General features: G+C 33.8%; 1 protein-coding gene across 1 annotated transcript; it reads left to right on the forward strand.

The window, feature by feature from the left end:
* Nucleotides 1–6,473: 6,473 nt before the first annotated feature.
* LOC129225038 (ADAMTS-like protein 5) lies at nt 6,474–83,270 on the forward strand. The gene is made up of 12 exons (XM_054859584.1): nt 6,474–6,545; nt 25,735–25,910; nt 29,000–29,075; nt 33,989–34,094; nt 41,093–41,214; nt 44,329–44,459; nt 46,134–46,219; nt 47,491–47,657; nt 64,286–65,135; nt 70,309–70,347; nt 73,837–73,899; nt 82,754–83,270. Exons 1-12 carry the CDS (start codon nt 6,474–6,476, stop codon nt 83,071–83,073), a joined length of 2,208 nt encoding a protein of 735 aa, XP_054715559.1. The 3' UTR covers nt 83,074–83,270.
* Nucleotides 83,271–144,179: the final 60,909 nt, after the last annotated feature.

Consider the following 144,179-nt stretch of genomic DNA (forward strand, 5'->3'; position numbering starts at 1 on the left):
GTCACTACTTGTGAAAAATTTCTAAGTTTAAAAATATCGGAAAAAAAAAAAAACGATAAAGTAAAAACAAGCGAGAAAATGATCAAACTCTAAAATATACTAAAAAAATCGAAATCACGAAAAAATAATCTAAGTCTGAAATGCTTGAAATTAGTTAAAGACTAAAAAGCTAAGAAAATAGTTAAAGACTGAAAATAATTGAAAAACGCTAAAATAGTGAAAAAAATCAAAGTGCTAAATGACAGGAAAAAACGTTAAAGTTCAAAATGTATGAAAGAATATTTAAGTTAATTATTTCTTAGAAAATTTAAAATAGGAAAAAATATTTTGTTGTATGAAAGTCAAAAAAAAAAAATTAGTTAAGAAAATTATTTCTTCGAAATTTTTACAAGTTAGAAAAATTATTTGTAAATTTGACAAAGAAAAAAGAAATTAGTTAAGAAAATTTAACAAGTTAGAAAAAATAAAAAGGATAAAGTTTGAAATGCATGAAAAAGAAAATCAAAGTTTAAAATATATTTCAAGTCCACAAAGCATTGAAATAAATCTAAAATCTCGAATGGGTTGTATTTAAATAAATCTTTACTTAAGTGAAAACTTTGTTATTATGAAAAATAATAATAATAATAATGATGATAGTTTCAATTATGAGCTGAAATTCAGTTAATGATATGCCATGATTAGTACTAAAGAGTAAATTAACTGATGGTTTTAAAATTAATTTAATTGTAATATTCGTTGTCATGGTACAGATTCACATTAAGACTGAAAGAGTAATGAAAAATATAGCATAGTGGTTAGCATACGTTTTTGCTAACTCAAAGTTTGGGTGTTCGATTCCCAACTTCAACACTCTGTAAAAATAAAAATAATTAAATTCGTAGAAATAAAAAAAATAAAAATAAACCTCTCAATAGATGGCGCCACGAACGTTAAACACCGCATAAGTTAAAGCATAGCAACAGGTGTTGCCAACCGAAAACTAAAAACTCTGGTTGTCATGACAACAAGTTCAAAATATTCTAAGTCCGAAAACGCGGGAAAATATCTAAAAACGCGCGAAAAACCCCCGTAACCTTCTTCAAGATTCATGCGCAACCCCAAGGTCAACCCCAAGGTCGGAGGAAGTGGAGGAAGTGGGAGGCGGTGGGGAGGAAGTGGTTCCACTTCACACTTCCTCCTGGCGTTGAACTGTCAATATTTACCTACTGATGGTTACGTTAGTCACGTTACGTTAGTCACACACAGTTTTTAGTAAAAGTACCATTAAGGGCCAAAAAAGATTCATCTGTAACAAATCTGTAGTATTTTAAAAATAGATTGTTTACCTCTTACAAATATATCGGCCAATTTTAAATGCCTGCGTAAGTTTCAGAAAAATTTGTCTCGTAACATAAGCATTGTTTCTCAGGGTTGCAAAAATGTTACGTTAGTCACGATGCCATTTTTGGTGAAAAAACACCTGCCAGCGCTTATTTTGCTTCAAATTCTTGGTAGAAATGAAAAATAGTCACCTTGTACATATTAAACCAAAACACATTTATTTTTTACTTCCGGTGTAAGTAAAAAGAGTTTGAAAATCAGCTGAGAATGTTACGTTAGTCACTATGGATTGACCCTAGACATACATAGTTATGTTCGCTTAAGTGCAAAGAGACCAGAGTTCCGCCATGGAGCGGAACAAATCTTTTAGCTGATCAGCTGTGATGCTGCTGTCTGCTTCTATAATCCTTGCACACAGCTGATGCATACTTATAACTTTAAACCTGTACCAAAGGGATTTGATGTACCCAAGCGAAAGATTCAAAGGGAGTTAGATGAGGTGAATTCATTAGATTTGTGGTTGTTTTCCAAATTTTCGTTGATACAGTTGACGCACCTTTTTATAAGTCGGTCAAGTAATTATTTCGAGCACACATGAATGCAGGTCCTTGATCAGAAATCGACTCGATGACTGTTCATGGTCAATTACTCGATATCGAGTAATTGACTCGATGTTATGCTTCAATTATACATCCATCTGTAAGAAATGTTTAAAAGATTCGCTATATCGCGGGAATATAAGCTGAAGCTCTGCTTCTACTTATGCCACATGTTATCTTACGTTAATATTTGAGTCTAATCCAGGAATACTTTAAAGGCTGCATGTAATTGTTTTTTAAACTTGTTCAATAAGTTGAACATTTAAAAATAATCTCACATGCACTTTCTAACTTTAAATTCTGCTAAATTTAAAAAAAAAACATACACCCTGTTTTAAAAACACAGACAAAAAGCAATCTCAAGCTAAAATACCTATAGTGTACTAACATTAATAATTAATGTATATTTTTTGTGGATTTATTCAAGTTTATAGGAACACTTGCAAGAAATTGAATAAAGATCATGCAGATTTTTTTTTTTTTTTAGTTAAATGTTCCTGTCCTATAAATATGGACATCGTCTGAAATTATTTAGTTTTTTTTCATCAGATGGTTATTAAATGACCATTCGTAAAAGTATTTATCATCTGTTTCTCTTCCTACATAAATTTTCAGCTTTGTTTAGACTGACAAAACAAAGTTGATTTTACATGACACCCACAAAATACTAAGGGGTAGAGATTTCGAAAAACCAAACATTTAACTTTAATATCAATTACCTTTTCTAACATTTTTCTTTATTTCTAACAAACCTATTCCACTTACTACTACATAACATATTAGACATTGTAGACGCATCTTTTTAAACGGCAGAAACAGCATCTCCCCTTTTATTAATAACTAGTGGTACCCGCACAGCTTTGCCCGTAATAGAAAAGTTAAAAGGCTTTTGGGTCGCGTGTATATTTACAAATAATGTGTGGTGAATTTTCTCGCCAATTGGCTTGTACCTATGTTACGGTTCCACGTTATGATAATTTCGTATCTCGCCAATTGGCTTGTGCCCGTGTTACGGTTCCACGTTATGATAATTTCGTAATTTACTCGTCCATCTTATGATATTTTTGTTCTTAAAATTGGAATAGAAAAAGAACCACATCGAATTTTCGAAAAATCGCTTTGAGGTGCACACCCCCATGCTACAAACTAACTTTGTGCAAAATTTCATGAAAATCGGTCGAACGGTCTAGGCGCTATGCGCGTCACAGAGATCCAGGCATCCAGACATTCTCCGGACAGAGAGACTTTAAACTTTATTATTAGTAAAGAATACTTTCCAAATATAGAAATTGTCTGACATTATTAAGAGCTTTTTTTTCACCACATGATTATTTATTTCCATGATAATTTCATCAGATGATTGTTTATTGGCCATTCTTTAAAGTACTTATCGTCTGCTTTTCTGCCTTTCATTAGTTTAAAATACATTTTCAGCTTCTTTAAGACAAATCGATGTTGATTTTACATGAATTCTATAAAATGCTTAAGGGCAGAGATTTCTAAAGATCAAATGAGGGAGTGAGAAGCAAAGGGATGTAAGAGGACAATTTCAAGTTTCGAATAAAACGCGTTTAAAGATAACATCCTAGGGAGGCTTTCATTGATTTTTTTCCCTAAATCATGCTGTATAGCAGCAACTACCAGGGCTACTAGTACCATATCTTGCCCCTACGCATAGGTTAGGTTCATCTAACCGAGTTTGGTTTGCTCCAAATTTTTAATTTAGCCACTTACATCCTTTTGCTTCTCACTGACTCAGATATCTAACGTTGAAATCAATTACTTTTTCTAACATTTTTCTTTATTTGTCGCGACCTATTCCACTTACTATACTACAAAACATGTTAACCGTTGTAGACGCATCTTTTTAAACGGCAGAAACAGCATCTCCCCTTTTATTAATACCTATACTTTCCTTTAGGGCAGACCATTTCGCCGCCCAGCGATTCAGTGTAAACGTAGAAACCAGATAGCTGCATAACATCATCCTTTACTTTTCACTAAGCCGTACATCATCCTAATGAACTGTTTCATTCACGTAAATGTGCTTTTTACGTGACACTCGTCATTTATGGGGAAGAGTCATTAATTCGGAGCTTGTAAGGAATAGCCCGCGATGAAGGAAGTTCAGGACGTTTGATTTGATTTCTAACATGTATATTTCTGGATTCGGAAGACGTGTCAGGTCTCGGAGGTATCACTCTTGGACAAAAGTTCGACCGTTCCGTTAGATTATTCATGGGATTATGTTAATATTAATTGTTGGATAGGCTGAAATCATCTGATATCTGGTCTGAGTTTTTTTATGGTTCAGTAGTTCTTCTTACATTTGTAGTTCTTGTACCTAGAGTTTTCTTGAATTATATATAAGGGTAATGAATTAAATATTTTCAACGTAAGTTGCTGTGTTTTTGTAAGTATTACACTTAACTTTCGTGTTCGTGTTAGATAGAGGGTGCTTCAAAAATCAGGGCTGCGTAGTCGGACTGATTTTGAGGTAAACGAGTCGGAGTTGAAGGTTTAAAGTTCAATGAGTCGGAGTTGGTCATTTTCCTTCAAAACTAACAACTCTGCCAGTGCTTGCGGAGTCCGTGTCAGAGTCGGAGTCGAACAACAAATAAAAATAAATACATAAATATACTTTAAAAAATGTATCACTAACTATATGTTCATTTCAAGGATTAGTTTTTATCATAAAAAATAAATAAAACAAATAGCTTTTTATGTAAACAAGTCCTTTATGGCAAAACATAAAGGACTCCGAATTTTCTTTATTTGCCTTTGTCAAAAATAGAATACATAAATTAAAACTTTAGAGTGAAAATGAAACTAATCATAGAGAAACGATTATTTCATAGCAAAAACCAGGGCTGCGGAGTCGCAGAGTCAGACTCAGATTGATTTTGGCGTAAAGGAGTTGAATTTGGAGTGAGAATCGAAGTTTCTAAAATTGTTGGAGTCGGTCATTTTCCCTCCGATTTCGCAGCTCTGCCAAAAATAACGATCTATTTCTATTTTCATGATCAGCATGCTTAAGGAAGGAAACGAATACATTCGTAAACAAAGAAACATACATACATATGAATTAAATAAAGTTCATCGTGTCAACCCTGCATATCAACGAACAGAGACCAGCGTTACGTCATGGAAGAGAACACATTCTTCAGCTCATCAGCTGTGATGCTGCCGACTGCTTCCTCAATCCTTGCACGCATCTGACCCACACTAGTTAGACACTGAGAACAAGATATTTGACGTAATCCCAAGCGAAGAAGTCAATGGAAGTTGGATCAGGTGGATTCGTTTAGATTGGTGGCTGTTTACTGTATGTTTGCAGGTACAACTAACGCACCTCTTCAAATGTTTAGCACACAGTTCCACAGAAACGATGGTTCTCTTTTCTAAGGAGAGCATTTCTTGAAACACTTGTGAAAGAAATCAATACATTAATGATATCATAGAACTGTATCGTTATTTTTGGAACGCTCAAGTATTGTTTTTCACGAAAGAAAATTATATAATTTCAAAGATGTAGTATAGAACGTGATGTATATGAAAATTTAATAGAATGGTTGCACGATTGGGTGGTCTACAAACATACTCGTTCAGCTCCGTTACTAAAAATTTATGTAATATGTATTATTTGCATGTACATTTAAAATGCACATTTTGAATAACAGAGTTGTATAAAAATCAAAGTATTTTAGTACAGTTAAAGCTCTTTCTGGAATGCATACCTTTTTGTGTGATCATCTTGTGCCATTGAAATGTGGTATTCTTGAAATGAATCTGCGATATAAATCTCACGTAATAGTCCGGCGCTCCAAGCGGCAAAACACAAGGACTCGAAGAAATTTTGTACCAAGTTAGAAGGCTGTAAGTGCTTTGGGGTCACCTTGACGCAGGCCCGCCCCAGACATCCTCTAACAATTTCTTTAACTGTATTTTTTTAAATACATATAGATATACCTTGAATTAAACCATGAGTAGAACTGTGTATTAGAGATAAAAGGAACTAATGTCACCAAGTGTTAAAACAGCTGAAAAGTTCCTTTGATTAGATTTTTTTTTTTTTTTTTGCTTTTTTCTAATTTTTTTAAAGAATGATATAATTCCTTTTACTATATTCATATTACTATTTTTAAATATGTCTGGTGAATATGCATTCCATTGTGCTGTTAAAACACAAGACAACGTTGAGAATATCTTTAAACCCATGTATAAATGCATAAACTTGTGAAAAATTACAACGTCATATTTTTGCATTACATAAGTGATTTATGATTTTCTAACAAGAGCTCAAAAAACGAGCTGACCACTCTTAAATGCCACTAAATAGTTGCGTCGGTTGAGTAGCGTTGAAGTGTTAATATCTGACGTCCTCGAATATTTCCCCCACCCTCTTCAGCGCTATCCAGCACTTGCACATCCTTGCTGCTATGTAAAGCAGACGTCTTTCAAGAGGGTCATCTCCAGAAATAGCGCATCGTTTCTTCTCAATGGGTTTTAGTCATCCGGGTCCATGTTTCAAGGGTCCATTGACATTTACGAATGTGTCGAGTGAAGGAAGATCCTTACGACAAAATAGTAGACATGATCCAACAAGAGGCTGTAAATATTTCGGTAAATATTTCAGGTCCCTCGAGCAAGGGAAGGATGGCTCTGAAGACGTGGCTTGTTTATGGGTTTTAGGTAGCAGATTTTCCTAGTTCGGATGGAATCGTTATGTCTCTGGTAAATGATTGATGCAAATTTAGAAATTTTGGAACATTACACTTTGAGCTGTAATTGTTTTTTCAAGCAAACTTTTACTTCACAAAAGCCGGATGGAAATACACGCGAGGCCACCGTGACTTCCCAAAAATTTTCTTATTTGGCAAAATTTGTCCGACGATTCGGAAAAAATATCATTACTTGCTAACATTTGGAGTCCGATTCGGCAAATTGAGAACTTCCGGCCTCCCAAAAAAATGAGTTCGTGGGGCCCCAGTTTTAAAGTGGCCCTCAACTTAACAAATCATTCTGTTACACTTACAGAATTCATGTCTCATGTTGTTCTGTTAGCCATTTTGACCGATAGAGACCTAAAATTCGTCGTCGCATGTATGTATGAGATAGGTAGATAGTTGAGTTTGAACAGCTTGCTACAAAGTAAAAATGACGCAACATAATAAATGCTGTAATTAGGGCAGGCCTAACCCGGCAGATTAGGATCTGCGTTGCCTTCACAATGGTGCCAGGTTAGGTTTGTCCCGACTATAGAACGTAGTAAGGAAGCAAAAACTTAAAACTGCAAGAGATAAATTGTAGCATGGCCCCACTTGATTCTTATAGGCCGTGACAATCGCTGAAACTCATGGCGACAAAGAGGGCGCTACTGGAAACCCCTGTTTATATTTCGCTGCAATTGATTGGTGAATGCAGGGGTTCTCTGTGGCGTCTCTTGCGGTCAAAATGGGCGACGTCCAAACTGTGAAACGTTGACATTAATTGGTGGATGCATGAACTGCATCGGTTTAACACTGAAAAGTAATAAATTGCCAAGGCCCGTTAAGCGCCAGCACCATCTAGTGGGACCATGGTTGTAGTAAAGCAGCACACATGTGACAAATCATCTATTATTCCGAAAAATAAATAAAAATAAATCAATAAAAAGGACGGAGTAAAGTTCTCCTATAATAACATTACCTGCAAGATTTCTTACAGTAAAAATTTAACGGAAGGAATCTGAGAATTTCTAATCAAAACTCAACACTAAGGACATAGAAAGTATTTTTTCTGTGAAGTAGTGGTTGGGAAAACCTTTGATTTTTTTAAAAATTTTCAAGACAGTTTTACTTTTTAACACATTCTTTTGCGCCCCCACCCCTCCAAAGAAGAAACCGAGATGACCCCCTGGTTCAGTAATTTTTCACGATTATTTATTTTTCTCTTCAAATTGACGTATTGCGTTTAAAACGCTTGCAGCACCACAGGTATCATCTAATTATGTGAATATTCAACGAAAATTGGTTGCTTGTCTGTCCTGAACTTAAATTTTTGGGAAGATGGAAATTCTTAATTTGCTAAATGGAACTCAAATTTCACCGAATGATGATAATTTTGTCGAATATAACTTCAAATTTTTTGCCGAATCATTATAATTTTGCTGAATCGTCAGACAAAATTTTTCGAAAAAGAAAATTTTTGGAAGGTCACTGTGACCTCCCATCAGGGTGCCTATGTCTGTTTTATGCATTATTAATGCTTTTAAAACCGAGTTGGTATTTCATAAGAAATCTGATTGTTCCTTGAGTCCACCAGAAATCCTCAGAATCTTTCCGTGTTCAAAACTTTTCTTTTGAAATCAATTAACTCTAAAATGTTCAGAAACTCTAGCACCAGTTACGGAAACAAATTTTAATGCATTTCGTTTGTCAACTATTAATTGTTTCTCTGACTATTGTTTTTTTATCATGCCGAACTCCTTCTTAGTACATAATTTAAATAAACAGTAATTTTAGCAATTTAATGACTGGAACTTTCACTCATAGATATAATGCGAATCATATGTGGAACAGAAAAAATAATGCTCAATAAAAGGTTAAGGAAGAAAAGAATTTTGACTAACCGATTGAATAAATAAATAAATAAAATGATGAATTTCTACACTGAAGAAAAGGGATAAAACATGATTGGGTGCATACCTGAACATGTATTTTTATTTTTATAAAAATGACAACTTTTTCCAGATTGTAAAAAAAAAAAAAAAACAGCTGTATCGTTGTAATTTTTGATTTTGATCAATTCCATGCTTAAATTTTCATTGTTATTGTTTTCGTGCTCCAGAAAGAGCTCAAGGTCTGAACATTTTCCTTTTTAACTAGACAGTCAGAATTTATTTCACCCAGGACAACTAATGTTACCGTTATTCCCAATGCAGCAGCTGCCTTTGAAAGATTTTGCATTTCACCGCCGAGATCTATGGAAGCATTTAAAACTTTCAAGTAAATACACCATCAAAGGCACATGCTGCTAGCATTTCTTTCCTCTTCTTGAATGTTTTCGAACCCTCCCCCCCCCCCCCCCTCCCGACGAGACGTCTCGGCTGCAGTAGATCTAATCTGGGCAACCAATCTTCCCAGGCAAGAATTTATTACTCTTTATATGACGGTAACTCGTGACTGGTTTGAAAGTTGGAACTTGTGTTTTGCTTGGAACAAAACGCGGGAAAGATACTTTTTCTGGATTGGGTGAAAAGTGCTTAGTTATCAGACGATTCTTACGATGGCGGTAAATAACTTTGATAGTTAGAACATTTGTTCATACTTCATTATTGCTATTTTTTTTTTTAACGGAAGGAACGGAAGTGTTTAATATCACTTAAATTCATCCAAGGGAATTAAGGGGTTCCGCGACACATTTTGAAATTTTTTTTATCAAACAGTTTAGAATTTTGAAATTTTTTGCACTGATTCATCATCTATTTAATAGGCAAAATCATAACATTAATATATACTTTTTTTAAATTTTTTAATTTAAATTTTGTTAAAAAAATGGGGTTGTTTTAAATTGTTATAACTCAAAATATTATTGGTCAATTTTCATTTTTTTATTCAAAACATTATGCACAAATATCTAAGCTTTAATTTCTATTCGGCGTTTTTTAAAATATTAATTCAATAAAAATAAAAAATATTTCGAAAAATTCGATAATTTCGAAAAATTCAAAGATACTACTTAAAAAAATCATATTTTTTGCAGTAAACGTTTTTATTTATTTTTTTTTAATTTTAATTCGCCGAAAAAACTAAAGTAAACTGTTTGAAAAAGATGTACTCCAAATTTCATTACTTTATCTTTATCGGTTTTGACATATAAGAGTTTGAATGCAAGAAATGAGGGAAAAATTGCATCATGGAGAAAAACGCGTTTAAAGTTTTTAAGTTAAATATAATATTAGTTAAATGCATTCAACGAAAGTATTTATATCTTTCGTTCTAATTTTGATAGAAACAAGATTCAAACATCATTTTAAGCAGAAAAAAAACGGAGAAGTTTTTAAAAGGATTTTTAAAAAAAATGTGTCCCGGACCCCCCTAAATTAATTTATTTCTCGGATACATTCTGACTAAAGAGAGAGCTCTTTCCTGATGTAAACTCACACAATTCAGAACTCACTGGAAGAGGATCTTTTAGGAGTGACAAAGGATGCTAAAACCAACGAGGATACCGACGTCGGTGACGCACAACCAAAAACGTTCACATTGAAAATTTTTAGCCATTCCTAGACAATAGAAATGATCTTTCTTATTTGTTAGTGAAAGAAGATCTTATCATGAAAATGACGCAAGTGATCATGGATGTGTTAATGCTCTGCAAAGAATTACAGAGAAAAATTCTTAATGACTGCCAAAAGACTATCATATAGCCAGCTCCTCTTTATAAACAGAACACAAAATTAAGTTATGTTTTCTTCATACATCTTGTGCATAAAAGTCGATATAAGTACACATTAAATTATTATACAATTAGTCATCACTAGAATGAAGTATTTTTTTACCTACGGAACCAAACCCCTATTTTAACTCCAGTATTAGGTCTCAATTTACGTGGTTTCAATTTACGCAGCATTTCCGTGGAATGTAACCCCCGCGAAAAGCAAGGGTCTACTGTAAAGAATTTCCTTGCTAAACGTTTATATTTTTTTCTTGAAAATCCAAAAAAAAAAAATCGATCAGAACACAATCAGGAAAAAGGATTTCCCAAGAGCAACGATTCTCAACCGGTGGTTCGGCGAACCTGCCCCGATCCGTTGAAAAACTTGACAGAGGTTGTCCCTGAAACCCGGAGGGATTTTTGCTCATCCACGTTAAAAATGACCTTTAGTAAAAAAAAAAAAAAAAAACACACACACACATACACACACACACACACACACAAGAAAACATCATTAATAATAACAATAAAAACTAATACGGGACATCCTTTACCTGAGTTTTGTGATTTATTTTCGTAGATTTCTCTGATATTTTAACGATGTTTATTGCGTATGTGTTTCTATTACAACAAATACTTATCTTTTTCGATACATTTAAATGTATTTTTAATAGTTTTTTTCACACCAGTCAAGTTTTATTTGTATATTTGCTTTTTCTCTTATAATTATTATTATTATTTTTGCAAAGAAGGAAAAAGAAAGAAGCACTTTGCCGTTTGCGAAAAAAATTCACAAGTGTCTAACTGTCCTCTTATACGAGATTTTTTTTTTTTTTTGCAAAAAGAACAAAATGAAAAAAAAAAAAAAAAAAATAGAAACCTCACTTTTTCGTAAAACAATTCAATGATCTTAACGATCGGTGAAAAGGCGATATTTCCTTCTTTATTTTCTGCAACAAAAAAAAAAAAAAAAAAAAAAGAAAAATGAAAAGAAAAAAAAAGGAAAATAGAAAAATACACAGGCAAAGATTAAGACGGAGGAAAAACATTACCAGTCTGCGAATTTTGGGCAAAAGTTCTTGTCGGTCCGCGGGTCAAAAAAATGTTGAGAAACGCTACACTATAGCATACTTCTGAAGTTTCTTTATTTTTTAACTATTGGCACCCGCACGGCTTTGCCCGTAGTAGAAAATTAAAAGGTCTTTTGGTTCGCCTGTATATTTACCAATAATGTAAGATGAATTTCTCGCCAATTGGCTTGCCCATGTTACGGTTCCACATTATGATAACTTGGTAATTTACTCGTTCATCTTATGATAATTTTGCTCGGGAAAATGTTCTTAAAGTTGGAATATAAAAAGAACAAAATCGAATTTCCGAAAAATCGCTTCGAGGTGCACACCTCCATGCTACAAACTAATGCTGGGCCAAACTTCATGAAAATTGGCCGAACGGTCTAGGCGCTATGCGCATCACAGAGATCCTGAGAGACAGAGATTCGGACAGAGAGAGGTCCAGACAGAGGTACTTTCAGCTTTATTATTAGTAAAGATGAAACACACACACACAAAAAAAGGAAAAAAAGATATGTTTTTTCTCAAGGAAAAAGTTTGTGAAACAGTTTTAAACAGAGTTCTGTACCGATATCAAGTATGACTATTGAAAGGAATACATTAAAACTATATGCATTTCGTGATTAAAGGATATAATTAGTTTCCTTCGAGACAGGTTTATCATCTTCCCCGGTTTTCTATCTACATTTACAACTGAATTTTATCAAATACATTATCAGGGACATGGAGAAAATTAGAGAGACATCTGATATGCGTGTTTCTGAATTAACGCGCCAACAATTCTTCCATTTGTTTGAAAGTTAATGGCATTTCGGCAATTTTAACGAGACACTAGGATATTGAAAATGTGAAATGTAGTTAAATTTGTATCTAATTTTGTAACCGTTAGTATTTTAGATGTATACTTCCAATTGTAAAAATGTTCAAGAGTGAAGATATTAACACTTTGGAGTGGAAAAAAATTTTGATGGAAAAAGTAATAAGTCCATATTTTTTACTGAAATAATATCTATTGATAAATTTCGCCAACCCAAAAATTTTAAAGATTTGCTACCGAAATTCGAGGAGATATTAGAGTTAAAATTTGTAGGAACCGTGCTGAAGAAGAGATTTGAACCGATCGTCTATTCAGAGAAATGACATGTTGTCGAAGTAAAACTAGTATGTTGTGGCCATCAGGAAAGTTTCTTCTATATTTTTTTTTTTTCTGATCCCTCCCCATGCTTGACGAGGAAGCAATATTCCCAACAAAGACAAAATGACACATGCAAAAACTTGACGACTATCCCAATGTCTGAATTATTGCAAAAGCAAAGCAAAGAGCGAAAATTAAAAGTTCTTTTAAAAGCCTTGCTTGAATGAATTACAAATATTTTATTTGTTAACAAACATAAGATGGCAACAGTTAAAAATTTTAAATCATTGATATCATTTCCATACAATTAAAATCACGAGAAATACGCAGACGACAATCTATTACGATTTATCTTTCTTATTGTTGCATTAATAAAAATATTTTTATTCGCAAAAAAAAAAAAAAAAAAAAAAATCAACACCTCTTGGAGCGATCGGCGTTAAAATAGAACCAAAGCCTGTTTACATATGGATTCACATATATTCCAAATTTCAACCAGAACGTAGCATTACTTCTTGAGATAGGGCACTCAAAATGGAAAAAAAGAACGGGTGATTGCGCTACCCCCTTTTTAGCTGTTGACACAAAAATAAAATCAGTTCTTATACCCACTAAGGGCTACTTGCCGATAAATTTTTCTTTCATTCCGTTCATTATTTCTTGAGATACAGCAGTCACAATTGACGACAAAAAACGTTCTATAGCTCAACCCCCGTTTGAGTTATTGACACCAAAATTGAATCAGCACCTGTTCCTGTTAATACCAACATATGGACCAAATTTTGTTCGACTCCGCCAGTTACTTCCTGAGGAATAGCAAGCACGCGTAACTCAAAAAACGTCCCATTGCTCCACCCCCCTTGGAGGAATTCGCGCCAAAAACTAATGGGCACAAGTTCACATAGGGGCACATATGTGTACTAAATTTCGTTCGATTTCATGCGGTAGTTTTTGTTGTAGAGCGGCCACAAAAAACTGGTCACACACAGACGTGACACACATACATACACACACACATACAGACAGACAGACATTTTCCAAAAATGGTCGAAATGGACTCAGCACACCTCAAAACGTTCGAATCCGTCAAAATTCGAAATTCGAAAATTTGCACGAATCCAATACTTTCTTCTATATATTAGATATAGAAGAAAGTAAAAACAAAATACAGTAAAATCCCTCTAATGCGGACACTAACAGGACAATTTTTTTTGCCCGCAATAGAGAGGTGTCCGCAGGACAGGGGTTTAATAATGTTATTTGCATTGGAACTGGGGAATTAAAAATTGTCCGCATAAGAGGGGTGTCCGCCTTTGAGGGGTGTCCGTTATGAGGGGTTTCACTGTATTTGTTTGCTATTGAAAACAAATGCAAATTTAATGCTATGATTCGATGCACACTACAAAAGTTCATACAATTTGAATAAGAAAGAAAAACACCCCTCTGTGCACACATGTAATTTTAAACAAATGTTGGGAGCTATATGACCCCCTAAAAAGTATAATTGAAAGCGAGTGTAAAGTGGCGTAAGTCACAAAACGCTGCTTTTCGTATCTCTGTGCATATTGGTCGTACTAATGTCAAACCTTTTGTGTTCGAATTGTTTTTTCACGCTTATGATATCCCTAAATGCAATGTAGGGGACTAGGGGGGGGGGCATACAGGAAGTGAAATTTCGTTTTTTTCTATGAACGAATTTGTTTTTCTCTCCTAACTTTCAATATGTTAACTCTGCTCCTTATTTTGACCATTTTTTACAGTAGGAAGTTTGTATTTAGGACTAAGAGTGGTGAAAATAGGGTCTTATAGGTTAAACGGAGACACTCTGTATACATATAAATGTCACATCCGTGCCAATAGATTGAGAAGCCATTTTTACGGGTGTGACATTTGTAAGAAGCAGCAATACCCTTCTCCCTTCTTATAAACTAGAAAATCGCCCGTCAAGGCATGACGGGTGAAAATTGCTTGTACATTTGAACAAAGCCATTGCATGTTTGGTGATATTTTCATGGTTGAAATTGTAACCCTAACTTCAGTGGATTAACCCTTAATTTCAGTAGTTAGCGTTCATTGCAGACCATTTTTTCGTTTCTTCATTCTCCTAAAATGACACAAACTTACCAGTAAAACAGTTAAGTTACCGGATCGAGTTCAGCCTTCTCACAATATAGCTTTTTCCTGCATGTTAAACATTAGCAAAATACATTATCAAATTATCTGGAGTTTCATTGTTGAAACTCGCGTTACTAAACGTTCTCGCGTTACTCGAACGCTAACTACTGAAGTTAAGGGTTAATCCACTGAAGTTAGGGTTACAATTTCAACCATGAAAATATCACCAAACATGCAATGGCTTTGGATTACTCGATCATTGGCTATTATATATATAAGGATAGCCAATGTAAAAGACTGGTGGACCATACAAAAAGTTAGATTTCGTTTTTTTTTCTCTTTTTTTTCACCGATTTGTTTTTTGCCTCAAACTTTTCATATCTAAACTCTGCATCTTTTTTTGACCCTTTTCGCAACTGAAAGTATAATGTAGGACTAATGGTTGTGAAAATAAGAGGTTTTGCAGGTTAAACGGGGACACGCCGTATACGTACAGATGTCACACCCGTTCCAGTGGATTGAACAGCCATTTTGACGGGTGTGACATTTGCGAGTAACAGCCAGGCCCGGCTCTTGGGGTAGGCGACCTAGGCGGCTGCCTAGGGCGGCAGATTTTAGGGGCGGCAAATTTTGAAGTTGAAACTTTTTTTTTTGAAGTAAGAATGTCTGTTTTAGCTCCATAAGATTCACTTCTTCAAAGCTAAAAAAAATAAATAATAAATAAAATAAAAGTGCGTACCAGTGCTTGCATATGCAAAACATAGTTCGTAATTTAACTAGAAATTCAATTTAACTTTAGAGGCGGCAAATTGTGTGATTTAAAAGTCTTATGAAAATATTAATATCTGTTTCAGTGCCATAAAAAGCACTACTTTGATGTTAAAAAAGATAATTTAAAGTGTGTACCAGTGCTTGGATATGCAAAACTCAGTTTGGAATTTAACTAGAAACTAACTTTAATTTAAGCACTTGACTATTATTTTTAGTTTATTGATATATTATTATTTTATGTTATTATTATAATTTGTATTTAATGGGGGGAGGGTGGCATTTGTCAATACCACCTAGGGCGTGGCAAAACTGCTAGAGCCGGCCCGTTAACAGCAGTACCTTTCTTATAAATAGCTACGACTGAGCGCTGATCATTGGTGTTTTACACGGAGGAAAAATGTCTCTCGTCGAGTTTTATCACTTGATTTTCTCGTGTGAAAGAAAATACAAATAGCTCTTACAAGATATAAAAGATTTTATCATTTGTAAAAACTATTAAACAAATCGAATCATTAATTTTTTCTGTGAGATAAAATGTGCTAAGTTTCCTTTTTCGGAGGATAAAAAAATATTGAGTTAGATTTCAGATTTAATCTCTATGTTGCATCAGTTTTCCTTTTTTTCTTGAAGTGGGAATCGGATCAAATGTATTCTCGCAAATGAAAGCTTATCTACTATTTATTTATTTATTTTTGGCGTACAGTCTAGAGACACCTAAACATAATTATAAACACTTGTTTTTATGTGTTCATTAGCATCTAATGATGATAAATTTTGCTGAACTCAATATTATAAGAACTGTTATCTTCTTCTTAAACATTCACACTTGTAATCAACCTTATTTATTATTTATCGTTATTTTTAACATCAATAGTTATTTTTGGAAAATACTACTTTATCATAATCAATGAATCAGGCTTAGTATAACATAGATAATATATGCTCTTTGACGGTTAATCGGCATATATTCAAATTATTTTTGAATCTTCAAAGGGATAAAGGTGCGATTTTATCATCTTGAAATGATAAATTATGCAGCATTAGTTTTTTCTTTAAAAAATACTTTCTAAGATAAATAAACAGATTTAAGCTCTTCAAATTAAAGGGCACAGGAGAATATTCATTTATCAAAAAGAACAACTTTTTCTGAAGGAAAAAAAGGGTAAATTAAACGAATGAAAAATAGTATAATCACCTGCAGCAGTTAATTCAATCTATTCCTTCTTGTATGTTGATCACTTTTCGTCTTTTGCATTTAACAAAAATTTTTGCAGTAATACATTAAACTATCTTTAATTGAGGCAAAAATTAATAGCAGTTTAATTTTACTATTGATTTAAAATTGTGTTTTTTGATTTCATATGTAGTCTGTCTTGTCTAACTTTTAAAATTGTTCGCGAAGTTTGTTTCCTTTTACAATGACAAGATGAAAAACTACGTTAAAATTTTAATTAATCAAGATAGAAAACGAAATTGGGAGAAAAAATCGTCGCATTCGAGATTGTATACAGAATTTGCCGGGGGGGGGAGAGAACAACCGAGTACCTTTCTCAACCGAGTACGCTGTTCAACGATCAGTTGATGTTCCATTTAGATAAAAGGTCAAGTTCACCTGCAGTGCAATGTGAGAAATGCCCATGATACTGCAACAACGTCTTTTTCGAGCGGTCCATTTAAAATGCATAAAAGCCAAAATAAAACAAACTTTAACACCACCCAGTATAACAAAACATCAAATAATTTTTAGCTTGTCACGACCTCTAATTTAATTCTTTCCTTGCAAATTACCACCCTGGTGTGGTCTGGGCTATTTCTGCTCTCTACATCAGCTTCCTTACCCCAAAAGTGTAGACCTCCCCGCTTGGCCTGTCAGACTCTGATTTATCGTCACTATATTACCGTTGCCACTTGCTGTTTAATGGGGGGTGACATGCTTCCCAGGAGCGGGAAGATTCAATGAGCCGCCAAGCCAGAAATGAACCTAGCTTCCTATCTCTGACAATACTCAACATAATAGAAATATTTATTCTTGATGCTGATCTTTGTCCGACCAAAATGCTGCCAATGTGACTTCATGCAGAGATTGTGATAAATTTTCGCCTATTCATGTAGCTAGTAAACTTTTTGATAAAGATCGTGCTAAAGAAGACAGTGTGGTAATGTGGAGTGTTCATGATTCATTATATAAATAGAAAGCTACTTCAGGGCACCCAGTACGTATTTCTGCTGGTGAGGAAGGCGGGGGGTTGGTCTTACATTCTATGAAAGTATATATATTAGCCTCACTAAGATTGGTTTTATGGCTTAAAAACAAGGTTTCTAGGCGAGCTTTATGTTTTGAACCCCAAAATCCTGCTGCGTTCTTGTAGAGTTCCGTTTTCTGAAAATATCTGAATATGTCTTATAATACGTTAAAATTCTTTGTTCTTCTCAAATTGCGAAAACAATAGCTTTTAAACACAATAGAATTTTCTCTCTTTTGGTAGGCTCTCGCTCTTGGGGGGGGGGGGGGACACCCCTGGTTAAATTCTCGTCCTTCTTATACTGCTGCATTTTTAAGTTGTAAATAAGAAATTACAATTTATTGCAAATTAAAATAGATAAATCGTTTTTAGTTTTAGTTTCGTTTTCTTATTTAAACTTCAACATTTAAGCTTTTACTAATTTAACACGGTTTAATAAAGCTAAAACCTTTTTATGAGGTAATTATATTTCATGACACAAAGAAAAAAAAGAAAATGTGGGAAGTGATTGAAAAAACGCAACTCTAAAACATGTTTTCTCCAGCCCCCCCCCCCCCAAATCTTTCCGTCTATCCTAAAAAGAAATGAAAAACTTTCCTCCAAAATGTAATACGGTTGGTTATATCAAATAATGTTTAAAATTACGTCCCTCTTTTTTTTTTTTTTTTTTAATTTTTAGATGTAAATAAAAAATTAAAAGCAAATTAAAATAAATTTCTTGGTTTTTATATTAATATACGTATTGATACTTAATCTTCAACATTTTAGCTTTTACTAATTTAACACGTTTTAATAAATCTAAATAGCTTTTTTAAAGGACATTTGTGGTTCGTGATACTCTAAAACATCTTTTCTCCAGCCCCCTCCCCCCCCCCCAAATAAAAAAGCTCTCCGTCTCCCCTAAAAAGAAATAAAAAATGTTCTTCCCAAATATAATCCGGTTGATTACACCAAATGATGTTAAAATATCGTCTTTCCTATATATTTCCGCATTCCCTGCTTTTCAAGCTTTTATTTCATCACGAAAGCCAATTCCGTGTATGACTTGGAAGAGAAAAGCTATTACCCAAAGAGTTTTACGGTGTTTGTTTACCTAGAGGGCTGCGCTGCTGTGTTTATTTGTCTGCCTTTCATCAGAAACTCAATCAAATTCGTCACAGTAATGAGATTTCTCACGGGATTTTCGTGAAGCCGGAGCACTGATGGCTCACGAAAAGCTATCGTTCCCGGTATCATAATCTATGTTGCCGATCTGTCTGTAATTGGTCAATTTATCGATACTGTCTTTTTCGTTTTATTGCTTTGCTGAAAGCACGAGAGTGAAATTATTTTGCTTAGCTTAATAATTTTGTTCTTAGCAAAGGCAATTTGTCTGGTAGCACACTAAATAACATTCTTAGTAATTTGTGTTCAAAGTACCAAATATTGAATTTTATTTATTTACTAGTGGCACCCGCACGGCTTTGCCCGTATTAGAAAATTAAAAGGTTTTTTGATTCGCCTGTATATTTTCAAATAATGTATGATGGATTTCTCGCCAATTGGCTTGCCCATGTTACGGTTATGATAACTTGGTAATTTACTCGTCCATCTTATGATAATTTTGCCCGGGAAAATGTTCTTAAAATAGGAAAAGAAAAAGAACAAAATCGAATTTTCGAAAAATCACTTCGAGGTGCACACCCTCATGCTACAAACTAATTATGTGCCAAATTTCATGAAAATCGGCCGAACGGTCTAGGCGCTATGCGCGTCACAGAGATCCTGACAGACAGAGATCCAGACAGACTTTCAGCTTTATTATTCGTAAAGATTTATTTAGTAAGGGAAAGCGCGGCAAGTGAAATGGTGAAATATTTACTCTGTTTGTAGTGGCGCCTATCTGGTAATATTTTAACAATGTAGTACCTTTAGTATGTTAAACCTCGATTTTACGTCACCCAAGTCGACGTTTCCCCGCATTATGGAGCAGTGGCGTAGCTAGACCCGACTTTCGGGGGGGGGGTTACTTCTTTTATATATATATATATATATATATAATCGCTTGGAATTTTTTCCTTTTCTTTTCTTTCTCTTCTCTCTTCTTTTTCTCTTTTTTTTTTGAGACTAACGTTTCGGGGGGGGGGGGGGGTTTGTCCCCAAAACCCCCCCCTTAGCTACGCCCCTGTTATGGAGGTTTTTTTTCTATTAGATTTTTGCTTTCTATGAATTTTCCGTATTTTACGTCTTTCTCATTTTGTCCCTTGAAAAAGTAAAATTAGGGTTGCACTGTATGTTTCAAAAGTCTTGTAATCAATTCTATGGGTTTTTATTACAGAACATGCGTTTTTTTTTTTTTTTTTTTTTTGGTCGTAATGAACGGTAAGTCTGCTTATTTAAGAATTTGCTTTGTTTATCTCTTATACTACCGGGATTATCCGGGTTTTCGGTTATTCGGAATACCTTTAGTCCCTGTAAGTCCGTATCAACAAGGTTGTACTGTACTTGAAATAGTTTTCTTTTTTTTGAAAAGACAAATGATGAGGCACCTGAAACTAATGAAATTAATTACTTACAATGACGAGTCTTTTAAATATATGACGTTCAGATAGAATGCATGTCACTTAATGCATGAATTAAAATTTTTCTGGGAAAGAGATAAATGATACTGTAACAGTCCTTTTTTATGAACTTCATTATATTTAAAAGTAAGCTGGAAATGGTAATAATAAAAACGACTTAAATGTGGAAATGACAGATTGGATTAAGGCAGGCATTATTTTTCTGAAAACATTTAATGCTAAGAAAAATAACTTGTTACCTGTCGAAGCAAAAATTAGTTTTATTTTTAAAAAGATAGCTCCAAAGAAATGAAGTTGCAAATAAATAAAATTCGAGTTAAAGTAAAGTTATTTGGTTTATTTATTTATTTATGTATTTATTTTTGAATAAAGAAAGTCTTTTAATGTTTAAATAGAATATCTAGATCCTTTTCAAAGCAATAGCAAACTATTGCTTTTTGCTAACAAAGCAATTAGGAAACTTTAAATCCTAAGAAAAATGTTTCAAACATAAAAAGAAAAATCCAACTTTTTTTAGCGAAAATAAACAGATTACTGAAAAAGCCGTAATTAAGCAATAAATAACTTTTTGCCGAGAAAAAACTGGAAATATCCAACATTTCTTTCGGTAATGTGTTTATTTGCGCTAAATAACGTTGGATATTTCCTGTTATTTCTCGGCACAAAAGCATTTATTTATTTCTTGTTTCCAACATATTTTTTATAAAAATATTTTTTTTTTCAAAAATTGTTTTCAAATTATATCTCTATAGCACCCAGTAATTCTAGAGGCATTTTTAGTGAAGTAAATTGCTAAAGTTAAACGCCTAAGGCACTTCAGCATTAAGAAATTATAGTTGTAGGTAACGCTGACTTATAATACACATTAAAAATTACGCATCTCATAGACAATTTTTTTAAAAGATACAGTGGCTCCCAAAAGTGTTCGTACACCTACGACTTTCAATGAAATAGGACCCTATCTATTGATTAGAATAAATATTTCGGAACAGGTATTTTATTGTAAGAGCTATGATCAATTTTTAACAAAACTACATGATTTTTTTTTTAAATATTAAAACTTTTTATTAAGCTATTATTTAGTAGAATATCATGCAGTATCAACAACACTTTTTAAACGTCTGGGAATAGATTTCATTCTTTTTTCTTTATTTTTTTGCGTAATTTCTGAGCAAGTGTTCAACCACACTTCGAGTCTTACTGTTTCTAGCTTCATTTTCGTTTCAAAACCGTATTTTCGTAATCTAGCCTCCAGATATCTCTAAATATGTTACATTAAGTTCAAATCTGGAGATTGAAGGGGTATTTTCTAAACTTTAGGACAATTTTTGAGGCACTAGACGCAAACGTTGAAAACCATGTACTTCTTATCGTTATTTTGATAAAAAAAACAAAGTTGTTTCCGATAACCAAATTTTTGACTAAGAGTTTAAAATTGGTTTTTAAAATATTTAAATGAACAGCATGATTCATTATTTCATCAAAAAATTCCTAATTACAAAGTCCTGATGCTGATATGCACCCTCACACAAGAACACCTTCACCTTCCTGATTAACTGGTCCGACTAACTTCTTAAGATTAAGCTCCTATTTTTTATTTCTATGTAAAAATTTAACCAAAAATGTTACACTCATTTTTATCTGTAAGTAAGATGCAATTCCAAAACGTTTTGAGCTTATTTATTATTGATTTTGCGACGAAAAAAGTAAGCTTTCTGCTTTTCGCACGGCCAAGAAAATTTCTGCGGGAAGAGGTCTCCAGCTAATCAGAGAACTTGGCGATCAACTTTAGGTGAAAATTAAATGTAAAAATATTTATTTAACTCTGCAGAAACTTTTACAGCACTCAAATGTATATTTTTCATAATTTTTTTTAACTGTAAATCTCCGATCACGCTTTGTCAACTTTGCCGGTTGACCTTTTCTTACCTTATTTTCGGTCCGATTCTTTTGTTTTAAGCATTTTGTCAAGCACTTTACTATAGATTGGAATAAGTTGACTAGTTTAGAGACATTTCAAACCAGTTTACCGCTACTGTGAGGAAAATTTCGAATGGTGTTTGTTGTTTTTTACAAATAACAGCATTTTAAAGTTTTTAGCACAATATTAAGGAACACATAGACAAAAAATTAAAGCTAAATGACCTTTGAGGGTCAACACAATGCAAAAATAGTTAAAAAAACGTCATATCATAATTTTAATCATGAATTTATTCGAAAATATTTGAGTGTACAATGACTTTTGTGGCGTATTATTTCTCTGTCTCTTCATTTTTTTTGACCCAATTCAAAAGGAAAATCCGTCAATATTTTGAAAAAACTACAGGGTTTTATTTATGATGACATAGGAATGATGTGAAAAAATATTGGACTTCATATTCGCATGCAGTTTCGCGTTATTTTGGTTTTACTAAAAAATTTCAAGATGTACGAACACTTTTGGGAGCCACTGTATGTCGTTCAGATAGAATGCTAATGTCATTTAATGCATAAATTATATTTTTTCTGGGAAAGAGATAAATGATACTGAAATGGGGAAAATAAAACTTTTGTTTTCTAAGAAAATGTTTTGAAATCAAAAATATTCAGGTAGTTTGGAAAATATTTGAGAAGTAGCATCTTCTTCTGATTTTGTTGTGGAAATATCGGCGGAAATAGACGTATAACCTTTTTTTTTTTTTTTTTTTGAAAGAGGAAAATACTCAAAGCGACGTTTGAGAGGAAAAAAAGTATTCTGGTTCTGGAAGAGAGAAGTATACAAAACAGTGAAGGAAATGATTGTGATATATTCCAGAGAAAACGAAGTTTTATGGAAGAAAGCAAGGAAAAAAGAGATGCATTATTTGGATTCCTAGCATTTTGAATGTTGGACATTTGGAATTTAAGAAAATAGAAGTAAACATTCAAAAATAATATTTAGAGAAAAAATTCGGATTGCTACTCCCCCCCTTCCACTTCTTCCCGATATCCACAATGCTGAATTATTTACGAACACAGAGCTTGGAGATACGCTTGACTAAATGTTTGAAGCATTTTTCCAGTTCTCAAAGCGTGAAATCTGCTTGTAGGGTCGTAAAAATATTTTCAGACGTAACAATAGTTTTGAGATTCTGATATCAAAAAACATTTCAAATAAATAGCTTGAGTGTTTCATGCCAAAATAGCAACAAAGATAGGCCCGAACCTTTTTTCATTATAATGTTGTTTATTTAAACAAAACTAGTACTGAAAATAACACGGAAAAAAATAACTTCTTTTATAGTTTATAGCAACCACGGATGTCTATACTAGAATACAATATACATCAAAGTGAACGCAGGATGCTGTAAACCAAAAAAAAAAAAAATCTTCTTCTCTAAACTCTGACGAAAATGCTTTTTGAAGTTCAAATGGGGCGTTTGGAATCAAAACTACACGTTTTTTTTATCAATTTTGTTTTTTAAATTCTACAAGAGAGACAAAAATATTTTACCCTCTCTAAACTTATTTTTTTAGAAACGGTTTTTTAAAGCAACATTTGGTGCGCGATTTTATGTTTGCTTTTTAAATTAGCAATATTGTTTGTGATCCTTACTCAGATCACTATTTAAATTGTACAGAGGAGGCGAAAAATATTTTGCGTTCTGTCCTCTTAATTTGAACTGTGTTTCGGTCTATGTGTAACCTATAACTTCAAAATTTATTTGTTTATTGTAAAAAAAAGTTTCGATTTTGATCTATATAAATATATTTTACAGAGACCCACCCCAAACCGGTTAATCCAAGAAAATTGGCAGGTACGGGGGTCTGGAACGTTAATGCTAATGTCCTTTTAATTTTTTACAAAGTATTTTGTTTAATAACAGTTAGTGTGCGGCTTTATGTGTGCTTTCTTTTTTTAACTAGCAGTATTGTCTAATTCTGCTCAATCCACTTTTTAAATTCTACAGAGGAGGTAAAAAACATTTCAAGAGTTCTGTCCACTTACTTTTTTACAAATGTTTTTTCGCTTGAATGACATTTGGTGTTACACTTAATTTTTGCTTCCTTTTTTAAAATAGCAGTGCTGTCCAAACATTTACTGATACACATTATTTTGATTGGGCTTGTTTTTTAATGAATCGGTCTTAATTCAAAACAAAAAAACAATCCATTCAAAGTCTAGCTAAATTTATGCGGTATCTCAATTTTATACCATGTACTAGCCTGTGTGTACAATTAGAAATATGAGTTGATTGAGCAATTTATTTAGTGTTACTTATGTTACCCGCACATTTTGTCAGTAGTCGTTCGGTAGAGGCATGGATTGAGTTGGTTTTAAATGTAACGGAATGAAACGTACAATCAAAAATGCGAGTTGTTTACGCAATTTATTTAGCGCTATTTTTGTTACTGTACTCCAACCTTTTGTCAGCAGCCCTACGATAGAATCAAGGATTGAGTTAGTTTGAATTGAAACGTACAATCAGAGATGTGAGTTGATTAAGCAACTTATTTATGTTATTTTTGTTACCCTAAAGTTTTGTCAGTAGCCATAGGATAGAAGCATGGATTGAGTTGGCTTTAAATGATACGAAATGACACAATCAAAAATGTGAGTTGATTAAGCAATTTATTAAGTTTTATTTATATTACCTATACGTTTTTCAGTAGCCATATTGTAGAAGCACGGATTCAGTAAATTTGAAAATATATTTTTTTTTTTCAGCAGCGGTTTTGAACATGATTGAGCAGGATTCGTTACAAGTCGATTTGCAGAAAGATAATAGTGTCAAAAAAGTTTCGAATTACTGAGAAAAAAAAATATTTAGACTCCATGGATTGATATGGTTCAATTATTCAATCAATTATAAAAATTATCTACTTTCCCTTTAAACGTTTTCTGGCGTCTTTTGAAAGAACAGCCGACTGGATGTCTACAAATGAATCGTTTATTTCAAAAACCAGTCAAACACCAAAATTGCCCAACCTTAAGAAACCGTTTTTTTTTTTTACCTTATCAAATTATTCAATGATGATTATAACATTGTTTATTGAAAGAAATATATTTGAATATTTATCCTTTTTACTTTAGAACATTATGATCCTTATACAAAAACTTTAATACGAAGGTAAAAATGCTTTTTCGAAATTTTTGAGTTTTTCGCTTGACTGGTTTTTGAAATAAACGTTTCAAATGATGTCACGCTTTGAGTGAGGAAGGTGTATTTATGAAGTTGTGACAGTATGTTACCAGAAGGATTGAGTTGAAAGAAGTGTGACATCAAGCATTTTTTAAGAACATGCTCTTAGAAACAGCATGGCATGTGACAAATGGAGAATATTGTTGGGTTGAAGTGTGACACTTTATGACAATAGGGGAGGGGGGTCCAAAATGTTGAAAAAAAGTTACAAAATATTTTCTGTAACCTTCACTGAAATGTGTATATAGCAAATACTACCACTTTTCAGCTGAAACTAATTTTGTTTTCTTAGAATTTAAATTCTTTTTTACTTATTTTTGATTTCTTTCCCCAGGCGTTTCGTCAGTATCCTCGACTGATGGATGCACAATTCACAGTGCCAACTACAAATTCTAGTCAAGCCCACAATGGTATCAGCGATGTCCTGTATAGCTCCTGGTCTGCGTGGAACTCTTGCAGCGTCACCTGTGGAGTGGGAATTAGCAGCAGGAAGAGAAGCTGTTTAAAAAAGTAACCAAATTCTATGTACAGTCAACGCTCTTTAGAACGACCTCCCGTTACTGCGACCATTCCATTCTAACGACCGATGCATGAAGTCCCGTTTGAGATTCCATAAATGCAATGTTGTTTTAACGTGCGTTGGAAAAATTTCGACATTTCTTTTTCTTCTTTTTTTCTCTCGTAATTCTCGGGGCCGTCGATTCGAAAATTAATATTCAACACTTGCATCTTTCTAATATTTATATTGAAAGGCGTTATTTAATGGTGAAAGGTTGATCATAATCACGTGGCTAACGATAAAGAGTATGAAGTAATGTATCTCAAACAAGGCAGATGCATACCGTGCTCTAGAATTTAAAAAAAAAAATATTGATTTCAGTCAGTTTATTTTCAGTTTATAGTTCGCTATATGTATTCGTCAAAAAGTAAGTATTCAAGCGTAAAAATTAAAAAAATATATAATAATAATTGCAGTGGCGTACCTAGCATGGGTGATATCCGGGACGGTGATTTTCGGTGTCACCCCACCCCTCTACACAAAAGAAAAAAAAATAATTCATGCAATTTTCAGAGACAAATACATTTGTTATATTATGAAATTTTAAGTGGGCTAATGTACAAAAGACAAATGAAAACTATAAACACTTTTAAAATAACTTGTTCTTAGACGCATGTGCAGGCCGTCAAGAGGTCAAAAAAGTAAGGGCGTGTATGAAATTTATGTCGCCTTAATTATTTCGATAGATAACTTTTTGGAAAAAAAAAGTCACTACCAAGTCCAAATATTTACAATATGAACCTAACCCTGAGTACAGTGTTCACTCCATGATGTAGGGTGAGAGGGTCCCGGGGGTTCCCCTTGGAAAATTTTCAAATTTGTAGTCATAAAAATGCATATTTTTCAGAAACTTGCAATTCCACTTTGGGTGTCACCCCCTAGACAGGTGTAACCGGGGCGGACTGCCTCCTCGTCCCCCTCGTAGCGACGCCACTGATAATTGCAATCCTTTATTGTTCTGTTAGTTTCTTGGTTTTCTTAAAATTAAAGCATAACTTGTCAAAATTATTCCGGTCTTTTTATAACTAAGTAATATGTAATATCATGTATATTAACGATATCGTGACCTCTCGGTACAGCGAACGATTTTGTTTATAGGACACGGTCATTATGACGAACATAAAGACTGTAAGTTAAAAACATGATACACTATGTGATGAACAATTAAGTAACAATAGTAAACATCGTATATCAAGAACAAAAAAGCAAATCAATTGCCGACACGTGTTTCGGGCTTTCAAGGAACCGTTTTTTTAACGCAAAAAAGTGAGCTTTAGGATGAAAAGAATCATTTTATTCTATTAAGATTTCGAATGGTTTAAATCAGTAATGCCCAATCTTTTTCTGCCCGAGAGCCACATCGAATATTAAAATAATTTTCACGGGCCAGAACACATACTTAATTTCGAAACATTTAAAAATTTCTGAATAACATGGAAAAAAATATGGAAGAGGAAAGAAAATTAAAAACCAGTACATAATTGTTATCATAAATACACTTTTTTTATTAAATGTATCTGTTTTTTATTTAAATCAATTTCCGAGTTTTTGGCAACAAATTAAGGATACTGATATTAATTGGTATTTTTGGTTTGTAACAAACAAAACAAGAAACCACACGGATCAGCTTCGCCGGCTGGATGTAGCCTGTGGGCCGTAGCTTGGGCAGTACTGTGTTAGAGCCTTGTTTAGTTGCATGAATATTGGGAAGAACATGGAACTGTTTTTTATAAAGCTCATGCAAAGAAACAAGAATCTAACTTATTCTGAGCTTTTGTAGGATGTTTTGATGCTGTACCTTTATGTCTATCAAAATGGAATTTCCCATGTGTAGCATACAATTCCCTGGTTTTGAAGCAAGTCTTCTAAAACAGTGGTTCTTAACCTTTTCACTATTGAAGACCACTTGAAACCCTACCGAGGCTTAAGCGGACCACATACAATAGAAATTTTCACAACATATATATTAAGTGAAGTGAGAAGAATCTAAAAGTTTTTTTTAAATAAATTTATATGCAACTATAAAAATGAAATAGATCAATTTTCCTTAGCTAATCGCGGACCAGACGAAAATTGCTTGTGGACCACTAATGGTCCGCAACAGGTTCCCAACAGGTTGGGAAACACTGTTCTAAAGACTTAGTGGTTTGATACATGGTGGATTGTGGCAAGTTTATTACGATCATACAAAACTCCAATTCTATTCTTGCGTGTTGATTCAAATAATGGATGCAGTGTATAACAAGGGTGGGAAATTTTTTGAATAGAAACGCCTAACAACTTTTTAAATCTACATGCTAAAAATCTAACTGCAAATGTTAGCTTATATCATAAAAATGTAATAACTAACTTAATATACCATAATTACTATGTAACAACTAAACATACTTCTAATAATTGAGATTTATGTGCAGTATAAATAATAGATATGCAAGACAGGTGCAGTGAAACCTGTGTAAGTTGACCACTTGCGGTGCACTACTTTAGCGGTCAACTTAAACAGGTGGTCAACTTACAGAGGTTGGTTTATATGCTAAAGGGCAAACTCCGTGCCTGAAAAAAAGAGGTCAACTTAGACAGGTGGTCAACTTACAAGGGTGTCAACTTCACAGGTTTTACTGTACTATGCAAACTTGGTCACTTACTATTTTTAAGTACATATGTAGCAGAAAGTATCCCTAACTATAATTTAAGTAATACGTAAGTCGTATACACGTTAAACTAAAAAAAAATCAGTACTTTCCGTGCAAATACTCAATATTTGCAAATGTGGTTCGTTGTATCTTGACTTCCCCTGAAACTATAATTCATGATCAACGAAATGGTTCAATTAATTTGATAAAGGAATGCCTGCTTAAAAAAAATTACACATCATTGAATTGTTTTTAATCAAATTACTTAGTCCATTATAACGATCTTTAAAATATGTTTGATATATTTTAAGTATTCCGCCGAACTGCCTGTATTGTGTGTGATACATTTTCTTGTGCTATCTTAAACAGTGGAGTGTAAAATAATAAAATTTTACGTTTATTTTCAGTGTATATAATGCCAAAGGCGTATCTGTCCCGATCTGCCACGGGGAGTTAGCGGAACATAAAATTTGCAAACTACAAGTAAGTTATTTACCCCCATCACGATTAGCTGTTAATATACAGATTAATATGATCATGGCTTTTGGTGTGCAGTACCTTTAGATGGAGCAAACCTAACATGGCCGCATTTTGAAGGCTACGCAGATGCTAATCATGTCATTACAACACTGCTAGGTGAAGTTTTCTCGAACTAAAGAGAAATCAAAGCAACATAAAGAAAGCAGTTTTTATGAGACAATATTACCGAAAAAAAAGTTTTAAATATTTTTTGCACATAAAACAGTTTAGTATCCACTACTAGTCTGAACAGTTACTGTAGTTGAGTAAGAAATAAACAAGGTCAGAAAAGCACGAATTCGCAGATTACTGCTGACACGTGTTTCGGCATTACAGTGAACGTCTTTTTCAATGCAAAAAGTAATGAGCTTATGGATGAAAAGACATCCGACAAAAGCCAAGAGCAGATAAGCATACAGCTTAAAAGATAAAAATAGCGGATTATCCGAACACCAATGAGAAAATTATAAACAAGTAAGGAACCAATAGAATCCTTTCTTTCGGCGTTACTGTACCTCAGAGAGCGCTCCTAGCCTCTGTTTGCATTCCTATTGGTTCCTTACTTGTTTATAATTTTCTCATTGGTGTTTGGCTAATCCGCTATTTTTATCTTTTAAGCTGTATGCTTATCTGCTCTTGGCTTTTGTCGGATGTCTTTTCATCCATAAGCTCATTACTTTTTGCATTGAAAAAGGCGTTCCCTGTAACGCCGAAACACGTGTCTGCAGTAATCTGCGAATTCGTGCTTTTCTGACGTCGTTTATTTCTTACTCTATTGTTCATCACAAAAGAATTTATTTATCTTAGTTACTGTAGTTGCTCTCATTCATTATGTTTTTTGCGATGTTTTATATTTTGAAATCATGGAAATAGATTTCACCTTATAGACTGGTAACGAACAAAATTTATTAGTTTGCCTCGTGATTTTAAATTATTAATGATGACTGTTCTACAACTGTCTATGTAGTTTTTTTTTCTGTTTAATTAAGGTTTCTAAACTGAATTTGGTTACAAATATTTTCGATGTCAGTTTGTGTGTACTGAAAATTGTATATGATGTACGACATTTACAGTGCACTTGCGTAGATTAAATTCCAACGACATTACTTAAAGCAATTTTTTGTTTCGTAAAATTTTGTGCAAAAAAAAAAAAAAAAAAAATTAAAAGTTTTTAAAGAAGAAACTATAATCCGTTATTCGTCTTTTTACAATCCAACGCAACATTATATCATTTAAAATTAACTCCGAGAAACTTTGAAACACATTCAAATACCTAAAATAAATAAACCGTACTAATACAGAAACTATTTTTCCTTGCAGCTTTGATAACAAGTGCAGCTTTTTTTTTTCTTTTTCGGTCAAGATTAAGATCTTGTCCGAATAGGAAACACAATACATTTTCCAGCTACAACTTTGCAATAAATCATTCGCTGAACCGACGATCTATTATAGTACTACAAGTACACTAAATTAACTGTTACTTTAGCACATAATAGCAGGTGTGATAAAAGATATAGTGCCCGCCCAATCTATACGTAAATCTGAGCACTGACTGAAGTCAAAACATAACGCAGTAGTGGATGGTGGATGTCTACATAATACATTTAGTTTGAAAAAAAAAAAAGATGCAGCTTGCCGAGTTCATGGCTGACTTCTTTGTTAGTGGAGGAGAGAATTTGAGCCACTTGACTTGGTCCTCTGCATGGTAAGAAAGATTAATGATTGTAAAATTTCCGGCATTGCTAACAATGCTATCAATCATTCAATTTAAAGCTGAGAGTGAGGTTTTTTTGTGTCCTCTATTGGATTTTTCGGTAAAGATGCATTATGGAACATTTCAAAGTCTAGTGCAGAAGAAATTATTTTTAGTACCCATGCTTGTGATGGTATGTCATCTACTCGTTAACGTGAAGTTAAATGTGCTGAAGTTGAAAATATTTTAGGATGTAAGTTGCCGTGTTAGTGTTTTAAAAATGTCTCCATAAAGCAGCGTTTCTCAAAATTTGGGTCTGCTCTTTGAAGTTCTAATGATGAAACTATTTTTAACTTTAGAGATTGTTTGGATCCTGAAACTACTTTTTGGAAAGAAAAGATCACGAAGTAGTAAGAGTTTCTAAACTTTGTTTTTTAACAGAGGAAAGTAGCGGTTTACATGTAAAATTTCATTGAAAAGTCTCAGAGATAATTCCATTTTTGCCCACTTTTGGTATTATTTTTAGATTAAAGTAGGCAAAACGCAATGAATCTTTAGAAATTTTGAAAATTTCGCCTTGTGTGGTTTTTTTTAATTTAGAAGTAATGCAAAAATGTAATAGATGATATGAATGCTTTAATTATATTAGCGAATTTATATTCAAAATCTGTTTAAAAAAGATAAAGCAAAAAAAGGAAAAGAAACTTTATTTTTAGATATCTGTTTAGCGTATCAAATTTTGTGAAAACATTGAAGTTGTGTTTCCATATTTCAATCGTACTGCAATTTTTAATTCTCAGTTCCATACTTACGAAGCTGACGCAAAAATGCGAAATAATAAAATTAGCCTTTATCAATTGTACACCAAACGTATAATGATACTTTGTAAGAAACGTGTGGATTGGAAAAGTTTCAATATATAGCAATTCGTAGTTCGTTGTACACTGCTATGCTTGTTGATGATGGTTGGACTTTTACAGATTACACTGGTTTAAAAAAAAATCTAGAACATACATTTTGTAGTTACAGTGAAATCTGTGTAAGTTGACTACTAGCGGTGCACTGCTTTAGCGGTCAACTTAAACAGGTGGTCAACTTATAGAGGTTGAATTATATGATAAGATTTAATTCTGTGCCTGAAAATATCTGTCAACTTAGGCAGGTGGTCAACTTACAAAGGTGGTCAACTTAACAGGTTTTACTGTATGTCCAGGGAACGAGAAAGTTTAAAATCTGAGGAGCATTGAGAAATTTTAGGTGTCAGAATATCTCTTCTCAGAGTTTGTAGGAAAATGCATTGTAATATGACTTTTGATAAGTTCTTGTTTTGTAAGAACTAATTACTAAGGTATTGCGATTTGGACACCGGACCCTTGTGTCCTTAGTTCTGTCTGCATGTAGTCTTGATATAAAAATAACAGGCAGGGGTGCCCTGAACTCAAATATTTGTGAGGGCGGAAATTTTCAATTTGCCGAATGGAACTCCAAATTTCTCCGAATGATAATAATTTTACCGAATAGAACTCCAAATTTCGCCGAACGAGCTCCAAATTTGGCCGTATGAACTCCAAATTTCGCCGAAAAATGATAATTTTGCCGAATCGTCAGACAAAATTTTTGGGAGGTCACGGTGACTTCCCGTGGCCTGCCATTGGGCCTGACAACCGGAAAGGCATTGTATGAATCGTACAATTAGTAAGCTTGATCTCTACATGGAAATAGGTCAAGCGTATACAGCGATTCTTGTGAGCGCAACCCATTACGTTTCGTAATTAAAAATTCTCTTTAAATTGAAGTAAAGATTGCAGTCCCACTATCGTTTACCTTAATCTAAATCTCATTAGGAGACAGATACTTAATCAAAACTTTAATGTTGTCCAATGCGTAAAATCTTTCATGAAAAGAAAATGTATGAACGTTATTTATGATTAACGGGGTGAGACGAAGGTGTTTGATTGAGCTACGGAAATGTTGTGACTAAAAACTCTGGGTGAGACAACTCGGGTTGAGTAACCCCCTTTTTTTTTTCAAAATAAGGATGCTGAATTTTTTGCAGAATACGCATTTGTAATCTGCAAAAATTTAGTTGATCCTTTCCTCCACCTTTTAAAATATTTTTTTGTTTTTTAAAACTAGACCCCTTCGCTCCTTGCTTGCTTTTCTCGCCAACCCGCAAAGAACAAAGGTACAATTTACCCTTAAACATGACTTCAGGAATATATAATTTTTTGAGTGATTTGACTGCTAAATTTTACATGAATTAGCTCAAAACGTACATACGAAAACGAAAGAAATATTCCTTACTCCATTTTGAATTAAAAGCACTTGCAATAAATCTCTTGTAGAACTTGAAAGTAATAGATAAGTCAACTCCTGCGGCAACGTATTAAAAATGTTCACTATTAAAAGTGGATAGTCAATCCCTATTTAAGAAATTTACCTGAACTAAATTTTACATATCATTAGAATAATCTATACTACTTTGTGCAGTTATAGAATACACAAATTGAAATAAAACACGTAGTGAAAACGGAACTCTTTCCGCTTCTCATATTCAAAGTCTAACTGCACCCAAGGATGGATACAAGGGAGGGGCAATGGGGGCGATCGCTCCCTCCTTAAGCGAGATACAGGAACCTTCTTCAGGTATTTCGATATTTAATTTCCAAAAACGACAATTTTACATAATCTTCGTTGGTGTTAGGAGAAAGGATTCTCACGGAATTTTTATGGAAGTGAAGTCTTGAAAATGCAATTGTAGCCCATCTCTCATTGCTCTGGAGGAAGGGACCAGAACTTTCCATTCAATTTTTTTCGAAATTGAAGTTCCAAAACCTCAATTTTAGACGATCTCCGATACTATTAGAGATAGATTTAAATGCTTCCCCGAGAATATTTTTCTAACGAAACACAACTGTAGGACACCTTTGATTACGCAAAGATAAGCGAAGGCGTTCCGTACACTCCTTCGAAAGTTTTTAGACATTAAAGTTTCAAAGAGTAAACAGTAAAAAATCGCCCCTTCTTTGAACATTTCCTGGATCCGCCCTTGACTGCAGTAAACATAAAACTTCCTTAATTTTCTCAGAGTTAATTCCGAACTTGCCAAAACTTACACAAATCAGCTATAAACTCAAACATGTTTTTTTTTTTTTAATAATATTTACGAATATTTTTTTTACAGGCATGTCCACCGAATTCTCAGTCTGGTTTTGAAAAGCAGTGCTCTCAATATAATGATCGCATTATAGCTGGAAAACTGGTAAAAGAATGGATCCCATCCAGGGAAGGTATGGACCTACTGCTGAACTCCTTTCAAAAGATTTTCTTAAGTTACTTTCTCTGTCGTAATGCCTCCTAATTATTTCCGCTATTGAACTGATGCTAAAACAATGAAAAATAATTATATGCCAGCCAATTACTTCCGCTTTTTAATTCTTTCCAAAAACAATGAAAAGCAATAATAATTATAAAGTTAATTGGGTTATTTCCTTCAGTCAAAAGTACTATTTTCAGTCACTGAAATTGATAGAATAAGTAAAAAAAAAAAAATCATGGATTCAGAAAATACGTTAATTTTCCCAACAGTTATTTTTTAATTAATTTTTTTAAATTTCCGATTTTTCAAACAAGGCGTGGTCTTGATGACGTCACAAATGATGCGCTTTGGCGCATCTTTCTACCGTGTTTCCACGTTATGATAATCAAGAAGCAAATTAAATATTGCGCTCTACGCTTGCTATCAACCCTATCGTTGCCAATACACGTGAGTAAGGATGCGAATTACATATTTTGCACTGTGAATGGCAACACTGAATGGCATTTCATCATTTACGATGTCATCGGCAGAAGCGTAAACAGTGAAAGCGCACAAATTAAGTAAGTTTTTAAAAATATTAAATTTAAACAAATTATTTTAAAAATGTTCAGATCAGAAATGTTTTTAAGCATGCTCTTTCAGAAAAAAATACTTTTAAAATTTTGGAAACGACCCCATTGTGTTAATAATTTTAACAAACTAATTTTAAGGATGAACTTAAGCAAGTATGTATGTGCGGATACGCATTTTAAACATCTCAAATAATGCAAGTTCTAGCAGATAGTGCTGGACAAGTCAGAGAAGTTTGATTAATGATTGATTTTATTTCTGAGCTTGGATGTATGATACTATTTTTACTGAGATTGAATTTGCCCAAGTAGCGAATTTCTGTATAAATTTTCATATTTTTTGATGCATAAAAAATAGATCCCTGTAAAAAATTTTAAACCGACTGCAAAACTTCTCTTCACAAGGAAAGTAAGAGGAATATATCGTTTAAAATTAAACGAGCTTGTTTTTCGAAATATTAATAGCATTTTTAACACTGGCTAATTCTCTTTCGCAACTGCTTTTTATCGAAATCGCTTGAAAACGAAGCCATCAAAAGTTTTGAAATATTTTTAACATAAAAATACAACTATTAATATAAAACGATATCATATGTTTCCTGAAACTGTAGGAGTTATATTTCCATAAACTCAAGCTATTAATGGTTTTTTAGTGAGAAAGTTTTAATCCCAATTACTTTTTCATCAATGAAAATGCGTATAAAAGTAAGAAACATACATACGAAATTGAAGAGTACGGGGTAATAAAAAAATAACGATTAATTTAAATGATTTGCATGTTTAAGGTAGGAAAAGAATGCATTCGCAGAGTAAGAAACATATATACATTGGAATTTCATTAAGTTCAACATGTTAACCCTGTATGCTAATGGTCAACAAAGACCCATGTTCTGCCATGGAACGGAATGCATCAATTAGATCACCAGTTGTGGTGCTGCTGACTGCTTCCACAATTCTTGAGCACAGATGAATCAGACTTGTGGCTAAAACTCTGCATAAATTTTATGTAATCCCAAGTGAAGAAGTCAAGGGGCGTTAGATCTGGTGGATTCATTGGATTGGTGGATTTTTCTCTACATTATCGCTGGTACAGCTCACAAGCTTCTTCAATGTTTTACCCCCCCCCTTTTCAGGCTATTCTTTCTTCTAAGGAGAGCATTTCTTCAAACAATTTTGAAAGAAATCAATACCTAAGTACTTTCATGGAAGTGGGTCGTAATTTTTCAAACACCCTGTATTTGAACAAAAAAATAAACTAAATAAATAATGAAGCAAACAATTCTTTGGGAATTTTTCGCACGTTTCGTATTTTTTAAGCAAAAAAAAAAAAGGGGCCATAATCTTTTGAAATGATTACTTTTGAATCAAACGTATGAGCTGTCACATGACAACATGGCGCCTAGGGTGGCTCAAAAAAACTTTTTTTCAGATAGAGTCCAGGACACCCTCTATTCTTTTTAGACTTACTAATAGTATTATGCTGTAAAAGTTTTAGCTTCTTACTCAAATTTTAAGACGGTGCTCAATGACCCCTCAATTTAACATTAGCCATAGCATAGAAAATGTCACAAATTTAGAAACATTTAATTTCCCCAGCTGTTTTTTTTTGTAAATAATTATTTTATTGCAATGTATATGCATAATACTCGTGTATATTATAGTATATAGCGTTGTTTTTTCATTTCAATGTATTTTTTTACCCCCCTCCCCATACTGATGAAGTTTGGAGGAGGGGGTTGAGCACCCTCTTTCAGTTGAAATAGGAAGCTAAAATTCTTCCAGTATATTGCTATCCACAAGTCTAAAAATATTGAGGGGTGTCCTGGTATCTAGGAGAACCTTTTTTTACATGTATTTTTGAACCACCCGAATGGCTCCTTTTTCGTGGAATGGAATCTTTTGGTAATACCATAACTTTCCTTTATAAAAAAGTAAAAAAAGGGAATTGTTTAGTTAATTGAAAAAAAGTCCAATGACGGGCATTTTATCATGGATTTCGTTCTTGGTGGGGTGAAAAAAAGTTTCTTGAAGATAAGGTTTCAACAACTTGGGATAATGACAGCTTTCTGCTCGGAAAACACCAATGTTCTTATTACCATTGTTTGCTGAAGATGGCTAAGAATCTTATTTTTCTGCTGTTTCGTGCTTCTTATCCAATTCCTTTGAACGTTTGACAAAACAATTATCTTGATTGCAATATGAATTTTTTCCTAAATATACCCATTTAGAAAATCCATCATCAAACTCACGGCTTATTTAACGAGATTGCGTGAAGACAGAACAGCTACTCGAAGTTGTTTTTGAATTTTGTGTTTATCTTTCCCAAAAGGTTTTTCCACTTTTTTTTTTTTTTTTTGAAAGTGTAATTACATTTATTGGTATCTAATAAGTAAAGTCTTGCAAATGGATTACAAATAACGTGCAGCTAATAATTTTCTCCATAAAATTGTGGATAACTGCCACCCAGATAGCTATTCTGCTTTTTAACCGAAGTTTATAAAACATTTCAAGTTTTTGTTCAAGTGAAATTGCTTTTAATTTACTTTCCGATAGGTTAAAATAATTCGGCATTGATAAAGTAAATAAATAAAATAAATTAATTTAATAAGCACAAAACAATATTTAATAATAAGGGATTTTAAGAAGCATTAAAACACGCTTACTGCCGAGTAAACATATAAGGTAAGTTAATTCAACGAAAATTTTAAAATTAAAAAGAAAATGAAAATAGGTGTGTGCGATAGGGGACATGTTTGTTTGTTTGCTCTCTCCCACGTCCCTAATGACTTTTGGTGAACAATCTAATTAGAAAAAGACCTAGTTTTTCGAAAGATTTATTTTTAAGTCGCCACACTGTGTGATACAGCGTATTTTCAAGTTAGTTAATGGAAAATTCTACTGCAACAAACATATTGTTTCACAGAACACCATACAGAGATGCTAGATTATCCCAAATTAGTTTCATTACAAGAAAAACACGGACTCTATTTCTATAACATGCAATTAGTTTTAGAAGACTTCCCGAAACAATATTTAAATAACATTTTTGGTTCAGTTACGGGTATATTACAAGAGATACGTCAACGACTGAGCCAAATAAATATTTATTTTCACAAAAAAAATACTTCGCATTTTGCTTCTGGCGGGGCTCAACACCTAGCAGGAGACTCTGAATCATTCTAAGAATTCATTTTAAATGGATTTAACAATATTATTTCTTAGTTTTAGATAACTATACAGTAGTTTAGGAGTTTTTCATTGTCGAATATAACAAAACTATTTTAAAAGTAGCGGAGTCGTTAAAAATTAAGAAAATGTGGCTCAAAACCACTCTGAATTACTAGCTGTTAAGGCTTTCTCAAAACTTCATTTCCTGTGACGATACTTTTCTGACGTTTCTCAAAACTAACTCTTATTGAGCAATGTTATTGGCTCGTTGATGTCATCCGTGAGCAACCCATCAACTTAGTGAATTTATACAAGTTCCATGCGTAAATCTAATAGACTTATTTTTTAATCGAACATTGTTTACATATTTTATTACTTTTTAGTTTTATGCTACTACTTTATATTATTTCATCTAAGAGTAATATTTCTGTGCCTATGCAGCATTAAAGTTCTTAAACTTGTAAAAAAGCAATTTTACCAGCTACTGAGACAACTTTTCTTACATTTCATTAAATAGACTCCCATTCAAGAATGTTGATAGCTCATTCATGTCATCCGTGAGCAACTCATCAAGTAATTGACTATTGTTCAAGTTCTATGTACAACTGAAAATGGACTTAGTTTTATCCATACATTATTTACATATTTTATTAATTTTTAGTTTTATGTTATTATTTCACATTATTTCATCTAAATACTGTTTCAGTGCTTATGCAGCATTGAAGATCCTAAATTTGTGAGCAACAATTTTACCATCTAAGACAACTTTTCTTACATTTCATAAAACAAACTCCCATTCAAGAATGTTAATGACTCATTGATGTCATCCATGAGTCCCATCAACTAATTGATTGTTATGCAAGTTTTATATGTAAATGAATTTATCTAATGAACTTATTTTTCAACCGTACATTATTTACATATTTTATTTATTTTTAGTTTTATGTTCTTTTACCTTATTTCGTATTATTATTTCTATGCCTATGCAGCATTAAAGATCCTAAATTTGTAAACAAAAACTTTACCAAGACAACTTTTCTTACATTTCTTAAAACAAACTCCCATTCAAGAATGTTAATGGCTCATTGATGTCATCCGTGATCAACCAATCAACTAATTGATTGTTATGCAAGTTCTACGCGTAAAGAAATTATTTAATAGACTAACTTTTTAACGGTACATTTTTACATATTTTATTTATTTTTAGTTTCATGGTGTTATTTTACATTATTTCGTATTATTATTTCTGTGCCTATGCAGCATTGAAGTTCTTAAATGTGTAAACAGCAATTTTACCAGCTCATAAGACAACTTTTCTTACATTTCATAAAATAAACTCCCATTCAAGAACGTTAATAGCTCATTCATGTCATCCGTGATCAACTCATCAACTAATTTACTATTGTGCAAGTTCTATGTACAACTGAAAATAGACTTATTTTTTATCCATACATTATTTACATATTTTGTTAATTTTTAGTTTTTTTCATATTATTTCATCTAAATACTATTTCTGCGCTTATGCAGCATTGAAGTTCTTAAATTTGTAAGCAACGATTTTACCAGCTAGTAAGACAACTTTTCTTACATTTCTTATGACAAACTCTCATTCAAGAATGTTAATGGCTCATTGATGTCATCCGTGAGCAACCCATCAACTAATTGATTGTTATGCAAGTTATACGCGTAAAGGAATTATCTAATAGAGACTAATTTTTAACGGTACATTTTTTACATATTTTATTTTTAGTTTCATGGTGTTATTTTACATTATTTCGTATTATTATTTCTGTTCCTGTACCGCATTGAGGTTCTTAAATTTGTATACAACAGTTTTTCCAGCTACTAAGAAAAGTTTTTTTACATTTCATAAAACAAACTCCCATTCAAGAATGTTAATTTTCTCATTGATATCATCCGTGAGCAACCCATCAACTAATTGATTATTATGCAAGTTCTATGTGTAAATGAATCAATCTGTTCCTTGATCGTATCTCTCTCACAAGCAGGTACTAAACCTTACCCGCTCGAACTCCAAGATATCTGTACATTTTATTGCAACTTCTTTCGTCTTCAATCAATACAAGTTGATATTAAGTAACATACTTTTAACAAAATTCTCCAAAAAAATGCTTTATTAAGTCTCTATTTCGTTTTTAAATTGTATTTTATAAATTTTTCAATCCATGCTTTGCTTTTTTTCAATCCATCCATCTATTGCTTTTTTCTTCTCATGTAGCGCTGAAATTCTAAAATTTTTAAATTTTTGCATGTAAGGCTAATGTTCTGACATTTCTTATGTTAATGGCTCATTTATGTCATTCTTGAGAAACTCATCAACTAATTGATTATTATACAAGTTCTACGAGTAAATGAATCCATCTAATGAACTTATTCTCTGAACCACATTATTTACATATATTATCTCTTTTTTAATTTCATGTTTAAAAAAATCTTATTATCTCTGTGCTTATACAGAGTTGAATTTCATAAATCTGTATACAACAGTTTTACCATTTAATAAGACAACTTTTCTTACATTTCGTAAAACAAACTCCCATTCAAGAATGTTAATGGCTCATTGATGTCATCCGTGAACAACCCATCAACTATTTGATTATTATGCAACTTCTACGTGTAAATGAATCAATCTGATGGACTTATTTTTAACCGTACATTATTTACATTTTTAACTTTTTTTAGTTTTATGTTGTCATTTTATTACTTATATTTCTTTGTGTGCCTATGGCCTATTCCGCATTGAAGTCCTTAAATTCATGAGCAACACTTTTTCCATTTAATAAGACAACTTTTCTTACATTTCTTAAACTCCCATTTAAGAATGTTAATGGATCATTGATGTCATCCGTGAGCAACCCATCAACTAAGTGAATTTATACAAGTTCTATGCGTAAATGAATTATCTAATAGACTTATTTCTTAACCATACAATTATTTACATATTTTAATTGCTTTTCGTTTTCTATTGTTATTTTATTTCCTATTATTATTCCTGTGCCTATGGCCTATTCCGTATTAAAGTCCTTAAATTCATATACAACACATTTTTCCATTTAATAAGACAACTTTTCTTACGTTTCTTAAACTCTCATTCAAGAATGTTAATAGCTCATTGATGTCATCCGTGAGCAACCCATCAGCTAATTGATTATTATGCAAGTTCTATGTGTAAATGAATCAATCTGTTCCTTGATCGTATCTCTCTCCGCAGCAGGTCCTAACCCGTGCGAACTCCGGTGCGAGGCCAAGTCCGAGAAGCTGGTCTACGGCTTCGGAAAGGTGTCCAGTGGCACCCCTTGCCCTCTGGGGGTATGTCTGGACGGCAGGTGTTTGGTAGGTACGCCGCCATTATTGATTAAAATAAAATTTCAGACGTGTGTTTTGCCAGAGCCGAGTTCGAAAGTTCAGGATCTCTCGGTTGATGAGGCTGGAAACTGTTTTCAATATTTCCTAATTTTCGTGGCGATGGCTTACTTAGGTTTGATGACTTCAACCCTTGGAGGACTATTAACTTAACATTGAGTCAGGATTTTTTTAATATACATTATATATATATATATATATATATATATATATATATATATATATATATATATATATATATATATATATATATATATATATAATATATATATATATATATATATATTACACATGTTTATATAAATAATATTTATAATTTATATATATTATTAACTACAGTGAAACCCAATTTTACATCCCCCGAATCTACATTTTTCCCGCATTTAACGTTTTTTGCATCAGGTACCAGTTTTTCCGTATGCTAAAATGTTAAATTGACCCGAATTGTAAGTTTGTTATTTATGAACTTCTCGAATTTAACGTTTTCCCAGGGAAGTAAAAGAAAGGAAAAAAAAACGTTCTAAAACAAACATTTGTGCTTTTTTTAAGATAATCCACGTTGCCACAGCCCGTCTCTTTCTTCAATATTGCATTGAAGAGCTCACAAATAGTGAGAAACTTTTCTTTCTCATAAAGACCATGGAAAAAAACGTACAAAGTATTTCAATACTGGAAGAGGCTGCATTTAGTTTGAACTCAATGTCTAAAAAACAATTTACTGTTACAAACTGTTTCAACCTAAACATCCGGATTCGCTAATAAATGTGTAAAAATGATCTAAAATGGTTTGTATCATGATGTTTATTTTGTAAAATAGAGATATTATACCTTTTGAAAGAGTCATCTTGACTACCTTCAGTTTTTTTTATTTTTTATTTTCCGCATCTTACGTTTTTTTAACCCAGTCCCTTGAGAAACGTTAAACTGGCGTTTCACTGTATTAAATATCAACGTACATATGTCAAGTTTTCAAAAAAATGTGTTTAGTTAGTTCATGAAGTTTTGTGTAAGTGTGGGACAGATGTGTCTGTATGGTCCATAAAAGATGTAATTCCGCCATTATTTTCCAAAATTTGATTACTTCATTATTTAGCTTAATTATTTTTGGATAGTTAATTAACATTAACTACATTTAATCTTCAAAAGTAGACAGTATGAAGCCAGAAATATTTTATTTGCGATGTTTTAAAAATATTACAGTACATTTTCAAAAAAAAAAATTCTATATTTATTTCTTGCTAAGATTAATATTCTTTTTTTTAGTAACAGGAAACAAATGTAATTTATAAGTATTTGTATTCGATAATTTATGAAATAGATTTTGAATTTAGGGGACAGATATCGAGTATGACACAATTCAAAAAACAGCATTGGAAAAAAATCAAGGTTTTGGGAAATAGTAGTTTTAAGTGATTTCGTCTTCAATATTACAATGCGCACAAAATATTTTGTATTGTGATATTAACTGGTTAGTTTTTACTGATTAAATTAATAATGCATTCTTTCAGTTCTAAATATTTTCTTCTTGATAATAAAATTTCAATGATGTGTCAGTTTTGAGCATATCGTTTTTAAGCCACCACACACCAGCATAGCTTGATAATATAGACGCACGCGTGCACGGATACATTTGATGCTGTGCAGATACATTTGCAGTAGATATGTGCAGTGACCGAATAATAATATCCATATTAAACACTGATTATCTTTAAATCTTAAAGATAAAATTATGGAAAATGTTCATTATTGCTTTCATGAATATATCTTTGAAAGCGAAAGGCATTTTCTTACTAAAAATTTTACCTACCCCCTGACTGCATGTTGATTTTAATTCCTGCAGATAGTTTTGAGCTATGTGCGCAGATACTTTATATTTTATTATACTATGCACACCAGTTATGTGAGGTAACTTTGCACTGGTTTTTTTTTTCAAGAAAAAGCATTAAATTTTAAATTAATAGCTATAAGGCTTTTCCCAAATCTTGAGTTTTATCACTTTCTTTCGGGGTGCTAAATTTCACACGGTTCTTAATGCAGTAATACGGTTGCTTGCAAGAGTTTCTGAAGGAGAGCATCATCGTAAGGAATCAAGTAAAATTAACAAGAAATCGGCATAGCTTTTTAATTATCTTTAGAAGCTTTTATAATAATTTCTCTCTCCATTTGGTTTGTGTCAGTTTGGTTGGGTGGGACAAACTTTTTACTCGTTGCTAGAACAAATGTTTGTAAAGTTAGTAACGTTCAACTGAAACATGGGTAGAGTTGTGGATAATGAAACTCTTTATTAACTGTCGAAACTTTTCAAACTTTAATACTTTTCCTTTAATAAACTTTAATTCAAACGAATAAACCGGGGTTCTGTGTTTTTCTCAATTTGAGTCATCCATTTACAAGCTTTTTAAAAGTTTTTTTTTCTTCCATATACTCGTTTTACCAAATGACTTGTAAAGCAGATCTAGAATTCAATTAACTGGTTACGATAAATTTCAAATTTTCTGAGTCCTCCCCCCCCTCACCCCCTTTTTTGGTTATAGGTTTGGATTTTTTTTCCCAAGACTTCAAAGGATAATTTCAAAATTTTCTGTGCAATGACTGATTTGAATTAACTTCGATTTAAAATTTTAATGTGGTTGCCCACTGTATTTTATGAAGGGAGGATGTTGTGAAGAATATTGAGTTAAATTAAAATTATGCTCGCATTTTAGTCTTGAGCCGGGTTTGATGCTAATGCCTCATAAGGGAATGATCCGCTTTTTCTATCTCGATTTTTGTAAGAGGTTCGATTTAGCGATTGTATTAAAGAGAATTTATTTCCTGCTTGCTAATTTTTAATTGCTGCTCCTTTCATTAAAAAATATGGTTAAAATTTCCTTATAGATCCATAACTGACCAAATGCTGCATGGGGAAACTAGAGTAATTAGTGTTCTTGCTCAAGATTAAATTACGCCTAAAAACGCAGACACAACAATTAGCTGTGGTATTCAACAGGAAATATATGTGTAAAAAACACGGAAATAATGTCTTTTTTCCCACCTGTGTCGAACTATCTGCGTACCTTAATTTTCTATTTTAATGAATTACAGCAAGTGGGCTGCGACGAACGCTTAGGGTCAGATGTGAAATTGGACATGTGTGGTGTCTGCGGAGGCCGTAATGCAACCTGTGTTCATTATAAGGACTTTTATCTGAAGCAACCTTCGCATGAAGGAGGTAAGTGGAACGGTTTTAATGAATTCGCCTACATAAGGTAGGCCGAGTCTTCAATCATTTCTTTTTCTTAAAAAATAAATCAATAGGCAGTAAATAAAATACAATTTTATGTGTGCTAATACATTCCTGTACCTCATTCCTTAAACGTTTTAAAGAATGTTTTCCTAATTGAGCAACATCATGACAAGCATGAAATATTATTGAATAATCATTCAATGATAATTCTCAAAGGCTGTACTGGAGGATGCATGGGTAGTCATGGCTATTTATGCTGGATGCGATCCCACACGTAATTTTAGGTGTATTTTATCGTAAGACGTATCATTCTTTATATATATATATATATATATATATATATATATATATATATATATATATATATATATATATATATATATATATATATAATCTAAACCAGAAGCCGAGCATTCCCTGGTTCAGAGTCTCCCCAGAGGAATTGATTCACTTTGAGGACTTTCCGACCATGACATTTAACGTGGCCTAGCCACCATTAACATACACGAAGGATTAGTATTTTACTTCTAATGGGCCTTCAATAGTGAAACATATCGCATTCCTGCAAGATAAATAACCTAACTCAAAATTTTGCAATAACGTACTAACTATTGGTTTATAATCTAAATTTAATGCACTTTCTTGCCCTAAAACTCACGCAAAGTGGTGCTTGGTAGTGTTAAAACGATGTAACTATTTGTAACAAATCATGAAAATTTCATAATGCAGAAGAAAGTATTTTGAACTTTAATCATGCAATATTAATTTAGACTACAAAAACTAACCAGTAAACATCGTATCATAATTTTCTTGCTCATTTTCTAAGACTAAATCACTTAAAATCACTATTGCATAAAACCTTGATTTTTTCCAAAGCTGTCTTTTTTGAAATGTGTCGCTTTCCTTGCCGGGGTGCGATATCATGGCAAAACAGCAGGGTAGTCACTGAGAGTAGTTATGGTCACATTCACAAAGTGATAGAGTCGTGATGACTCACAGGAGTGACGTGTGACACATTTTTGACACATTTCAAGTGATTTTACTTCAACGACGCTGTACCAATTTGTGGTATTAACAGTCTCTAACACTGAGAATACCCCTGACAGCACAACGTGTCATGACAAAGTTACAATGCGTACAGTCATAAAACGTCGGAATTGTAACTTATCACAGAAGTTACGATGTGACAGATTTGTTGCACATTTCAAATAACTTCACTTCGATGTCGCTGAAAGAAATGGTGACGCATCACTTTTTGTCACTATGAAGACGTCACTGCAACGTATTAATTCTCTAACACTGAGAATACCCCTGACAGCACAACGTGTCATGACAAAGTTATACGAACGTCCTACGAGCCACAATGCTTACAGCCGTAAAGCGTCAAAAAATTTAACTCTTCACATAAGTCACGATGCGACAGATTTGTGACACATTTCAAGTAACTTCACTTTGACGTCGCTACAACAATTTGTGGCACTATGAAGATGCAAAGTTTTTGTTTTTTTTTTTTTTTTGCATATTTTTAAGAACTGGAGAATTTTAATTTTCACAATATTGGATGGGAAAATCCTTTTATTTTGCTCTTAATATAACTCTTTTTTCTGTTATTTTGTGTACTACTTACATGAATGTGTATATGTAATATACTTTCTACAGATAGAAGAAATGCTTACAGTGAAGTCGTTGTGATTCCAGTTGGAGCTCGAAACATAATAGTAAGACAAACCGTGGGCAAGAATTTCTTAGGTAAGGGGACTGTATCTCATTATATGACGATTTTTCTCTTTAAACTATTTTCCCTTTTACCGTGATTTCTCTTGAAATTACGCTTTGTTTGAATGATGATCAATCTTATATAATTAAACTCAGCATACGAACCTATGTATCTATGTAGTCATCTATGTCCGAGTTACTTCTCCCGAACAACGGTGAACTTTCCATCGAACCAGGTATCGATGGATTCATAATCTTCCCGTCTTTATGTTTGGCTGGATTATTAATCCTCTGATAATAATTAGTGGATATATCAATTAAAAACTATTAATTATGACACTTAAATTTCGACAAAATCCATAATTTTCGAAGACTTTCCTCCATTCAAATTATTATTCAGTGCTTCATCTCAGCTTTCCGCAACAATACTTTTATTAAAATTAAGAACATAAAGAAAATCATTGAGGCGAAAGATCTGTTGCCATTTTTATTTCTCAAATATGAACAAGTAAAATTCTTGATTTTGTTTTAAAGGCTTTTCCTGTAATTGGGGGATTTAAAATATTTACTTTTGGGTTATTTTTCCGCAATCTGCTGCAAAATTTCACTGATTTTTTTTTTTTTTTTTTGGTTCAAGCTTGAGTGTTGAACACGCGTCACTTGACATAACTTTTATTTTCGAGGTAGACCGTGCGAAGCCGGGTGATGCAGCTAGTGAAAAGTAATAACTGTTGTTAAAACTTGTTTTCTGTCAAATATTTGTTCCAAGCTTAATTTCTGAAAATAATTATCTTATTCAAACTAGAGTAGTTAATATATCCTATCTATTCCAGCGATGTTTTTGCTATTAAAGGATTGTGTACAATTTATTAACTAGCGTGCACCGACGTCCTAATAAAAACAAAACCATTCTGCCGTGGGGAAGTAAAGGGCCGTAACTGCAAATTTTTCTTTTTTTCATTTTGTTTTGCAATTTTGTCATCTATTGTACGTTAGCTTTATTGTATAAAGTTGCTAATTTAGTTTCCGTTGAAAAAAGACGTGAAAAAAGCGTCTAATTCCAACATTTCCCTATTGTTAGTACTAAATCCAACACACATTTCTTCAAATATCTCAAAAACTCATTTTTGCAGATACTGCCATTTACCTGCCCACGGCAGCAGTAATCTCCAAATCTATTTTTGCTCGCTCGTAATTTTAGTTTTTAACATCAGGTTTTGAAAACATCATTGGTCAAACTTAACTTTACTCAAAATACAGGTACTTTTATGTCTTTAATAAGAGCATATCTGCTTTTATTTCAGCACTACAGGACAAAAATAATGGCATAATATTCAATCGAGATTTACCTACTACTAAGTACGAGGGTCATTACAGAATTGCTGGAGCATCTGTTGAATTCAAGAAACTGGATAACACCAGCGAAGTTTTGCTTGTCAAAGGCCCAGTCGCGGAAGACATGTATGTGCTGGTAGGTTTGTGTCTTTTTATGCTTTTTATTTACTTATTAACTAAGTTTTTAAATTTAATTTATTTGTTCTTTTATTTATTTATTTTTTTTTGTGTAGTTATTTCTGATGCCTTTTACTCATGCCGGTTAACTTTGTGCAACTTCAAGTTTTTTAATATATGTGACTGTAAAAAAAGTTGAGTGAACTTCCGGATATCCACGGAATAGGGTGGCAGGATATCCGTGGATAAGCAAATTTCGCAGATAATCTGCAGAATAAGTAAAAAAAAGATACTAATCTATGCAATAGCTCTAAAAAAATTAATAACACTCCCATGAGGTTTAACTACTGCTAAAAACGATAACATTGTATGTAAAAAATGTTTGTAAAAAGCCAAAAAAAAAAAAGTAATGATCGCTATTGCAAACGGATTACACAAATCAGCCAGCAAATGGTATAAACAGATTAACTGAACCAGGTCAAGCTAGGTTACTTCGAATAGTTTCAAAGAAAACTGTTCTGGTGACTCGTTTACGAACGTAAGTAGTTTAGATTTAAAAATCACGTTTTGACTAGTAGTGTTGATCCACTAAACAGACTTCAACTAGAAGTGTTGACCTAAAAATCGGCAAGTAGTGTAGATTAAAGTAGTGAGTAGTTTTTATTCAAAATATGGTTTCAACTAATTAGATTTCAGTGAGCTTGGAAAGTTTGATGTCATTGAAAGGGAATAGAGAGAAATAGAAATGTCTAAAAGTAGACTTTACGCTTGTTAAGTTAAAATGGGTGCTTTTAACTAAAGGGTCAACTAAGTGTCGTATTTTTTCCCCCTTAATTATGAAAGACCACCCCGCGAATAATCGGGAGTTTACTGTAGCAGGCTCAGTGCTGCATTCTCTAAGTCTTTATACTGTTAACGAACTTGAACACAATCAATCTGAAGTGACTGTGCGGAAGTTATTTTTGTAGTTGATGAAAGGGGCTCATTCTACAGTACATTGCAATATTTTATGCAATATTGCAGGTGATAGAAATCTTCTGATGTTGAGAGGTACAAAGGGTGAGTTTCTAAACATTTAGAAAATTCATTTTGTCGCAATCAAGTTGCACTACTTTTATTATAGTAATTTATTTTTCATCACCATTAATGACGTATCCCAAAAAGTTACTTAGTGATGAAATAGCTTTATATACCAGGCTAACAATTCATGTTTAAGGGATTTGATAATTTTCGCTTCTTAATTTTGGGAAACCATACATAAAGTTCTGTATTCGCGATCGCCAGTTGCCTAAGGGTGACTATTTCGTTGAAAATTGCTATAAAAAATCAAGTTCCAGTCGCCAAAAGGTGCGATCATGTGTTTCCTTTTTGTATTGTGCTAGGACAACGTGCTTCCATTCTTATTTGAAGCATTTTCTTGAATCTCTGATAAACGTTATCTTGAATTTGTACATTTTTTTTTTTTTTTGTTTTTCATTTCAGTCCGAATATTTTCACTCAAAGTAACAAAATCAACGATTCCTGACGTCGTTAAATTTACTCGAACTTTATTTATTTATTTATTTATTTTAATGATTGCAATTTTTTGTTAAGTGGTTTTTTTTTTGCATACCTCTCGTATGAGTTCTCACACTTCCGTTCATCCTCATATACATAATCTTTACTAATAGTAAAGCTCAATTTCTCTCTGTCAGGATGTCTGGATCTCTGTGACGCGCATAGCGCCTAGACCGTTCGGCCGATTTTCATGAAATTTGGCACAAAGTTAGTTTGTAGCATGGGGGTGTGTACCTCGAAGCGATTTTTCGAAAATTCGATTTTGTTCTTTTTCTATTTCAATTTTAAGAACATTTTCCGGAGCAAAATTCTCATAAGATGGACGAGTAAATTACAAAATTATCATAACCGGGAATGGGAGAGCGAATGAACATAGCCAGGCGAGAAATTCATCATCCTTTATTTGTAAAAATACAGGCGAACCAACTGACCTTTTAATTTTCTACTACGGGCAAAACCGTGCGGGTACCACTAGTAGCGAATAATTGAGTAACGCTCTTGATGCCATCAACAATGAAAACTCTCTCCACGGCATGATAATTTGATTATATATTTTGGTAATGTTTGACATGCAGGGAAATCCTTTATTTTGACGAGGCTGAACTGGATCCGGTATCTTAACTGTTTTTCTGGTAAGACTGTCATTTTAGGAGAATGAAGAAACGTAAAAGTGGTCAAAAATGCACGCTACCTACTGGAATTCAGGGTTAATCCACCGGTGTTAGGGTTAAAATTTCGTCCGTCAAAATATCACCAAACAGGCAATTGCTTCGTTCATGTGTAGAATAAGCAATTTTCACCTGTCATATCTTGACGGGAGATTTTCTAGTTCATTTATAATTGCCTACATTTGTATTACATGTAACTATTTTCGAAAAATTGCCTTTTGCTGTATGCTTATTATATCTTTAGATTAAAAAAATATCCAGTGAAATCTCGTATGTTCTTTTTGTAAAGTATCATAATTTTTTAATTTGTTGCTAATATTTCCAATAAGGAATGGGTTAGTTACTTTTTGCGCTGTTTGCATACGTTTTTTAAAAAATGGCTACTGAAAGGACAGAAGCTGCTACCATTTTTTTTAATTTTGGGGACCAGTAGGTACTATTCAGAATCTCTAATCCAAAGCTTTGACCATATTGGGCCTTTTATACCATTTTATGGCGAAAAATACCTGTTGAAATACGAGTGGAGAAGCATTAAATAAAGATTGTTGCTGAAAGTTATCCTGTAAAGCTGTAGTTTTAGAAATCCGAACTGAATTATTTGTTTAAGTGATAAAAACAATATGAAAGAACGTTTTGAAGAGAAAAAAAACATCCGACAAAAGGTTTTATTGTCTGTTCTTGCATTCATAAGCTTACCTCGTTTGCATAAAAAAAAATAAAAAAGGTTTTTCTATGAAGCTCTTTGAATTTAATAACAAAAGACACCTAATCGTGTTTGCTCAGATTTCGTTCTTTTCTTTGTTATTGTCATGCGCTGATCACTTTTTTTCTGAAGAATTTCATTTGTGTTTGCTAAATTGCTCCAATCGAGAATTATATTGGCGGAAAGAATCATTGAAAATTCGACTCTTGAAAAGAAATTTTTAACAGCGATTTTTCTTTTGCTTTTTCTTTTTTTTTTTTTTTTTTTTTGTGTGTGTTGAGTTTCAAAACCATCTTTCAAGTCATGGACATGTTCCAGACAGTTTTTAAACAAAACTTCTTGGAAAAAATCCCGTTTGAAAGTTAATGAAAGAAGTTAATCATCTCGAAAAGAAACATTTGTTTTTGAAATCGTTCCTCTTCCATGTTTAACTCAAATTGATAAATTTTTGAGCCATCAAGAGTTGCTTAATTACGTCACTTGACAAAAGTTGATGTTGCTCTGATTTTTCAGATCACCATAACAACGGTTACTTTTGATAGCTATTCGGAGAGTAAAATTTTCGTCAATATTGTTACAAATCATGTGCGGTATGATTTTATTCATATTTTTCAGGGCTTAACTCAAGCATACTTACATTAAAAAAGGGGGTTTTGTGAAAAATAACGTTTTTTGTATTAAAAAAAAAACAAAACAAACAAACACCTTAACTACTTTAACAGCAAAACTTCATCCGATTTCAAAATATCTCGATTACTAATTCCATTATTTAAGATTGATTAGAAATTAAAATACAAAACGTTATACGCTGTAAATAATCTTTATAATAAAAGTACTGATGGATATCGGTCATAAAATCTTTATTTCCGCATCCTAATCACCATTTCTTTCTTCTTTTTTTTATGGATGTGCCTCGTATTACTTATTTTAGAAAATCACCAGTCAAGGATTCAAATTTCTTGGCCATTGCATTTCATTCCATTTGTAGAAACAAGAAACCAAACAAGTAGGGTCCTATCGAAATTTGTGATTGCGAAATAATTAAAATACTAGGCGTCAAAATTCACCTGATTTTTATTTCGAACTTACACTACTCCTATTTTAATATGTCTAGCCCTTTAAGATAGCAACGAAAAAATAAATAGCACCAGATCATCTGCTTTAAAGTATTGATTAATTACCCTCAGCATTTTTCGATGTTAATGATATATTTTTTTATTTCTCTTTGAGTAACGTGTGTCTACCAAAAAAAAATAAAATAAATAAATAAATAAGTGAACGAAAACTAATTTATAGATGATGCATACAGATACGCATCCAAACACGTTTTTTTCATTCCCAAACAACACCGCAAACTGATATATCCATTGTATCCAAAAAAACACAGAAAAATTCAATAAGCATGTTTTTCAAGATAGGTACTTATAAAACATGAATTACCATGCCAATCAGCAGTAAATCTTTCTTCGGGTGTCTGAAAACTTGCTTTTGAGTGCATCGAAGCATCCTATTTTTGAAGCTCCACGATAAGAAAAGGGTGTGACGCCACATTGAGTACACCCTAGCCCCACCCACGCATTTGCTATCGTTCATCCCTGGAACATCTAAAAAAGCTTATCAGGTCAGAACTCTTATGGCTCTGAATTAATATTTCATTACAGCAAGCCACCCAAGTAGTGAGAGCTCCAATTTAAGAGAAGTCATCTAACAAAAGATGTATGCCCTAAGAGAGTGATTTAAGCAAATTATTTGTTATCTTTACGGGAAAATTTATTTGCAGCCATCTAAGTAAGCTAATAATAAATACAATTTATTTTATTAAAACATCTTAATATGAAGCAACTGCTTAGCTTAATGTAGTTGACTTGCATGAATTATGTTTAGTCCCTTGAACGTAATGATATTTACGGTAAGGGACTGTCCATAAATGATGTTTTATTTTTTAAAACATACATTTTTAACGCCCTTCTCTCCCTCTGTCTCAAAGTATCACACTTCTCCTTCTCCCCTCCTCAAATATTACGCTACACTGTTGAAATGCGGGTTGCATATTGCCCCTTATCTGATGAAAAATTGTAACAGCAGCGGCACCTTCTTAAGGATGCCATTCAGCACCATATCTCAGTGGTTGCAATAGAGTGCCATACGGAAACGAATGGCACCTTTAAGGATTCCATGGTGCCATAGAGAGCTAAATGGCAGCCTTGAGTGGTTGCCGCTGGTACTATGACGTTTCATCCGATGAGGTACGCATTTCAACAGTGTAGCGTAATATTTGACGCGGGGAGGGGTGAAGTGTGATACTTTGAAACAGAAAGAGAGAGAGAGAAGGCAGTCAAAAGTGTTTTAAAAAGTAAAACATAATTTATGGACAGTCCCTAAGCTGTCTCTAAAAAATACCATATGCGACTCGTTTAACAGTGCACTTTTTATAAATATGTATGCTTATAAAAAATGCGGACTGTCACACTTTTTGTTACCCGTTCTCCCCCCCCCCTTACACAAACTGTGACAATTTGAGGAACCTCCCTCCTCTCTTCAAAACGTGACATCATTTGTGGGTAAGCACTTACGTGTGGACAAGTACCTGTGAAAACTGCGAGTTGCATATGGCCCATTTCAGGGATGAAACGTTTGTAGCACCATCACATCTATAAGGGTGCCATTTGTGGCCATGAGGGGTTGTAGAGAGCCAAAATGGTATGCAAAAAATGGTGCCATTTCTGTTACACCTTGTATGCCCAACCTTTTATAACCCAAGGGCTGCATCACATAGTAAGTATGAGTCTTGAGGACCAGAGCGCATGTAAAGCTTAAATTTATTTGATTTTTTTTAAAATCTAAATAACATTTGAAAGCACGGTAAAGGGAGGAAAATTACAAACCAGGGATTTTAGTTTTCATTACTATATGCAAACTTTAACAGCATGATATTTCCATATAACTCTTAGAAACATATTTCTGACCATTTGGCTCCAAACTAGCGGCAATCATTCTTAATGCCGAATGAAATTTATTGGTTGTTTTGGATGTTATCAGAACATATTCAATTCGTACCATTGAACAGAAAAACGGGCCACATGGATAAACTTCGCGGGCCACATTTGTCCAACGGCCCTAGGGTGAGCACCTTTGCAGTAGAAAATACTTGTACATCTTTAAATTTCAATCATTAAGGGTTATTTGGACCGCAATTGCTCTATTTCGATCTGACTCATCCATATTTATTAGTTTTATTGTTTGTTATTATTTTTAAATTATTTTATCTATTTGTTAGTCTTGATTTTAAGCTGTGATACGACATAGTTAATTTGAGACGTATGATTTTGCCGAATAGAAATTCAAATTTTTCCGAATCGACCGACAAAAATTGTCGAATAAGGATATTTTTGGGTGGTCACAGTGATCTCCCATCGGAAGTCCTGCTCATCTCATCTGCAAAAAAAAAAAAATCAAATGAAATAAACTGTTTTTAATACTAAACGCTTCAAACAGCATTGATTAATCACTTTCCATGCGAACTTCTTCTAAAAATCAGGTAATTAATAACATTATCGATTTCCTAGCCCAGACTTGTCAAGTGTCGTATAAATTGGATAAAGAGCTTCAAAAATAAATTGAGGTGAACAATTTCTTACCTCTCAGGGAAATATCGAAGCAGCTGTTGACGAAACCTGTTTTTTGTAACGATGATTACGTTATATTACCTACCAAATTTTTCTCCTGTCTATTTTCCCTCGCTTACTGTCCCCTAAGACCCTCCTAATGCGATTATTATGAATGTTACTTCTAATTGCCTCATAATAAATTAAATATAAAGTATTATGATGTATTTCTTACATTTTCTTACACTTTTGAAATTTCGGTTATCTAACTGAGTCGTGACTTTCAACCCCATTTTACCCTCTGAAATATATAGTTTTCATATTGTAAATTTTTTTTTATTTTCTACATTGATACTTATGTAATTCTTCTTTTTTGATATGAAAGAAATTGTATTAGATAATATTATGATGCAATTTGAAGCAGAGGTATTCGCAATTTTTCACCGTAACAAGGTTAATGTACGTGTGCGTATGGTGCCAGCAATGAACAAAATACATTATGATTTCACGAACTATTTTCAATATTTCAATGGCAAAATTTAATTTTATTTGAAAATAGAGATAAAGAGAATACTCATTCATTGATAGAAAGTGGGTAGTGTTGCAATTGAGGCCCCTAGTTTCAAAACCGGATACTTGCAAAAAATTCGATTTTCTTTTTTTTTTTTTTTTTGTTAATCTTGTAGAGAATCATAAGGCCTATTTGCCTGCTCAATATTAGGTTCAAAAACCGCTTCTTTCCCCCTTGAAATGGGGCGGGAAGGTCTGCCTCAGTTTCAAAACCGGACTTTTACGTCTCCTGTAAAATTTGGTTTTCTACAAGTATCCGGTTTTGAAACTAGGGGCCTCAATTGCTTTTTTAGCCGTAATAAATAGCAATAAAGTATTTAACTTTGTATTAGAAACTGATTGATTTCTGCACAATTCTCTGAAATTGGCTGGATTGGTCCAAAAGTTTTCCTACTGGCAACGTGAGATGCTCATCTTTACTAATAATAAAGCTGAAAACTCAATGTCTGGATGTCTGGATCTCTCTCTGTCAGGATGTCTGCATTTCTGTGACGCGCATAGCGCGTCACACCGTTCGGCTCATTTTCATGAAATTTGGCACAAAATTATTTTGTAGCATGGGGGTGGGCACTTCGAAGCGATTTTTCGAAAATTCGATTTTGTTCATTTTCGATTACAGTTTTCAGAACATTTTCCCGAGCAAAATTATCGTAAGATGGACGATTAATAACGTGGAACCGTAACATGGGCAAGTCGATTGGTGAGAAATTCACCATGTTTGTAAATATGCAGGCAAACCAAAAGACCTTTTGATTTTCTACTACGGGCAAAGCCGTGCGGGTACCACTAGTATATTATACAAGTGTTGATGGTACCCTATTGATTTGGAGCTGGGCTTTCGACCGAATAGTCTCGGGTTCAGTATCGGCTTTTCAAAAATCCTCTGCACTCGGTAAGGTGACAGGCAGGGGAGGGTCAAGGGGGATCATGACATCTCCCCCCCCCCCCATAAACAGTCGACCATAGTATCTGTCCATATTGTGTTCAAACCCTTTCTGAATAAAAAGCAAACGATTTCAGTAGACTTTTTTAAATTTAATAACTAATTTTGCAAGTACGAGCAAATATTTGAAATATGTGGTAAATCGAACGTATCGAACTCCAGTATCGTAATCGTAGTGCCGTCAGAGTCACTGACGTCACTGGGGGAAAACATTCTCTCAGAACAGAACAAATTGAAACGGACTCCGGAGATGTGCGCATTGTCGACACATTCTGTCTTGTATATAATATTATGTATGGTTAATTCTCCAGAAAACGTAACTTTTGAACGCAAATATTTTACTATTTCGGAACCTTTTGTTTTCTTTTTTTTTTTTCATTCTTACATGAACGTGGTACCTACTAGAAGTAACCATAAACAATGGCCCAGTTAAGTTCCAATTATTTTACTCATAAATAAAAAAAAAATGCCTTGTTCACGAAAATTAAAAAAAAGAAGAAAAAAAAACTTTTAATGTTTAAAAATCGAGGCCCATTTAATTTAAAAGTAGTAATTTTGTTAATTGTGCAATAAATCAGCTATTTTAATTATTAATGGGAATATAATATTAAGGCTTAATTAGTAGTTTCAAATGTATGATAAAAAATAGTATTTAGTAAATTTGAGGATATACTGGCGATTTATAATTTTGGTAAAATGCCTATTATTGATGTATTTCCCCTCCATCAGTTATTTTCACCTCAGAAATAATGACATTGATAAGGGGCCTGTCACGGAGGTGAGATTCATGGAGATGAGGATCTTTCCCTTAATATAGGCCTAATAGATACATTTTTCATGGAAAACTTTTTTTTTTTCTTCGTTGCTACAATCTGCACATTTTAAGCATAGGAAAACATGTTCACTTCTTTCTTTACATTAATTTATATCTCTGAAATTCAAGTTCACGGAGGTGAGAAATCGGAATAAACACACTAAGTTTTTAAAGCAAAATCTATCTTCTTGTTTTTCGACAAAAATCTCACAACTTTAACTATGGCAGAAAATAAACAAGGGGGCTCCCTTGTTTCATGGAAAATAAAATTTGATGTCATTACTGCCACGTGTTAATAAGGAATGGCATGTTGGGTTTAGGTAACGGAGGAGAGGGTTTTTCGTGTGACATGACTACTTATCCTTAAAAACGAACTAAAACACAATATTAAAAAATTAAATGTACTTAAAAAATTAGTATTTGAGACACTTGTGAAAGGAATAATAAATAAATAAACATATACGTTTAAATAAATAAGTTATAAAGCAACATAAACAGCCGCACAAGGTGTGTGACATGCCATGGTGGTGAGAATTCACATGTTGTGAACCAAAAATATACTAAAATAAAAATTATTATGAAAAAAATGTTGGCAGGTTTAAATAGATTTATTTTTGATAAAATTAAAAATCATTGTTAAATAAATTGTTCCTTAAAGTTTTTTTTCTGTAAAAGGTGTGTGACAGAAAAGTTACACTTTTTGAAGAATGTCTCGTATATTGTTAATGTAGTGATTAGAATAGTAAAGTCTTGCAGTAATTAGAATAGTGAAGTCTAGTATTATAATGTCAGAATGATCAATTACCATTTACATGACCAGCGAACATAAGTCCCATAAAAGGAACCATAACAGTGGCGACGAAGATGGAAACATAAGTGGAACCATAAAAAAATACTTCTTTTTTTACTGCTTATAAAATTAATTTTTAACTTTCATGCCCTATTAAGTGCCTCATTCCTGGACGATTTGGTGCTTTTTATTGGCACCCAAGAAATTTTAGAAGTGTTTCGTCCCCAGAACCGTAGGTTTTTTTAAAAGGGGGAAGGGCATTCTTCAGCATGACCCTCCCCCCTAAAATGATGGTCTGTATCCGACCCTGGTGACGGGTGCATGTTAAATTTGTCGTGTGATAAAGTTCACAAAGTTTTTACTACGAGTCAGTAACTTTGAGGGTGCTGAACTAGGGAATAACCAGTTCCTGATCTGGATCAAGAAAAATAAGCATTCTTCAGGGCCTTTCTCTATCAGTAAACCACCTGTATGGTATGCAATGCGGACCTTTGGGTTTCGATTACATAATGTAGAGAATGTAGAATTTTTGGGGGATGGTTTATTGAAATTTAAAACCTGTGCTATTAATTAATCAATGGGATCAATGATTTAAAACCCACTGATGGCTGCGAATCCCTCTGCCTTGAAAGTGAATTACCACGGATCATCAAAAACATTATTGCGTGCATCAGTGGTAACAAATTTCAAAGGTAATAAAAATCAGCATTTTTTTTATAAACAAACTATTATTATTAATTAAGAATCTTTAATTAACAATGTAGTCACATGATCACTGACTGAAGGCTGTCTGTGTGACGACCACAGCCCTAGCCATGAAGTGCTCGCCTGGTGAAAGTTTTTGTACATGATTACAAATAATATTATGATTGTGTTATGGTGTCTTCTAATAATTTTTACATGCAATTTAATAAGTGTCTGATGTTCATCAAGCTAATGTATTTACTTAATCTTGTTCAACGAAAGTTGCAATTTTGATTTAATTTACGGGAAATATTACTTTTTTATTGGTAGATCTCGGACTCTCCCGCGGATAACCCCCGAGGCTCTCACGGACCACCAGTTGGGAACCACTGGACTACATGAGGTGTCAGTCATAGTGCTTCAAATTAACTGGGTAGAATTTTGAGTTGAACATATCGTCGCCTCAGAGCAGCAGTAAGACATCTAAACCCAGGAATAACAATAAGACATCCCACTGCTGCTTTGAAGGGACGATATGTAGCTTGGGGTGTGCAGTTCAACATGCTTATCCTCCATAAACAAAAATTAGCTAGTCCTTTAAAATGTGAAAGTTAATTTCTATTTCCAATGCTGCAATGGGGAAAAAAATATTTGGGGGAAACACCTTTATGTCCTCTTGACGAGTATTTTTCAAGCTAAAAAAGCCTAGTTTAGATTAATTATAATACCTTCAATTCCAAAAATATACAATTAATTTCTTCAAAATGTAGTTTCAAACTAATTAACATTAACTATGCGTTATTGTAACAATTATAAACGAAATATTTTGTGATACACTGTATCCCAGAGTTCTCCCCGAACTACAGCTTTTTATTTATTTGTTGCCCTACATGCCTATGACCAAAAATATCTTATGTAGGTGTGGAATGTTTGCATTATATTTAGAAAAAATTTCGCAGTTTTCTTTTCGTTAAAAAAGTTATCTATTTGTTTTGAAAAACTGCAAATCTTTCCTAAAAGTTATGAAATATTTTGGGGCATTAGAAAAAGTAACTTTTTAACGTCTCTTCTTATGTCATTACTGAAAAAAAAAATATTAATTTGAATTTCTGGCATTTTGAATTCAAATTGTTTTTAGCAATTACGAGCGTGTGTGTGTATGTATGCGCGTGTGTTTGTGTAGGCGCATGTGTATGTGTGCGTCTGTGTGTATGTGTATGTATGCATGTGTGTTCGTGTGTGTTGTATATGCAGTGTTGTGTGTGTACGCGCGCGTGTGTGTAGGCGTTCGTGTGTGTGCGTCCGCGCGTGTGTGTAGGCGTTCGTGTGTGTGTCTACGCACGTGTGTGTGTAGACGTTCGTGTGTGTATGTAGGCGTGTGTATGTCTGCATGTGTGTGCGTGTTGTGTATGCAGTGATGTGTTTGTGTACGCGCGCGTGAGAAGGCGTTCATGTGTGTAAGCGTGTGTGTATGTAGGCGTGTGTGTATGTACGCGCGTGAGAAGGCGTTTATGTGTGTAAGCGTGTGTATGTAGGCGTGTGTGTGTATAAACGCGTGTGTGAAGGGTAATGACGCAACCTGGAGACAGTGCTCGCCAGAGGAGCAGCATTGGGAGGGGCCGGTCGACGATGGTGCTGCAGAGGGAGGCGGGGAAAATCAAAGGACATCATTCAACAGTCAAATGAAGACAATTAGCAATCGTGATTGCTCAAAAAACATTAAAAATTTAATACTATAGTTTCACCATCTAACCTGGCAACGTACAAATTATATGATTAAGATCTGCTTAGCCTTCCCGTTGCTGTTAGGTTAGTATAGTCAAAATTGAAAGAATTTTTTTCAATAGAGAAAAAATTTTCAAATTCCAACATTTTAAAATATAGTATTTAAATATCATCAGCTACAAAAATTAACAGAACACACAGTATCATACACAGGACTTAATTTTTGCCACTGAATTGCGAATATCCTACATTTTGTTTCGTACGTCAACAGTCTGAATGCCTCTAAATAAAAATGAAGTTGAAGAAGTACTGAAGCGAAGCTCCTATTACCTCAGATGAAAATCAATCCCTCATCGCTGATTTTAACACGCTTTTATTGACTTCACTTGTATGTTTGTGAGTAACTCTCCTTTGGACTAAGAGCTAGTGGCTTATTACTGTTAGTACATTCCACCACTTTATGAGCGTCGTGGCCGAGCAGTCTACGACGCGGGTCTTCGCTGACGTCCACCTCCGGGAATCATTGGGAGTACGTTCTAATCCCGTCCACACCGAAATTAAATTTATAATCTTGCAATTCAATTTTCGCCCTCTTTTTGTGATAAGATTCTTTTAAAATTTGGAATGCAACCTCAGACCCGATGACAATACAATATTCTGTAATCAAATTAATTTATTAACGATAAGTTATAAGTTTATTCTAATTTACACGCTTTTATTAGCTTAACTTGTATGTTTGTGGGTATGTTTGTGCGTCCAACTTTCTTTTGGACAAATAGCCAGTGGCTTATTAGAATTACTTACAACGTACAAATCAGAGCTGCGGAGTGTAACAATGTTTGCACATAAATTTACCAGAAAGCATTCAAAATGTCTGATGCAAATAATGCAATAGAATACTAATATACATTTCATTATAAAAATCGAACACACGTGCAAAGATTTCATTTAAGAGTTACAAGTGTTAGCAATATTTAGTATCTAAATCATATTTGAAAAAATAATAGTTTAAAAAACTAAAAAAAAAAACGCTTTAGTAGCAAAATGAACTAAAAAGCTAAAAATAATCTTTGGATGACAAGTATATAAAATAATTGACCAAACATTTCATTTTACTGTAATAAAAAAAAGCGTGGGGGCCTTCTTATCAGTTGTCTTAAATTTCTTCCACTTGTTATTTATGCAAAAATGTAAATAGGCAGCCTCCCACGCTTTTTTTTTTATTGCAGTAAAATTAAATGTTTGGTCAATGACTTTATATACTTGTCATCCAAAGATTATTTTTAACTTTTTAGTTCATTTTGCTACTAAAGCGTGTTTTTTTTAGTTTTTTAAACTATTATTTTATTTAATTAAAGTCATGTGTACAGTTACAAATAAGCGTGGTCAATTCATTATTATTAGTATGGTTTGTGATCGAAATTTAACCAATGGTGTTTCACAACTCCTCCTATCCTTTTGCGTTTTAATAGAAAGTTATAGCGTTCTTTTTGAAGCCATACTTTCGGTTTTCCTTTATGCAAAACTGTAGGTTTTTTTAATTGTAATTTCAAAAAATTTTTCCGATTGATGTAAAAATACAAAGAGGTAAGGAACTTTTAATCCCCAAAATATGGAATTTCTATGAAAATGTGCTGAAAAATGTAATTTTTTGAAAAGAAGAAAATCGATTTTTAAAATTGTTTTTATGCACGTCTATAGCACAGTAAAATTTGAATGATGTAAGTGTCTTTCCCCTCTTCTTAAATTTAGTAAACACCAAAGTTTACTAGTAATTACTGCAGAAACTGATTTTGGCATCTTTTTTTTTTACTATATTATTCAAAACGTATCTTTTGTTAAATGATTTATATTACACAACAAAGTAAAGTTAGATACGTACAGGTCGTCATAAACTCCTATTCGAACAAAAGCGGCTCTAAATGACAAATTGCATTTTTAAGCGGTTACAGTACCTGAAAAATGATGAAACGATCAAAAAAAAATTTATTGCTTATTTCAAAACTAAAAACTATTCTGAACAGAAAGGAAAAGTTTCATTGCTTTATTTCAAATATTTAAAAAGTTATGAGTGATTTTAGGCCATGCTCGCTATGTGTTCTTATGCAAAAGAAAAACTTTAAATTGCTTTTTCTCGATGATGATTTTTTTTTGTGTTTTCATGTCATTAGAATGCCTAAGAATTTTTTTTTTATTAAAGATACAGCTTTAAAGCAATACTTTTTGCAATTGGGATAACATATTTGACCAAACTGTGCATTTGATAAGCATTTTATAAATTACTCAAATGTTTAGAGCATGTTAAACCTTTAAAAACCAATTTTTTTTTTTTAACTTTGATTTTTTACATAATTAATCACAGAAAACCTTTCTAATAAACTCATAAGCAAATGAATGCACAGATTTCTAGAGATGATTATAGCGATCGTTTAGCAAAAAACTTTTTTTAAATTAGTGCAAATATATAAAAACCTTAGGAATTTTTAAAAAACTGAAATTTTTCTCAAATTTTTGAATTTTTAAAAAACGTAGGCAATACTTTTTAATTTTGAAAATAAATTACTGATTATGAAACAAGTATGCATGTTATGGTTTCAAAGAAATATAAAATTTACTTAAATTCAAAAAAAAAAATTTGAAAGGTATTGTGACCCCTTAAATAGCGATTTACGTATCTTAGCGACAAACTTAAACGTCTATGTAAAGTAATGAATGTATTGATTATTTGAAAGATAAATTCGCTGACTTAAGGTTTTCAAATCCAACTGAACGTTCTTTGAAAAAGATAAACAGATTTCCATCTACATTGTAATGGTCCATTATTTACTTTTAATGTTATAAAAGGCGGTTTCAGCAAGAGTTAATGTTGAATATTTATTTCCATGGGATAGGCCGAATTTATATTGCTATTTCCCTTAATGTACATTGTGATTTATATTTCACATTTGCAATGAACATTTTCGGCAAAAATAGGGATATGAATAAGTTGTTGTCATTGTTGTATTCTCTCCGCTCCGTTGCATAAATTGTGTGATATAATAGAAAGGTTATCTCTTCTGAAATTTATTTGGTCGCATTATTTCATAAATGGGGTTAAAAGCGCATAAAAAAATTCAAGCCACAATTCCTTTATTGAGACGAGTTAGAAAAAGTGTGGCGCAAGTCGAAATTTTACAATTTGAGTAAATCCATCTTAAATGTAGAATGATAGTGGTGCAAGTCATTAAAAGTTTCTCTTAAACAAGTAACAAGTGATTTTCGATAAATGTTGAATCCTGATTTGACAAAAGTTTGTTTTTTTCGAAACACAAATCTTGCAAATAGACAGATAAATAAGTTGTTGTCATTGATGTTATTCTTTATGCTTCAATGCAACATTTGTATTATATGATAGGCATGAAATCTCTTCTGAAATTTGTTCGGTCACATTATTTCTTGAATAGGTTTAAAAGTGTATAAAAGAATCAAGCCGTAATTCCTTTATTTGGACGTGTTAGAATGAGAGTGGTTCAAGCCAACATTTTACAACTTGAATAAACCCATTCTAAATGTGGAATGATAGTGGTGAAAGTCATTTAAAATTTCTTTTAAACAAGTTGCAATTAACTTTCGATAAACGTTGAATCTTAATTAAAAGAAAGTTCATTTCTTAAAAACAATGGTAACTTTCTTTGCAAACCTTGCAAAGAAAGTTACAATTTAAACGTTCTTGATTCTTTTGAAAAAATTTTTTACAGTACCCATTTACTCGAAACTGTTAGAACGACTTTCCCCACTCTCATTCTAACCACGATATTTTTCCGTTTTGAAACCTTCTCAAATACATACATTTAAAAAGAATATTGATGATCTGCCTTCTCATCTACTGTGCACTGTTTTTTGCTACTTTGCATTAAGCTTTTAAAATTTAACTTCTTACATTTCATATGCTCATCTTATATAGTACATTATTTCTCTAACCTATTTTTTTTTCTCGTTGCTGCACGAGATTTTCGTTATTCCTTTACCAAATTCCATAATTAACCCTCTCCTCTTAAAGCGTATCGCGCCAGCTAATGACGAAAAATTGATTAGTATTGCATGTGTCTCAGCTGCAGTACTTAGAACAACATATTTAACAGAGCACTTTAAAATTGAAGTTTAAAAATGAGTAAGTATGATCTAGATATCTAGAATAATTTTGAATGCATTTGTAATTTACAATAGCTGTAGAAACTGGAAAAAGATAAATTCACAATGAAATGAGAAGTATAAGTGCTATATTTTTTTAAATAGTAGTAATACATTAGTATCCGTGAGAATACCGAGAGTAAAATATTTCTCATGAAGGGTTGGCCAAAAAAAAAGCAATAAAAAAAAAGATACATTAAGAGAAAATAAATAGAAATACTAACTGCGCACAGACCAATAGTAAGTTTAATTTAACCATGCGTTTTTAATGAGCTGAAGACGTAAAAAGTTACGCTGTTCAGTACTATAGAAAGTATAATTAGCTACCAAGTTTGTTGTGCCTAACAAAATGTAAATGCAAAAAAACGTTAAAGAATTTCTTCGCTTGTTGTCTAAATTTAATTTTTTCTTCATTTAGGTTCTTCTCAGAAGTGAAAACCGTGGTATTCACTACGAATATTGGCTTCCTAAGCAAACCTACAATCATTTCGGGAGTGAATATGCTGTTCCGTTGTCTAACAAAGAACCATCAAGACCAGTTTCAACAACAACTATCAAACCAGTTCCATCCATAGCAAAGCCAAATGTGGTAACTCATACGCACCACCACCCCACTAAGCCAGCATTCGCATACGGATACGGGGAGAAACCCTATCAGCGGAGGGACGCTCCTATATTCCGCCATATTCCCACCACTGCCACAACCACAGAAGCAATAATGGATGATAAAGATAATTTCGTGCCATCGGTTGTACACTCAAAACTTGGAAGAGCCCATGAGTATTCCCCAAATCGAGAATTCCTTCTTAGGAAAGAGGTGCTGCCAATGTACCAACCCAAATACCTTTCAAGACAGCCTGTTGCAGACTACTACCAGACGTATCGGAATGCATCGATTCCAAAGCCAATCAAACGAAGTAATCTCGACGATGAACTTCCTGTTTTGACTCAGCAAGACTCCAGCAGCCCGGATGAAAAAGGAAGTTCGGACAACTTGATTCCAAACGATTTCTTTGCTGATCGAAAGTACGATTCGACCAAATTCCGAAAGCCTTCCAGATATGCCTCAGACATAGACAAGAAGCTGGATAAAGCTCTCAGGAATTATGTGCCAAACGGTAGGCTGAAGTATTCCGTTGACTCCAATGACAAGGATGAGGTGTATGTTAATGCATCAGGACGGTTTACCCCAACGCCATTGTCTATAGCAGTGTTGCCGTTACCTGATGGAAAAGTGCACAAGACTCAAAAGAGTCGTCCAAGAGATGGTAATTGAAAATGAAATATACATCTTTCTTTTTAACCCTTGAACTACAAACCGGGGTAGATATCAACCCCAGGTGAAATGGGTTTTCAGCACTCTTACCTATTCAAATCGTATTTTCACCGACTAGACCTTGATAAAAGTGAATTTTCTGTTCACCATTTTCCTTGGCATGGAACACACACAAAAAAAAAAAAATCATGTACTTTTAAGTCAGATTACAGCTCCCAGAACAATTTTACGAGCAAAAAACCCATGGGGTAAATAGTTAGCCTGGTTTGTAGTTTACAAGTAAATTTTGTTTGTAATTCTATGGTTAGCTTAACCACTCGTATGCAGGGTCCTGCAGGTCCACGGACCTGGGCATCACAATTTTGGGGGCACATCACTAATTCATTCTTCAATTTTATGGGAACAATTACACCTGGGCATGCTTTGGCTTAATCGAAAAATGCTCTTATGGACCGTGATTTAAGCTTAATATTGTCTGTGAATCATTTATATTATCTATAAATCATTCATATTATCTGTGAATCATTTGTATTATCTATGAATCATTTACGTAAGCATATTATGCAATCTGCATATCGAAAGAATGTAATACATGATGACAATGAGAGTAACTTCTTTAAACAGTCATTCCTTATTTTGGCACAAAAACAAACTGATCTTTAAAATGTCTATTAAATGTAACGTAATTTCGCTCTAAGCCGTGACCAAATTCCATTCCTGTTAAAACTTTAACCTTTGAACTATCGTGGGATTACACTGACACAAGTGACAAGTATATCTAATAGGTCATATATTTGGCATATCTTTCACTTGTTAGTCATCATTTTAAGTTGATTTTCTCGTGGAAATAAGATGATAATAAATAAATTAAAAACATGAGAAATATGTCAGCCCCCCCTCACCCCCACTCCTCCACCGAAAAATGCTTCTCAGAACTCCACATTCCCATGGTTTGGTTTTTTCATTTGAAAAAAAATCATCCAGTTTTGTACAGTTCAAAAAAAGGAACAAATAAACAAATAAAGGTAATCAGAATAATAATAATTTGCATTAGGTTCGTTAAAAAATGTGAATCCAACATAAATCCTAATCTAACGATCAAATTTGTTTAGAAAAGAGTACAGCAGGTCTAGAGAGAGCGTTAAAAAAATCCCTACTCACTTTTTTTTCTGTGTAAACAAAGGGTTTTTTTTCTGATTGTTAATAATACGTACTTTCTTTTTGCTCACATAGGTTTTAATGAGATTAAATATCTCTTAATTTAGCCGCTTTTGACTTATTCAGGAGCAAGGTATAGTCAGAAACCCGCACAAGTAAAAATAAAAAAATCATAAAAGCTCTAGTAAAGCTCTTTTCTCTTTGTATTTTTATGAATATCTCCTGGAATGAGTATTATCTTCATGCTACATCTAAAGATTTATTGTTTCGATGATTTTTTTCTGTTTATTTAATTCTTAAAATTATAATAACTTTTAAAAAAAACATGCTTAGAAAAGCATTTTTGTACTTTGTCCATTTTAGCCCAGTCAATAAAGGTTTCGTGTCGCAACTAATTAAGGGAAAGCTAATTCTTACAGGGTGTTAGCACGTTAAGTATACACTAACAAACACAAAGTTCCGACCCCCCCTCTTGCGCCCCCCCCCCCAACCCTTCCGAAACATTGCAAGAGCAGTACTATGATTATACGCTTATAGCTCAAAAATTAATGCTGTTGCCGAGGATTCCTTTTTTTTATTTAACTCATAACAATATGAGAAACCAGTGATGCCCAACCTATGGCCCGCGGGACGCATCCGACCCATGAAGTTGACCCACGTGCCCCGCTGTTTTTTTTTCAAATGTCGACTCGAAGAGTACGATTAATGACAATGTTCCAAATTTGAAACCAAATATTTAGAAATTGACTTATGTAAAACAGGTTGCATTTAACAAAAGAAGAAACAAGTAATGATAAGAAAAATTTGTTTGCAATTTTCCTTTCTTTTCGTATTTTCCCATGCCATTTAGAAAAGAGTAAAACATTTTGAAATGGTATATGTGCTCCAGCCCGCGAGAACGATTTTAGTATGATCTGCGGCCCCTATGGGGAGAAAAAGATTGGGGACCACTGTTATAAACAAATTATGTTACATACACTTTTTATGTAGATAACTCAGTTTCATTGTTTTACTAACTTAATCACATGCAGAAAACTCACTACAAAAAATAAATTCAACAAACAACAGCTTTTTATCATTACGTCTTGGGAAGAAATGTTAGAACAAAACTTATAGATAAAAATACAATGATGATCTGTAATAGTCATTTGGTTAAAATGGAGCATCAATGTAATAACGTTCACTTTAAGGTTTTACAACAAAAATGCAATATTTTGTTACAAAAGTTTTTAGTTCGTTTGTGTCGCTGATAGTCTACAGAATAATGTTTGGTCCAAAAATATTGTTATAGTGCATTCCATTGCAGTGTCCACAAATAGACGTACAATCGAACCCAGCTTTACGGCAGCTACAATTTGTAACACACAATGTTTTACAATTGCAGGATTATTAGGAGAAGTTTATTTGCAGTCAGTTGCTTGAAGCATATTGCCAACCCCATATTCTACTGGAAGTTTAAAACCTAACCGAGTTTGAATAAAAGTTTGTGAATACAAAAGTAATAGCAAAAATGTCCCTGAAGTCAAATTTTGATTATCCAAACTTCCACCAACTTCAGACGCCGCTCATGAACATCTTTTTAGGGTTTACCACCATATTCAAACTTGGTTAGGTTTTAAACTTCCCCCAGAAGAGTCGGGTTGTCAATATACTTCAAGAAACAGACTGATTCCTAAGCTCATGGCGATTACCTCTGCTATAGTGAGCTTCTCCAACTACTATCTTGCCATTGTAAAACATTATGAGTTACAAACTGTATTTGTCAATAAGCTTGGTTCGATTGCACGTCAATGTGTGGACACTAGTGGAAAGCACTGTAGCAATATTTTCAGGCCAAACCAACGAAATATTAGAAGTTGACCCCTTATAAAAGACTAAAAAATAATAACCGAAAGTAATATTAAACATTAATAATATCCGCTGAGAGGAAATAATCAGTTGAAATGTACTATTCCTGATTTATTTAATGCAAGACTTAAATAGTTAGCCAAACATTGACATTATTTTGTAGACTACTATTGGCGACACAAACGAACTATAAACGTTTGTGACTAAAAATGCATTATGGTAGTAAAACTGAAAGTGAACGTCATTATGTTGTTGCTCCATTTCAACTAAATGACTGTCATTATATTATTACCTCTAAATTTTGTCCAAACATTTCTTCCCAAGAGGTATATAGATAAAAAGCTATAATTTCTTGAAGTTACTTATTGTAGTGAGTTTTCTGTATATGATTAAATTATTAAAATGGTGAAACTGAGCTATCTAAATAAAAAGTGTATGTTTATGTAATTTTGTTTATAAGAGTGGTCCCCAACATTTTCTTCCCGAGGGCCGCAGATCATACTAAAATCGTTCTCGCGGGCTAGAGCACATATAAAATTTTAAAATATTTTACTCTTTTCTAAATGAAATGGGAAAATACGGAAAAGGAAAGAAAATTGCAAATCAATAATTGTTGTTATTACTGTATACCTATTTTGTTAAATGCATTCTGTTTTTCAGAAACTTATTTCTAAATATCTGGCTCTTAATTTGTAACATTCTCATTAATCGCACTCTTAGAGTTGTAACATTTTAAAGCAACGGGCCACACAGATCAGCTTCGCGGGCCGGATGTGTCCCGCGTGCCGTAGGTTATGCACCGCTGGTTTACAATATTGTTAGGAATTAAATAAAAGAAGGAACTCCCCGATAACATCATTAATTTTTGAGCTGTAAGCGTATAATCATAGTTCTGCTTTTGCAATGTTTCGGAAGGGTTGGAAGGGGGGGTGGTAGAGCAAGAGGGGGGGTCGGGACTTTATTTTTTTATAGTGTATAGTTTAAGTACTAACATCCTGCAAAAAAAAAAACAGCTTTCCCCTTGTTATTTGTGACCCGAAAAGCGTATAATCAGAGTACTACTCTTGCAATGTTTCGGAAGGGGTGAGGGTTGGGACTTTGTGTTTTTTAGTGTATACTTTAAGCTTTAACATCCTGCAAAAATTCAGCTTTCTCTTAATTAGTTGCGACACGAAAAGCGTATAATCAGAGTACTGCTTTTGCAATGTTTCGGAGGGGGTGTAGAGGAAAGCAAGAGGGGTGGGGGTCGGGACTTTGTGTTTTTTTAGTGTATACTTGGTCTGCTAACATTCTGAAAAAATCAGCTTTCCCTAAATTAGCTGCGACAAAGCCAATTTTTTTACCTTCATTGCTGGGGTATTTAGCTTGTTCGCTTAAAATATTCAAAAAAAAAAAAAAAAAACTTTTTTTAAAAAAGATTTTGTGAAATTAGTTTTAGCCATTTCCTGTCCTTTAATGCCGACTGGTTTCTTAAGAACAAACCAAAAAAAGTTGCATTAATTATTTTAGCTCATCCTCATATATATAACAGCGAATTCACTGATCGAGTAACGCTGACGTCATCAACAATGAAACTCACTCCATAGCATGACAATTTGATTATATTTTTTGTTTAGGTTTGACATGCAGGGAACTGCTTTATTTTGACTAGGCTGAACTGGACTCGGTAACTTAACTGTTTTACTGGTAAGACTCATTTCAGGGGAATAAAGAAACGGAAGAATGGTCGACAATGAACGCTATCTACTGGAGTTCAGGGTTAATCCACTGGAGTTAGGGTTACAATTTCAACAATCAAAATATCACCAAACAGGCAATTTCTTCGTTCAAATGTAGAAGCAAATTTTACCCATCATACCTTGATGGGCGATTTTCTAGTACTTAATATTTACTTTTATTATAATTTTTTTTTCCAATAAAGTATTTTTCTATTTTAACCTCTTGCGTAAAATTTTACTGACTTAATAATGTTTAAAATATAATTTCTCACATACGTTTAATTTATATCAATGGCTTAGTCTATCTAAACCATGTTTCCGTGATTGTATTGCTTTCTGTTTAAATGTAGTTGAAATGCGTAGGTAGTTTCATAATAAAATATACAGTTATAACTTTCATGTTCGATACAAAAAACTAATCACTTTTTTTTTTTTTTACAGGAGACAAACAACAGTTAAAACCTCGGTTGACAAGAGGAGGTAAGAATAGGAGTCTCTGTTGAAGCAGAGAAATATATTTTGATTTTATGTGCAGTATTTATGGAAAAATGTTTTCTCTTACTATCTTTCTAATTTCTGTATATTCAGTGGTACTGAAGACTTGATTTTCACACAGTTCCATAAAAATTTCGTGCTTAAATTTGCACAGATAAAAAATACGATACAGATCCTGTTTTTCTTTCTTTCTTTTCTTTTTTGTTTTGTTCAATACGAAACTAAAAAGCAAAAATCCTTAATTCGTTCTATGAAAATTGAAACATCAGAATGGAAATAGGAGCCAATTTTTCAAAAAAAAAAAAAAACACACACACACACACACAGATTTAACAAACACAGCTTTATTAAAGAAACGCAAATTTATCCAAGAACCCTACTACCATTTCCAGGGTTCGCCGATACATATCAGTCGATATATATCATGATACATATCCGATATTTGTTTTTCGACATTTATTTTTTCAACTACGGTATTTTAAATATAAAAATTATATTAATCAAAGTAATATTGTTCATTTATTATTAAAAATAGCCAAAAAGTTATGCACTATATTTTTATGATGTATTATTACATCATTAGTACAGCAAAGTAATGTAATATTTCTTTTTTATTTTACATTCATTTTTACTATTAGTAATGTAAGAATTTTAAATCATATTAAAAGTGCCTAATTAAACATTAAACGTTCGTCAGAAAAATAGAAAATGTCTTATGACTGTGCGTCAACTAATGTCTATTTTTTATTTCTCAATCATATAAATGTAACAGTAGCTAACAGAAGAAAAAAAGAGTGAAACGGCTAATGCTAAATTAATTTTATTAAAATTGACAAAAATGTAAAATGAAGTATTACAGATAAATAATGAGAGAAACATTAATTTTAAGTCTACATATAATAATGATGTAGGAAAATAAAGAGTGATTTGAGGATTCATTTACTATTTTGAAGACGTTAGTTTGTGCTGATTGAAAGTGTCGGATATATACCAAAAATATCCGATATATATCAAAATATCGGATATTTTCGATATTTTCGGAAATATCATGATATCTTCGAACCCTTACCGTTTCTAGCATATCTTCCAGTATTATTTATTTATATCAGTTGACAGCTTCATAAACATCAGTTGGACATTTTGGTATCTCTCCGACTTTTCGCCAACATTTAAAATTTCCACCCCCTGTTTTTCCATTTCAACCTTATATTTTGATATATTTAAGGAGAGGGGAGAAAATTTTAAATTCCTGTGAAAAGTAGGGAAAAGCGAAATTTTAGTGAAGCATTTCTTAAGATTATATTGTTACTGTAGTATCAATGTCAAAAATACTGTGAGTACCGCTGACCTAGTAACTGTGTGCTCGGATTTATTCACCCCAGTCAATATAAGGTTGTATTAATTTAATTTTTAGACGGTAAAGATTTTTAAAATAAATTACTTTAAGTGTTTAACACGACTTTCAAAGCGCAACACAAACTCTACTTCGTCGAAACACTAGATGCAAATTATAGTACTTCAATTATTATCTTCAATGGGGTCGTTTACTAAAGTATTTTTTTCTGAAAGAACATGCTTAAAAACATAGGATTTGACCTTTTTTTGATAAATTTGTTTACGTTTAATATTTTTCTAAAATTACTTAAATCGGTGCGCATTCATTGTTTACGCTTCTGTCGATAACATCACAAATGTTGAAATGCCATTCAGTGATAAGAGTAAAATATTTAATTAGCATCTTTACTCACGTGTATTGGCAACGATAGGGTTGATAGCAAGCGTAGAGCGCAATATTTAATTCGCTTCTTGATTATTGTATCATGGAAACGCGGTAGAAAGATGCGTCAAAGTGCATCATTTGTAACGTCATCAAGACCACAACTTGTTTGAAAACTCGGACATTTAAAAAAATTAATTAAAAAATAACTGTTCGGAAAATGAAAGTATTTTCTGGGTCCATGTTGCTTTTTTGGCTTATTCTGTCAATTTCAGTGACTAAAAGTAGTAATTTTGACTGAAGGAAACAACCCCATTATGTCTGTCGTACAGTGTCACAAATGAATTAAATTATTAAGGTCTCGACAAAAATCGAGGAAATATTTGTAGGAAGTGATATTGCTCAGAACGGATTTTTCATATTCCATTTCGACTGATTACACACAAACTTAGTTGCACTTCAAAACAAGCTGGAACAATCAAGTTTCAGCTGAAAATTCCTTATTCACAAATTCAGGTTTTTTTTTTTTTTTTTTTTTTTTTGCTTGTTTAGTGGGGGTTTAGTTGTGTCGGTCATGAACGAACGGATCAAAAAGAGCGGCTTCTTAAAATGAATGTCACAGTACGATCTCTTTAAAAATGAACTACCGTTCTTTTCAGCGGCGAACGGTTTTGAACATTGCACTGAAAGTACATCTGTTTCAGTTCGTTCATTCGTTCATTTTTACTTTTATTGGTGTCTATTACACAGTAGCGGTACCCGCACGGCTTTGCCCGTAGTAGAAAGTTAAAAGGTCACTTGGTTAGCCTGCATATTTGCAAATAATGGATGATGAATTGATTTCTCGCCAACTTGCATGTTAGTTTTACTCGCCCATTTTACGGCTCCATGTTATGATAATTTGGTAATTTACTCGTCCACGTTATGATAATTTGATCGGTAAAATGTTCTTGAAATTGGAATAGAAAAAAACAAAACAAAATCGAATTTTTAAAAAATCGCGTCAAGGTGCCCCCCCTCCCCATGCTACAAACTAATTTTGTGTCAAATTTGAAAAAAATTGGCCGAACGATCTAGGCTCTATGAGCGTCACAGAGATCCAGACAGAGAGACTTTCTGCTTAATACTTAGTAAAGAAGAGAAGACAACGAAGTTTTTTGTTTTATTTATCTACTTTATAATAAAGCGCTTGGCTTCACTTGCTCTTCAGCTTTTTGGCGCCAATTTTTTACGCCAGTAGATTAAGGAATAAGGTTTTATTGTTTTTATCGCCTACTTTCTGGGTTTTAAAAAATATTTACAATTAAACTAATTTATTATTTTCAATAATTTGTATTTATGAATTTCAATGGACTCTTAAAATTTAAATGAAATAAGTCTTTCAAATGAAAGCGTTGAATGAACGATCCTCTGATGAACAAATTATTAAAAAGAACGACATTGGTCCTGCTTGTTATTTACGTCAAAGTCACGCAGAAAAACTTACCTAAAGATTCTAACCTCTTTTTTCCTAGCGTTTTCTATGTGGCCAATAAAACAAAACAGTGTGTCTGGTTAACAAAAAAAAAAAAAAAAAGTCTACTAATAAATTTCTTTCTGCAAGACTAATAAAGCATATAAAAATAAAGATATTTTTTTAAGTGTAAGCTTTGAATGTTGCGTTTTCAAACACGCATTCATTAACAAAATTAATTAGTTGATCTATTTAGGGATTATTTGATATTCATGAAATAATTAAATTACTTTATCAATTTCAGGGTCCTGTGAACCTTGTCCAAGAAATCGAAATCAGACGAAACATTTCTGTGAAAGTGATTTTGGTAAGAAAACTTTTGAAAAGATTTTTAATTTAAAATTAACATGTGAATTAACGTGGTTTTAATTGTGTTTTCCCGTATTTAAATATCTTTTCTTTTAAGCATTTAAAGAGAGTTAAGAGACATGTGTACCCGAAATTAAGGGGGTCCGGGACACATTTTGAAAAAATTTTTATTATGTACTTTAGAGTTTTGAAATTTTTTGAACTGATTCATCATTTATTTAATAAGCAAAATCATAACATAAATATGAAAAAAAATTATTTTCTTATTTAAATTTAATTAGTTTTTTTCAAAAAAATGGGGTTGCTTTAAATTGCTATAACTCAAAATATTTTTGGTCAATTTTCAATTTTTTTTCAAAAAAGTATGCACAAATATCTAAGCTTTAATTTTTATTCGGCGATTTTAAAAATATTGATTCAATAAAAAATAAAAAATATTTGAAGAAAAATTTCGAAAAATTCGAAGATACTTTTTTTTAAAAAAATCATAATTTTTGCAGTAAACGTTTCTTTCAAATTCGCCGAATAAAAATTAAAGTAAATTGCTTGAAAAAGATATGCTCCAAGTTTCATTACTTTATCTCTATCGGTTCCTGACTTATAAGAGTTTGAATGCAGGAAATCGGGAAAAATTGCATCATGGAGAAAAACGCGCTTAAAGTTTTAAAGTTATGTACACATTCGTTAGATGCATGCAACAAAAATAACTATAACTTTCGTTCTATTTAAGGTAGAAACAAGATTCAAACGTCCTCTTAAGCAGAAAAAAACGGAGCAATTTTTCAAATTATAAAAAAAATTTGCAAAATTTGAGGATTTTTGTGTCCCGGACCCCCTTAAAAGATTATTTTATGAATTATCAATTGAAATAAGTTATGAATTATATTTTTAAATGTCAGAATCTCAATATTTGCTAAAAAAAAATATTGTTGAAACAATTTATTTTTTTTTCTTTTGAAGAGACAGCAAAGGTATTTGCACTGCTACACAGTTAAGTGTCTTCAAAGAGATAAACGACACTTTTTTTAAACCAACTTCGAAGGAGGTTATGTATTCGTCTTGCTGCTTTTTGTGTTTGTTTTCTGATTTCTTCAAGACGCCTGGATCGATTTAAAAATTTCTCTTTTTGTTTGAAAGGGTAGACTTTTCAATGGTCCCATGGTAATTTTGTCTGGATCTGATGAGGGGTCTCGTAGAAACCCGAGAAACCTTAAATTTCATACGTTGTGACAACTTGCGTCAGCCGAGCGATACGTCACTGGTCACGTGGTTTGAACGGTGCATTTTCTCGAAGGAGGGGTCTTGAATAATATTTAATTCTCACTCCATCGAGATGTCGGTTTTTCTTTTTTAATTTAAAAATAATTGGCTAATTTAATGATCCGCGACCACACACATATGTACTTCCTAAAGTGTCCTTCGCCAAACACAATCATTGTAGAATTCAGGAAAATATAGCTACCGTAATTTTAATATGTACTACCATGCAGGTTCAAAACTCTGGCACTCGATTCCTCTTCCAATTTAGCACACATTTGTTGCAAAAACCAAATCATAGAAAATCAAGAGTATTAAATTTACAAAAAGTAACACACAATACAACGAACTGTTGTGATAATTTTAACTCGATGACAACTTTTTGTGAAAAAAAAAATTAAAACATACTTTTTGGAAAAAATTAACCATAATTAAGATCGCTGCAAAGGAAAATAAAATTGATGCTGTTTTTTTAAAAAAATGTAATTCTTTTATAGTTTGAATTGACTTGATTCTCTTAACGCCTAATGGCGCATTAAGCCGCTAGCGTGGCATTCCATCCCGACCGGTTTAATGCCGCCACTCTGGCATTCCTCCAGCTTGGACAACCAAAGGCATTTCTTTTCTGTATGGCCATCTGACGCCAGGTTAGTTTTGGACGCCCACGGCTATTACTTATTTCAAAAACAGGAATATTGTCGCGTCTCCATAAGAAATTATTCACGACCCCTCTTGGGATCGCGACCCACGGGTTCCTGGTCTGCGTCAAAACTCAGTTCCAGTTGACTCTGGGCCGCAACTCACTTACTGATATTTTATCCCATTCCTTGCATAAGGATTTCTTTAGGGATGCCAAAGTTTTAGGAAGTTTATCAAACAACCTTGTCTCCAGGACCTTCTTGCACTGTTAAACGGCGTCAACAACCCCAACCTAATGGTTAGGGGTGGGATATGTGCTAGAGGAAAAATCTCACTTGTTTTTGTTGATCAGGGGATAAAATTAGTCAAGAAACATATCGCAAACGCATGTTGGAAGATGTTATCTTACCTTGGTTGCAAAAGTTCTTTGGAAACAAAAGATGGACCTTCCAACAGGATTCCACACCGACACACAGAGCTGATGGCACTGAAGATTGGTGCAAGACACATTTTCCGGACTGCACTGGAGCTCAAGAATGTCGAACCTTTTCCCCCAGATTTGAACTCAAGGATTACTCTGTTTGAAACCTCATTAAACTTTGGCATCCCCAAAGAAATCCTTATGCAAGGCATGGGATAAAATAATCAGTAAGTGAGTTGCGGCATAGAACCGAAAATTTTGTGACAAGGTTAAAGCTCTTAATTATTCCTAAAGGTAGCCACTATGAAAATTTGTAAATATATTAGACGAAATAATGAATTCATATTTATTTCGAAGTTTGATCGTAATATTTTCAACATCATTAAAGGTATGGTGTATTACGTGTGGGTCCAAGTTATTTCTAGCCACCCTGTAACTAACGGTGAGTCTTTACCATACTTCGGACAAAAATCTACTCACATGTCTATCGTGTTTCCCCCAAAGTACGACCTAATCTAGAAATAAGAGCTTGAATAATTTCTCTGGATATGACTAATTTAAGCCCTAGTTAAGATGGTCAACAAGAATGCCGTAAGACATCAGAGCCAAATAAGAGCGCCAAATTTGCCATAAAACGCAGGTATATAGTAGAACCTCGTTTTTCCGGTTCTCGTTATTCCAGATGATTTGTTACTTCGGAATTACTTGGTTTGGGCTTAAGGGGTTCTCAAAGTGGGTGCCGCAGTGAGAGACGAAAGGTGCCACGAAGTACCCATTGTATTAGAATATAAGTATAATAGAGATATTTTCAATAAGTTAACGTCTTGTAGCCAGGGCTAAGGCAGAAATACTTGAAATACACCGCCAACTCAGTCATTCCAGCCGAGGACTGCAGTTTCGTGTTTATTAGCACTCATCACCCCGGCATAAGAAGTGACTGAGCTAGAGGTGGAAAACCTCTTAAGGAAGCCAAGTGTGCCAACAAACTGGTAGCTAATATAGAATCGACACGGACGAGTGACCGAAGCAATGGTTCGGTTCAACTCGAAAATGGAAGGCAAGGCTTGTATTTCAAGTATTTCTGCTTTAGCCCTGGCTATAGGACGCTAACTTACTGAAAATACCATGCCTTGCCTTCAATCTTCAAGTTGAACCGAACCATTGCTTCGGTCACTCGTCTTGTCAGTGCTGATTCTACATTAGCTACCAGTTTGTTTGGCACTCTTGGCTTCCTTAAGAGGTTTTCCACCTCTAGCTCAGTCACTTCCTATGCCGGGCTGATGAGTGCTAATAGGCACGAAACTGCAGTCCTTGGCTGGAATGACTGAGTTGGCAGTGTATTACAAGTATAATAGAGATATGCGGGGGTACCGTGAGAAAATGCAAATTCTTCAAAGGGTGCCGCGAATCGAAGAAGATTGGGAGCCCCTGCCCAGTAGAGTGTAAGCTACACATTTCAAACAGCAAAATTTGAATGCTGAAATATTTGTGTAAGTAAACGTTTTCTGTTAAAAAAAATATCTTTAAATAAATATCTATCTTCTGTAAACCTCAGAAATTATTCACCTTTTTTACATTTCTGGACTTTTCCTCTTTTTATTTTACGTGAAAATATCATTGACCACCTATGCGATTACATCAAGCAGCAACTCATTTACGTAAAGGGACTAACAACATTTTCTCATCATTAGTATCTTGCACAAACTCCAAGGCCACTATATAATTAGGCCTAATACCAGGTAAATATTATCTCTAGGTTCGTAAAACGTATCATTAAGGAAGCTTTTGAATATTTCAGTTGCTTCAGAGGGAAAAGAGTTCCGACGTTACTAAGTGGATAAAGATGATGGACAACTATCTCTTTGTATTATTCCGAAACCGGAGTCGTGAAACAAATTGTTTGCCTATCGTAATTTATCGATGGATTATAAATTATCGGTTATTGATCGCACTGACAAGGAGTTGAGTATTTTGTTTTACAAGATTCCACTGCGTGTAAAGTCAGCTATTAGTGGTTGGAGGGAATGAAAATCAAAGAAATCTTGTGATTGTATCATCACGTTCAAAAGAGTAAAAGGCAGGACTGTGGAGTCTTAGTCATGGAGTCAGGGTCGGACTGATTTTGGGTTGAATGAGTCGGAGTTTGAAGTGGAAGATTTTAAGATACCAGGAGTCGGAGTCAGTCATTTTTCATCCGAATCCGTAAGTCTGCCAGGGCTGCTCAGTTACGGCCGGAGTCCTAGAGTCAGAGTCGGACTAATTTTGGGTTGAATGAGTCAGAGTAGGAGTTAGGAGTAAACGATTTTCATTTACAAAAGTCGGAGTCAGATATTTTCTCTCCGAATCCGTAACTCTGCCAGGACTGCGGAGTCAGGGCTGGAGTCATAGACTCAGAGTCTGGCTGATTTTGGGTAGAATGAGTCAGAATATGAGTTTGGAGTAAAATATTTTCAGTTCCAAAAGTCGGTGTCAGAAAATTTTCCTTCCGAATCCTTAACTCTGCCAGGGCTGCCGAGTCAGGGGCGGAATCATAGAGTCAGAGTTGGACTGATTTTGTGTTGAAAAAGTCAGAGTAGGAGTTTGGAGTAAAAGATTTTCAATTCCAAAAGTCGGAGTCAGACATTTTTCCTCCGAATCCTTAACTCTGTCAGGGATACGGAGTCAGAGCCGAAGTCGTGAAGTCGGACTGATTTTTGGAAAACGGAGTCGGAGTCGAAGGCTGTAAAATTCGTGGCGTCAGAGTCAAAGCCGGAGTCGGGCATTTTTTGTAGACTAGGCAGGTACTGGTAAAAAGTAGGTTGTGTTATTTCTACTTCATGTTATTTTTTCCGCTTTTATTTCATTTCAGTCAAATCTAACTTTCATCTACAGATTCCAAAACAGGAAAATGCGTATTTTGAAAACAAAAATTGAGAAGCAAACACGGTTGTGAGGTTTTATAATTTTAAACACAACCTACTTTCTAAATCAGAGTTGCTTTATTTTGGAATAAATAAATTAAGTGAAGCGAAAGGTACTTTTTTCCTGATCGGATTAACGAACAGAACTTTTTCTCTCACCGTATGTTTCACAGTAAATAAAAGTAACAGCAAAATAAGTTGCGACGGTAATCTCAGTTGAATAAAACCACGATTTTATACCAACTATCGTTTCATACCAAATAAATAAAGAAACGAAAAAGAAAACGAAAGAAACTAAATTGAATAATTGAATAAAAGTAGCATTGCAACTGGATTTTTCGCTCTTCCAATTACATTGAAGTCAAATAAATGTAGAATTTAAAAGAGAAAGAAAAAAGATTTTCTTCTTACATTGCGGTAAATATTTCTTTTCTAATGAAGTTAAATGCGTAAAACATATCCGTTTAATTTCAACCTATCTACAGTTAATTTACTATTGCACGAAAACCGCTGACACAGGAAAGCATTGGGACAGCGAATGCTGACTACGCTTATCCTTTTTGTATTTCAAAACTTTATCTAAGGTTTATTCCCTCTTTTGTAAAAATACTTTTTATAGCATAAATTATTTTTAAATTTATTTCATTCACATTTTTAGATCTCAGAAAACTGAAAAACTGTTTGGAAAAACCAGCACTTAATCGATTTTAAAAATATGGAAATAAATGGCTAGTCGTGGCCCGAGGGCTTGCCACTATGAAGCAGCTAAATAATTTTAAACATTGGTACTAAATTATTATAAAACAATTAGTTAGAAACCTGACAGCCATAGGTATGAACACTAATGGTAAATATGAACTAGTGCTTATAATGGAGATGTTTCTTTCAGTCAGTCACTGAAACAGATAGAACAAACAAAAAACAAAATGGCATGGAGCCAGAAAATACTTTTATTTTCCCAACATTTAATTATAATTATTTTCTTAATGTCAGATTTTTAAACAAAATGTTTCATTGTGTGACGCCACAAGTAAAGAAACCTATCTTTAATAGGAGCGCGTAGTTGTCTTTTCTTGCAAGAAGAATCGCCTTTTAGTGATTTTTCACTGAAAGCAATTATTAGTGGACCGTGAATTGTTAGTGAAATAAAAAATAATTCAGTTCAAAAAAATTTGGTAAGTGCCTGAAACTTTATTCTGGTAAACTCTAGCGACTTGTTCACTTGTGACGTCATCAGTAAAATTGAAAACAACAACTGAACGTTAAAATTATTGTTTGAAAGAAAAAGTAGGTCAAAATAAAGAAAAAAAAGTAGTCACCTCATGTTTTTGATCATGCTCTTTCAGGAAAAATATTTTCGAAAAATGGAGAGAGAGAGGCCTCACTTTCTCTTTCTCTCTCTCTCTCTCTTTCTGTATATATATATATATATATATATATATATATATATATTGAAGATGCAAAACACAAGAACATAAAAATGAAAAAAGGTGAACCAGGGACCGACACTTTCTCAAGGGGAGGATCGGTCCCTAAGTTCACAAGGCCCTTTCTGTTTAGCAAGAGGGAAGGTCCCAATAACTTGCTACCCTCCCCGAGAGCCTTGGAGAAAAATTGAACAAGAAAACATACCTGGAAAATAATTAACGAAAGCGTATTCAGGTGAACCATCAAAAGGAAGAAACAATCAGAAAGTAGACCTTGAAAAAGAAATGATCTGCACGTGCCAGGCAAACATGCACTTAAGACACGGCAGCAGCAGAACCTGGATTTGTAAAACATGGTGTTGAAAAAACCTGAAGTTGAAAAAAAAAACCCGAGTTGAAAAAAAAAATGATAATAAAAATAATACAAATAAAACTTTGTCCGGAAATTACATCAGAAATTTTCAGGATAGATCCCAACAAACCTCCATAGCTTAGGTGGCCTTACTGCAATAATACAATTGAGCTATACTTCACTCTGCTGGGCAATTCCTTACTTTTCTAATGTAACTTAAATAAAAAGATTGAGGAATTTTATTGTAGTCTAAAGTACTTTTCAATAAATTAATAGTTTTGAAGACAAAATCATTTTTGTTGCAGATAGTTTTAATTCTATTGATTTCATTAATCAAGGTACTACGAAAAACTTTGATGGAAATACTTGAATTCCATGAAATCAAACGATTAAAATGGAATTGGAAGGAAAGTCGTTTGTCAAAAAGATCAATATGAACGGAATTGTCTGAAAGAGAAATATTAAGGTCAAGGAAATCAGATTGTTTGATATTATCATTGGTTTGACTAAGTTCTAATTCAGGAGGATAGATACTTTTGGAATCATTTAAAAATTTGTGATAATTGAAAATGATGAGGTCATCAACGTATCTGAAAGCCCTAGGAATGGAAAAGGTGAAATTTTTCTCAAAGTGGTGTAAGTATAGGTTGGCTAAAACGGAAGATAACTTGGATCCCTGCGAAATACCGTTAACTTGTAGGAAACAATGTTCACCATTGTAAATGTAGTTGTTATAAAGAGAGTAGCAGGATTTCGATCCGGTGTGTTCCTCTCCAAACACACCGTACCGAGCACAGGATGCTATACAAGCCTATTTTTTGCCAGGCGACTAAAATATTAGTCGACTTATCCATATAAAGTAAGAAGCACGAGAATTGCACTCAAAGCCAGCGCTAAGCTGCTTGAAACTTTAAAGCACAATATAATATACATATACAATATGAGATAAATATTTTAAAAATAAATTCAAAGACATTATTCTTTCATTTTTTCAATGCCTTTGAATTTATATTTAAAATATGTATCTCATGTTTATGTATATATATATATATGTATTTAGGGTGTTCTGTTTTAATCTGCAAGACCTCTATTTTTGCAACCGTTAGTCCTAGATGAATACTTCCGAATACAAAAATGTTCAAAATGTGATGCACGGTTAAGATATTGAAAGTTTGAAGCAAAAAAAAAAGAGTCAAAAAATACGAAATTAAATTTTTTATACAGGCCCCAGGTCCCCTAACTTATTTTTAGGGAAATAATCTCAATTGAAAAATAATTCCAACACAAAAAGTTTGAAATTAGTACGACCAATATTCAACTAGATATGAAAAGCAGCGTTTTGTGACTTACACCACTTTTCACTCGTCGTCAATAACGCCTTTTGGGGGGAAATATAGCAGTTAACATGTGTTAAAAATTATACGTGTGCATAGAGTGTGGTTTTCTGGTTTTCCAGATTGTTCGAAGTTTTGTCGTGTGTTTTTGCGTTTGCATGAATAACATTTGTATTAATTTTTGAATAGCAACATGAACAATATATACCTTGCTTTTCGTAGTTTACGACCTGTCATTCTTCTGAAAGGGCGGTAAGATCCAATCTGACCTTTTGTATGGCCCCTAAAACTAAACTGGAATATCTCCCTGAGTTTTGGTCGCACAAGGGGGGGGGGGCAGGGTGTTTTGGGATTTTGGTTCAAATTTTCGCGCCTACTTGTTCAAATTCTATATTGCTAATAATGTATATAACGTTAAATTGAAGGTGAACTTCTCAAGTGCATGAAATTTCGAAAAAATACAGATAGTTTCTTCTGTAGTCATTCTCTTTCTAAGATCTAATGTTGTTTCTTTCTTTTCAGTCATTCGAGCAGAAATAATTGGCTATGAGTTTCTGCAAGGAGAAACAAGGTATGAGCTTGAAGTAAAACAAAGTTACAAGAATACTCTATCTCTTCTTCCAAAGGAATTCATATGGTCCCCAGACGCATGCAGGTGTCCAAAGTTACGTCAAGGTAAGGAATACGTCATCATGGGTCGCATCGACAATGGCTACCGGAAGAGGGAGAGCAGACTTCTTGTGGACAAGTCTTCCTTCGTTAGGACTTACAATCTAAAATACGCAAGACGTCTCCAGAAGTTGAGGAAGGACCGACTAAAGAAATGCAAATCAGCTTCTTAGCGCAAGCTGTAAAGAATTGTTTGTTATTTAAATTGCGTTGCTGTGTAAGCAAGTGGTTTTACTTGTTGATGTAATTCCTTCAAAAAGCATTCAACTCAAATGCACCAAGTCACGTGTCGGCCGTACGCTTGAAGGAAGAAGATTCGGTAGATCCTGAGGATGAATTGATGTCGGTGTGCTTCAGTTTTTTAGGGCTTTCTATATAGCTTGTACAGTGCTGGATTGTGTGTGACTTTAAAAAAGAACTGCTGGGCAGAGCGTCATGTGTGATTTTGAAGTATTTATAACTGTGCTTACTGACTCTGTTGTGTGTTATTGTGATGTTTTTGCTGTGGTTAGGAGATCTAGCTTTGGCTGTTTACTACAAAGCGGATAATTTTTAAATGTTCAATTTACTTTGATTACGGCTTTGAAAGCTTTGATAAAATGACATTGTTTGCTTGTTTTCGTTTAAAAAAACAGTAGAATTAAAATTCTTGTTCTCGGGAGGGGTACTGTGTGTCTCTAAAGAATTGAGGTGTGATTTTGTCAATGTTAACTTCTTTTTGAGTTAATTGGATATAGTTATTGGTGCTGAGTTAATTTGAGTGAATTTTGTAGTAGCTTTAAGGAAGTATCTCAACTCAAATTCGCTGCAATAACAAGTCCCTTTTTCACTTATTCCCCAAAAAGAAGTTTCATTGTCAAGACCAAGCTTCAACCTATCAGAACCCACTAAAAGAATTAGCTCTGAGAGCTAAGTAATGGTGCTGATTGTTATTTTGCTCTACATGACATTTAATCATGCTCCAAAAAATAAACGAATCTTTTTTGACCCAGAAAAAGCATTTTAGCTTTGTTTTTTGGAGCTGTGATTATGTTTGTTGTTATAATAATGTTTATAATTGTAAAACAAAACTCATTATTTTACTTTTATCCCTGTTTTATAAGCAAATTTCATTGCATTAGATACTGGAATTAATTGCACTTCTTCTGTGCTTCTTTCTTTTGTCAAAATTCAGAAATGTACTATTATATAGCCATTAACAAAACAAAATGAAAACACTTAACGTAATTTTCCCTTCATCGTTAAAAACACTATAAACAGTCAAGGTATTGCACAGTAAAGATATGAACATTAATAGTATCTTAAAATCTTGTTCAGCCTATCTAAAATACTGAACATTAAAAGCGATGATAATTGTTTTATTTTTTGCACTATCAACAGTTAGGATGTTGCACATTCAACATGATGCACAATGATAATAACTTAAAGCTTAATGATCGAAGTGTTGCCCATTAAATGCAATAAAGATTCATTTGAGCATTAATAGTTGCCTGGTTTTGAACATAAAAAACGTTATGCGTTTTTGTTATTATTATTATTAATTTTATTTTGTTTGTTTACGAAAACCTTACAGTTACTTAAAGTAATTGTATTGCACATTAAAAATGTTAAACGATGATAATATTTTCAAAAACAGTACTAACCGTCAAAGTGTTGCAAGTCTAAAAGACAACAAAAAGTAGTAATATCTTAAGGTATTGAACATTTAAAACATTATACTATGTTCATAGCTTAAAATCAATATTTAAAAAAAAGTGTTGCACAATAAAAGTGTTAATCGATGATAATATCTTAAGCATTACTAATAATCAAGGTGTTGCAAGTCTAAATGCAATAAGTACTAATATAATATATTAAAAGCGTTACTAACTAAAAAAGTACAGTACATTTAAAACATTAAGCTATAATCATATCTTTAAATAATAATAATAATGACAAGAAAAGTATTACTCGTTAAACGATGATAATATCTTAAAGCATTATTGATTGTTAAGATATTACACACAAAAAGACTAGAACAATAACAATAATTAGGCTGTTGCACATTAAAAGCGTTGAACGATAATATCTAAAAGCATAATTGATAGTCAAAATATTACACACTGAAAACTAGAATAATAACAATAATTAGGATGTAGTACATTTAAAGCGTTAAATGGTCGTAAAACATTAAAAAAAGTTACTTAATATTCAAAAGTATTGCATGATAAAAAATTAAACAACGTATAATAATATCTAAAAGCATCACTACCAATCAAGGTACTGCAATTTGAAAGTATGCTTTTGGCAATAATAAAAGTACCAGTGATAGTTAAGCTATTGCATTGAAAAAGCATTAAATATTGAAATTTCAAAAGCATTTTTAAGTAAAAAGCAATATTTCATCCATAACTAAGTTTCTTTTTAACTTTGTTGTCAGCTACACTTGTATTTATCATTGATTAAATAAAAAAAAAATCTCAGTTTTTTCTTGTGATTAACATGCTTTAATTTTAGTTCAAAAAAAGTGCACACACAAATACTTTCACACACACATTGCGTTAGGCACAGCAACGTATGTAAAATAACATTGGGTTTCGGCTAGTTGAGCTTCAAACACACATAATACACGAAACAAATTAATATTTTTGACGGATAAATTTTCACGCAATAATATTCATCGTAAAATAAAATTTTAACTTTTACATATTTCTGATCTATTACGGAGTTTTTTCTAACTCAAATTATAATCTTTTTCCCCCATAAAGGGAGTGAACTTAATTTAAAAATTGTTCGCTGCAGCGTTTTTTGTTGATCACTGCCTTTCTGGATACTGATGATAATAACTAATGCAAACGCTTCAGCTGTTCTTGAATAGAACCTGCCCAGAAGAATTGAAAATAAAATGCTATCAGTTCTAATTTCATTAAAATAATTTATGTAAAAAATCTTTAAGAAACTTTCATTCTCTAAGATATGTATAATGTTATAAATATAAAAGTAATAAACTGTGTTTTAAAAATGTTCGATGCTTTCAACGTTTTTTGCTCATCACTTCCTTGCTAGATACTGATGATAATAACTAATGTAAAAGCTTCAGGTGCTCTTGAATATAATCTTGCCAGAAGATTATAAAATAATATGCTACCAGTTCTCATTCCACTAAAATGATTAAATATGAAAGATCTTCATTCTCTAAGATATTCCTACTGTTAAAAATAAAAAGATAATAAATTGTGTTTAAAAAATGTTCATTGCTTTCAACGTTTTTTGTTTATTACTTCCTTGATCTATACTGATGATAATAACTAATGTAAAAGCTTCAGGTGCTCTTGAATATAATCTGGTCAGAAGATTACAAAATAATATGCTACTAGTTCTCATTCAATTAAAATGATAAAATATGAAAAATCTTCATTCTCTAAAATATTCCTACTGTTAAAAATAAAAAGATAATAAATTGTGTTTAAAAAATGTTCGCTGCTTTCAGCGTTTTTTGTTTATCACTTCCTTGATAGATACTGATGATAATAACTAATTTAAAAGCTTCAGTTGTTCTTGAATAGAATCTGCCCAGAGGAATAAGAAATTGAATGCTACCAGTTTCCCCTTCATTAGCATGACTAAGTATGAAAAATATTTCTAAAGTGTTTCATTCTCTAGGATATGAATTCTGTAATATGTTTAAAGATAGTTAAAGGTACTTTTGTTTAAAAATTAATCTCTGCTGCGTTTTTTGTTTATCACTGCCTTGCTGAGTACTGACGACAATAACTAATGTAAGCGCATCACTTGTTTCTAAGTAGAGTGTGGCCAAAAGAACAGAAAAATATAAAGAGCTACCAATTATCATTCTCATTAGTATGACTTAACCACTTGCCACACAATGACTTCTCGGAGACGTTAGAGATTTGTAATGGCACGTGATGTGAATGACATCTCAGAGAAGTCAAAGTTTGAAATTGCACATAAGATAAATGACATCTCAGCGAAGTCAGAGTTTGAAATTGCACATAAGGTAAATGACACATCGGGGACATCAAAGAGTTAGTAATGCAACATGAAGTTAATGACATCTCGGGGATGCCAGTTTGCAATGGCACATAAAGTGAATGACATCTCAGGGACGTCAAAGAGTAAGAAATGCAACATGAAATGAATGACATCTCGGAGACGTCAAAGAGTTTGTATTAGCACACGAAGTAAATCGCATCTCGGAAGCGTCAGAATGCAATTATACGTAGAAGAAATGACATCTCCCATACGCCATTGTATATCAAATGGTTAAAGCTATTGTTCAGTTGTAACTTTAAAAGATATTATTAGTATGTTAAGGGCTTAATGTAAAAAATCATTTCGAAATTGCTTCATTATCAGAGTTATGAATTATGCATATGTCTCCAATAATGAAACAATTGTGACGTTGCATTATATTTATCTTTAAAATTAACCTGTATTTGACTAATTTTAATTATGTACTGATTAGAAACCAAATAGCTAAAAGCTATCTTTTCATCATCTATTAAACTTAAAACTATACTTCAACAGAAACCAGTTTTATCAATTTCAGCTTGGAACTGCAATTTCGTTTAGTTGCTCGATTGAATCAAGGCGAAAAGGATATTATAAGTTCCAATAACTAAAATTAAATCTGATATTAATATTTGGTTTAGCAGACACTTCGCGTTTCAAATACGGCAAAAGGAAACATGTCTGAGTTAGGATTCAATTTGAATAAATCTTTATCGAAACGACTATCGATCTAAATGCCGATAGTAATATCTGCAAATGCGCGTAATGCATTTCGATTAACCGCAAACGATTTATTTAACTGTGAAGTTTTTAAACAGATAATATCTTTATTAAAACTGTTGATAACAATGAAGGTATATATATATTAATGTCTGCAGTTTAATTTTATTCGTTTAAACTCAGATGAAATAAAAGCGTTTTTGCTTCACTCGCTAGAATTAATTTAATCTTTAAACAAAAGAAAAATATTTGTATAAAGTAATTACACGCAGCAAAGCGATTTTATGTGTTTCAATATTAAAGAAATTATTTGTAACATCGCGTTTTATTAAATTGAGTCTTGAAGGAATTAACGAATGGAAATTGAAAGTAAAAATAAAATTTGTTGAATATTTCATTTCTGTATTAATTTTAATAAATGGCATGTGCAACCTCATTTGAATGCTATGAAAAGAATAAGTAAAATTTAAATAAGAGATTGTCCTATCTAGAAATTGCTTATGATATCGCCATAACTGTCGTGTTTCATCTCTGTGATTGTTTCACTTATGAATTTTTCATTTGTTTGTATAGAACTTAACTATTTAATTATGTACGATTATTCCTTGTATTCATTTGAAAAAATTCTTGTATATTAGAAATTTATTAGATGGACTTTTAAATAAATTATTGTATTACAGATATTAAGACTTAAACTAGTAATAAAATTAAAGCATTTTTAATGCGTCTTCATTTGTTTACTTGTTCATACAAAATAGTATGTCCGACTTAACTACGATTTGAAAAACAACGTCGAACAGCCGAGTTGCAGCATCCAGAGACAACAATATCACCTTTGTTTTACTCTCATCAGTCTGGAATAGCAATGACTAAACTGCAGGAAAGCACCTTCATATAGAAACTGAGTATATCTTCACGCTGGTAGCTATATATTATTATACCAGCGATATATCCAGAAATATGATATGACTTCACATCACAAAAGCTCAGCTAAAGCTATATATTACATCCCCATAGTCGAAGTGAAGGCAGAACTGCAAACTGTGGATGCTGTAACTGGCCTGTTCGGTATTTTCGTGCTATTCTTCCTTAGGTCCGGCTATAGGGTGGTAATTTGTAGCTTGTGAGTTTTTGTTTTTCATAGTGTGTAGCTTTTTTGTTTTTCATAATTTTTATGAATGTACAGAAAAATGGAAGAAAAAATTCAACACAAAATTAAATGCTTTTAGATTACACCAAGCAATTAAATTTACACCACTACATAAATATTACGTTCTAGAGATATTTAATTTATAATTATTTTGAATTCAAATTCACACATTCAATTGTTACTTTTAGAGACTAGTCATGTCTTTCTTTTTAACGATCCGTTAATCAGAGAATCGGTCATTTCTTTAACGCGTACATTGAACTCGTTCATTTACAAAAGCATTTTAATTAAAATCATTAAAATTTGCTTCTAAAAGTGACTTCTTTATGAGAGTTACTCGCGCATATTAAAAATATTTGATTGGAAAAGCAAACAAAATGTCCTAATAGTAGAAAAACATCAAAAGATATTAAAAAATAATGAAATAATAGAGAACTATAAAATGAATATCATTCAAAAGAACGAAAGTTCGTTTTTTTTTTTTTTTAAGGTTGCTTTTGAAAATATAGCGTGGTTGGTCATGTTGTGGTTATGACGTCACTGGCATTTTTCTGGTGAGCCCGGTAGAACAGCTTTGTTTCCGAACACTCGTGGTTATTTTTATTTCAGCAGATGACGAAGCTTTTATAATTTATTTATTTATTCATTCAGAAATTTCACAGCTTCACACACATAGAGGACTGCGTACTAAACGCCTTGACTCAGGACACACACATGAAAGGTAGAACAGCTTTGTTTCTAAACACTCGTGGTTATTTTTATTTCATCAGCAGACGAAGCTTTTATAATATATTTGTTTATTTATTTATTTATTCAGAAATTACACAGCTTCACACACATGGACGACTGCATACTAAGTGCCTTGCCTCAGGATACACACATAAGAGGTTTACAGCACAAGAGAAGGAAATAGCACCCACGACCTTCGGCTCAGAAGACGAAGCTTCTACCACAGAGCCGCGAGGTCCCCAAGCTTTTATAAAAGAGAGTGTAACAGTTGAAACACGACCGGAATGGCCAGAAAATACCAAGTGATTGCGCTAGCCATGTCGAGACTGTGGAGACAGATAGGGGAGGACGGTTGCAACCGGGTCCACCGTGTGAGAGTGAACGCAAGCATTTCCGAACACTGGTAGGTGACGTCAAAGAAAAGTTGTTTGCCGTTTCCGAACACAAGCGATGGCAACGGTGCGACCGATCCCTGTTTCCGAACGTACCCTTACAGTAAATAGTAGCATTTTAATTATGAAAAATATCAGTTGAGAATCCAAAAGCAAATGGTCCACATCCGATTTGAAATTTAAACTACTCGCAGATGGTCAGCTTTATTTTTTAAGGGTGCGATTTTTTTGTATGTTTTATTCGCGAAAAGACTTTAGATCGCAACAAGGGTGCCCATATGAGAGGAGAGGCAAGGGGGGCTCAAGCCCCCTTTGAAATTAGAACTACCTTGCTTTTAGTACTTTTTTCTTAGCAAAAATGTAAAAACATTTCTCCTCCAGCAATAAGTTATTAAAAATGTCACATTTTAATAACTCTAATCTGTACTGAAATTGGTTTCGATGGGGAAAATACCCTGCTAAACCGTGGGGAAAATATCTGAGCCCCCCCCCCCTTTAAAATTTTGCATATGGGCGCCCTTGGATTGCAATAATTGTGGTCGAGGGGTCTCGTGACCAAGTAGTCCCTCTTTCCTGCTTGCGGTATAATAGGGCATGGGATCAATTCCCACCGGTGCAATTGATGAAACTTCCATACTTTGTGACGTAACTCTTTCGCGTGCTGTTTTTCGGTGAAAAAGTAAAAATGTAAAAAGTTGCTGTTATGGCTTTAGGAGGCAAGGCCTTTAGCAAGGGGTTATCTTTAAATTGAGTAAGCAAATATGGGTGCATTCGGAAACAAGGATCGGTCGCCTCGGTGCAACCGCAAGCGTTCGGAAACGCTTGCGGTGGAACCGGTGACGTCACTAAACCGCGTTCGGAAACGCTGCGGTTGTTTTCTGGCGGTCGACTTGGTAGCAACCTGTGGCACCGCTGTCTGGAAGCGGTTAGCGAGATCACAAACGTCACAAAGTCTGTGTTGGCCAATCCGGTCGTGTTTCATGTTTTGATCGTAACGCACGTGACTTGCCTATTATGAAAGTTACGCTTTGATTGGAGTGTCGTTTGCTGCTGAACTAGAACTACCGCGGTTTAAACACGAGCGTTCGGAAACACAGCTGTTCTACCGGAATTCCTAGAGAAATTCCAAATACGTCATAACCACACCGGGCTAACCACGCGGTGTAACCGATGGATAGTTTCCGAACGCTGCCTATGATTTCCTATGAAATCTGAAAATCATTGGTCGAAAATCCCCACTGTAACTGTATCCTCGAAAGGCATGCACTACTGTTTACATTAGCATTAGCATGTGTTCATAACATGTTTTCTGTTTCTGCTTGTATAGCTTGACCACGAAAAGAAGGCGGATGACCGTGAAGCAGAAACATCATTTGTAATAGGTTGTTTGTTATTATTTTGGAATAGATAGGATTAGCGAGACCATGCGTCTTATTATTCGGTGCTTTCTGGCAAGATTCTTTTTTTTACAATGATGTTTCGCTTCAAGGTCATCCGCCTTCTTTTCGTGGTCAAGCTTTACGTTGCAAGTAGATTTTCTTTCAGCTGAGAAGCATTTGTTTGAGCAATAAATTTGAAATAACCAATACGGAACGTTTTATAGCTATTTTATTTAAACGCATCAGTTTTATTGTCTTCTTAAATGATATGTTAATCATTGAAAGATTTCATCAGAAATCATTTTCCTAGAAAGTAAATGGTGAAAAATTCAGTTTACTGAAGTGGATCTAACAACTTAATGAACAAATATGCCGTAGTGAAAGAAACTTGAATCATTTGCATGAACCTTTTACCGTGCTAAATTTCCAGAGCATTATAGGGTAAGTGCTTTTAAAAACTTTAATACATCGTCTGCTTAGTTTTATCGCTTGGTAATTACAGATTTGTAAAATAGAATGGTCTACTTTTGTTCAAAATGTTTGTTTGATAGAGAACAGAAACACTTCTAACTAAATAATACTTTAGAAATGGTAGTTTAATAACATTTAAATTAAAATTTTATTTGGAAAAAGTCGTGAAGCAACATGAATTTTCTGAGTTTTTCTTGAAGTAAAATGAAAAGAATGTCTAAGAATGAATTGTATTGTAGTTACCTATAGTGGGGGCAAAGTTAACCTGGCAGCTTTATAATGCTATGATTAGGATCTGCGTAGCCTTCGCAGTGCTGCCAGGTTGGGTTTGCCCCAACTATAGATGAAGTATTCACCTCACGATATTATCTGGGGGGGGGGCTGAATGGAATGGAATTGGGATGAGGGGCTCAAACTAAAGAGCGGAAGAAACTCTGTTTATTTTCGCAAGAGGCGGTCCACAAATGGTGTCACACTGTGTGGGGTAGGGGGAGAGGTCGTTAAATTGTGACAGTTTGGGTTAACGGGGAGGGAGCGGGTAGCAAAACGTGTGACATGACACTTTTTATATCAATATAAAAAATCATCGTAACATGCATTAAAGGGGGATGGGATAGCAAAAAGTGTGACAGGACACGATTTTTGTAACAATATAAAAAATCAGCGTGACATGTGTTAGGGGGAGGGTTATATTTGTTGAAAAAATGTGTGACATCATTTGAATGATCGGATGGAACAACGTCGGCTGGAGCAACGGATGCGTTTTTTTTTTTTTTTAGAAAATTGTTTTTTGGTGAAAAATGTAGGGTGGTTCGTTAAAAACAAATTTAGGCTTTTCTTTTTTCTTTGGAGGAAAACGTTTATTACAGTTGGGCAACATTGGATATAACATTTTCTTGGCAGCTCTCTGTATTTAACTGTGTTCTCAAAAAAAGCTCTTCAGTAAAATTTGAATTTTGTAACATCCAACATTGTTCTGGCCGACCATTAATTTGTGGATAGTTCCTTACGTAATGAAACTCTTTCTAAATAATTCTCCCAACTCCTAATAACCCCCGTTAAGGGACATGTAAACCCGAAAAATCGAAAACACGAAAAATCAAATATTGACCCCGTAAAATATTGAGTTAGTTTTCAAAGTAAATATTTCGCTGTAATGAGTAGACATAGAAGCTTTCCATTTTCTGGAAAGGGTTACTCTTTTATTTCTTTCCTCCGCTGTAAAAATAAAATAATAATTCATAATTTGAAGCAAATATACGTCGGGCGCCGCGTTACTCAACTCTTAATTTGAAGGAACTACATGTCGCAAACCACGTTACTCAATTCTTAATTTGAAGAAAATATACGTCTCAAGCCACGTTACGCAACTTTTAATTTAAAGGAAATATATGTTGCAAGCCACGTTACTCAATTTTTAATTTAAAGAAAATATATGTCACAAGCCACGTTACTGAATTCTCAATTTGAAGAAAGTATGTTTAGCAAGCCACGTTACTCAATTTTTAATTTGAAAAAAAAAAAAAAATATGTGCATGGCATTTCAAGTCCATGCTTTTTTTTTTTCAATTAATGCACAGCGTATCTGAAAAATAGGATATCATATTGTGGTTTTTATGCTGCAATGTATTATTCGGAGTTCAATTATGAGTGTTATTAATGAAATTCGTCACTATGAATGTAAACCCACTGTAATAAATTCTAAACTTTAGACATTAGTTCTTTTGCGAAAGTTTGAAATCTGGTAAATGTCGACATTAGTCAGTGAATATCCGCCTTTGGTTCCCTCTAACAGAAATTCAGTAAGTAAAGTGAGCATTCTCTAATGGGGTCGTTTCCAAAATTTTAAAAGTTTTTTTTTTTTTTCTGAAAGAGCATGGTTAAAAACATAGGATCTGACCATTTTTTAAATAATTTGTTTAAGTTTAATATTTTTAAAAATTACTTTAATCTTTGCGCTTTTATTGTTTACGCTTCTGCCGATGACATCACCAATGATGAAATGCCATTCAGTGTTGCCATTCACAAGGCAAAGATATGGCTGATAGCAAGCGTACAGCGCAATTTTAATTCGCTTCTTGATTATCATAACGTGGAAACGTGATAGAAAGATGCGCCAAAGAGCATCATTTGTGACGTCATCTAGACCAAGCCTTGTTTGAAAAATCGGACGTTTTAAAAAAATAGTTAAAAAATAACTGTTAGGAAAATAAAAGTATATTTTCTGGGTCCATGTTATTATTATTATTATTTTTTTTTTTTTTTGCTTATTCTATCAATTTCGGTGACAAAAAGTACTACTTTTGACTGAAGGAAACAACCCCAATTCAGTCTTTCGCAGTGAGCTGTACACACCTAAATGTGCGCGGATCAGTCTGGTAATTGCAAGGTTTGTCAAGGAAATTTGATAATTCGGGTAGTGAACATAGAACATGCATGCACTCCAGCGTTCGTTCCTTTATGCGCAAAACCGAAACTGTGTGTCGACTTGGGAAGAAAGTGTTGGTCAAATAAGGGGGTAGGGAGCTCTACAATTGGCATCTTTCTACCCACATCTTGCCCAGCTAAGTTCGTACGCTTGGCTGACAGCTAGAGATCCATTCGGGAAAAATTATCATCATTCGGCAAAATTTGGAGTACCGTTCGGCAAATTGAAAATTTCAACCCTTCCAAAAATTTAAGGTCTCGCCAAACAGTAAAGGTCAACAGGGCTATCCCGATGAAGGGTCACGTGAGGTCACTGTGACCTCCCAAAAATGTCCTTACTCGGAAAGTTTTGTCTGACAATACGGCAAAACTATCATCATTCGGTAAAATTTGGAGTTCCATTCGGCAAAAATATCAACATTCTGCAAAATTTGGAGTTTCATTCTGCAAAATTATCATCATTCTGGTTAATAAAAAGCATGCTTAAAAACATAGGATTTGAGCATTTTTTAAATAATTTGACAAAGTTTAAAATTAAAAAAAAAATATTTTAATCGGTGAGCAGATTCAATGGTGTTTTTTTTTTTTTTTTTTTTTTTTTTTTGCGCTTCTGCGCATGATATCACAATGATGAAATGCCATTCGCTGATACCATTAGCGCAAAGCGAAATATTTAATTCGCTTTTTTACTCGCATGTGATGGCAACGATATGGTTGATAGCAAGTGTAGAGCACACCTTTTTATTCGCTTCTTAATTACCATATCGTGGAAACGCGGTAGACAGCAAGCGTAAGCATTCAGTGCGCCAATGGAGTGCACGCCAACGTCCATCAATTGTGACGTCATCAAGACCGCGCCTTATTTGAAAAACCAGACATTTAAAAAACATTATTAAAAATGAAGCGTTTGAAAAATAAAAGATTTTCTTCGCTTCATGGTTTTTTTTTTTTTTTGCTCATTCTATCAATTTCAGTGACTAAAATTAGTACTTTTGAATGATGGAAACAACCCCATTCCGCCCTCCCAAAAAGTTCGGGGCGCGGATTTTAAAAACCTCTTCACAGCCGAAAAATAGCCCTTTCGTGCGGTCTAGTTGTATTCTCACTCAGTGTTTGGAGCTTTGTTTTATTGTGTGAACTTTATGAGGAATATGGATTCTGCTTTTATACAGGGTGTATCAATAAAGCGTTTACAGACTTTCGGGACAGATAGCGCACACCTAGACGATGGGAAACCACATAGCAATGCACGGTCGGAAACGCTTTCCTGACGCGATAGTGACGACACAACGTACAAGAAAGACAGGACACAAATAAGACGAAAAGACATGTTTCTTTTTTCTAATACAGCAAAAATACTGGTCAGTTTTTGTCTGGTGTACACGATAGACGTCGTTACATAAACCGAAGCGTCAGATGACGGTGCATGCGCTCATGCGGTTTTTGTTGCCGCTCTCGCTTTTATGTTCGTTCTTCAATGCGCCGGAAATGTGAAGCATGCATCACAGCCCGGGGTCGTAATTATGAAAACAAAGAAATTGCTGATCAAATTCACTACATTTCTAATCTCATTGACTACAAAAATCCATCAAATACTATGATACTTGATTACGACACAGTTAAGGCCTTCCAAATAACAACCGCTAGGCGTGGTGGCGCTGCTCTCCCTTTTCAGCCTCCTTGAACCAATCAGCACTCTCCTTCCTTCACTGATCTCCTTGCGTTCTCTGAACGCTCCTCATACGTCGATTCCTCATACGTCACATGACTTCAAATTAGCAGTTTTAAATTTTTAAGAATTTTCAAAATTGAAGCATGTTTTTTCTCTTCAAAGGCTAGTATCTAGCGATTAAATCAAATTTTGATTAATTTCAAGTTTTTTAACTTATATAAATTAGTCAAATAATTCTCTCTCTCCTCATTGGATAACAAGATAAAGGGGACCACAAAATCCCAGATCTGATCCCCACATTCGAAGATCTCTTTGAACACCTACTTTGACGGTGATCGTTGGCTCCTTCATATTCTTTATTTCTTAGATTCTTGCTGTATTAAGGATAATAAACATGTCTTCTTCTCTTATTCGTATCTTGTCTTTTTGGCGATTTGTGTCGTCACTACCGCGCCGGGAAAGCGTTTCCGACCATGCATTGCAATCTGATTTCCCATCGTCTAGGTGTACTCTATCTGCCCTGAAAGTCTGTAAACGCTGTATTGTTACACCCTGTATAATGCTATTCATTTTTAAATGTTTCTAGAAACAATTTTAAAGTAATTCTTTGCTGAGTAGCAGCGTATCTTATGAGACACATACATTCGATATGTTAAGAATAACAATACTACCCCTCTGGGAGGTCGCTTCTCCGTATTTGATCATCTAAATACACAGTACAATCTCACTCATCTAGCCTGATCAGAGTTGGCAAAAACCCGGGTTTTTTTAAAAAAGCCCATGGACCCAGGGTTTTTTGGTTTTTTTAAATAAAACCCAAAAAAAACCAACTAAAATTGGGTTTTTTAAAAGAAATGTGGGGTTTTTTGTCTTTTTTAGGGAAAATGTGAGGTACTTGTAGCATATTGTAGCGTAAGTATGGACAAAGTGCAAAAATTGTCTTCGGGTAAAAAAAGCTGGAAAACTAGTTAAAATTCAGCGTTTTCTGAAGAAAAGTATAAAAGACGAAAAAACCCAAGAATGGTGAAGCTTCAGATTTTTTAATTTTCATTATTGCCAACAGTTAAGGCAAAGTTACTTCTCGAGTGATAAAATCTATTGTTCGTTTTTAATTACTACATTTTTTTTTTTTTTTTTGAATTTTTCTTTATTGTATTTCATTTTGTTATGCAAAACTACTGTAGAACCTCAAGTAGTTTAAATCCCTTTTTACAGAATTCCAGCTTAATCAAGACACTTCTTTGAATTTTATGTTGCCTGTTTTTCTATTTCTGTGTACAGAGTAAGAAATATTAAACTTTTTCGTAAGATAATGAAAATACTGCACCTGTTCTGTTTTCTGTCGACCGTTTGAAAAATCAGTTTATTTCTAAAAAATATACCTTGTGTTTATTCGAGATTTGTGATGTGTTGGTTAGCAGAAAATAATTCACATGAAAACCTTTTAACTAGATTAGTTTCATCTGTACAATCTACAAATATTGAGAAAATCGGACGTAACAGGACTTGGTAAAGATAATTTGAGTTATTTATTGACCAGTTAAAGAAAAAAGTTATTCAATATAATAAGGAAAATAAAGGAATATATTAACATTTCAATAAAGGAATATATTAACATTTATTTAAAACCTTTGAAGTATTTTTTTAATGCCGTTAAAAGTTAAGAAATACTATTAAAGTTCAAAATTCATTTTTTATGTTCATTGTCTGTGGTGAAGAACAAATAAAAAAGAAGTTTAAATTGTAAAAATATTTAAATTAATTAATTTTTTAAAAAACTTTGCAGAAAATTTTAAAAAACCCAAAAATGGGCTAAATAATGGTTTTTTTTAAATGGGTTTTTTCAAAAAAAACCATTGGGTCCAACCCAATTGGGTCCAATTCGGCCAACCCTGAGCCTGATTGGTACTAAAAGCGATCGGGATAAACGATAAACTAATTTCCCGATAATATGGGTAATAAGTAAAACATATTTGTAAAAAAGCAGACTTATCCTTCTTTAGAGCAAGAAACAATGTTTTGGAACAAATTGCTTAGGTTGTTACATTTTATCATTTATAGTGCAGCTGCAGTGGCGTCAAACTGACATTCGAAATACGGCATGTTGTTTATTAGATTTCTATAATTTATTGCACGACCTACGTAGGAGTTGTGCGCATTTAATCAAAATTAAGAGCGAATATTTGGCGCTTTATAGTTTTATTCTTGCTATTATAATTTAGAATTATTATTTAAGGAAATATATATTTTTTAACTCTACACGTTTCAACCAGGGATCTGGATAGCTGAGTTTCTATTCTAAAAATGAAATAAGAAATTTATAGCAGTTTACGTCATTCTTCCCGAAAAAAAAAAAAAAGAATTTCGCGTATTAAGTTTAAATTTGGTACACAGGTGTATTGTTTGCTTGAACAGTATGCGCCTTTGAACCGGATTTGTAATCATTTAACTTTAAGATTTTTCTTTTTTTATTCAAAAAGAACATTTTATGTGATTTCATCATTTTTACTTCCTTTTACAAAAAAAGAAACATTGTATTCGCAAAAAAATTGTCACTCAAAAATCGACCTTAATTTTCGTTTTGCTCGCCCCCGAATGAATAAAGAATTTTTTTTCTTTTTTTTTCGTCTCGACCACACGTGGATAAGTGCCTAAGAACATATAGACACGCGAAATATCCATTTTGACTATTCCCGAGTTAATTACAACGAGTTTTCTCGTGATGATCTGTATATAAGTATGTATGTACGTATGTGCGTATGTATGTCGCATAACTCAAGAACGATATGTCCTAGGAAGTTGAAACTTGGTACGTAAACTCCTAGTGGGGTCTAGTTGTGCACCTTCCCTTTTGGTTGCTTTCGGGTGTTTCTAAAGGGGTCTTTTGCCCCTTTTGGGGGGAAATCATTGTTAATTTCGATGTAAGCTGAGGTGGTGTTATAATTTGGCGGACATTTGGCGATATATCGCCAGTCTTTTGGTCGCCAAGTTTTGTCGCCAACTTGGCGACAAATTTGGCGATTTTTTTTTATAATTTGGTTTCAATTTGGCCTCTGTTGGTGATATTTAGAGAGGAAACTAATTGAATCACATTAAAATTGCCAATAATGGAAAAATGACATTAAATTGGAGTAAAAGGAAGTCATGTGATGCACACATCAGCTCGTTTTGAATTGCAGATCTCGAACTTCAATCCGATTATGGACAGGGGCGGATCCAGAAATTTTGTTAGAGGGGTGAAGTTTCAATGGCCAGCATTAAACCTCCTATGGAAAAAACTATTAGTGAAGCAGGGTTTGCCCATCCTCATTTGCTACAAAGCACGACCCCCCCCTCCCCCTAAATTTTGCCATCTATCATATTCCCTCTTTTCATCAAAAGTCAAGTTTTCTTAGGCAGACAGGCTGGTATAGAATATATGTGTTCCGCAAGTGAATATATGTGTTCTTTTGACAATGACCAAAAAATTCGAAATAGCAAAAACTCTACAGATAAATCTAGTCAATCCTTTGAATTATGATGCCCTGAGAAGAAATACTTTACAGAACCAAGCAAATAAAAGGTTAACATTGATTCCATGTACTATCTTTTTGAATCTAAAAAAAAAAAATGAGGTTTAATAATAACCTTAATAAAATTATTGTCACAGGGGGGTCAGCTGACCCTTTGACCCTCCCCTAAATCCGCCCTTGATTATGGAAAATGCACCATTATACCTGGAGTTTTTTTTTTTTTTTTTCTTTTTTTGAAGTGGAGCATTTTCTGCACTGTGTGCGATTTTTCAGAATGATTTTAACTGGATTTATATTTCCAAATTTTTTAATACAAAAAAAAAAAAAATAATAAATAAACAAAATATTGTCGCTTTCCGAGCTCAAAGACACGAATTTCACCTTTCCTCCCTCTCCGATATAAGAGTTACATGACGCAAAACATTTCAAGATGCTGCCCTCTGTTGGTAATAAAAAGGATGAAAGCATAATTTGTGGTGAACTTTTTCAACTTTGATTTCTTTACTAAACGTAACCGTTTAGAAAACTAGAAAATACCAGAAGTGTAAGCTAAACGTTCCTATGGTGGGGAAGGGAGATAACTTTTGCTTATATTTTCATGGGTTACATAAGCAATTAATTTAGAAAAAGAAGAATTAAATACTTTTTCTTGAATTTTGATAAGTTCACGTTAGCAAATATGCTCTTATTTTGACGTTTCATTTACGCTCCAGCCAGAAAGTTTCAATCACAACGGGTTAGGAATCAAATATACATTATATAGAATTTATGAAAGTCAGTTACTTTGAACCATATTTTTGTAAGAAGTTTCTAAGATGTTTAAAACTTGAAAAATTTCGATCATAACGTATAAGGCATCTGTGGACAAGTATTTCTATTTGTAACAAAGTCAAATTTCTCCTTTGTTTTCTAATACACGGTGTCTCTTTTTTTGTGACTTGTGTTCTCCATTTATTCTTATTTAAAATGGTTGAAAACAAACTAGTACCAGTGCATAATACCAGTGGCGGAAGAATTGCAAGTTTCTGAAAAATATGAAGATAAAATGCTTTTTAAGACTACAAATTTAAAAAATTTTCGGCGGGAAACCCCCGAGACCCCTCTTTTTTCCACTTTACATCATGGACTTTACTAGGTTCATAGTTACAGTACTTAGACTGAAAATTGAATACATTTCATGGTTACATTAGAATAATACCCCCCCCCTTTTTTGCGTTTGTGTGTGTTGGGGGGGGGGGGGTGACACCCTATACCCTAAACTACCGCCCCGAAAGTTACCCATGCTAGGTACGCCATTGATTACACTGCTATTATTTTTGAGCCCGACAACCCCAACTCTGACTTCTAAGCCCTGAGTAACAGACTCTGAGGGGAAATGATCGACTCAAACTCCGACTCTTGAAATTTAAAATCCTTCGACTCTTGTCTTCTGCTCGATTACCCCAAAATCGGTTCGACTCCGACTCCACAGCCCTGCTTTTAACTAATGACTGCACAAAACCTCATTTGGCTGTCTTCATTTTCATTAGGGCGGGGAGAACTGCGAAATCCCTCTACCTGTACTAGACATTATACCACCAGAAAGAGGCGCAAAATACTGATAGAAGAATCCGGCCGTAAACACGAGTCAGGCTGACTGCGCAGGTATATGGTTTTATATTCCACTTTTCGCTTTCTTTTTCAGAGAAACTTTTATCTAGAAAATATGCCCCATCACTAAAGTAAATATAAGACTTATTAAAAATGCAAAATTTTTAAATATAGTTTTAAAAGAGATTTAAAAAAAAAAAAAAAAAGAAGAAATTGATCATTTAGAAAAAAATGAAATTTGGTTCTCCTTCGGCAGCATCCCCCTTTCCCTTCTTCCAAAAACCCTCCGCCTTCCCCCTTCTGACAACCGCCGGCTAAATATATGCGCCATTGCTCGGAGGTCAATGTGACTTCCCAAAAATTACTTATTCGGCAAATATTGATGACGATTCGATAAAAGTTGAGACAATATTTTAATACTGAGATTTATTTTTCTCTCAGAAAAATTTCAAGGGAAAGCCCTTGTGCCTTCTCAGTTCCCTAATGTCACCGAACAGGAACAATAAACAGCCTTTTTAGGCCAACAATTTTGAAAATTTTCCGACGGAGAACCCCCATCCCCTCCGTGAACCTCTAAACCTGTAATTTAAAATTGCGTGTCTAAAACTTCAATGTCTAAAAATTTCTGGGGGTTTCATCCCAGAATTCTAACTTTCTAGGATTTCTCCTAAATTTTAAACATCCTTTAACGACATCAAAGATCTTTTAAAATGCGTTTTCGAAACTTCAATTCTGAAAATTTTAAACAATGAGACCCTGAGTTTTCCCCATTCTCTTATTCTAGATAGAGAGATATCACACCAAAGATAAAATTGTGTTTTTAAAGCTTCAGTTTCGGAAGAAGCTCCGACCCTTCGACAGGACCAAAGCTAATCTAACATTGACTTCAATTTTTAAAAAAACATTTGGAACAGAATCCCAACCCTCAAGCTTAATTTTAAAAACCTGAAAAAGGATGGGTAAGGACAGCAGTTTCAAGTCTTTGCTCCACACAGGAAAAATTTATCCAGCTGAAAGGGGAGGGGGGGGGAGGGGTCAATTATAAACACCACAATCGTATTGCGCATACGCTTACCCCTTCCTAAGGTACATTTGATTCGGAAACCCAAAATAAATGAATATACATGTCATGTATTATGTGTGTGTGTGTGTGTATTGTTCTTTTTCGTTTAGTTCATGATTAATATTAACTTTTGACTTTTGAATATCAATAAATTTGAATAGTAATTTCTATTCGTCAGAAACCTTCTTTCAAAGTCTTTTGGAAGGGTTGGCAAAGGATAAAAAATAAAACATGAAGTCCATGCAAATATGTAGAATTGCACTGTGTTGCTTTCATCTGATCTTTCAAATGACGAGCCTTATCATCCATAAATTGTGTAAAAATAATTTTACTTTTACTACTACATGAAAGATGGCAGCACTAAGCATAATTTACTGGTGTGATTTTCGTTTTGTTGAATACAATGTTGATTCGTTTAACTATGTCTTCCGAAAAAAAAAAGTTTTAAATTTGAGATTAATTGAACCTTTAAAATATTGGAATTCTCAAAAAAAAAAAAAAATCGGTTCTCTTTTTCTGTTGACTGAATCCTAATAAAGCTGAAAGAACTTTAGAAAGATGAATGAGTTTGTTGCAGTCTCATTTTGTATGGGAGTTCAGATCCTTTGATATCTTAGCTTCTTTTCAATTTTGCGTGGGTTTTAGCTCATTAGACCTACTAGAAATTAGACTCAAGGCTGGAATTAGACTTAACGGTGTGTATTGCGGATTAATTTGGCAGAGGCAGAAAAAAAATGTTTTGTATTCTTGATTTTAAAAAAATCAGTATTCTTGGAAGAGTTTTAAAGACGTATTTAATTATTTTCAGGGACTCGATAACAATTAAAATTTTTTATGGCACTTTCCAGTCCCTGAACTTTTAATACTTGATTGTACAGTTTTTTCAAATTCCTCTAACCCTGTAAGAAATACCTGCATTAAGTTAAAAGTAGAAATAGCTTAAGATTTTTCCATAACAACTTGTTTTTTTTTTTTTTTTTTTTTTTTTTTTTTTTTTATTTAAATCACAAGTAGCAGAAAAAGAATCGAGGTATGTAATATTTTTTACTTGTGCTAAACAGGTTAACTGTTTGCAGTAGAAGTAAGATAAAAACAAGCAATAACAAAAGAATTTCCAAAGCAAATTTTTGAACTGATTTTAAATAAACAGCAAGATATGAAACATGTGAGTCATGAAATTTTATTTCAAGAACTATGTTTCAGAAACGAGAGAACCATAGTGTTTGCATTTTTGATACAGGATGTATCAAGGAGCTGAACTTGGCACACTTTGGTATCCCCTTTTCCTTTGTATTTAGTAAAAATTTTAAAATTTAAGGTTTATAACGAAATTTTCCCAAGTATTCTAGGCCTTCGAGCACTTGGAAATTAAATTTATTTTTTCTACTGCTTTTCATTTTTTTAGAAACGAGTCATGTATTTTTGGGAGAATTGGGAGCCTTCTACAGAGCGGGGCGCAATGCTATAGAGCTTGTTTAGCTTATAGTTAAGTTTAATCCTAATTAGAACTGTAAGGTCTTGAATTAGAATATCTTTAGACTCTTTACGCTTAAGCGCGAAAATTTCTGAAAACTATAAGGTTACCGGATTTTTGTTAGAAATCAAAATTTGGTTTAAGTAGTAGATTTAAACCTTTATTTCATCAAGCACAATGAAAAATATTTTGTATTCATTATTTAGAATTAAAAAAGCAATTGATTGATTAATTTTATTTTCCTATTTCTATTAAGAAAGTAATCTTAACATAAGAGACTATAATTTTTGCTGATCATGGTTTGTTCTTTAGGTGAATCGTTAATTTTCACAATTCCCGACGCAAGAAGAACGAGGGTTATTAAATTTGATGTGTCTGTGTGTGCATCTGTGTATTTAGCTGTTGCACAGTAACTCCCAAACGGTTGGAATAATGTTGATAATTCATTTTCTTTCTTTTTTTTTTCGGAATGTGACTTGAGCAAGAATGTTGTTAGTTAGGTCTCATCTTTGCAGGACTTTAATTACCGACTCGGGGGCAGAGTTTCGTTCAGCAATCTGCGACGCCCAAAAATAGTCCGCAAATAGCAGAATGTTTTGTGCAGTCTGCGACATAGATTAAAATCCAGAAAAAAAAAAAAAAAACACTACAAGATGAACCGACATTAGATTATTCGAAAAATGCACAACAATAAACTGCTGAACTTAAAAAACTATAAGTATGCTGCCTGTGGACTATATCCCAGAACATAGGAAATAAAGTACTAATCTTCAATTGCTGAAATGTATTTTTCATTTTTTCACCCCAACTAAAAAGAGGTCTGTAGCCTTTTTCAAGAATCTGCGACAGGTAATCCCTTTCCGGGATTACCGGTGATAGTAATTAAAAACCGAATTTCCACTCTGTGCATATTTTTTGTAGAAACGTACTCGCAGATTTAAAATATTCGTACGAAACAGATTTTTAGGGATTAGATGAGAACGATTTTTTTTTCTTTTGCTTCTGATAGAACTTCTTTTAAACTTCTATGTTATATACAGAATTAGAACTATAAACCTTTTTAAAGTAAATTTTAAAAATAATTAAAATTCTTTATTTACGCGATTAATAACGATTTCATTGTTGGGCTGACAAGAAGCGAAAGTTCAAAGATTTAAAAAAAAAAAAAAAATCGTTCGTCATCGTCTATTTGTTAACAGATAAAACACTTGTAATCGATATTCGTACAAGAGCAAAGCTTTTTCTCTCTTGACTCTGAGTTTGCGACTAGTAAGGTTTTCTACTCACGAGGTGGTTAGTTGAATCAACTTTTTTAAAAAGTTGCTTGTCTTGACTGGCATTTTTTGCTGTCTTCACATGAGACAACTTAGTTAAATCAACTAATAAGTCAAATTTATTCGAGCAGTTGCTCCTTAACGCTGTTAAAACTGAACCGAGTTGACTCAACTAGTTTAGCTAACTCGGTGTAGAGTGAACGCTTGGCACTGTCCCAAAAAGTTGAATCAACTAATAAGTTGACTCGGGATGAGAATGCTAGCGCACATGTGCATTGACGACATATGTGTACCAAATTTCGATCGATTTCCTGCAGTAGTTTTTGCTGTAGAGCGGCCACATATATACAGACACACAAACACACAGACAGACACATTTTCCAGAAATGGTCCAAATGTTCTCAGCACTCCTCAAAACGTTCAAATCCGTCAAAATTTGAAATTCGAAAATTTGCACGAAACCAATACTTTCTTCTATATATTAGATAAAGAAGAAAGTAAAAAGGAAAAGAAGGTTGAGAAGGGAAAATTTTGGGTGGGAATTTGCGCCATTGAATTTGGGAGGGGGGGATAGGCACCCCTGTTTATTTTTATATACACACTACCTTGTGATTATCGCTACATTATTTTTTTAAAATGCAAAAAAAAAAAAAAAAACTATTGCGCTGCAATTGCATTAATTTTTTGGAATTGGAAATATCATTAAGAACATGAATTTACAGCAACTGAAAAGAGAGAGATTGAGAGACGCATTTTTTTTTTTTTTTAATTGCTGCCGTAATGCATCTCGTAGGCTATGGAGCGCATAGAAATCGTGTTTGATAATGCTTGTGCTGCCATCTAGTGTGCAATTATTTCTTAGTTCTAAAGTTTGGGTGTCAATAACTTTAAATTTTTAGTTTTTCAAGCAGGAAGCAGGTCAGCAGAAGAATCACTTAATATTTTCTTGGAAGGGAGAGGGAAGGGGGGGGGGAGGATTAGAAACACACTAAACACACTTTTTTATCTGAAAACCGAAAACTGACTTAAATCGGGCCCAACTATCTAAAAGTGAGGCCCGAATCCCACAATACTTTGGGGGTCCCGGCCCCAGTGGCGGATCACCGCATAGGCGCATGAGGCGCGTGCTGGGGCCTCCAGCAAAGCAGGGGCCTCGGAGCCGCGAAGTGTCACATCCTCGAAACCAAAATTTTTTGTTTTGAGGATTTGCCATAGAGAGTCCTAACTTTGAGTGGAAAATGCTCAAAACTCATGGAAATTGACAGATAGTCATGGATTTTAGGAGCGGGCTGATTGCTCCTAATATGGCCCCTGTGTCTAAAAAGTGGCCCCAGATTTCAGGTGCTTTCGTTTGGATATTTCCAGGAGAAAAAATTGGGATATTAGAAAAAAAGTATGGTTTTTTTTTGTATGTACGAGGTTCAAAGTTTCAAAATATATTTGTTTCTTTCCTCCGGAATGCTTCAACAAAACAAGCAGTATATTTCGTGCTCTATAATCAAGCGAGAAGAGTTGTCTTTAACTTGTTGTACGTAGCTGCTGCTACCAGGGCCCGACTAACTAAAAGTGAGGCCGTTGGCCCACGTTAATTTGGAGGCCCCCTGAATACTCTACAGTGGTTGAGTTACAGGTATAGGGCCTGTCGGAATGCTCTTTTGGGGGCCTCTTTGTCAATCATTTATCTATGTGTAAATCATTTATCATGTACATTTAATAACTCCCTTTGAGGCTCCTCATATTTATGATAAAGTACATTCGTTACTGGCAGAATGAATAAAAAGTCCCTTTTGAGGAAGTTTTTTTACAACACAAGCCAAAACTTTATTATTATTTCAAAAATACTTGTATTTTTCATATAGTTGTAAAGCTATGCAGAGTTCTTTAAGAAATTAGGGGCCCCTTTGGAAGGTGGGGCAACAGGCCCAGGCCTTGTAGGCCTGTGCAGTAATCAGGCCCTGGCTGCTGCTGATGTCAAATGCAGGGTCAGCGAAATGGGCGGGCAAGGTGGATCGCACGGAGCGTCAAATCACGGAGAGAGCCAAAAGAAAGCAGGATTCTAAGTTTCCTAAATTATGTATTACTTTTTTTCGTTCCCTTAATATTTTATGTTTGGAAAATATTCAGAAAATTTTAGTTTTTTTACTTTTCAAATTATATATTCTAATTTGAACTTTGATGAATTCAGTTCTCAGTTGTCTGGATAAAAGAAAAGTTTCTGTAAATCCAGAGAGAAAAGTCAGTGGGGCAACACAAATGAATCTTTGACCTTCAGCGAATTCAGCTTCTTCTGGGACACTTGCAACTTAGGCCCTGCACTTGCACAGTTTTATTATTGCGGGAGGGGTAGATCCGAGAACTCCCACTTCTTTGTTCAAACAAGTCCCCAGGAAAGTGGGGTGTTAAGATAAGACGTAACAAAGGACTCAAGGCTGTAAACTAATGGGGAAGCAGAAGCATTATTTAGTATTGCTCAAGTTTCACGTCAGTATTCTAATATATAACAAAACCCCGGGGTTTTGACCTTGAGAAAATGACCGCGACAGGCGTTTTCCTCTCTTTATACTTGTACATTTCAATTCAATTCAGTTCAGAGTTATCTTGTTATCTTGTCACAATGTTTAGCCTCTTTCTAGTTTAATAGGAAAAGCAGCATTTTCCGTTATAAAAGAACACTGGAATTTAGGTGAGCAATCAAACTTTTTTCTCTTTTTTCTTTTGTAGTGCCTTAGTTAGCAGTTTAGTTATAAGTTATAACTTATAAGTTTAAAAACAGAATCGTTTTGAAAGAGCCGAAGCGTTTTTTTTTTTTTTTTTTTTTTTTTTGTTGATGCACTGCTCCTACGCATCATTTTTTACGATGCCGGAATTTTTCCTGCTATCGATGTAAACTATTCGCCCTGTGTAAGCAGGGAAACCCGTTTTTTTTCTTAGTGAGTTAGTTATCCATAAAAAATAGTGAAGTAAATTTTTATTATTTGCTTTCAACTGTAGCATAGGGTGTTTGTATATCATATTAACCAAGATACAGTGTTCCTTGAATAGAAGACATGAATTTACGTAACAGAAGTTGCTTATATTCGTAAAAGTTTTTTCCCCGTTTTTGAGCTGACGTAATGGTGTTGCTTGGTCAAACTGATACCGAGTTAAACTTAGATTCACAAATTGTAAGTGATTTTTCATTTTCCAGAAATGCTTAGAAATGAGCAAAAAAAAAAAAAAAGAGAAAAAAGTCAAATGAAGGAAATTACTCTGGAAATATTTAAAGAGCGTATTTCTGAGAAGAGAGCCGGTTCATTAAATGTGAAGTGTGATCCAAAATTTGAGAAATTTTTTCCCTCACATTTTTGTATTTCTTCGAAATTTGGCTCATTGATTGTATTCTTCGAGGTAATCAAAAGTTAAAATTTTTAGATTTGTATGTCTTTTATTATTATTATTTTTTTTCATTTATGAGATTTTGATTTTTAGAAAAACCCTCTTTTTTTCATGAATGCTTGAACATATAATGGACGATAACTCAGCATCAAATATAGATAAAAAAGATTTGATAAAAAGCATTTTAAAGTAAATGAGTTGCTGTTTAACATGATACGCAACGATTAATTTTATGAAAAATTTCATTTTTGAAAAGTAAAATTTAAATTTCTGAGAAAACATAATGATTATTTTTTTTTTTTTTTTTTTGAATCTCCAATTTTTCAATATTTGTGTTTTATCTTCGTTTGTGCAAAATTTCAAGTTGGATCTCAATGGGATCATATTTTTTATGAATTTTTGAATAAAATTTGACTTAAGAAATAATGATATTTTTCAGATTGTATTTAGTTAAATATGAGGTTCTCTTTCTGGTGATGGTCTAGTGAGTAGTAATTAAACATGACTATGCTTGAAATGAGCTGGCATGAGCCTGTAGATAAGTACGAACTCCTCCTCGCCGCACCACCGCTTTTAATCTGTTTTTAAAAACTGTTTTCAAAATTTAAAAATAGAGTAAAATAAAACAAAAGGAATAGTAAACTTATTAAAAGTTGCTAAATGTTCTTCTTTAAAACAAGACGAAGTCACTAACATATTTATTTTCGCGAAAATTACCACTCGCTAAAATGAATGCTTTTACAGTGTTACAAATTTATACTTGAAACTATTATTTTTGAAGTCCCCAACACATTTTTACCCAATAACATCAGCAAAGAAAGTCTTAAAATGCGTTTTGAAAACTACATGTTTCAAAATTTTTACCCTCCCCCCTTTCCTTACCTTTCCTATAAAATCAAAGGTTTTTTCTTTCCTTTTTTTTTTGTCCAAGTGCCTCCCCCCCCCCCCCCTCCCTAAAAATTTTTTCTAGTTGCGCCTCTAAATTACACTTGCATTGAAAAACAGCGCAAAAAAAGCTGGGATTTTGCTAGATGCCGGAGACTGGAGCTTTGATCTCACCCTTTGCACTAGCTTAATTACGTAAAAATATAGAGAGGCAAAATTTTTCACCAATGTTTTGGTTTTTTTTTTGGTCAGAAATGTCGTTTTTTTCCTTTTAAATAAGAAGTAACTACCTCCTTCCCCTCAAATCTTGTTGATTCAAAGAACAAAAAAAATTTTTGATTTTCTGCATTGTTTATATTAGTTAACTATATCATTTTTGTTTTGTCAAGGGCCTCCGGATCAGGTTGCGCCTGGGGCCTCACTATCCCGTAATCCGCCACTGCCCGGCCCCCGACCTGTTCTACCACTTAGTCAACGCAAAATAATGTTTAACGTTTATACAGGGTCGGTGCATCAGGATGCTTGTGCATCATAGCGTGAGGAGCCCTGTGCAGTAGGGTGGACCAAAAAAAACTAATTATTTTACTTCGAAGTTGTAATAGCGCGGAAAAATTGCGAATTATAAAGACAAACTAGGGAAAAAAAGAACTCTGGAAATCGATTGACATCTTCCGTTTGCGCATGGGGCCTAAAGTTTGACAAAATATGAAAAAAAAACATCATTTTTGAGATTTAAAAAAAAAAATTAATTAGATGTTTTCTTAATATAACAGTTTGTAACGTCTTTAAACAGAGCCTCAAAACATTGTGTTTATATTGGGTTTCGATCAGCTAATATCTTTCGGTCGCGCATGGGCCCCAAAATTTTCCAAAATAATGAAAAACTTATATTTTTATGGGTTTTCGGTATTCGATGAATAATCAATAATTAAATATAATAGACGAAGTATTTTTTTCAGTCGAACAGAAAATGAGGTAGAAAAAAAAAACTGTCAGGTTCAGTCAATGTTTTCCGGTAACGCAAAGCCTTAGAAACTCTCCTGCGCAGACGTCGGAGAGGACAACGTTACTCGCCTGGCTGGGGGCGCTTCCCTCCACGCCATCCTAGACCCAGGTTAGCTGTCTCCTATCATTGTTTTTTCAATCTGCATCTGTCAGTAGTGATCTCAGTAAACTATTACTTAGTTAGATCTATCTGTTTTAGTTCTGCAACTCTTGTAGTTTTCTGTTATGATATATGACTGTGCAATGAGCAGTTTGTCTCTTCCATTTCAATGAGTTGCCGTTCCACCACATGTTTCAACTCTTGGATGCCAAGACAACGGGGTCTAGTACCTCTAAAGGGTCGATTGGGGTAATGTTAGTTGACTGTCAGAATCTTTCGGTAGTTAAGATTCAGAGTATCGATTGCCTGGTCATAGACATGGACCAAAACGCGTTCAGCGAAGATCAGCATCATTAATTTGATATTTCAAAGGCAATTGAATCAGACCTGTAAAGAAAACCTGGCTGTATGAAATCCTCGGCGTTTATCATATTCGAGGTGGTTGACAAAGGCAAATAGAACTCTCAGATTGTGCATACAAGTGAATAAAGCCTCGCATCTGAACTTCAAGAATTAGATAGTTTATATTGAAATCATTCATGCCAATGTGGTTTTCAATCAAATTATCTTAAGACGGCCCAAAACTTGTTTACCAAGCAATACAATATATCAGGTACTTGCCAAAACCCTTGATTTATGTTGTCAACCCTGCTATCGAACGGAATGGTTTTTTCGCTTACCTAGAAAACTTACTGTTTAGCCATGACTCAAGATGACAATAAATACATAAATGTTCGGGGTTCGAAGAATTCTTAAGTCAAGACAGATAGATCCAAGAAGGAAAACAGTTAGAACATTCACTTCACTAAAAGTCAACTTCAATGTGCAAGAATACTCAAAAATGGTCAACTGGGTATGCTGTGAATTATCTTCTTCCCCATTGTTGGTACAAATCAGTGACGACGACGACGTCGAATCACACATCGACAATGACTCAATCCCCGACTTTGAAGATCTATTTGCTCGTGAAGTTAGGCATGGATGATCTGGACAGTATAGTGGTTTTTATAAATCCGTTTCGAGATTCAGCTCCACAAACTTTTCCTGAGTTTACCGTGACGAGTTTTATGCAGCGTTCAATAGTCTGTGTGTGCACTGGGAATTGCTTTAAAGTAATGTTCCAGACTGCCAACTAACTTTTCACCAAGAACAATTGGCTCTTAAGAGGTACTGGGCTCCGTTGTCTTGCCATCAAAGAGATTAAACTTGTGGCGAAATGGCAACTCATTGAAATGGAGGAGACAAACTGCCTATTGCACAAGCATATATCATGACAGAAAACTACAAGAGTTGCAGAATGAAAACAGCTAGATCGAACTAAATAATAGTTTATTCAGTAAGTTACCGCCCTATAACCAGGGCTAAGGCAGAAATACATGAAATACACCGCCAGCTCAGTCAATTCCAGCCGAGGACTGCAGTTTCGTACTTATTAACACTCATCAGCCCGGCATAAGAGTGACTGAGCTGGAGGTGGAAAACCTCTTAAGGAAGCCAAGAGTGCCAAACAAACTGGTAATACAAAATTAGCACTGACCAGACACTCTTGGCTTCCTTAAGAGGTTTTCCACCTCCAGCTCCGTCACTCCTATGCCGGGCTGATGAGTGCTAATAAGCATGAAACTGCAGTCCTCGGCTGGAATCGACTGAGCTGGCGGTGTATTTCATGTATTTCTGCCTTAGCCCTGGTTATAGGGCGGTAACTTCTTTACTAATAATAAAGCTGAAAGTCTCTCTGTCCGGAGGATGTCTGGATGTCTGTAGGATGTCTGTAGGATGTCTATAGGATGTCTATAGGATGTCTGTGACGCGCATAGCGCCTAAACCGTTCGGCCGATTTTCATGAAATTTGGCACAAAGTTAGTTTGTAGCATGGGGGTGTGCACCCTCGAAGCGATTTTTCGAAAATTCGATGTGGTTCTTTTTTATTTCAAATTTAAGAAAAAAAAACTATCATAAATTACGAAATTATCATAACGTGGAACCGTAACATGGGCACAAGCCAATTGGCGAGATACGAAATTATCATAACGTGGAACTGTACCGTCGGTACAAGCCAATTGGCAAGAAAATTCACCCTACATTATTTGTAAATATACAAGCGAACCAAAAGACCTTTAATTTTTCTATTACGGGCGAAGCCGTGCGGGTGCCACTAGTACTGAATATACTCGCCTTGCCTTCAATGTTCGAGTTGAACCGAACCATTGTTTCGGTCACCTGTCTGGTCAGTGCTAATTATGCATTAGCTACCAGTTTGTTCAGCACTCTTGGCATCCTTAAGAGGTTTTCCACCTCCAGCTCAGTTACTCCTATGCCGGGCTGATGAGTGCTAATAAGCACGAAACTGCAGTCCTCGGCTGGAATTGACTGAGCTGGCGGTGTATTTCATGTAAATAATAGTTTACTAAAATCACTACTGGACATATGCAGACTGAATAAAAAAAAATGTTGGGAGACAGCTAACGGGGTTCTAGGAAGGTGGGGATGGCGTGGAGGAGAGCGCCTCCAGCCAGGCGAGTGACGTTGCCTGGATTGCTGTCCGACGTCTGCACACGAGAGTTTATAAGGCTTTGAGCAACCGGAAAACATTGACTGAACCTGACAGTTTTTTTTTTTAATCTCATTTTCAATTCGAATGAAAAAATACTTCGTCTTTTATATTTAAATACTGACTATTCATCAAAGAGCGAAAATCCATAAAAATGTAAGTTTTTCATTATTTTGGAAAATTTTGGGGCCCATGCGCAGCCGAAAGATGTTAGCTGATTGAAACCAAATGTAAACACAATGTTTTGAGGCTCTGTTTAAAGACGTTACAAACTATTATATTAAGAAAACATCAAATGAATTTTTTTTTTTTTTTTTGAATCTCAAAAATGATGTTTTTTTTTTTTTTTTTTTTCATATTTTGTCAAACTAGTCAACTTGTTAGGCCAAATGCGTGAACGAAAGATGTCAATCGATTTCCATATTTTTTTCCTTTGTTTGTCTTTATAATTCGCAACTTTTCCGCCCTATTACAACTTCGAAATAAAAAAAGGAGGTTTTTCGGCCCACCCTACTGTGCAGTCGCAGTTTGCATATGCATAGCACTGTCACTGCTTTTTCCTCTCACTGCCTCAATTTAAAGTAGAAAGTTTAGAGAAATCTGCAATTTCTTGCGCAATTTCGTAAAAGCATCACATAATCCTTTTCCTGCGAAAATGTCGAATTTTGAGCCGAATAAGCGTCTTTTGCGGTGAATATAGATCTACTTCTAACTTGCAGGAAAGTTGCATATTCCTGTGAAATTTGAAGATGCCTGCTCCTCCACAGAAATCCTCAGAGATACAAAATTATTGAAAATTTAAATCGTGACTACCTTATGATTGTTTGCCACTTTTGCTTAAAAAACCCAGTACCATCATTTTTGTAATATGTTTATTGACCATTTATAACTATAAATACAAAACGCATGGATCGTAGAACATAAATATACAGGGTTAGCATAAAAGAATATCCCAGTTTTAAAACTCATAATTACATAAACTATTACACTTGCCACTATAGATTATACAAAAAAAAAAAAAAAGAATAATAATAAAGATAAACATTCTAAGTTATTTTGAACGTGCTCGTTCCGCACTCGCGCAGCTAGATTTTCCTTCTGGAGAATTTTTTTCGGTCACAACAGTCCTTAAAAGTGTATTAACTACTGTATTTGAATTGGCAAAAAGTAAAAACTAAGACTTTTGTGGGGGTCATTCTCCAGAAAATGTAACTTTTGAACGCAAATAGTTTTCAATTTTGAAGCCTTTTGTTTTCTTTTTTAATTCTTACGTGAAAGTGTTACCTACTAGAAGCAAGGGCGCCATTAATGAATAGGGGAGGGCGGCTAAGCCTCCCTCCCCCATTGGAAATGAGAACTTCCTTGCTTTTAATGCTTTTTTCTTTGCAAAAATGTATAAAAATTTCTTTTCCAGCCATTAATGAATAAGTTATTGAAAATGTCAAATTTTAATATCTCTAATATGTACTGAAATCTCTTTCCATGGCGGAAATATTCTGCTAAACCATGGGGAAAATTTTTGAGCCTCCCCTAAAAATTTTGCATATGGGCGCTCTTGACTACAAGCAACCATAAACAATGGCCAAGCTAAGTTCCAATTATTTTACTCATAAACAAAGAAGTTAAAAAATTCCTTGTTCACGGATATAAAAAAAAAAAAAAAGAAAAAACTTTTAATACTTAAAAATCGAGGCCAATTTAATATCAAAGTAGTAATTTTGTTAATTGTGCAAACAATCAGTTATTTTAATGATTAGTGCGAATATAATAATAGGCTCTCTTAATTAAAGTACGGCTTAATTAGTAGTTTCAAATGTATATTAAAAATAGTATTTAGTAAATTTGAGGATATACTGGCAATTTATAATTTTGGCAGAATGCCTATTATTAATGTATTTTCCCTCTATCATTTATTTTCACCACATCATTCAGAAATAATGACATTGATAAGGTCTGTCAAGGAGGTGAGGAATATTCCATAAATATAGGCCAAATGGATGCATTTTTCAGGATTTTTTTTTTCTTCGTTGCTACAATCTGCACATGAGCTTATGAAAACATGTTCACGTTTTTTACATTAATTTACATCCCTGAAATTCTAGTTCACGGAGGTGGGAAGTCAGAATATTCACACCAAGTTTTGAAAGCAAAATCTTTATTCTTGTTTTTCACAAAAATCTCACAACTTCAACTAGGGCTGAAAATAAACAAGAGGGCTCCCTTGTATCATGGAAAATAAAATTTGATGTCATTACTGCCACATGTTAATGAGGCATGGCATTTTATGTTTGGGTAACGGAGGTGAGAATTTATTGTGTGACATGACTCTTTGTCCAACTAAAATGAATTTAAACACAATATTAAAAAATTAAATATTCTTAAACAATTAGTATTTGGGACACTTGTGAAAGGAATAATAAATAAGTACATAATTTTAATTAAACAAGTTATTAAGCACCATAAACAGTCACACAAGGTGTGTGACATGCCACGGAGGTGAGAATTCACATGTTGTGAACCAAAAATATACTAAAATGAAAATTATTGATCAAAAATTGTTAGCAAGTTTAAATAGATATACTTTTTATGAAATTAAAAACCATTGTTATATGAATTGTTCCTTAAAATTTTTACTGTAAAAGGCGTGTGACGGAAAAGTTACACTTTTTGAAGAATGACCCAGTAGTGACCGCGTATTTGTTTGAGACTGAGGTAAAAAGATTAAGATTATTCTGTATTAGTATATTGGCTTGAAGTGTCATTTTGTGATATAGTATTTGATAAGGAAGGAATCCTTCGTTCCAGTCTGTATCAGGAAATCTCCAATCTATAGAAAAAAAAAATAAACGGAATAAATACATAATGGAAATATTTATCTGATATTATACAGCAATAAAAACCGTAATTCCATTCAAGAATCCTTATTTTATTGATGCAGGGCTTTCCAACCTATGTAATTATTTCTTGCATCAACATACTAGATCTAATTAAATTAAATTTAATGTATAATTTCTCCACTTTTCATACAAAAGTTCTATGGGAGCAGTGAGCAGCGAATTAATGTTGTTTCACTATTCCTGCCTGACTGTTCCCTCATTGAAAAATATAAACTCAATGGCTGCCAATCTTAGACAAAGAAAATTAACATCATTCTACTGCTAAAATGAATGTCAGTTAATAAGCTAATATTAGATTAGTAACACCAGTTTGCAAAGTTTATCTAACTGTTCAGACGCAGTACAAAAAACAATGGAGGTGTTTTAATTTGATGAGTTCAAACTAGGAAAACATAGTCATTTTTCTTACATGATACTAGAATTCAAATTTTTTTTTCCATAATAGGTTGCGTTCGACGAACCTAATCGGTCGACCGGTGAGTAACCGGTTACTAACCGCAGCGTTCTATTATCTACCGGTTACTGCACCGGTTACTGTTTTGAGCTGTTGATTGGTTGATTGAAGCACGTGATCATTAGCTGTCACGTGATCAGTTAACCGGTAGCTGCCGGTTGAGCTCGTCGAACGGAAGCATATTGTTCACTTATCCTGACTTTTCAAAAGTTTTACCAGGCTGAAAATATCCAAACAGAGAACATATTGCTGTTGTCTCACTGTACCCACTTCTCCCCTACGCCCTAAAAACGAAATTTTCCATGATTTTCAATGGGGTCGTTTCCAAAATTTTAAAAGCATTTTTTTCTGAAAGAGCATACTCAAAAATATAGGATCTGACCATTTTTTAAATAATTTGTTTAAGTTTAATATTTTTAAAAAATTACTTAAATCGGTGTGCTTTCATTGTTTAAGCTTCTGCCGATGACATCACAAATGATGAAATGCCATGTAGTGTTGCCATTTACAGAGCAAAATATTTAATTCGAATCTTTACTCACGTGTATTGGCAACGATATGGTTGATAGCAAGCGTAGAGCGCAATTTTAATTCGCTTCTTGATTATCATAACGTGGAAACGCGGTAGAATGATGCCCCCAACAGCATCATTTGTGACGTCATCAAGACCACGCCTTGTTTGAAAAATTGGACATTTAAAAAAAAATAATTAAATAATAAGTGTTGGGAAAAGGAAAGTATTTTCTGAGTCCATGTTATTATTATTATTATTATTTTTTTTTTTTGCTTATTTTATCAATTTCAGTGACAAAGAGTACTATTTTTAGCTGAAGGAATTAACCCCATTATGTGAAGGGGACAGCAGTCACTTCCCTGAATTTGTTTTTGAAATTAAAATCCTTAAAACCCATTTCTTGATTATTTTTGATGAAATTAGGAGGCGGAAGGGGTTCGGGGCTCTTCTCCGGAATATTTCCAAAATTGAGTCTTAAAAACGCAACTACAGGACACCTTTCAGGATAAGGGTTGCAATTTAGAGAATTTCTCACAGAAATTTTTCGAAACATAAGTTTCAAAAGCAAAATTTTTAGACGATTTTGGATGATGTTAGTGGGAGTGAATTCGGGACTCTTTCACGGAAATTTGTAGAGATTGAAGTGCCTAAACAAAAGCTTAAGATAATCGTAGAGAACTTTAGAAGATCAGGTACTCTGGTTGAGGGGGCGTGGGTAGCTGTAGCCCCACAGCCCTTCTCCTGGATTGGCCATTGCGCATAAATAGTGATGCTACTCTAAAATGATGCTATTTCCCCCGTATTTTATTTTTTTAACTATGCAATGATACATTTTTAAATGTAGGGATAATTTAGCGCCCCCTTAAGAAATTCCCCCTTGTGGGTCGCGATCCACAGGTTGGGGACCCCTGATTTAGATGATTCCATCTGAATGTGAAAGAAAAATTTCACTCTTGTTTCGTTCTTTTTTAATGTGATTCTTCTAAACTACGAATCTAACACACATCTAGAACAGAGAATTGGCATCCCCGCAAACTAAGAGAAGCGGCTCTTTCCACCTGCAAACCAGGTATGAACCTTTTCATCCAAAACAGTACTAGCTTAATAAAATCTGATTTTAAAACTTTTATGATGATTTAATCCGATAGAAGACGCAGGAACCAAGCAATGCTTATAAGGGAAGTAAAAAAACCGGTTTAAATCTGGAAGTAGAGATACTGATAATAACCTGAAGTTTTATTACCAGTGCTACTTCAAACTAACCTGCTATCCTCCTGGTAAAGAGTAGGTGGAAGTTTCTGCCTGCATTGATCAACTTTTCTCCTAAAAAGAGGGAATTTTCTGATCGTGGTTTGGAGGCTCGCTAATGAAACTTCTTTTCGGTTAATGTAAACGGGCTTCATTTATATTAATATAATTTCCGTAGTAAAAATAATAAGTGGACTTAATGAATATATATTTTTTTTTTAAGTGGCTGCGCGCTTGAAAAATATCCATAGAAACGCCTGAGGTACAATATTTCGATACTTTGTTTAGTGAATGAAATGTATTAAAAAAAAAAAAAAATCGAATTCTGAAATTTTGAATTCAAATTATTATTTTTGCAATCACGAGTTGCGACAGGGCCCAACTCATTGGGGGCTATTGTTTCTAGAAACAGCTCCTGTCCCTCCAAGCATACCCCTCCTCCTGGGCGGTTACGTGTGTATAGTGAGTGTGTGTGCGCAGGCGTCTGTGCATGTGTAGGCGCGCGTGCGTGCATGTGTTGGCTTGTGTGTGTGCGTAGACCTGTGTGTATGCACGTAGGCGTGTGTGTATGTGTGTAAAGGCTTGTGTGTATGAGCGTGTGTGCACGTGTATGAACGCGCGTGTGTGTAGGACATGGACGTCATCGACCAGGAGAAACGGATCCCAGGAGGCAGTGCTCGGAGCCGCGCCTGCAGAGGCCGGTGGGCGGTGGTGCTGGTGTCCCTGGTTCAAGCTGAAAAAAGGAACCACAACAATAAGGACGGTGAAATGAAAGCAATAAGCAATCGTGATTGCTCAAAAGATGGGTGCCCTGTTATTCAAAATATTTTTCTACCAAATGAAACATAAATAAGTCGCAATATATTTGCAACCTTTAAATTTCATATCTATAAAAATGATGACTATAAGAAATAAACTGTGTGGAGGCGAAATGACATGACATCGCGACGTTGAATAAAAATATGAAAGAATCGAGAGGTGGTGAAAAATTTTGTTAGTGAAATGTTTATCATTTATTTCAGTAACGACGTGCGCAAAATGTTATCGAAAAACATAACATTGAATCATACTGGAATGCATAAGCAATGACATTCAAAAGAGGCTCTAACTTTTAAGAGAGATAAGAAAAATACGTATGTTTTTATCTCAATATTTTAAGATTATTTTTTGAGTTACTTTCCCTACCTTAAAATCCGTAGATTCCGTTTATTAATCGCTGCCAAAAACAATGAAAATAATAGCTTATTTTGTTTATAAAGCTAATTTTGTTGATAAAAAAAAACAATTTTTAAGGCTGAATTCAAGCAAGCATATATTTGAATTTAGGACATTTGAAACTTTTCAAATAATTCCGGTAATCGAAGCTTTCTTTGATTTATGTCAAGCCATCAGTTTAAAAGCGTTTTTAAAGATTCGCAAAGATTTAAATCGTCAATTGAAAAGAAACAGATTAAAAACGCATTATTAGCTCCCTTTGGAACAAAAAGCACCTCCGGGTTTCAAAATAACTTGTATCATCTTGCAGAGTTCGTGGTCTCTAGTAATATATTTTGCTCTTTAGCTCGGGGCTTGAATTGAGTTGAGCCTAAGATTTTCTGTTAAAATCGATACCCTTCAAGTTTGTGAATAAGAAAGCAGAAACGAACGAATCTAAAAGACGTACACTATAGCAACGCTAAATAAAACATCAATAATTTGAATGGAGATGAGATTTTTCGAACTTGATTAAAACGGCTTGTAACTTTTTTTCCTTTGGAGATAGAAGCTTAGTTTTCTGACAATAGGTCGACTTAGATCTGGAGTAAAAAAAGCCGCTCTTTCCAGTGGTGTGAAGTAAACTGTGGGTCAATTCTTTCACTTTTTACTGATAGATTTAATGAAGAAAGTAGTGCCTAAATTTCACCTAAGCCTAAAAGAATTCCAGCTAAAAACGCAAAACACTCCTGCCGTAATTAAGTTAGAGCATTGAAACAAATACTCATAACGCGGAAAATTCCACCCTTTCCAACGAATTAATATGTGTAAGTAATCTTCACTCCTTTAATAGGCAATTTACGCGAAATTTGAGCTTAAAAAATTAATTCCAAGAAAACTAATTCGAAATTTAAAAAAAAAAAAAAAACCCAGGTGCACACCCCCCGGGGTTCTTAGTAATTGTGTACGAAATTTCAAGACTGTTGGTTCTATGGGGTCTCCTAGGGACGCAGGCCCGCCACAAACTTCCTCTCAAAATTTTTTCGTCTTTATTTTTTTTTAATATAAAGGAGATACTAGTTCAAAATTATTTTTAAATCCGAGCATTCGAACTTGTAATAGTTAGAGTAGTAAATATAAGCTATTCTCTATCTATGAGCAGTACATTTATATTAAAACGAAAGTGAATATGGTTTTTTTAATTGTTAATTTAAATTAAAAAGTATATTATATATTTTTTTCTTTAACAATAAGAGGTAAATGTGTTTCAAATATCAAAACATCAGCAGCTTAAATAAGTTTAAAAATAAAAAACTTTTAGATAAAATATAAAAAATGTTTTTGGAATCTGCGGACTATTTCTGTAAGCTTGGTTCACACTAAAAAGAATGAAATAATGGGTGTCCAAGTTCTTTCTTGTCACCCTGTAATACAAGAGAACATTTTAGGAAGTTATACTATTTCATGTGATGATGCAAATGGTTCCTTATATACAAAGGCACCCATATGGGGGGGGGCAATGGGGGTCAAGCCCTCCCCCCCCTTTTGAATTTGAACTTCCTTGCTTTTAGTACTTTTTTCTTTGCAAAAATGTAAAAACATTTTTTCTCCAGCAATCAATGAATAAGTTATTAAAATTGTCAAATTTTAATAACTCAAATGTGTACTGAAATCGGTTTGTATGGGGAAATATCCTGCTAAACCACGGGGAAAATATCTGAGCCCCTCCCCTTAAAAGTTTGCATATGGGCGCCCTTGCTTACGTACGATTAAAGGCTAAATTAAAGGCTAAAGTTTAAGATTTCGGGATTAAAATCAAACATATGCATAAAACATATCTTTTAAGCAAATAGATTGAGCATTCAAAATCATCAATGTTCATCATTCTCAATTATTAATATGGTTGGAGTAAATGGGTTAATGGTTCTGATGCAGTAATAACGACTTTTATAATTCCCGTGTACTAGCTCTTTTAACACAATAAACTTCATTACCGAATGCAACTTTTTATCCAATACACACCACGAGGTTTGCATTCCGAGCTTCTAAATGCTTCTTTCGAGTTGATTCGAAAACTGCTTTGTGCTAATAGATACATAATTTATTACAATAAGCCATTCTGGCGTCTCACGGGAGACAGGCAGACGCGGATTTTCAGCAGAAAGTTGGTCACGCATGGCACGCCGTGTTGTGCTTGTGGATGAGGATAATGCACCAAGGAAAAAGCGGGGTCGATATTCAAATACGAGCGTTTTTACGGTTGGCATGGTTGCTGCATATTGTTTAACATGGTAACCAGCTTGGATCACGTTTGTACAATTTACATCACGTCGGAATTGCGGCATATTAGCTAAAAAATGCATCTTAAATACAAGATGGTGCTTGGAATCCGTTGACATGAAAGCAAGAGTGGGTAATGGAAAATCTAGAGAGTAAATTTTTCATCCAATGCGGATTTTTTCTGTAAACTTTCAAACTGTTTCCGTGTTTTTTTTTTTCATATACAGGGTGACAAGAAATAACTTATACAGACAAAATACATTCTGACTTTAATGCTAATGAAAATATTACGACCAAATTTCAAAATAAATATGAATACATTATTTTGTCTAATATATTTACAAATTTTCAAAGTGACTACCTTTAGGGTTAATACAGAGCTTTAAATGTGTCACAAAATTTTTGGATCTGGGCCGCAACTCACTTACTGATATTTAATCCCATGCCTTGCATAAGGATTTCTTTTAGGATGCCTAAGTTTTATGAGGTTTAGCACACACCCTTGTCTCCAAGTTGGACCAAACCGAGTAATCCATTGGGTTCAAATCTGGGGAATACGGTGGCAACTCTTGAGCACCAATGAAGTCCGGAAAAAGTGTCTTGCACCAATCTTGAGTGTCTTTAGCTCTGTTTGCAGGTGTGGAATCCTGTTGGTGGTCTATCTTTTGTTCCCAAAGAACTGTTGCGGCTAAGGTAGGACAACATCTTCCAAAATAAATTTGCGATAGGTTTCTTGATTAATCTTTATTTCTTTATCAACAAAAACAAGTTGTGTTTTCAAACTAACACATATCCCTCCTCAAACCATTATAGATTGGGGTCGTTGACACCGTTCACCAATGCAAGGAGGACTTGCATACAAGGGTGTCTGGCAAAACCTCATAAAACTTTGGCATCCCTAAAGAAATCGTTATGCAAGGAATGGGAAAAAATATCACTAAGTGAGTTGCGGCCCATAGCCGAAAATTTTGTGACACGTTTAAAGCTCTGTATTAAAGCTAAATGTAGCTACTTTGAAAATTCTAAATGTATTGATGACGATATGATGTATATTCATATTTATTTTAAAGTTTGGTTGTAATATTTTCATTAGCCTTTAAGGTTTAATGTATTTTGTGTGTCCAAGTTATTGCTTGTCACCCTGTATATAGCTGTTGATCCCGGTAGCACACTTTTTTTCAACAATCTAAGACGCAAATCCAAAACCTGAAAATAGTCTGCAAGATAAACCATCAATTAGCTATCATAATACCAATTCATCACTAATAAAATCCTGATGCTCAAATGCTGTAACTGAAGAATTATGCTACATAGATCCACAGATGTCTAGATTCTATTCTATAGAAAACGGAATCCTGTTTCATAAATTGATGCCTCCGTTCCTCTATTATTATTATTATTATTATTATTATTATTATTATTATAAATAATAATAATGGTAAACATTTTTATAAGTAATAGTAACAGTTATCATTGTTATAAATAATAGTAATAATAATTATTATTATTATAATTATGAGTATAATTATGATTATAATCATAATTATGACTATGATTATAATTATGATTATAATAATAATAATTATTATTATTATGATTATAATAATTATTATTATTATTATGATTATAATAATAATAATAATTATTATGATTATAATAATAATATTTTTTATTATTATTGTAATTATTATTGTTATTGTTAATATTATTATTAAAATTATTATTATTAATATTATTATAATAATTAATAATAATTTAAAAATTATAATGATAATAATGATAATTATCTTTCCGCTTAATTCAAAACTATTTTGCTCCTTTAAATGCGACATATCCGCGCAGAGAGTGGTTCAAAAAAAATCTCTCCAATTCAGAAATATTCTGCAGGCCTCCTCAGGAATCTGCGACGGATGTCACAGTGTCGCGCTGTTTATGCTACCGAGCTCTTGATAAAGGTACATTGTAGAATACGTTTGCATCGAATGATAAACATGATTTTTTGAGAAACATATTGAGGTGCAAATGTGAAGCGACAGCACTGGATGGTGGCTGCGTAATTCGAGTCGAGAATCATCAAAGTCAGGGGCGGAACATCGGGGGGGGGGGGGGGGGGGGGGGGGTCAAGAGGGGGCGGTCGCACCCCCAAATGTTTTGAACAGAATGATAGAAATTGGATGAATTCAATTTGTGCAAATCGAAAATCAACGTTAATTTTTAAAATCTCGCTAGTTCTCAGTATAACTATTATTTTATGAAACTAGACACATTCCCAGACAAGAGCAAGTGTTTTCCGTTATTTGGATGGTGAATTAGAGATTCATGAAGCATTTTCTGACCTTTCAAGAACGGAAAAATTGACGGCGTACTATGGTTAATTTCACCTAAAGACAAAATTTCCTCATATATTCAAAATATTTCATACATGTGTGTCCAGTGTAACGATGATACGTCCAGTATGAGAGGCCTGTGCAAGTGGTGTGGCTGCATGGTCTTCACTAGAAAATGCCTTGATATTTTATATTGACTTTTGCGCTCATATTTTAATTGTAGGGTTATTTTTAATGAGTGTTCATCACTTTCTTCTGGTAGAAACATGTTTCAGCTACTCAATGCCATACTATGTTTCATTGAAACTTTTTAAAAATGCATGCTATTATTATAATAATAATAAATAAATAAATAAAGCACTTCAACAAACACCTTTTCTGAAGCTATGCAATCTCGGAGTGACACAAGATGGTCTTCAATCGTTAAAACCATAAAAACCTTTCTCAATAATATCAAAGTTGTGATTTGACGACTGGAAGAATTATTACAAAACGATTCTTTCAATGGTGAAAAAGTTCATGCTTTTTAACATGTATGGCTTCGCTTGAATTTTTACTTACTTTGTTGGTATTGTGGAGAGTTTTCGAAAAATGCTTTACTCTAACAAAACGTCTTCAATCCGCTAACCCTAAATTTGGACTATTTAAGCCGCAGTTCAATCTACAATTGAAACTGAAAATAAATTTCACACTGATGTATATTTCAACCAAACGCAAAACTTTTCAAAAAAAAAAAAACTCCGAGTCAATTATGAAACAAGCAAAAGAAAAAAAAAGGAAGAAGTGACACAAAATTCGCATAATAACGTAGAATCATGACATTTATTTAATACTTTGTATTGAAATAATCGATTCAGTTTTTCATGAATTTAACAAAAGATTTGATGATAAAACTATTTCTAAGTATTGTTGGCTCTATATTATCTGGATTGGATTTTAAAAACGAAAAATTATATGTTTTAATTATGAGTAAAATTTTTGCCATGAGACAAGAAAAACTGCAAGCATAAAAAATACCGACAGACCGGTTATCGCATCCAGAAACTTTTGAAGTTGCCAGGTTGATTTTGAAGAGCAAGATCTGAAAAGTGTTCTCATACATTGCTTTGTGAAACTTCAATTATTTTTTATTACAATCAGCTCAGCTAGTTGAGAAAGATTTTTTTAGAAGGTTAGAGAATTATTTCCGAAGCACAATGGGCAAAAAAGGGAATAAACTTTTATTTTAGCTGTACTTGCAAAAGAGCACGACACGGGCACTGATATATTAGTAACAAGATTCCCTGCTCTTCCGGATTCGTAAAATCATGCATTAAAACTTTACTAAAAGGCGTAAAAACGTATCAAGAAATTTTGTATGATAACTTATTAAAAAATGAAAAAAAAAAATGTCATAAAAATTTAAATTGTTTCTAAATCTTTTTTTTTTTAAATATTAAACCCATTTTATGACCACTTCCTATTAGCCAATGTGTGTTCAGTTCCGTATTGTGGTAGTTCATATTTAAGAAACTCGACCCCCAAATGAAATGCTGAAGTGCCGCCCCTGATCTAAGGCATCGCTAAAACGTGATTCTCACTGTAATAGACATCGGGGAAACGGACTTTTACTGTTCAAGAGATAAGGTTCATCCATTTTCTGAGAAAATAATTTCGTATTACAAAATAGAAACAAACAACAGTCGAACATTTCTGCGTGCCATTTACTCTTTTCCAAAATTAAAACTTTCACGCACTCTGCAAAGAATTCCCTCCAAAGTATTCTGTCATTTTATCGCAAAGTCGTCTCGCATAGTATACTTTAAATTAATGGATCGCTGATTGCATGGAGATGCAAGATGGGTTTCGTTTGTAATGGATCAATGCTGAGAAAGCATTCGGAATCAATAACTGACTACATTTACGGCCGTAATTTACCGCAAAGTGCACGGGTGAAATAAACAGAGAATCCAGTGTCATAGTTTGGTTGCCAAAGCAGAAAGTGGGTATGGATTTCACTCTTCTGTTTCCGGAACGTTAAGTAGCTCCGAGATCTATAGTAAAAGGACATTATATAAGAGGAGACGACTTATCCGACATTTTGGGTTCAAAACAGGACTCGCCACACCCAGGGCGTCTTAGCTGGCGTCGCGGAGTCAGAGTCTGATTTTATGGTAAATGAGTCGGAGTCGGGAATCGAAAGTTTTAAAATTCCAAGAGTCGGAGTCGATTATTTTCCCTCCGATTTCGCAACTCTGCCAGGGCTGCAGCGTCAGAGTCGGAGTCGGATAGTTTTTTTGGGTAAAAGAGTCGGAGTCGAGAGTCAAAAGTTTTATCATTCCACGAGTCAGAGTCGATTATTTTCCTTCCGATTTCACAACACTGCAAGTTTGCGGAGTGAGGTTCGGAGTAGGACATTTTTTTGGGTAAAGGCATCGGAATCAGGAGTTAGAATTTTAAAATTGTGCGAAGTCGTTAATTTTCCCTCCGATTCTGAAACTCTGCTTGAGCTCCGGAGGAAGAGTCAGAGTCGCCCTGAATGTGGAGTAAATTAGTCGAAGTCGATTATTGTCCCTCCGATTCCGCCCCTTTTCCGAGGCTGCCAAGTGAGAGTCGGAGTTGGATTGATTTTGGGATTGGATAAATGAATCGGAGTCGGGAGTCGAAAGTTTTAAAATTCAATGAGTCTGCGGAAGCGAGCATTTTACCTCCGATTCTGCAACTCTTCCGGGGCTGCGGAATGAGAGTCACAGTGGACTGATTTTAAGGTAAAGGCGTCGGAGTCGGGAGTCAAAAGTTTTAAAATTTCAGGAGTCAGAATCAATAATTTTCCCTCCGATTCCGGAACTCTGCCAGAGTTGCAGATTGATAGTCTGAGTCACACTGATTGTGGAGTGAAGTAGTCGAAGTTCACCATTTTTGCTCCGATAATGCAAATTCCGCCAGAAAGTCGGAGTAGGACTGATATTAGAGTAAGGACCGACTGATTTCGAAGTAAAGGGGTCGGTGTTGGGAGTCAAAAGTTTTAAAATTCAAAGAGTCTACGGAATCGACAAGAGAGGACGGAATCGACAAGAGGACTAAATGACGTAACCATAGAAATATATATGTGTTAATTTGAGTTAAGAAAATAACTCTATTTATCTTTAATTTTTGATTTTATTCTCGAGCATAATCATTTAAAATCGTTTGGCTTGCTTAAGGTAAGCCTTGGATTCCGGTTTTCTAAAAACAATTCTTACAGCTCTTCTAAGTTTCATAAAAACTTCGAAAAACTTCATCTTATGCAAAAAAATTCCAAGTTTTCGAATGACCTAAAACTTAAGAATGTGCATGAAATATTTCTCAACCATATTATCAAATTTATATGGAAAATGAGCCTAAAATTGAATGCAAAGAGAACAAAATTCGAATTTTTGAAAAATCGCTTCTAGACGCCCGCTCTTTTAGTACAAACTAATTTTGTGAAAATTTTCATGAAAATCGGCCGAACGGTCTAGGCGCTATGCACGTCACAGAGATCCGGACATCCAGACAAACTTCCAACTTTATTATTAGAAAGATTTAAGCCTTAACTGTTTAGTGATATTTATAACGAGTCTGAAAGCGCATGTGATGCAGATAATGCCGGAAATATTCCTCCAAAATTTCTTTAAACTTATGTTTAGGCTTTTGTTTTAAATAAAAACTTAGCCCTATGGAGAATGTGTGTGTGTGGGGGGGGGGGGCAGAGTAGGGTCATTCATAGGGCTCCCAACCAACTACGAAATAACAGTGTGTGTGTTGAACAGTATGCGTGAGATTTCTACGGAGCTAAGCTGTTCTTACTTCGTACCAAATTTATGTGAATTTTTACATATGAGACAAAATTCAAAATATTTTTGACTGACTCCCGGACTTCCGTGCTTCTTTTGTTAGAAATGAAGCCCAAAGATGATAAAGAAATAATAAGCGATTTGTAACATGAGGATTATTTATTTCTAAGCATAGGCGGTTCATACGGAGGGGCAAGGGGGGCAATTGGCCCCTCACTTTCAAAAGCAGAGAGGCATTTTCTCTCCTCTTTTCTAAGTTTAAATTTAACAATCGAGCAAAAAATGATAAAATTGATAGATTACTGCGATTAAAGAATGAAGAATTGTCTTCATAAATCTGAGGTTTAAATTTCGCTCATGATATTATTTTAAAAATATTAAAACGTAACTTCGAATAGGAAAAAGTTAGTCTACTGTGTCTATCTGTCCCGATTTTTGAGGACGTGATAATGACGTTAAAACTCAACTGTCCATTTAAAAAATAAAAAAAGTCAGCATTAAAGGCTCCTCCCATCTAACCTGCCCCCCCCGCACCTTCTTGCTCCCCCCCCCCGAATTTTTTGATGCATCAGCCATCTATGTTTGTAAGGCTTACTTGGTTTTAAGAGACTGCTTTACAAAAAAATCGCCATGAGCCAACGAGACAATGCGGTCGTTTCCAAAATTTAAGAAGTATTCTTTTCTGAAAGAGCATGCTTGAAAGGATCTGGCCATTTTTTAAATAATTTATTTAAGTTTAATACTTAAAAAAATTACTTTAATCGGTGCGCTTTCATTGTTTACGCTTCTGCCGATGACATCACAAATGATGAAATGGCATTCACTGTAGCCATGCACAGACCAAAATATTTGATTCGCGTCTTTACTCACGTGTATTGGCAACGATGTGGTTGATAGCAAGCGTAGGGCGCAATATTTAATTCGCGTCTTATCCATAACGTAGAAACGCAGTAGAAAAATTGGCCAAAGTGCATCATTTGTGACGTCATAAAGACCACGCCTTGTTTGAAAAAAAAAAAAAACTAAAAAATAACTGTTGGGAAATTGAAAGTATTTTCTCTGGGTCCATGTTATTTTTTTTTTCGCCTATTCTATCGATTCCAGTGACTAAAAGTACTACTCTTGACTGAAAGAAACAACCTCATTCCCCCAAACAACTCTTTTTCTCTTTCAACGAATACATATCATAACTATCAGAATCCACTACTTCTCGACTCCGTCCCCACGTGATATTTAATTGTCAGCTGGCGTGTGTCAATTGGCAGGAAACGCCATTCAACCGGCATTCGACTACAACTTACCTCATGTCCTATTGTCAACCGCGGATGCTGGCGATTAATAATTAGTACCTGATATCCGGAACTTCCCCGTTGCGTGATTTTGTGGTCAAGATGAGTTGGAAAATTTTGCCGGGTTATCGGATAAGGAGCATTCACCGGTTTATTGTTATTCTATACTTAATGTTTCAGTAATATTTTCCGTGTGGAGCACGTTAGCAGCTAATATGCATTTCCGTTGAGTTCGGTTGTGCGGATAGATGATTCAGTTGATTAATATGTTTATTGAGGAATGGCGAATTGTTCATTGTTATCACTTAACCGATGTTGAAGTCCTATCTCTATTTATTTATTTATTTTTTTCGTTGATATAATACATTTCTTCTCGCACTTTGGTGAAAATAGATTCAGCGACGAATGAAACCCGAATGTATAATCACACATTAATTATTCTTAGTGGGCAATCTATCGCCAATTTTGCACGTTCCAAATTGTAATAATTCTCCCAAAAGTTGCTTTAAAACGCGAAAAAAAAAAAAAAAAGCCTGCCGAAAAGTAAATTAGGTGGTTACAAAGATTTCATTCAAATTATACTAAGCATATTTGATATCATCAATTTTTGCATACGTTATTGTTTCGTAGATTAGAATAAAGACCGTGGTGGCCTGATCGGTAAGGCATCGAACTTGTGACCGGAAGGTCCCCAGTTCTATTCTAGCCGGTCGAAGATCCAGCGTCTTCATTAAGGGTGACTGGGGTACGTTAAATATGCTCGTCGTCACAAAGTCCTCCAAGTTAAACGACAGATCTGGGGTGCTCAGCCAGGAGTTATTCGCTTCTGGTTTGGTTCTAAATTATCGAACTGTTCATAGTGCTTCCATCTATCGTGTTGTCTGAGCCAAATCGAACTTCCACCTAATTAGGTGCTCGATTAAACGGAAGCCGCACTTCTCTGGCTTAATTCGAGTAGCCCCGCAACTAGGGCTCGAGTTCCCGAGTGGCATTGGTAAAACAACAACATATAATAGAATAATCTGATACATTTTAGGTGTCCTTTCTCGTCGACATGAAATTTCTTTCCAAACAAAAAAACCCGACTGCGTAAAAAAAAAAAAAACCCTAAAAAGAAAAAAAAAAATAAGCCCAGTAGTTTAGAATGTTATTAAGTACTACTCAATAACTACACCATTGAAATAGTTTTATAATCGATACACACATAAAACAAATCATAAATTCAAAAGCAGAATAGAAGGATCAACAGTCAGGGCCCATTCAATTTTTACGGGGTTCCTCGATTGGTCAAAAAGAAAGGGGCCTCGTTTTACCTATTCTAGAAAAACACCAGTCATAATATGACGGGTGCAGATTTCTTGGCCATTTTGATTCTATTTGTAGACACAAGAAACCCAACGAGTAGGGTCCTATCGTAGTTCGTGATTGCGAAAATATCGTTTGAATTCAAGATGCCAAACTTCAAATGATATTACTTTTTATCTTATTCATTTATTTATTAGTTTCCCCCCCCCCCCGAAAAATAGCTGATTTGAAAATCACTTCTTCATAATCTGGTGTTCAATATACAGTAGACCCTCGTTTTCCTCGGATTTATTTTACGCGGTTTAAGATTTGATACCTTTATTTTATTTTACGCGGAAGAGTTTCAGTTTTACGCGGATGCAGAAATGCAAACAGATAAAATGTTCCCCTCGTTCAAAATCCAAAATCCTAAAGGTTTCAGATTACACGTAATAAACTGCATTTTGACGTGCTAATTATCAAGCTTGAGCCACTGGAGGCATTTTATGCGATTGGTTCCTGAACTCTTTACAGAAGTAAAGTTATTAAACACCCACAGTTCAGAACTCCCTGGAAGAAGAGCTTTTAGGAGTGCAAAGGAGGCCAAAACCAACGAGGATACCGACGACGGGGACGCACAAGCAAAAACGTTCACACTGAACATTTTGGGCAATTCTTACACAATAGAAATGATCTTTCTGATTTGTTAGTGAAGGAAGATTCTATCATGGAAATGTCGCAAGTGATCATGAATGCGTTAATGCTCTGCAAAGAATTTTGGAGAAAAATTCTAAATGACTGCGAAAAGACTATCATATAGCCAGCTCCTCTTTATAAACAGAACACGAAATTAATTTATGTTTTCTTTATGCATGTTGTGCATACAAATAGATATAACTACGCATTAAACTTATTATACAATTAGTCATCACTAGAATGAAGCATTTTGTTATCTACGGAACCAAACCCCTATTTTAACACTAGTATAAGATCTCAATTTACGCGGTTTCGATTTACGCGGCATTTCTGTGGAACGAAACCCCCGCGTAAAACGAGGATCTACTGCATTAAAATATTTATCAAATTTCAATATACAGCTTTGAGAGATTTTGTTTATTTCTCCCTTATAGATGAAAAATAATAACAAAATACGCTTATCGAATCTTGATTTTGACATTCTTTTTCCATAAAAATTCCTAACTCTTTCCCGCGCTTTTACAGCCGCACCGAAATTACATAACCGCCACGAAAGTTATCCCATCAAGTATCGTCTGCCGCTTCGCACCCCTTTCTCACGCGAATGTATCTCACCGGTCCCCCTATTGGCAAGGTTCCCGCTGTTACGATCCATAGTCGCTCTGCACTCCAATTCGAGCTAGCATTTTCTAGTTCCAGCTAGAAGATAAGGACAAATGAAAAAAAGAAAAGAAAGAAAATGTGGATAAGAAAGGAATGGTAAAGGGAAGGAAGTGACAGTGTTAAGAGTGCATCATCTGTCGTTTAGAGACAACAAAGTCATAGGTTTAGAGTGAGGTGCTAATGATGAGGGTATATTTGTGGGAAGTCACTCGATTTGTTACTAGGATTATAGAATATGTAAGTTATTGTGAGATAATGAGTATTTGAGTAATAATTGTGGATCTGGATTTAAAAAAAATGTATTTTAGGGAGATATTTACTCAAAGTGCTTTTCAACACATACGTGTACAAAACTCTGATTTTATATATATTTTTTAATTCAGAGCCTTCTTTACAGAATATTTTGTTTTGTTACATCGGTAATTTTTACAACCAGTCAAAAAAAAGGATAATTTTGAAGTTGTGAAAAAAAAAAAAAAAAAAAATCAAAAATTTGGATAAGAAAGAAATGGTAAAGGGAAGGAAGTGACAGTGTTAAGAATGCATCATCTGTCGTTTAGAGACAACAAAGCCATAGGTTTAGAGTGAGGTGCTAATGATGAGGGTATATTTGTGGGAAGTCACTCGATTTGTTATTAGGATTATAGAATATGTAAGTTATTGTGAGATAATGAGTATTTGAGTAATAATTGTGGATCTGGATTTAAAAAAAATGTATTTTAGGGAGATATTTACGCAAAGTGCTTTTCAACGCATACATACAAAACTGTGATGATTATATATATATATTTTTAAATTAAGAGCTTACTTTACAGAATATTTAGTTTTGTTACATTGGTAATTTTTACAACCACTCAAAATAAAAGGACTAAAATTGTCCTTTTGTTTAAAGTTATGAAAAAAAATCGAACATTTGGATAAGAAATGGTAAAAAGAAGAGATCTTGTTAATCTTCTTGGGTCAGAATTCAATAAATACCTTTGCACTTGAAAAAAAATTAATTAATTAAAGTAAATAGGCACAGATTTTCAGAAAACTATATACACGTGTTTCGGGGTTACAAGGAACCCACGGCTTTGGAACTCCAAGAAAAAATCGAATGTTTTTGTACCCTCAAGATCAGTTCTTTTTTTTTTTTTATCGAAAAAGGAGGGTCAGCGTAACTCATAAACGCGTGTATGCAGTTTCCTGCAAATTTTTGCGTGATTGCATTGTTTTAATTTCTTTTTCAATTTATCTATCTTTTAGAATGGACGTCAAAATTGACTGGTCCATTGACATAAAATCTTAATGGTGGCACATAAAAGATTGGATGCAGTATTGGGGGATCGTACTAGGTCTGAAAAAAGGCTTAACAGTCTAACAGCATAATAGTCAGCACCGTTAGAAAGAAGAAAAGAATATTGAGATCGTCAGCTTTCTTAACATTGGCTGATCTGGAACTGAAAAAGATGTATTTTAGGCAGATATTATTTCAAATCGCTTTTTAAAATTTAAGGAAAATTGTAATTTATGTAAATAAAGTTCCTGGTTCATATAATATTTAGTTTAATTATAGGAAAAATATTTATAGCTACTCAAAATGAAAAATAATAATAATAATAAACCCTTAAAGATGTGTAAAAAACAAATCTTTGGATGAGAATAAATAGTAAAAGGTAGCTACAATGTTTATGTTTCATCTATTGATTTAGATACAACAAATGCATAGATAACAAACGATTCATCTGTCTGACGCAGACCGCACGAGCAGCGGAGATTTAAAATAATTACTAAATTTAGAAGGTGAAGAGTTTTTAAATGCATAGGTGCAGTAACCATAGTAGGTTCACACTTCTTTTGCCACATGAAATTACATTCATTTACAACTTTCTCGACTATACATTTGTTTTCTTTTAGCAAACAAAACTTCTAATTATCCTTAAGAACTGCGCACTAAGAACATAATATGTGGAACAAAACAAATTTAACCACCTGACATACAGTCACCTCTTGGAAACGTCAAAGAGTCCGTAGTGTCACTTGAAATTAATGAGATCTCGATGATATGACAGTCTGCATTCTGCAATGATAGATAAATTGATTCACATTTCGAAGACATCATATCCTGCAATTGCAGGTTGATTGAATGGCGTCTCAAAGACATCAGTCTGCAATCACGGTAGAATCGAATGACTGCTCGGAGATATTAGAGTATGAAACGACAGTGAAATCGATTGATGTCACAGACACATCAGTCTGCAATGGCGGATGAATGGAATGACGTCTCGGAGACATCAGTCTGCAATGACGATGAATGGAATGACGTCTCGGAGACATCATAGACTGAAATGGCAGAAGAATTAAATGACATCTGGGAGCCGTTGCGATTTGCAATGGCAGATGAATTGAATGACATCTCGGAGCCGTTGCGAATTGAAATGGCAGATGAATTGAATGACGCCACAGATTCATTGCAGTCTGCAGTGGCAAAAATCTAATGCAAATTTTTTCGCTTGTCCAAAGGTCAGGGGATGCGTTTGTCATGCGATTGTGCTGTGTTTGAATCATCGAAACTTTAGACTTAACGCACGTTAGCGAAATATTAAGAGAGCGACGAGATTTCTCATGCTGAAGAGAGGAACTGCTCACATGATGCGTTTATGAACATAATAAGCAACATTTCAAATAGCTACGTTGACATCAATGTGCGTCAGCACGTGAACTCTCTCATTTGGTAGGGTAGTCCGACTAGTGAATGAACATTCACAGTAGGGTGTACCGAAAGAAATAAATTTTTAATCTCGATTAAGAATATCCACCAAAAGGTGTGTATCTGTAGGTACAATACACGTATAAAATATCTTCAAGTTTGAAAAACTCCTTGAGGCCTTTAACAAGGTTTGAATTTCTCCAAAATTTGGAAAAAAATGGTCTATTTTCAAAATATTTGCGAAAAAAAAAATGTTAAGCATTCTTATTCTATTACAGTTTCAAATGCTTCATTTTAACACTATTTGCGCATATCCTACGAACTATTTACATTCTTTACAGATTTTAGTTCGCAAATAAACCGTATAGATTCGCAAAGTGAAACAAAAATTTACTTTTTTTTACAGCTTTTTTTGCATTTTTAGTCCAGTTACTATTTTTTTGCAATGTGTGCACGTTACATCTTTTACTAGGAAGCTACGTCATACGGCTTTGCACGGTCCATCTCAAAAATAAAAGTTATGTCAAGTGACGCGTGTTCAACAATCAGGCTTGAAAAAAAAAAAAAAAACAGTAAATTTTTTTTTGTGGCAGATTGCGGAAAAATAACCAAAAAGGAAACGTTTTAAATCCCCCGATTACAGAGAAAGCCTCAAAACAAAAGCCAGAATATTATTTGTTCATATTCGAGAAAAAAATGGCAACAGATCTTTCTTATCAATGATTTTCTTCACGCTACAAATTTAAATAAAAGCATTGTTGCGGAAAGTTGAGATGAAACACTGAATAATAATTTGAATGGAAGAAAGTATTCGAAAAACAGAGATTTTATGGCGAAATCTAAGTGTCATAATTAATAGTTTTTAATTGATATCTCCGCTGATTATTATCGGATGATTATATTAAATAGCCAAACATAAAGAAGGGAAGATTACGAATCCATCGATACCTGGTTTGATGGTCAGTGTACTGGCGTTCGGGAGAAGTAACTAGATACATAGATAATTACATAGGTACATACGCTCAGCTGTATAAGAATCTATTGTATTTGATTACAGTCAGCACAAAACCCACCACAAGGAAAAAATGACTGCGTTTCGTGTTCCATTCTGTCCTTCCCATCCACCCAGCCACGTTATTTACATATTTACAATTACTATATGATTTAAATAGGTTTCTACTTTTGAATCAAGGTTTGAAGTTAGACTTAGGGCTCAGTTTTGGCATTGGTGATCGCAAGGGCAACTTTTCATATAAATCCATATCTTGCATTTTCCCTAAGTACTTATCTACCGACTCACTAACCTGTTTTATATCCCTTTCAGCAACCGAATCGTGAAAGACGAACATTTAATCAATTATTAGCAGTTTTAACAGTTTTTGAAAAATCGACTGTTATTAACTTTGCCAGAACTCGATCAGAAGATATCGAAAATTTAGTAGCTGACTTAAAAATCAAGAAAAAATATTTAATGTACATTGTCAATGCAATACAGAAAAGAAAATGCGCACCTGAACTTGCTGTCAAAAAGACCTTTCCGTCATTAGCGTTCGTTAACGTGTGCTAATGGCGTAAGAGAGTTGTATATATTTTAAGCTGAGCTACTACTAATGATTTAAAGATTCTCCTAAGTTATATCTTAAAAAATTATACTTCAGTATGATTCAAGAAAAAAAAATTTAAACGAATAAGAAAATGTCCAAGAAACATGGACTGTGACATATTGAAAGTTAGACAACCTACTTTGTCTGTTGATCTTCTAAACCTCGTGGACCAATGATTCAGAGAAATACCTACTTCGCAAATTTTGAGAACTTGGGTTTGGCCAAGGCTGTGGACGATAGTCAAAATATAAAGGAGTTGGAATACAGAAGGGTATACAAGACAAAAATTATCCATCAGAAAACACTGCAATGGATATTAAAGAATTCTTTCCTCAGTATTAAGTTTTGAAGCTTCGAACTGTAAGAGTAAAATGACTGGTCACCGTGTTCACTTCCTCCCTTTTAATGATGTGAAAAAAAAAAGTTTGTCATTTCAAGAAAGTGTCGACACAAGTGTGTTTGTGAGTTGTTAAGGCAGAATATGGATTTGCATGAAAATTTATACGCACTATCATCACACAATTACCAAAAACTGAGTCCCTAAGTACAACTTCAAACTTAATTCAAAAGTAGAAGCCTGGTTAAAATCATATATTAATTGTACATTTGTAAGTAACTTGGTTGGGTTGATGGCAAGGACAGACTGGAGATGGAAATGCAACCACCTCTTTGTGGTTAATTCTGGGCTGTTACGGTAACAAGATACTATTGCATTTTCAATCAAAATTTGCAATACGCACATACATTGCAAAAAAAACCTAGCCTATGAAAGATTATAGCTTTAACATTGCGGGTTATATGCGAACTAAAAGCTGTAAAGAATATAAATAGTTTTAAAGATATGTGAAAAGAACGTTAAAAGGAAGCATTTGAATGGTATTAGAAGAAAAATTTTAGAATTTTTTTATTTTCATAAAAGTTAAGCATTACGTTTTTAATTTCAGCATTATTGATTTTGATCATGTTTGACAAGCAAATAAGTGTTTTTTTAGACAACTTTGGAGAAAATTTTGAAAATGAGCCGTGAAATATCTATCACGAAGAAGTAAAACCCTTATCCGGACTTTTGTAAGCTTTCGTGTTCTATAAAAGAGTACAAAGTCTTTGCTGGTGATATTTATCCTTTCACCACAATAAAATTTGCACAACCATCCTACCAAAAAGAAATTTGGCTTTTAAAACTTTTTTTAAATATATTATTTGAGATAGAGTGTAGTTAACGCTAATAATAATAAAGTTATAATATAATTTTGGAATGTTAAATCAAAAATTGAATAAAACTTATTTAGATTTATAAATTTATTTGTATAATCTAAATATTACCATCGATAAGTTAGGTTTTATCCCTGTAAATTTAATACCAACATTATGCTCAAATCTTTAATGAATTTCCAAGTTGAAGCACTCAGCATTAAGCGCTGCAGCAGTTACAAAAGAATTATTTTATTCTAAAAGAAATTTTCTTTCCATGGCCGAACTACTGCGTTTATTCAAATGCGTTCACGAAAGTTATGCGCTCAGCTAATTAGATTTTTTTTTTGTTAATAAGGCGTTTTTTTTCAACAGACAGATAAGTAATGAAGGTGAAAGCTGAAATTATTGCTTTTAAATGATCTCCGTTGTTTTCATATTTAAAAAAAAAAACTCAACAGATGAAATGTACGTAATATTATTGATATTATTTTTCTGCTTTTGCTAAATGCCAGAGATGTCATCAATAAGGGCATTGTTTTAGATGAGTTTAATTAATTTCATCTAGTAATGATGAGTTTCTTTTCCATAGATAAGATATTTCTTAACTAAATTCTTCTTGGACGATTTTTTGAAAATAATAAAATTGCTATTATGAAATAATTTTTGGATTCTGTATACGTTTTAATAATGTTGGTGCAGTGGCGTAGCTTCAGATTCTGACGCCTGGTGGTGGTTCCTCTATTTGCCGCCCCTTGATTAAGGCATATCTAATACATTAATCCATCAAAAACTATTGAACTTAAAATTGAAAACTTTATTAAAGGAAGAAATGGAAGCTAATTTAATCCGTATTTTTCCTACAGAATAAAAGGGGGATGGGGGTTTCAGTTGCTTATCCCGGAGAAATATTTTTAACCTACATCAAAGATCGCAGTTAAAACTAACGTTGGGGAGGAGGAGGGGGGAGTCATCAAAACTGAAGTCAGTTTGAGCCTTTGGTGACGTTAGGAGGTCGGGGCCTTATCTAGGGTATTTTCCGAAATTTGAATTTTAAAATTACAAATTATGTCTATCTTAGCTAACGTTAAGGGAATGAGGAAGGTTCAGGGACTCACTACGGAAGTTTTTCAGCTTTGAACACTAAGAAGCGCAGTTGTAGTCATACCAAAACCTTGCATTTCGAAGAGGTTCTTTTCCTTAGCCTCCAGTAATAGATTTGAAGTGTGGTTCCCTTATTGGAATCTTTTTTCACTTCAGCTATGCTGAATCGCCGCCCCCAAAAGTATGCCACCCGGGGAGGACCGCCCCCTCCCCCCACCCCAGCTACGCCACTGCGTTGGTGTAAGGTTACGTTGCTTCTGAAAATAAAATGTGTTAGAGTTAGTTCTTTTTTTTTTTTTTTTGTTTGAGAAATTACGAAGACTGCTTATCGATGTCACTCTGACTGTATCTTGACGTAAGGATTTCTAATGGTGTTAAGAAATCCTTATGGTGTGACTATACTGTCACACCCGCAGCAGGCACACATTATTTTTAATAACAATAACACTTTTTAGAACGTTGATACTTCATGTTATGACACATAATGGTTTCTTACTTTCGAATCTGTCGCAATTAGAAGCAGAAGTTTAAATTTCTGGGAACAAAGTAAAAATATATGAGGAAAGGTGTCATCCCACCCGTGCGAAGACATTGAAATGTACATTTGCTTTATTGAAGCCTTAGCATTAAACTTTTTTTTATTATTATCCGTGTCGTTTTATTGCTATCAAATATTTAAGGACATTTGTATATGTGTTTAAATATTATGTTATATTGCTATTGAATATTTAAAGATGTTTCATGTATATGTTCAAATAACATGTAGTCCTAAGTAAATAATTCAGTTAGTAAACTCACCAATTCAAATACCTTTTCGTTTCGTTGCCTATTTAATAGAAAAACGAAGATAGCTCGTTTCACAATAAATTTTACCAAAGCCTAAACTTAGTAATCTTATATAATTAAAAACTGGGCGTATATATTTAAGTATGTACCAATGTATTTATGTAGTCATCTATGTCCGAGTTTCTTCTCCCGAACGACAGTGAACTGATCATCGAACCAGGTAACGATTTATTCGTAATCTTCTCGTGTTTATGTTTGGCTGTTTAATATAATCATCCGATAACAATTAGCGGAAATATCAATTAAAAACTGTTAATAAGGACACTTAGATTTCGACATAAAATCCCTATTTTTCAAATGCTTTCCTCCTTTCAAATTATTATTCAGTGCTTCTTCTCGACTTTCCGCAACAATGCTTTTAATAAAATTTATAGCGTGAAGAAAATTATTGAGACGAAAGATCTGTTGCCATTTTTTTCTCGAATACGAACAAGTAAAATTCTTGTGTTTCTTTTAAATGCACTTCCTGTAATCGAAGGATTTAAAATGTTTACTTTTTGGTTATTTTTCCGCAATCTTCCGCAAAATTTTACTGATTCTTTTTTTTTCCAAGGCTGAGTGTTTAACACGCGTCACTCGACATAACTTTATTTTCGAGGTAGACCGAGCAAAGCCGGGCGACGCAGCTAGTACGTATAGAACATGCAAAACGTTTTATTTCACGTATTGAGCATTTGCTATTCGAGATGACCATGAAAGTCAGTAACAGCTAAAGACATAAATAAATATATAAAAATTTAAAAAAATAATAAAAAAACAGCCCATGGCTGACTTTGTCACTTTACGATAGGGAGGTTTCATTGAAAGACGAGATTAAAATCGAGCGAAGTATAGGAGAGCGGAAAGGAAATAGGAGCCTTAGTTTTCGAACATGGGATTTTGCCAAAAACAGACGGACATTGCAACTCCCGGAAAATCGATACCAAGACGTGAGTTCAAAACTCTGACAATCATTATTATGTAATGCACGAAAATGTTTGAATGGTTTATGTAACCAGCTGATGCAAGGTGATACGTTTACCTAACAGTGTTGAAATTATCAGGCTTGGTTTAACCATGTTTCGTGATTGATAAGCTGATTCTAAGATTCGGAAAAGGAGGAAACAATTCAATGAATTATAATTTATTACAATTGTGCTTATTGGAAATTCAATAAATAAAGAGAAAAAAAGCAGAAGTTTAATGACAAATGAAGACTAAAAATGGAAAACGCAGTGCCAAATAAATTTTTTTTACAAGGAATCATAAATATGATTAAAGGCAGATTGTGACACTTACTGCGTTTTCTATTTTTTGCATTATGGACTTGGTATTAAACAAAAAGAGACCAAGATAAGTAACCTTCAATAACCTTCGATGGCTTTTACTGCGCTCTCCACCGCACGGACGCTAACTCTTGCACCACTGGCGGATCCTAACAACGTTATTTTAACTACTTTTAGGGGGATAGGCACATAAATAGTTTACCTCAGTGAAATGCTTGCATTTACTTCATTTTGACGAAAAAAAGAATAAGAATTTTTCTGGGTACATAATGCATTTTCAACTTTTACTCTTCAATTCCATGCTGATGTTTCAGAGTTTAATTCCAGAAGCCGTTCACTATTAACTGTAAGTACTACACTCCACAATACAGCGATCTCCTCTACGCAGTCAACAATCAGATGAAATATTCAGCATGCGAAACTAGCGTCTGGTGAGCTTAAACGGGCACCGACTTTTAAACTTATACAGTAAAACCAGTGAAGTTGACCACACTTGTAAGTTGACTACACTTGTAAGTTGGCCACATTTGTAAGTTGGCCTCACTTGTAAGTTGACTACACTTGTAAGTTGACTACACTTGTAAGTTGGCCTCACTTGTAAGTTGACTACACTTGTAAGTTGGCCACACTTTTAAATTGGCCACACTTGTAATTTGGCCACACTTGTAATTTGGCCACACTTGTAATTTGGCCACACTTGTAAGTTGCCCACACTTGTAAGTTGATTACACTTGTAAGTTAGCCACACTTGTAAGTTGACTACACTTGTAAGTTGGCCACACTTGTAATTTGGCCACACTTGTAAGTTGGCCACACTTGTAAGTTGGCCACACTGGTAAGTTGACTATATTTGTAAGTTGACCACACTTGTAAGTTGAAGACACATCTAAGTGAACCGGCTTTCTCAGGTACATTTTTTTTTAATTAGTCCTTTAGCATACATATCAATCCCTATAAGTTGACCACCTAAGTTGAGCACTAAAGTACGTCACCACTAATGGTCAAACTTACACTGGTTTCATTGTACTCAATTTCTAGTGCAGAGGTGTTGAAAGTGCGACTCCGACGGGTGACATACCGTGAGTTTCTTTTATGGCCTTTATAAAAATTAGCTTTTGTATGTATGAATTCATATTAAAACATTTAAATCATGAAAATTTGAAAATCAAGTAAACAGTTTCTTAGAACATAATCCAGATGTTCAAAGTAAGACATAGAACTATCGTCAGTTTGTCAATTTTAAGTCCAGATACCAATACAAGAAATATCCAATCATTTTATAGTGAAAAAAAAAAATACTGTGGTGGAAGGGTAAAGCGCAGCAACTGCAAATGTTATTTATTTATTTATTTTTATTTGCTGCTGAAAATAAGGCACGAAAAAAACGTCGACTTCCAATATGTCCGTATTGCTGTTGTGGAATTCAAAACGCGTTTCTTTAAATATTTCAAAAACTCGTTTCTGCAGATATTGCGCTTTACCATCCCCACGGCAGAACTCCTCTTTTAATTTTGTTTTGGATTTTAAAATTCTTTCACATGCTATTGCTATATGTTAGTTTTTTTTTCATATTTTCATGTGTTTTTTTCTAATGAATTTCTTAACAATATAATCAAAAATACACGGAAAGAAATATTTAACAATATTTCTGCTTTACTATCTTCACCTGAGGTGTTATTTAAGTATGTAGTTGCTTAACATGTTATTCTTCTTGCGTAAATTACAACAATGCTTTTCATTTCAACCTATGTTCAATGATAAATAAAAGACCGTATTTTCTTGTTTTCTCTTTAATCATTCATTAAGTATTGCAATAGTCTAGTTCATCATTAAGTCATTTAGATATTCATTAAAAAATTAGTTCATTTAAATTTCTTTAGTTATTCATTCCTTATTTATACATTCAGTTAATTTTCTTATTCACTCATTATTTTGTTTCTTACATACTAATTAAATGATAAACTTATGTATTTGTTTATTGCTTCATTATTTATACATTGATTCATTTGCACTTGAATAAAAACATTTTTAATACTCAAAGAGAAAATATTTCACTACAAAAATATATTAAATATCATTTTGCTCCATACATGGGGCGAAGTGAAAATTCTCCATTTTTTTTCAATGTACAAATTCACTGCGAAAAATAAAAAATAATATTTCAGTACAAGTTAATATTGAAATACATTGCTTTTTTTTTCTTTCTTATTTTCTGTAATTTTCAGGTTATCTGTAATTTCTCTCTAGTTCATTTTGAAAACGTAAGTTAGTTTAACTACGTATTACACTTTGTCCTAAATTCACCTACATTTAACTTCAAAGGAACTGTGAAAAACCAATTATTTCACTTTGCCCAGCATTCCCCTATATTTAACTACAAAGGAACTGTAAAAAGCCAATTATTTCACTTTGCCCAGCATTCCCCCACGTTTGACTTCAAGGGAACTACAAAAAGCCAATTATTTCACTTTGCCCCTCATTCTACACATTCGACTCCAACAGGCCCAATGCTGCACTCCTCTGTCAAGCTTTTCTACTTTTTATTCCATAACATATGTTGGCAACAGTGGGTACAATTAATTGTAAACTCCAATAATTATGATATCACGGTTAGGAAGCTGCTTTTGAAAGCAGTTTTGAGGTTGTTGAAATTTCTCATGTTCTGCAAAAATATTCTGCTCAATATAATAAATTATAGAAGTTTAGTGAAGCTGTGACATTAAAATAAGGAGTTCCTATTTTCACTTAAAAGTTTTTTTTTCAGGTACAAGTAGTTTTTATAATTAATTTTGAAAAAAAAAAAAGAACCGACTTTACAAAATTTCTCTAAAAAGTGAAAAAAAAAAAAAATCTTTGAACACCACCCAAAATACTTTTAAACGCATTTTTTGAAGTTGGCGCAAAAACAATAAGTAAAATCATGTGTAACCATAACTCGCTCATAGTTTTTAAGAAAATCATCCAAAGTTCGGAACGAAAAATTCATACCGTTACTCAAATATGCTGTCATCAGTGCATTTAATGTATGCGAGTGGTATTGAAGAAACTGGACCAGGTAAAATTTACAGTTGTACAAGTTGAATTATGGCTACTAATGATTGTATGTATAGTTTTTGCGCCAACTTCAAAAATTATGTTTAAAAGTATTATCGATAGTGTTCAAAGCATAAAATTATTTTTCACTTTTAGAATAATTTTTAAGTCGGTTTTATTTTTTCTCCAAACGTATTTTATTTGATTCTTTTTAGTGTAAATGAATTTTAGAAATAGCAAGAAGTTACCATCACGAAACTTCACCTTATTTTTTTCATAAAAATGCTCCATACTGAAAAAAAAAACTATAAACATGCCTTAAACTTTAAGCGGTTGGCTCTAAAAATTTATCCTTGTTCCTCTCTAGGATTCATTTGTATGCTAATTTAATTATAGCCATTTAAATATAAACGGTTCCCCAAATTAATTTATATTTCACAACATATAAGTTGCTTGTGACGATTATCCCATATCTCCTTACTTAGCCCCAATATCTATTATTGGCATAAGTGATTCTCCTCGCTTGTTTGCCCCCACTATAAAGCAATGACGAGGAAAAACTTGATGCATGCTTCAAAGAAGCCTTCATTTAACATTCTCTCATAACAACTACTATCAACATTACTGTAATATGGTAGCAAACGTTTTCAACAATGGGTATTTATTATGGGGGCTGGGGGGAGGCATCCATAAAGCGGAAACTAGAGGAACGTTCCCTTTACAAAATCCTAGACGATTCTGAGGGTTTTGTCTCAGATGATTATGTAATTGATGACAAAATTACAGATCCCGACTATGATTTTTGAAGTCACTGGGCACGAAATATATTTGGTGCCCCCCCCCCTTCTTATGCAATAACATATTTTGATACTTGCGCATTAACACAGCCATGCTTAATTTGGCTGTATATTACATTACTATATACAGGTAGTTATCAAAATAATGGAAACACTTGGAAATTTTTTTGAGAATCGCTACTCTGCCGTAAATGTTCTGTTTATAAAGGTGCCTTTTCAACCATAGAGCAGGAATTAAAATGGATGGAGCAAGTTAAATCATTGGCTTAGCAAAAGATAACCCAAAGACCCCAAGTCACGTGACTCAACAACTGCGAATGGTTGTCA

The sequence above is a fragment of the Uloborus diversus genome, chromosome 6 (assembly GCF_026930045.1).
Source record: "Uloborus diversus isolate 005 chromosome 6, Udiv.v.3.1, whole genome shotgun sequence".
Taxonomy (NCBI): domain Eukaryota; kingdom Metazoa; phylum Arthropoda; class Arachnida; order Araneae; family Uloboridae; genus Uloborus; species Uloborus diversus.

What these genes read in the sequence shown, in the direction of transcription:
- LOC129225038 (XM_054859584.1), top strand. Translation starts at nt 6,474, where the DNA reads ATGTGTCGAGTGAAGGAAGATCCTTACGACAAAATAGTAGACATGATC. An exon ending in CCTTCGCATGAAGGAGGTAA is followed by an intron (nt 44,460 to 46,133) that starts GTGGAACGGTTT and finishes TTCTACAGATAG; the next exon opens with AAGAAATGCTTACAGTGAAG. An exon ending in CGTGGGCAAGAATTTCTTAG is followed by an intron (nt 46,220 to 47,490) that starts GTAAGGGGACTG and finishes CTTTTATTTCAG; the next exon opens with CACTACAGGACAAAAATAAT.